The sequence below is a fragment of the Oncorhynchus masou genome, chromosome 31 (assembly GCF_036934945.1).
Source record: "Oncorhynchus masou masou isolate Uvic2021 chromosome 31, UVic_Omas_1.1, whole genome shotgun sequence".
In the NCBI taxonomy this organism is placed as follows: Eukaryota; Metazoa; Chordata; class Actinopteri; order Salmoniformes; family Salmonidae; genus Oncorhynchus; species Oncorhynchus masou.
The window spans coordinates 59,074,358-59,218,536 of record NC_088242.1 but is presented as its reverse complement, the minus strand read 5'-3'; the positions used below and the strand labels follow the sequence as shown (position 1 = coordinate 59,218,536).

General features: G+C 42.8%; 1 protein-coding gene across 1 annotated transcript; it reads left to right on the top strand.

Moving 5' to 3' along the window:
• The first annotated feature begins 36,268 nt into the window (after window positions 1-36,268).
• tmtc2b (transmembrane O-mannosyltransferase targeting cadherins 2b) lies at window positions 36,269-135,775 on the top strand. The gene is made up of 11 exons (XM_064951534.1): window positions 36,269-36,462; window positions 76,113-76,959; window positions 82,167-82,281; window positions 82,803-82,888; window positions 84,180-84,364; window positions 84,713-84,791; window positions 93,238-93,359; window positions 103,168-103,249; window positions 105,315-105,429; window positions 113,824-113,887; window positions 132,761-135,775. Exons 1-11 carry the CDS (start codon window positions 36,355-36,357, stop codon window positions 132,938-132,940), a joined length of 1,983 nt encoding a protein of 660 aa, XP_064807606.1. The 5' UTR covers window positions 36,269-36,354; the 3' UTR covers window positions 132,941-135,775.
• Window positions 135,776-144,179: the final 8,404 nt, after the last annotated feature.

Below are 144,179 nucleotides of genomic sequence, written 5' to 3'. Positions count from 1 at the left end.
AAACCTGTAGTTGTCACTGCTACATTGGTAAATGGCATAATGAGTCACGCTGAGGAAACCTAGTCTGCAGCTCCATTCAACATCTATTACTTCCCATGTACAAAATGTGGAAGTGCAGTCGCTACCAGGGAATAAAATAAACCAACGCTCCTCTTTAGTTGCTGGCAGTAACTCGGCTTTCATTTGATTACAGAATAAAAGTTTGACACTTGCCAGGAACAAACTAAGGTCATTTCTCACAAGACCGTAAGAACATGCACCGTGGCTCCCCGGCTGTTCTCTTCAGAAAACAAATGAGTCACACAGGACAAAACATTACTGGAGTCTTATTTGAGATACGCTTTCATGTCAGTTTCAAAGGAACAAATGTAAAAAAAACAAATGTGGAACGATACCTGCTACATCTGAAACATACAGTAACTATGTTCTTTATTGATCAGTCATCTCCCTCTATTCTTAAAGCAGTCCCAATGTCAGAAGAAAATAATGGTATTATAGTATCTTGGAACAAATGGCTGATAAATGTTGCACTAATCCATTTGGTCCTTTCAGATGATGAATAAGCAGAAAAGCAGTGTGCCTGGGTAGTTGTTTCCTTGGCAACCTAGAATGTTGGACAGCTGGTTGCTTAGGCCTACACTGACTGCCATGTGCATGTGATTCCACATAAATGCACCTCTCTTTAACAATATCCGGGAAGAAAGGTGAAAATTAAGCTGCCATGGACATTGTGGTGTATTAGATCAAGAAAAGATTATGGTGAATTAGATCAAGCTGTGTTTCTTTTTCCATCTGGGCCCCATGGGGACCATTTGTTCTTACACGTCTGGGTTTGCAATTCTTGGTCAGTGCCGGCTGACCAGAGTGATGGAACAAAGCAGGCCTGTCTGGCGTGCCCTTGTCTTTGTCTCAGAAATATAGCTCATTAGTTGAAGCTGGCTGCTCAGAACATTCCTCTGTAGTACAATGTTACTCCACAGGATTGCTCCTGGCTGCAGATGACTCTCAATAGAAATCTGATTTGAAGGATGGTGAATAATTCCTATAGGGGAGGGGGGGGGGTTATAGGTCACTGTGCCATCGTTTGTTCCTGGTCTGTCTGAGGATGAGTGAAGTGGATTGGGGAGGGGCGATGGCTGTGGGGGAGAAGGAGCTCGCTTGTCTAGTTGAAAAATCTCAGCCCCTCTTGCACTGCGCAGCTATAGGGGGACAGGAAAATATTCCCAAGCCTGCTTGACCCAGAATTCCCCTCTTCACAGCAACAACGGGATTCAAGTCCAAATATAATTTATAATATAATTTAGTGCCTTCAGAATGTATTCGTACACCTTGATTTATTCCACATTGTGTTGTGTTACAGCATCAATTTAAAATGTATTAAATACATATATTTACAACCATCTACACACAATATACCATAATGACAAAGAAAAACTAACTCGGCCACTCGAACATTTACTGTCTTCCTGGTAAGCAACTCTAGGATAACATTTGGCCTTATGTGTTAGGTTATCGTCCTGCTGAAGGTGAATTAATCTCCCAGTGTTTGTTGGAAAGCCGACTGAACCAGGTTTTCCTCTAAGATTTTGCCTGTGCTTGCTTTTTATCTTGAAAAACTCCCAGTCCTTAATAATTACAAGCATACCCATAATATGATGCAGCCACCACTATGCTTGAAAATATGGAGAGTGGTATTCAGTAATGTGTTGTATTGGATTTGCCCCAAATATAAATCAAATCAAATTTATTTATATAGCCCTTCGTACATCAGCTGATATCTCAAAGTGCTGTACAGAAACCCAGCCTAAAACCCCAAACAGCAAGCAATGCAGCTGTAGAAGCACGGTGGTTAGGAAAAACTCCCTAGAAAGGCCAAAACCTAGGAAGAAACCTAGAGAGGAACCAGGCTATGTGGGGTGGCCAGTCCTCTTCTGGCTGTGCCGGGTAGAGATTATAACAGAACATGGCCAAGATGTTCAAATGTTCATAAATGACCAGCATGGTCGAATAATAAAGAGGCAGAACAGTTGAAACTGGAGCAGCAGCACGGCCAGTTGGACTGGGGACAGCAAGGAGTCATCATGTCAGGTAGTCCTGGGGCATGGTCCTAGGGCTCAGGTCCTCCGAGAGAGAGAAAGAAAGAGAATTAGAGAGAGCATATGTGGGGTGGCCAGTCCTCTTCCGGCTGTGCCGGGTGGAGATTATAACAGAACATGGCCAAGATGTTCAAATGTTCATAAATGACCAGCATGGTCGAATAATAATAAGGCCGAACAGTTGAAACTGGAGCAGCAGCACGGCCGGGTGGACTGGGGACAGCAAGGAGTCATCATGTCAGGTAGTCCTGGGTATGGTCCTAGGGCTCAGGTCCTCCGAGAGAGAGAAGGAGAGAATTAGAGAACGCACACTTAGATTCACACAGGACACCGAATTGGACAGGAGATGTACTCCAGATATAACAAACTGACCCCAGCCCCCCGACACATAAACTACTGCAGCATAAATACTGGAGGCTGAGACAGGAGGGGTCAGGAGACACTGTGGCCCCATCCGAGGACACCCCCGGACAGGGCCAAACAGGAACAGGAATAACACTTTGTATTCAGCACAAAAAGTGAATTGCTTGGCAAGTGCCTTGTTGCAAACATGGTGCATGTTTTGGAATATTTGTATTCTGTTCAGGCTTCCATTGGCCTCCATGGTGAAATCCCTGAGAAACAGAGGAAGGGACGCCTGTAACTTTGTAGTGACTTTTCATGAAATAGAATATGCTACAATCCCTGGAAGGAGATTCTCGCCCTGAGCTTGTCTACATTTTTATCCAGAGACTGAACATTAGCGAGTAATATACTCGGAAGCGGTGGATGGTGTGCACGCCTCCTGAGTCGGACCGGAAGTCCACTCAGAATACCTTTTCTACTCCGGCGGTGTTTTGGATCAGCCTCTGGAATCAGTTCATATTCCCGATCGTAATGCTGGTGAGTTACCGCCGCTCTGATATCTAAAATGTCTTTCCGGCTGTATGTAATAACACAAACAATTCCCTGGACTAATAATGTAAGAAATAACACAAAAACGAAATACTGCAAAGTTACTTGGGAGCTAGAAGCAGAGCTGTCCTATCTGTCAGCGCCATCTTTATATTTAAATGTTTATTTAACCTTTATGTAACTAGGCAAGTCAGTTAAGAACAAGTTCTTCTTTACAATGATGGCCTACCCCGGCCAAACCTCAACCCGGACGACGATGGGCCTCCCAATCACGGCCGGTTGTGATACAGGGTCTGTAGTGACGCCTCTAGCACTGAGATGCAGTGTTGATACACCATCCAAAGTGTGATTAATAACTTCACCATGCTCAAAGGGATATTCAATGTCTGCTTTTTTTTCACAACAACAAAAAATAATTTAAGAAACATTAATATCTGAAGTAAGCAGTACTACCTTCATATGAGCAATGCAAATGTTGTTTTTTGACTAAGGTAGACTTAAAATGTATATGTGAATCAACAGTTATTTTTGATTTCTCGCTACATAAAAATCATTAGTTAAATTAATTAAATATGGTGAAGTGAACATACAATCTTTTTAAGTCAAGGTCACTTAAGTATATAGTTGCAATACTTTAAATGCTTGACTTTAGGAGAGTCCACCGTACTTACATTTGAGTAATGGTAAATTACAATTTCTATCTAAGTTTACTTAAAACATTTTAGGATTGATTACCTAACTGATTACCTAAAATGTTTCAATTAGCCTTCACTCATATATAAACAGTAAAAAAAGTGAGTTAACTACACTCAAAAAGCAAAAGTTCAGATGCAGAAGAGTTTAGCAACAACAAAAAAACAGTATTGCACCTTAGGCAATTACACATGGTCAACTTCAAATTGCAGGTGTGAAACAACATATTCAACCCTCCGAAGCTGCCCCTGTTCCATAAAGGATGAGCTGGTTGCCTAGGGCCAGAGAAGAAGAGGCAAAGCGAGAGGGATATGGGCCAAACGAGGTCAATGAGAGAGTGATAGATTTGGTCAACAAAAATTGTAATGGCTTATTTGCTACGTGAGGTTCATTTGATCTAATAAAAGTTTCATAATGCTTAGGTTGTTTTGAGTGTACTGATAAGTAGTGACACGCTGCAACTTTGAGAAAAAAACACGGCTATGCATATTAATGATATGAGGCTAATAGCATAGCATCTCTCTCCATTAAATACAGGTGGTTGATGTCAACCCCACTCATCGAAATTTCAAAAACGGTTTAAAATCACAAGCTGTGGCCACCAATCCAGAGAGAGGAATAGGCGGGAGCTTGGCTGCCTGCCGTTCCGCTCTGTGGACAACGAGTTCCATTGTTAGGGTGGAGACATAACCATCTCGTCATTTGATCCAAATCTCTGCTTGGGCCTTAGGCCTGTGCAAACAGCACAGGAGAACACAAGAGATAAGAAGGAATAGTCTTTTATAGCTTATTCCAAACAGATTTATGGGGAATATTTTCAAAATAGACTCAGGGCTGAAGATGTGAAATAAAGGGAAGCAATCTATCCATAAATGTGCACACAAGTCGTTTGTGCCGAGTTCAACTGGAAACAAATGTGCGAGCTTAAGAAAGATGAAGTACAAAGTAACTTTGACCCCTGTAAAATCCAACTACAACTAATAACATGGATAAATTGACATTTGTCACTACACATGAACGCAGAAGAACATAGTACAATTACATTCCTCATCTTGATGTTGATGTGTGTGATTGCAATTGTTATCGTCTCCTTATATGGGGTCACGGCAAGTTTCTACACTTTCGTTTAGAGGTTCATAGTAGGTCCAAACCAAAATTGAGAGCTCAACATACCTGTGTGAGTGTAAAAGAGAGGGAGAGTGTGTGCACGTGTCAATCACCTCACGGACTGTTTACATCACTATAATTGGATAGCATGGACTGTGCCATTAATAGTGACCTCACATATTCAGTAGATAGTGTGCCTCAAAATGAGAGGGTGTGCGTGAGAGAGAGCACAACACCCCACAGGCTGCTCACTGCATTACTACACATGCATCAATAGATCATTCTTCAATAACTGGAGCTGTGCCTTCAGCTTCTTACCATCTACGTCCCCATCACAGATCTTTCTGGATGAATTTGAATGTGTTGGTGAGTTCCTTTTTGGGTAGCTCAAATGTAGGGCGTAGATCATACCTAATGATTCAATGAATCCCTCAGCAAAAGTGGAGAGGTTGGTCAGCACAACTTCAACCTTCACGACAACAGCCATCATGACAGGGTTGAAACGGACCGGTACTTGGTATGTTGTCACTGGTGACAGTGAGGATGATTCTGAAAGTTCACCAAATGTTTTCATCCTACAATCACAGGTCTCCTTATGTGTCTAGGAGTTAAGACAAGATGCTTCATGGGAAAGACAGACATGTACAGATAAGCAATTGTAGCCAGCAAGTCTTGAAAAACCCTGAGGCATCTTTACGCAGAAACACAGGAAGGATGCAGAGAACAGTGGTTCGTCTACTGTAGGAATAAGCGCAATACATTTTTGTGACACCGCAGTCTAATCTGACCAGGTACATTTGATCTCTGTTTCCCGGACACAGATTAATAAGCCTAGTCCAGCCTAGTCCAGACTAAAACAGGATGTGAATGGAGATTATCCATGGAAAATGCTTCTTAGTTCTAGACAATTCTTAATCTGTGTCTGGGAAACAGGTGGGCTGTTGACGATCTCCTGCTGTGATACATGTAGAATAGAAGGCAAGAAATACTTATCTGGGTCGTCAATTGACCAGTGTCACTCGGATTCTCAGGAGCACCAAGTGTATCTGAGCTCGGGCCAGGCCATTCCTCTAGCACAGCATCTACATCACTGATGTCTGCTGACGAGCTGGGTGTGTCCTAGACTCGTGGGTGTTAAAGGACGAGTACACGTTGGTGTAATAATCGCAATTCTTAAACTGACATTTTACTGTCTCATGGTTCATTTAAGTGCCCCTTTAAGTGACTGGAGAGAGTTGAATTTGAATGTGGTTGCTTGAAAGCCCACAAGGGACAAATAAAAGGCACCTGCTTCACACCTGTACCACCCTGGTCTGCTCAGTGTGAAACCGTGACAGATTCATTTTGAGGGCATTGGTTGACTGGAATGTGCAGATACAATCATTTTAGAGACACAGACGTGGACTGACCCTAGAATAATGACTGTGCTGCAAACAAATGTGTTTCAGCAATCCTGTCCTGAGTGTAATAATAACACAAGGGATGAGTTACTAGAAAATCACAAAGGGATAGCTAAATGTGAAATAATTCCTATTTGTAAATACGCATACACTGTTATTTACAGTGGAACATTTCTCTATACTCTTGCGCTCAGCTGGCATCTGATTGGCTCACTTGCCAAGCGCCAAGATATTTGAATGATTCACAGCTGTTGACTTGAAAACCAACTAATTGGGAAATCTAAAATTATACTTAACAATAAATAAATTCCAAAATGTGTTTCTTCTTTCTACGTTTTAAGATTCTCACGTCAGTCGACTGTTCTTGATAAAAGTTAGCTAGCTATCAACTTTGACAACTGAAGACCGCAATGTTGAATGAAATGTTTTACTAATGACGTACAGCACGTTACCCACGTTGATGACGTCTGTTAACGTTTATCGCCAAACGGCTGCAAACTCATTGGGTTCATTACATGCACAAATGATTATCACAGGCCTCCTTAACTTCAAACATGTTATGCTGCTCAAGTTTTGTGCACTCATAAATGAAATAAACATTGAAGTCACACAAATGTGTCAATTTAGCACAACTACTTCTTGTGTGGCCGTCAATCAAATGAATCAGTGAATTTAACTGTCCGGGTTTATAGTGTTGTTGTTTTTTACCTATCTACCAACAGGGTCATTGGAAAACCTCCCAGGTCTTTATGGTGGAATCTGTATTTGAAATTCACTGCTCAACTGAGGGACCTTACAGATAATTATATGTGCGGGGTACAGAGATGAGGTAGTCTTTCAAAAATCATGTTTAACACTATTATTGCACAAAGAGTGAGTCTATGCAACTTATTATGTGACTTATTATGACTTATTATGCCTTATTATGTGACTTAGGCTTTCCATGACAAAGGGGTTGAATGACTCTAGACATTTGAGCTTTTCCTTTAACAATGTTTATTGTTTTATTTTGAAAAACACAATTCCACTTTGACATTAGGGGCCAGTGCTAAAATATCTAAATGCAATCAGGCTGTAACGCAACAATATTTTGAAAAAGTCAAGGGGTGTGAATACTTTCTGAAGGCACTGTACTTCCATGAATGCATTTATTCACAGCATTTGTGACACGTGCAACTGATTTCTTCCTGATATGAGAATGCATGCAGGTTTACAAATACAACGTTTTCATCATGAGAAGCTGCCTCTGTGGTAACATTAGACAAAGAATAAAATCCTTATATTATTTATATATTTGAAGTTGTGTATTCTTTAGAAGGTACTTTAAAGGAGTAATGATGAGGTCCAATGTGGCAAATTATTTTCCCGTAAGTGATTAGAGAGGAAAACAAGAATTGCACCTTGCATGCAGTTTATTTTGTGCACAATATAGATTGTTCAGTAGTTTACCATTTTTCTCATGAAATATTACTCATGGTTTTGCATGCAGTATTGCTCTCTTTAAATGCACTGCTTCTTTGTGAATAGGGTGCACAGCCAAATATCTTTTCACATGCCGTACCTAATATATTGTTACTCCCTAATTGGATAAATTCCTGGACAGATGTTCTCGGCTGCCTGTAATATATTGGAGCCAGCTAAACTAAAATAACTTTGATCTCCACTTTGTTTGCATTCTTGGTGTCCCATCTTTATCTCTGTAGAGATAGAGATGTGATTCCCGGACAAATGATCATGAGTTGGAGAGATTGAATAAGGCTGTAGTAATCATCACAAGTCACACAGATGGACTAGGGCTGTGTTTCATGGCTGGCTCTAGTTGTCTTATTTTAAAGACTCTTGCCTTAACGGTGTGATAAGGCATGTCCCAGGTTTATCCGTTTTTGTACGAGCGGAAGAATGAGTCAGGCGATCGATGTGGCTATGTATCACAGAGGTTAGTTTTACAGCAGAAAAGACATTAAGTGAAATGATTTTCATGATAATGATAATTACATTACTGTTTTAATGTACTGTGATCGTTGAATGGTCTTTATTAATATGGTCAATTGGGATTAACCAAACATTATGACCTGACTGGTAAATCCATCACACAATCCTTTATTGTGTTTATCACAGTCCTAATTGGTCAGATTGTGTTGCATTGATGTCTGATGCGTTTCTGTCTCACATGGGATGTGTTTGACGTAGCACGGTGGGAGAACATGTGGGCTGTTACTCTGTGACATATTGTTTGTTGTACTTTTTTCCCCCACAACACCCCTAGATGCTGTAAACCTGGGTAGTCATCCTCCCCATAACGTTACACTACTTACTGTCCTTCCGTCGCAAACCGTCTTTACACTTTTTCCTCTTTAAAATGACAAGGAATCAAAGTGTGTAAACAGTCGGACCATTTTACTACAGGCACCTTTGCTGGTTTACCTCTCAGTACACACGCAGCGCACTTTACGGCCGTGGGAGACAGACCGTGACGGGGATATTTCCAGATGTTCTAATGGTCAACTCACCACCCTTATTCTTAGACTTGTTGATTTTACATCGGGTTAAAGGGTCCAGTGAGAGCATGGCTGTTGTCTTGATTTGGATTCATTTACAGTGTATTTTGTTCCCAGTCACCTTGCATTTACTTCCTCATCTTGGGAGATCCACTCGCCGCCACGCCTTTGGGAGATGCACACGGCCTACAGTTGGAAATTCTTCTCTTCTGGTAGTGTTGAGTTGCTTCTCTACCCTTCTCTGAACCTTTCCTGAACAACCCCATGTTCCATGGACCTGGCAATACTGGGAGATGTCCACACTAAGCACCCCACACTTACTCCATGTGCATTCAAATAACATGTCGTCCCTCCGTCATCGGCCGCAACGAGCTGTTGACTGATGTTCAAAGAATTTGTGCTTATGTGCCCAGTGTAGCAGGATCCTCTCTGACAGTTTGAGGTACGTCATGAAGCACGTACCGCAGGCTGGGGTTGTGTGTAAGCAGCAGATAAAATAGCACAAAGCCTGTTGCGTAAGACCTGGCTGACTGGTCACGGCAGGGCAGTGGAATGACGTCAGTGTCCTCCTTTCTTTCCTGTGTTCCCATGATCTCTGATCCTATGAACTGTTAGGCTGTTATACGTCTTGGCAGGCTGACCTGGAAACAGTGAGAGATCTGACGCAGATAGATCCGTGCGTTTTAAGAGGCACGGACGGGTCTGTTTGGCCACTTCCATCTTTTGATGTGAGAAGGACATGGTTCCATCTGTTTCCTGCTGTTCATCTTGCAGCCTTCAGACCAAGAAGTGAGACAGATGAATGTGGAAGAGATGAGGTCTTATATTCACGGTGACACACGAGTGAGAGCTTGAGTGTGAGCGTGGAACATGGGTTCAGATTATGCTGAGTGGAGTTAAAGGAAGTGTTTTTATGATTCATGGCACGTGACTGAATAAACACCCTTCCTTCACAGATGTATGTGTAGACAATAGAAAAGTGTTTGAAGAGAGTTTAATGCTGTTGTGTTTACCTGGTAGGGTTCCATTGTGTGTGTCTTTTCTAAACGAGATACACAAAATGCAAGACATCAATTCCTGCAGAGACACTTGTTTCGCAGGAGTTTGTCTGTTCCGTTTGCTGCCCAGCTACCTCCAGTCTCTGACCCCTTTCTGTGTCCTCTCTGTCCTTCTCAAGCACCTGTCAGTCCCATTGTCTTCCCCTGAAGGAGATGAAGCCCACGCAGGCATGCTCTTATGGCCCCTAATCTACGGCTCTGCTTCTCTCTCACACTCAGTTGCCACTGGTCCTTTGTTTCCTGGCCCTTTCTTGCCAGGTTTGGGGAGAACAACAAGGGACCATCCGTCTTCCCATTGATAATGGACCACACATGGTCCTGCTCCAGTAGCTTTCTAAGGCCTCAGTGCGTGCGCAACAGGACCGGCTTTCCTTATCCCTCCCTGGTCGATGGAGAGCTCCACTCAGCTCTTTGTTCACAGAGCCAGCTTCTGGGCAGCGCTCCGCTTGTCTCTTTGTCCCACTTGCTGGGGGCTTGTCCCACTGTGTTCCCTCCCTCTGCTTTGTGTTCAGTCCACCTACAATATGCCACCAGCAAGTATTCCAGAAATGCAATGAATACCAGTCCCTTTGTGGTTGTGAATGTGTGAAGAGGTAGAAGGGGGAAGGGAGGTGCTTTATTTAATGTTGCTGGGTTATTGTGATATTGTGCTGACAATTATGGGCAGTGTTGAGTAGGGAAGGTCCGTGAATTCATTCGGGTGTAAGGATAAATGAAATGCCAGAATTCCTTTTCTTTCTTATAAAAGGGTCATTTACAGGCGTAAATTGGTCTTGCTCTTGTAAATGTTTATTTACGGACGGTATTTTGCTGTATGCTTCACAAGTAATTGTGTCATTTTGTTAAGTTGATTTGAATTAAAGGCAACGTGTTGCAAATAAAAAAATCTGAATGCTTTGGATTGAAACCCTGTATATTGCAGACGCCTTAACCCAATGAGCCCAACCGTATCGCCAGCCTGTTTTGGACTTCTAACTCCTTTTAAACAGTGTGCATTCGAGCTACAGACTTCCGGGTGGTACCAATTTGGATCAGTCTATTTCTTTAGGATCTGTAGATACCAACCATTTGTCTATGTGATTAACGGGAGCTGAGCTCGAGCGGTGTTTGTGAGACAAGGACAGATCCCGAAGGGGCCGGGTCGTTTATACATAAACGTCTGTAGAGTCCGAATGGTTTGAGCTACAAACTACTAAAAGCGATCTAAAAAAACAGAGACTCACTAACACACACCTATAGCATGTTTTGCTCTATGACACTCACAAGCTATCAATGAAACTCATGAATGCAACTGTTCATGTCAAATAGTGTTCGTGTTCTACTTGTAGCCCTGGTTGTCCTGAAAGGAACATGCTAAAACACTTCATTGTGAGGCTAAATATAAGGGCTGGACATGCAGATAAAGGAAAGTCAGATCAATGAAAATACTATTTTTTTGCTGGGGGTCTCGGGAGTGATAGGGTTAACAATACTGAACAGACATCACAACCACATCACTGCTATATATTGTTGAATCCCCTGCATCACTGACCACGAAAATGTTCGGGAGTGTGGCTAGAAATGGGCGCTTTTGGGTTTTGATCGAGCTCAGATCTGGAGACATTTTATACCGTGGCTCTGTTGAAAGAGAGAGACAAAAATGTTCCTCAGAAGTCTGGATATCATAATAAACACGTCTGCAACGTTATACGGCATATGCCCTCTGTCTTTTAGTTCTAACATGGCTGACATTGCACCCATAAATCCCTCGACATGAGAACGGCTTATTATGGGGCCTTTCTTTAAGGAAGGGAAGCCGTTTGATGTGTCACATGTTGGAGTCTTCCCCCCCCCCCCCCTCTTTCATGATGCCGGAGAGCATGTTCATTTCTAAAACTTCTGTTGACCCCTCCGGTTGAGCCTTACCCACTCTGTTAAATTCACATGAGGCATGTTTAGTAGAAATATGATGTAACCTTAATGACAACCCCAGGCTTGATTAACTACAGTTCATAGTTAACAATACTGTAAACATCCCTTGTGAAATGTTTTATAACTTGTTCACTCTCGTCAATATAACCGTCATGACCAGGAAGACAGAGAAGAGTCAGTCGGATGTGGTAGAAGGTTTCTCTGCTAATCCCATGATTTATCAAAACTGCCTTGCCGGCTGAGCCCGAGCCATAGAAATAAACTGAAGTGTTCTCTCTGTGGCTTGGGTTTGTCCATGCTAACGGTACAACTTAGCCATATGGTCCCCTGTTGTTCTGGTGCTCATCAGGAATTACACTTTGTGAGAACATCAAAGGGGCATATTTGACAATGGGAAATGGCCACTTCCTGGGGCTGGCTGTGCAGGGCAAGTTTCCTTAAAAAAGCACTCAAATGTTTTCATTTTTGCTAGGCTAGCTCAGGGACGTTTGCTGGCAATGGCATATGGCATAGTTTTATACATTCAGAGTGGATACTTTGAGGTATCCGTGGGCAGAAAAGTCATATTATGAAAGGAACGGATTTGATTACCTGACCCATGTGAAATTGCTGCTACTTTATTTGTCCTTTTTTAATACGTTTTTATTTTCTGCTGCATTAGATCTGACTTCTGGTCAACTTTTATAACCCATCATCAAGAAAATAAGAGTACGAAGACCAGGAAACCAGCCCAGACCAATCGTGCGTGGTTATGTGCTGCCCTTACTTCCGCAGGCTTAGGGTTAGTAATAAAATAGAAGGCATCTGTATTTCTGTTGGATTCCTCTCAGATCAGACCAGTGGCTTTTGCCTCCTGATTTGAGCTAATTCACAGTTTGGACTATTGAGGAGAAATACACACTAAATCTTATTTAGATCAATCTTAATCAAACTTGTACAACCTGGTAAAGATTGCGCTGAAGAAAAGCTCCAATCTAAATCCCACCACACTGTTCTGTCTAGCTAATCAAGACCATCAGCTAGCTGTTCTGCCGACAGCCCTGCCATCGAAACAGGGTCGGTTTCCGGTAATGCAATCCTTCTTTCTTCATAATCGCAGATATAATGTAGTCAGGCAAAGCACATCAATCATAGACAATTGATTCTGCTTAGTTTTGCCTAGGATGGTTCAATGCTATTGATATTGCAAAGCAGCTCTCCCCATTTAAAACCCCTCTAGTGTTGTTTTACTGAATGGATTATGCTGACTATTGCAGTACATCTCGCTCTGTAAATCCAAGTATTGTATTGACTCAAGGAAAGTAACTATTTCATAACACATTGAGATAATAATGCAGTGAAGACCATGGATCAGGAAACGGTAGTCGGAGGGGTTGGCATGGTTTGCCCCCTGGTCTGGTGAACTATACGTACAGTTAACCGCATTGGCTGCGTTGTTGCATTGAAGCCGTAGGTTTCCGTGTGGCTCAGTTGGTAGAGTATGGCACTTGCAATGGCAGGGTTGTGGGTTTAATTCCCTTGTGGGACCATTATGAAAAAGTACAAAAATGTATGCCCTCACTACTGAAAATCCCTCTGGATAAATCTGCTAATTGACTCAAATGTCAAATGAAACCACATGACTTCTTTAGCCTGTTTGCTAGCTGCAATCCTGCTAAAAGCATCCCCCCCCCAGGTATCTGTCTGATTTATGGTTTTTCATGGTATGTGACCCGACGCTGTCAGACTGTGTGACGATTAAACCCGCTTTGTTATAGCTTCTCACCGATAGGTTTTTCCATTAATTGTTTTTAAACAGCTTGTTTTTATTGGCCAACACTGTTTTTTTGTTTTACTAAGCTCATGGCAGGACTTAAATAACCCGACACGCCATCAACTGTCTGACCAACATGTTGTTAATTTGTTTTAATTTCTACATTGAGGAATTCAGCATTATGTAAATGGAAAAGTAAATGGTGAAGTCAAAAGGCAGTAAAAGTATAACTGCTTACCAGGAAGGATGTGTGGTTTTTGTGATTTGGTGGCTGTAAAATTTAAAATAAATGAGCTCCTTCACAAAAATGCAAATTGACACCATGTGGAAGACAAAGCATTTAAAAACACTTAAGTGGCTATTTGGATCCCTTTTAGACATGTTTATAGGATTACTAGACTCTGCAGTCTCACGCGAGAGTGGTGCTCCTCGGTTGCTTTGCATTAATGAAGGCCTGAAGGGCGAGGAGATGGACCAGATGTCTTCCTTTCCTCATTTGTTTTATACTTAGATTTATATACATTTTTCAAAATCTCTTTCCAATACATTCAACTATATATACAAATATTTGTGTTTACAAACCTGAACAAATATACTGTATATTCCATGTTAAACATGATATGGAATAAGGAAGCTGTCGTCCGGTTTGGAGTCTGGCTCACCAGTAAATACCCCATTATCTGTTTGATACCCGATTACTAGACCTTGACCAGATTATACTTGTCCTAGCCTAGCGTGTTTGTTTTTCCAGATCACAGTCCTTGGCTATCTAGCCTATCTGGATCATGGCCTTGGCTATCTGAGAACAAACACTAAAGGCAGCATTATCAGAGGTAGGCCGCAATGGATACCATTCGAGAGCTACCAACTACACAATGGGGAACCACTCAATGTTAAGCAGCCAGGCCCTCCACTGTTGCACTGGGAGCCTTCGCTCAATATGGTCTTCTCCAATGGGGGCTCCATGTGCCTTCAATTAAGCCCGGAACCATAATGGGGAAGTAATAAGGTGTAGGGTTGGAGGCATATGTCAACACAGGCCTGTAGTGACTATCTAATGAGATCACACAGAGCCGCATCCCGCTCGAAACCTCCCTCATTTGCATAATAAAATCTGTGCACATGTGGATACGCCACGTATGCTACCGGTCTGTGGTGCTGTGGTCTTGGGAAAAACAACAGTATCCGATTTCAGAGGGTACAGTTGTATTAAATGAGCAAATGTGTTTGTGTGTCGTAGCAGTTTTTGTTTACATAATGTAAACAGGGTTTATTTTAATTTGGTAATGGCATCCACATTATACTAATCATCACAATGTGCCCTGAAGTTTAAAAGGATGGCAGTGTATTTCACCTCTTGCTCATCTACATAAACAGGACATTGGGAATACGACATACCCAGCCATCACCTGTGTCTCAAGACATTTTGAGACATTGCCATTTTGAATCAATAAGTAAATAATGAAACCTTCGTGATATCACTTCCAGCTTCTTAAAAAGTAGTATATTCTAAGATGTCTCAAGACGTCTTCACTGACGTGTCTCAAGACATGGTGACGGCTAGGTATGATTAGTTTAAACCCCAAGTTAGCTCTCCTCTCGCATTGCTCCTTGGCCTATTCACATTTTATTTTTTTTTTTTGAACCTTTATTTAACCTTTTTATCTAACTAGGCAAGTCAGTTAAGAACACATTCTTATTTACAATGACGGCCTAACCCTGCCAAACCCGTACGACGCTGGGCCAGTTGTGCTCCGCCCTATGGGACTCCCAAACACGGCCGGATGTGATACAGCCTGGATTCGAACCAGGGACTGTAGTGACGCCTCTTGCTCTGAGATGCAGTGATAGGTTGCACTGAGCTCTCAGAAAACACTAGATAATCACAATCCCTCCCGGAGTGATCAGTAGAGTGGTAAGCCATGGCCTCATTGTGTCCTTAGGCACCAGCAGATGCAGGACGATTGGCCATAGCAGCACAATGAATAGACTGTAATGTTACTCCTACAGCTCTTTTGAATGCCACCGACTGAAATAAGACTCGTGCTAGCGGAGATCAGAGCACTAAAAGCATCCGCTCCTTCTTGGTCCGCTGGCATTCTTTCTCAGTTGCTCTTCCTGCACTTATGCTCCGGCTATAAACTTCAGTGGACAGAGGAAAGAGGAAGGCTCAGCAGTGCCCTGTCACGACCTGGCCCATCCTGAATGTAGGGGTGCCTCTTAAAGTCCCTCAGCGCTGGGAGGGGCAGGGAAAGAGAGATGGCAGGGCACAGGCCCACCACCCACCCCTCTTCCCTGCCATATGTCCTGCCTGCATGGCAGTCTAGGGCCTGACATTCTACAGGCCCGCTCTCGCTCATCTGGGTCAGCAACCCCCCAGCCCAAATGATAAAAATGCCCCAAGGTGGGCAGGATGGGACCCAGCATGCAAACAGAGCATGAGCAGATGAGAAAATGGGCCCCCGTATTGATGTCCCTGTCCACGAGAGACAGGAGAGCTCTCCAAAACACAAGGGGAACAAAGTTTAATTCATTTATTATACCCTGGCCAAAAAGGTCATGGCGTGACAAAACTTATCCTGTTGTGAATAAGGCTGTGGAGGAGCAGGATGAGCCCCACTAAAACTGTCTGGACTGTCTAGTAGACTGTTTAGACATGGGTCAAAGAGAGCGAGAGACAGACAGACTGGCCATGACTAAGTGATAAGATGGATAACATCCTTCCTCCAGAGCATAGTATAAGAGGCATTGGATAAAGCGTATTTGTCTGCCGGAGCTGCCTGACAGTAAGATTCTTAAGAGCTAAGCAGTTAAATGCATTTAATTGGCTTAAAACTGTTTTTAAATGTCTATTCCTCCGATTTCCTAATCCTGCCACAGATGTTCAACCCAGCAGCACAATGAGCACATGTATGACTGAGTTAATTTATTTTTCCTGTCTGGCATGGCCATACAATAGACCCGTGTTCATGTCTCCCTACACAACCGTCTTGAAGCCTGTCTCATCATACAGTATGTCAACAGGGAGTAGACAGGTGTTACACATGGAGTAAAACAAACATACTGTCAAAAATACAGTAGAAAAATAAGTCTATATACAATGTGAGCAAATGAGGTGAGATAAAGGCAAAAAAAGGCCATGGTGGCGAAGTAAATACAAAATAGCAAGTAAAACACTGGAATGGTTGATTTGCAGTGGAAACATTTGCAAAGTAGAGATATAAATAATGGGGTGCAAGGGAGCAAAATAAATAAATACATACAGTAGGGAAAGAGGTAGTTGTTTGGGCTAAATTATAGATGGGCTATGTGCAGTAATCTGTGAGCTGCTCTGACAGCTGGTGCTTAAAGCTAGTGAGGGAGATAAGTGTTTCCAGTTTCAGAGATTTTTGTAGTTCATTCCAGTCATTGGCAGCAGAGAACTGGAAGGAGAGGCGGCCAAAGGAAGAATTGATTTTGGGGGTGAGCAGAGAGATATACCTGCTTCAGCGTGTGCTACAGGTGGGTGCTGCTATGGTGACCAGCGAGCTGGGTCTTGTAGATGACCTGGATCCAGTGGGTTTGGCGACGAGTATGAAGCGAGGGCCAGCCAACGAGAGCGTACAGGTCGCAGTGGTGGTTAGTATATGGGGCTTTGGTGACAAAACGGATGGCACTGTGATAGACTGCATCCAATTTATTGAGTAGGGTATTGGAGGCTATTTTGTAAATTACATCGCCGAAGTCGAGGATTGGTAGGGTGGTCAGTTTTACAAGGGTATGTTTGGCAGCATGAGTGCAGGATGCTTTGTTGCGAAATAGGAAGCCAATTCTAGATTTAACTTTGGATTGGAGATGTTTGATGTGAGTCTGGAAGGAGAGTTTACAGTCTAACCAGACACCTAGGTATTTGTAGTTGTCCACGTATTCTAAGTCAGAACTGTCCAGAGTAGTGATGTTGGATGGGCGGGCAGGTACAGGCAGCGATCGGTTGAAGTGCATGCATTTAGTTTTACTTGTATTTAAGTTGTATGGCATTGAAGCTCGTCTGGAGGGTTAACACAGTGTCCAAAGAAGGGCCAGAAGTATACAGAATGGTGTCATCTGCGTAGAGGTAGATCAGAGACTCACCAGCAGCAAGAGCGACATCATTGATGTATTTAGAGAAGAGAGTTGGTTTAAGAATTGAACCCTGTGGCACCCCCATAGAGACTGCCAGGGGACCGGACAACAGGCCCTCCGATTTGACACACTGAACTCTATCGGAGAAGTAGTTGGTGAACCAGGCGAGGCAATCATTTGAGAAACCAAGGCTATCGAGTCTGCCGATGAGGATGTGGTGATTGACAGAGTCGAAAGCCTTGGCCAGGTCAATGCATACAGCTGCACAGTGTTGTTTCTTATCGATAGCGGTTAAGATATTGTTTAGGAACTTGAGTGTGGCTGAGGTGCACCCATGACCAGCTCGGAAACCATATTGCATAGCGGAGAAGGTATGGTGGCATTCGAAATGGTCGGTAACCTGTTTGTTGACTTGGCTTTCGAAGACCTTTGAAAGGCAGGGTAGGATAGATATAGGTCTGTAGCAGTTTGGGTCAAGAGTTCCAATCTTTGGGAATATCAGACGACACGAAAGAGAGGTTGAACAGGCTAGTAATAAGGGTTGCAACAATTTCGGCAGATAATTTTAGAAAGAAAGGGTCCAGAATGTCTAGCCCGGCTGATTTGTAGGGGTCCAGATTTTGCAGCTCTTTCAGAACATCATCTGACTGGATGACTGGATGGCATGTTGAATTCAGCCCTCAGTAAGAAAAACACCTGAGACACAACAGTGGAAACCACTGACCTATGTCTACCCACAAACCTTAACCAAGAGTGGATGTCCGTGCCCCTGTAGAAATGTAATTAGCGTAATCAAAAATCAAAAATTAGCGTAATCAAAATCCGTCTGTTTAAGCTAGAGATATCTGGGGATTTTTTTGCCTGGGCTGCGTCTCAGTACACCGCATCTGGTGATGTCAGCCTTACGCATCTGTGGTGGAAGGTGGCAGAGCTACGTCTGTGTTTGTCAGACCAGCAGACATCCCAAAAATCTGTGTTCTCACAAAAAGTCTGACATGTCCGAAAAGTTTGACCTACGAACTAATATGGAAATTTGAGACTCTCACAAACACGTGACAAACACTCTCACAAACACGTTGGTTGTTTTTCTCTAGGACCCCCACAATCCTCGCAAGACAAGTCTGAAGTCTGTACCGCCGATCTCTCAACTTCTGTCTGTAGCGTCTGACCAGTTTGACCTACAAACTAATATGAAAATGAGACTCACGAACACGTCGGTTGTTCTGCTTTAGGATGCCCTCAAGCCACACAAGACTTGTCTGAAGATAGCCCGGTATTAGATTAAAAAATGTATCGAAGTGCCTTTAAAACAATTATATATTCCCCTTGATTTATGCCACATTTTGTTATGTTGCAGCCTGAATTCAAAATGGATTAATAAAAAAAGTTAGCATCCGTCTTCCCACAATATCTCATTATGACAAAGTAAAAACATGTTTTTCAACATATTTGAAAATTAAATACAGAAATATCTGATTTATATAAATATTCACGCCCCCTTCTACAAAGTCAATACTTTACAGAAGCACCACTCAGGAACATTCAAAGTATCTTGGTAAGCAACTCTAGTGTAGATTTGGCCTTGTGTTTGAGGTTATTTTCCTGCTGAAAGGTGAATTTGTCTCCCTGTGTTTGTTGGACAGCAGACTGAACCAGGTTTTCCTCTAGGATTTTGCCTGTGCTTATAGCTGTATTCCATTTATTTTCATCCTTAAACTCCCTAGTCCTTGCCATGACAAGCATACCATGACATGATGCCACAACCATGCTTGAAAATATGAAAAGGGGTACTCAAGTGACATAATTATTTGTATTCAGGGCAAAAAGTGAATTTCTTTGCCACATTTGTTGCAGTATTACTTTAGTGTCTTGTTGCAAACAGGATGCATGTTTTGGAATATTTGTTTTCTGTGCTGGCTTCCTTTTCACTCTGTCATTTAAGGTTAGTATTGTGGAGTAACTACAATTTTGTTGATCCAGCCTTAGTTTTCTCATATCACAACAATTAAACTCTTGTTTTAAAATCACCATCGGCCTCATGGTGAATTCCCTGAGCAATTTCCTGCCTCTCCGGCAACAGAGTTAAGGGAGGATGCCTGTGTCTTCATAATGACTTGGTGTATTGATACACCATCCAAAGTGTAATTAATAACGTCATCATGCTTAAAGGGATATTCAGCATCTGCTTTTTCTTTTTACACATCTACCAATAGGTGCCATTTTTTGCGAGGCATTGAAAAACCTCCCTGCTCGACTGAGGGATCTTACAATTAACTGTATGTTCGGGGTACAGAGATGGGTTAGTCATTCAAAAATCATGTTAACCCCTATTATTGAACACGGAATGAGTCCATGCAACTTATTATGTGATTTGTTAAGCACATTTTAACTCCTGAACTTATTTAGGCATTCAACAAAGGGGTTGAATGCTTATTGACTCAAGACATTTTGGCTTATTTGTATTATTATTGATAAACAACATTTCCTCAAACAACAAATTCCACTTTGACATGATGGGGTATTGTGTGTACATCATTGACACAACATCTAAATTGAATACATGTTTTATTCAGGCTGTAACACAACATGTAAAGGGGGATACTTTCTGAAGGCACATCATATATGGACGTTTAGTTCAGTGCCCAAACAAAAGGGTTACACTTTTGTTTATATATAAACTGATCAAAAATATAAACGCAACATGTGAAGTGTGTGTCCCGTGTTTCATGAGTATCTATAAAAGATCTCAGAAATGTTCCATTGCACAAAAAGCCTATATCAAATTATGTGCAAAAATTTGTTTACATCCCTGTTAGTGAGCATTTCTCCTTTGCCAAGATAATCCATCCACCTGACAGGTGTGGAGTATCAAGAAGCTGATTAAACCGCATGATCATTACACAGGTGCACCTTGTGCTGAGGACAATAAAAGGCCACTCTAAAATGGGCAGTTTTGTCACACAACACAATGCCACAGATGTCTCAAGTTCTGAAGGAGTGTGCAATTGGCATGCTGACTGCTGGAATGTCCGCAGAGCTGTTGCCAGAGAATTTAATGTTAATTTCTCTACCATAAGCCACAGACCACAGGCGTGTTACAATGTCAGCCCAGAACCTCTGTATCCCGCTTCTTCACCTGTGGGATTTCTGAGACAAGCCACCCGGATAGATGATAAAATAAAGCCCTTTTGTGGAGAAAAAAATTATTAAAAACAAGCTTCCTTTTGATTTATCTGTTTTTCCATGTATGAATCTGTTAACCCCTTACACAGTAGGGGTTAACCAAAGACAGAGGAGAAGGGGAGGGAAGATTGGGTGCTAGCGGGAGAGGGTGATAGAGGAAAAGGGGCAGAGAAAGATGGAGGTAGAGAGAAAGAGAGAGAGATGGATAGAAAGTGCATGGCGTGGTGTTGTCACGGCAGCCCTCTGCTGTCTACCCAGGAGTCAGGAGCTTGTTGACAGGTTTATGGGATGTAATAATCAGAGTGTATATCACACAGCCTGCTCTGCACAGGCAGGTTTCTAATTGGCTCTCACACCTGGCTGAGATTGGCTCGGCAATGCTATAACCTACATACAACTTGAAAGTTAGCCTTGGAAAGAGGCACTGCAGAAAAAGGATTGTTGTACTGAAGAACGCCCTAACTTGGCTCAATGGAAGAAAACGTGTTTTAGCTATAACTCTCATTTTGCAGAGGAACTGCTACTATGCACTATGAGGGTCTTCATGGCCTTTAGAGGATGCCAAACTATGCTATGCAGTTATGAAAGGCAATATTTCCATCTGTAAGAAGTTTAATTTCTTGCAGAGCATTTACCTCCATCCGTGGCTCCTGTTTGACTAAACAGTGCTGAGTGCGGAAAATTGCCTTTATTACTCTGTCTAATCCTGGGCAGTGCAGCCAGACATGGTTCCGTCTGAGTGGGAGGGGCACTCCGACAGCCCTATTAATCACAGCCCTGCTGTGGCTCTGCTCTGTTACAGTACAGCTAATGATGCAACAAACACCTCGCCCAAAGCAACCTTCCACCATGCATAGCTGCCTAACCAGGGCTGCCCGGTGCTCATTTCTCCATGGTGATCAGTATGCAGAGCACACCCCAATAGGACCATCCCAGTCTAGTACAAAGGACTGATCAGGATGCTAGGGAGCAGGCGGTGTCGTCCATTGAGCTAAAACAGTACTTCATCACTGCCCAGCTCCCCTCCATGATCTGTCACAGTGTCCCACTGTTTGCTTATCTACTGTGGCGTGAAATGGAGTGAGCCTTTGCGTTTGTACTGACGGAGCATTGCAAATAACCCCTCGCAGGGTTGGACTCATTCTGCTGTGTTAGAAAATGCTAATATGCTAAAATAGTTTTGGAGGTTTCTAATTATAATTGTTCATCCTTCAGTTTTCTTGACCTCAGACTATGGAATTCTATTATATTCAGTCCGATACAACTTTATTGTCCCTCATAGGGGAAATTTAAAGAGTCATTTATGCAAATAAAAGACAAATTACTGTATAATGAGGGTAAGGGTAGCCTAGTGGTTAGAGCGTTGGACTAGTAACCACAAGGTTGCAAGGTCAAACCCCTGAGTTGACAAGGTACAAATCTGTCGTTCTGCCCCTGAACAGGCAGTTAACCCACTGTTCCTAGGCCGTCTTTGAAATAAGAATCTGTTCTTAACTGACTTGCCTAGTTAAATAAAGGTAATATAAAAAATAATATGAGCATATACATTTTTATATAAAAGCAAACCCCTAGAGGAGGTTGAGCACTACTCTTATTGACTTTGACCAAATGTCACCTGCTTCTTAAACCCACAGTATCTACTCCTCCATTAACAACTTTTAATGTGGGATTGCATAGGAGTAGTTTATCCTTGTCGAAGGAGAGATGCGTAACACCCAACACTTAATTTGTGTAGTTTGTCGGACAATTAAATATTTTAATGAGAAAGTGCCTGGGCTGGGCTTGTGTCAATCATTCTGCTCTCGAACCAACAAGGAAATGCCAGTCAGATCTGAAGAGTTTTTTGTGGGAAGATATTGTATACAAAATCTGTCTTCTTTTACCTGCATTTTAGTAATTAATGTCAAATGCAAGTAGGTTTTCATGTGCATAGCAATCAAATAGGTTAGCTAGTTATACTATTTCCACCTATGACTTAACAAACAACAGATGCTTTTAAACAAGTGATCCAATCTTGTATAACACTCACATTCCTCAAGGCTGATATTGTCTGAGGCTTCTATTATAATCTCACTTATCATACATGTCAAACAGAGTGGAGGAACTATTCATCCCTGACAAATGGGGATTTTCAGTGACTATGGTGTTTGTGTACTGGCTACAATGATCTACACCACAATTGTGACCGATCAATTTTTACATTGGATAAAAGTAGAGACTCTAAAAAATGGTATGTCATACACTACAGTTGAGGAACAATGGGAAAGTAATTATGCTTTGAAAGTTGAGAACTTGTAATCTCACTTTTGAGAAAATGGCTCTTGAATGTTTTGGTACACCTACTGGAGAGTTCTTCTTTGTCTACACTCATTCAGCATCGTTCACAACCTCTTAAGCTTTAGCACCACCCATCTCTTTAAGGATTCAGATGTGAGGCCATGTACAAAACAGCCAAATATTTCAAGACTAAAGACTGGTTTACAACGCTAAACAGCTGCCTCTGATTGGGAACCATACCAGGCCAACATAGAAATAAAACAACCTAGATTACCCACCCTAGTCACACCCCGACCTAACCGACATCTCTATAGTCAGGGCGTGACAGTCTGACATCAAACTTGTCATTGTCATTATGAAAAAGTATAAACACAAAAATGACAGGCTTCCCAAAATAGCATAATTAGATTATTTTACCACCAATAAACCCACCCTTTAAAAATACATTTAGTAAATGTCAATCTAGCAAACCAGGCAACTAAAAACAACTTTCTAAACAATGTTTTGGTTTGTTTCTACCTTGTTAGCTAGCTAGCTAATGTTAACTTAACTTGCTAGCCAGTTCAAATAATGACCATATCATATAGCTGACAACATCTTCCCTTTAGCTCATTTGTCTTCATTATTACAGGAAAATAAACTGACAACAAGATAATTATTTACAAGTTAATGGCGAGCCAATTACAGAAAATTGCTTATTTTTGTAGTGGAGTTTGGAGTGTGACTGTTTGAGGTTGTGGACAGGTGTCTTTTATACTGATAAGTTCAAACAGGTGCCATTAATACAGGTAACGAGTGGAGGACAGAGGAGCCTCTTAAAGAAGAAGTTACAGGTCTGTGAGAGCCAGAAATCTTGCTTGTTTGTAGGTGACCAAATACTTATTTTCCACCATAATTTGCAAATAAATTCATTAAAAATCCTACAATGTGATTTTCTGGATTTTTTTTCTCATTTTGTCTGTCATAGTTAAAGTGTACCTATGATGAAAATTACAGGCCTCTCTCATCTTTTTAAGTGGGAGAACTTGCATAATTGGTGGCTGACTAAATACTTTTTTGCCCCACTGTACATACATACTGTATGCGCCCATAGTAGAAACGACATCACGATATACAGAAAATAAGGAACTTACTATCCAAAGTTATTTATTTGTAAGGAAAACTAGAACGAAGGCAAAGCGAGCGCCAGCAAGAAAATGTTCCAATTCTTGCAAGACTGCGCAAATATATGAATACCTGATCTGCGCAAACATGAGTGAAGTACGGTGGGCTCTCCTCAAATAGAGAAGTTTATCCAGCTCAGTAAAGCCTCTAACATAAATTGTCTCTGAAATGGGCTACTTCTATGTGAATTAATGAGGCGGAAAACACCTCAATTTAAACTGTTATTAGAAAATACAACTTGTTCGAAAATAGTTTTAAATTGACAAATTGAAACATAGCCTATAGATAATTAGCAGGCAGTGCTTGTTAACTGTCCTGTTGTGTAATAATCATATTTTGGAACAGTGAGTTCTTTCTGACATCACGTGTATGAAACAACTCACGCTGGGGCGACTGTTAGAGATATTTGGAACTCACATGTGAAAAGGTTAAAGGTCTTGCTCACATCAGATATGGGGAGCATGATCACACAGTCGCCCGGAACTGCTGGTGCTCTCATGCAAGCTTCAGTGTTGCTTGTCTCGAAGCAAGCCATACTGACCAGCTCATGTTATAGACAGAAGCCTGCTACATGGCAGACCAATCCGAACTCATCTCTCGGCATGTCCAGCCCATCCATTATCTCAGCCAATCATGGGAAAGTTCCCAACTTTTTCCGTGGCTAAACCATCTAGGCTCGTAATTTAACAATTTTATTTGTATTTACAGATGGCGTACATGTTTGTTGTTATGGCACATGAAAGTTCACATGTTCCAGAAGGCATTTCTGCCAAAGTACACTTTCAAATGCCTCTCCTGTGAAGTAGTGACGTGCGACATACGCCTAGTTTCCTGAAACAAATCACAATTACTTTCCCTGTTTGTCCTGGCTGACTGGCGGTTCACTAAACTCTCTCCTCCACTGACTGTATAGCTTGTGGTCCCAGTCTTGCCAACTCCTATGAATTGTCACGCCATTGTCAAAACTACACAAACTGACAGCACAGATCTGAGACCAGGCTACTTATAGGCCTACTAAACTCAATTAGCAAAATGGCTGACGTATTGTAATTGGCCGCCAGCAGGTCATATTCAATTTAGAAATATATTTAATAATTGATGTTTAGCTGGGTGGTGCAGAAATGAATTGTAGTGATAACTCAGGAACCATTGTTTGTGATCAAGGTGTCTGTTGACAAAGATATCTCATATGATTGTTGTCTGAATATGAATTGAAGCAAATCAGCATTTACTCCAGAACAGGCATACTTCTATATGAGTATGCAATAGCACTGAGACTTGATCATGTTTTGTTACGTTTGGCACATTCTTATCCAGACATGTCCCATTAATAGTGTGTTTCTCTAATACCTGATTTGTAACGATGACACAAAGGACTATGTTTTTTTCTCTCTTTAGGCAAATTACTTCTGTGACTGACTGAGCTTTTCATTATCATCTCTTACTTATATTAATAATTCATGTATTCAAATTATATTTTGGGGGGTTTTGAGTATGTTGAAATTCAAAAGAATATAGTACTACAATTGATAAGACACCCTTTCTTCCACGAGTGAGAGTAAAAGTCAATCATAAAGATGACTTTTACAGTAGTACTCATGATCTGTGGTGTTCTTGTATAAGAAAGATACAAATGTTTATGTTACACTTCCTGAACAGATACAGCATGTATTGTCATGATTTTACAAACAGAAGCTGTCCTCATAAAACTTGAGCTAAAAATGAAAGAGTCAGATTGCCAACCTTGAGAAATCATTCAAAATGGCACCATGAGAGGCATTAAGGTTTTATACTGTTCTATTGTTGACCTGCTAGCATGCCCATGGAAAGAAACATTACACAAAGGAGATGGTGGAAAACCTGAGAGGAGAACACAAAGGCCTCAGTAGGCATTCACAAGATACTGCTGTGCTCCTTTCAGATATTAAAGCAGGGTGATGACACATACTTGGCAGAGACGACATCACTTTTCCCAACTGCCAGTTCAGTTTCCCCTTGTTTTACATGCTGGCATAAAGTGGAAACGATTGTGTATTGTTCTGAGAAGACCACTTTTTACAGTCATTGCTCTCGCTCTCTAAAAATTCTCTCTGATAGCATGCTGTATGATAAAAGTAAGTAGGCTTTTTAAACGTTTTTCAAAATGTTTGCTTGTCAACTTTACGTTCTTTAAATATGACATATTCCTGTCAAAGAGGATGTGTGAGTGCAGCTGTTTTTATGTGAAACTCTCCATTTAATCTCAGCTGTATTTTATTGGCGGAAGGAAGGAACCACACTGACAGAATTAGCATAGTCATTATTCTGCCACTTTCTTCTGCAGAAGGTATCTGTACTCGTCTCTGGCTTCTGCTCTCTGATTCATCTGATTCATCATCCCATTCCAAATAGTTAATGGTACCGTTAATCTCCAAAATGCAGGTGTTTCAGACTAGCTCAGTGATTTCTGTGGTGGTGGGGCAGCCAGCGGAAAATACAGAGCGTAGGGGTTGGTAATGTTCTCTAGTTGCGCCGTGATTGGCGCAGTGTTCTGTCACTCATGGGGACACTACGTCACCGCAAAATCTACAGGGAGAGCTAGAAGGTTCAAGCCCCTTGGGTGCTGCCATAGATTTACATTAGAAGTGCCCATCCAAGAAGGCTCAAGGTCATTGGCCACAGTTAAAATTATGTGACATCACATTATATCTACGGTAGCTTTGATTGGACTGATGTTTTGAAAGTATGATGTCAACATCAGTAACTTTCCCATGTCTCTCCCAATTCTCCTTCACCCAAATCCAGATAGCTGATGTTCTGAAAGAGCTGCAAAATCTGGATCCCTTTTAATCAGCTGGGCTAGACAATCTGGACCCTCTCTTTATAAAATTATCCATCGCAATTGTTGCAACCCCTATTACTAGCCTGTTCAACCTCTCTTTCGTATCGTCTGAGATCCTTAAAGATTGGAAAGCTGCAACGGGCATCCCCCTCTTCAAAGGGGGAGACACTCCAGACCCAACTGCTATAGACCTATATCTGTCCTACCCTGCCTTTCTAAAGTATTCTAAAGCCAAGTTAACAAACAGATCACCGACCATTTTGAATCCCACCGTACATTCTCCGCTATGCAATCTGGTTTCCGAGCTGGTCATGGGTGCACCTCAGCCATGCTCAAGGGCCTAAACGATATCATAACCGCCATCGATAAAAGACCATACTGTGCAGCCGTATTCATTGACCTGGCCAAGGCTTTCGACTCTCAATCACCACATTCTTATCGGCAGACTCAACAGCCTTGGTTTCTCAAATGACTGCCTTGCCTGGTTCACCAACTACTTCTCAGATAGAGTTCAGTGTGTCAAATCGGGGGGCCTGTTATCCGGACCTCTGGCAGTCTCTATGGGGGTGTCACAGGGTTCAAATCTCAGGCCGACTCTTTTCTCTGTATACATCAATGATGTCGCTCGTGCTGCTGGTGATACCCTGATCCACCTCTACGCAGACGACATCATTCTGTATACTTCTGGCCCTTCTTTGGACACTGTGTTAACTAACCTCCAGACAAGCTTCAATGTCATACAACACTCCTTCCGTGAGCCTTCAACTGCTCTTAAATGCAAGTAAAACTGATTCTGATTTAGATAATGTGGACAACTACAAATACCTAGGTGTCTGGTTAGACTGTAAACTCTCCTTCCAGACTCACATTAGGCATCTCCAATCCAAAATTAAATCTAGAATCAACTTCCTATTTCGCAACAAAGCATCCTTCACTCATGCTGCCATACCCTCGTAAAACTGACTATCCTATCGATCCTTGACCTTGGGCGATGTCATTTACAAAATAGCCTCCAGCCTCCAACACTCTACTCAGCAAATTGGATGTAGTCTATCACCCACCACTGCGATCTGTATGCTCTCGTTGACTGGCCCTCGCGTCGTATTCGTCGACACACCCACTGGCTCCAGGTCATCTTTACTAGGTAAAGCCCGCCTTATCTCAGCTCACTGGTCACCATAGAAACACCCAGCAGGTTCTCCAGCAGGTATATTTCACTGGTCATCCCCAAAGCCAACACCTCCTTTGGCTGCCTTTCCTTCCAGTTATGTGCTGCCAATGACTGGAACAAATTGCAAGAATCACTGAAGCTGGGGATTATATCTCCCTCACTAACTTTAAGCATCAGCTGTCAGAGCAGCTTACCGATCATTGCACCTGTACATAGCCCATCTGTAAATTGCCCACCCAACTACCTCATCCCCATATTGTTATTTTTTTTCTCTCCTTTGCATCCCAGTATCTCTACTTGCACATTCATCTTCTGCACATTTATCACTCCAGTGTTTAATTGCTAAATTTAAATTATTTCGCCACTATAGCATATTCATTGCCTTACCTCCCTAATCTTACTGCATTTGTACACACTGCATATAGACTTTTCTATTGTGTTATTGACTGTACTTTTGTTTATCCCATGTGTAACTCTGTGTTATTTGTGTCGCACTGCTTTGCTCTATCTTGGCCAGGTCGCAGTTGTAAATGAGAACTTGTTCTCAACTAGCCTACCTGGTTAAATAAAAGTGAAAATATATATAAATGAATCAAGTCGGCAATCTACTGGCAAACCCTTTTCAATCCTTGTCATATGAAGATAAATTACAGATAAAACATATTGGTGCTCATCGGCCATTGGACATAAACATTACATAACAAGTGTTATTTCATAGTTTTGATGTCTTCACTATTATTCTACAATGTAGAAAATAGTAAAAATAAATAAAAACCCTGGAATGAGTAGGTGTGTCCAAACGTTTGACTGTTACTGTTACTGTACTGTGTATATATATATATAAACAGTGCATCTGGAAAGTATTCAGACCCCTTCCCTTTTTCCACATTTTGATAAAACAGAAATACCTTATTTACATAAGTATACATGAGAATTCGTAATCAAATCGTAATCAGGTGCATCCTGTTTCCATGGATCATACTTGAGATGCTTCTACAACTTGATTGTTGTCCACCTGTTGTAAATTCCATTGATTGGATGTGATTTGGAAAGGCACACACTTGTCTATGTGAGGTCCAACAGTTGACAGTGCATGTCAGAGCAAAAACCAAGCAATGAGGTCAAAGGAATTGTATGAGCATTCAGGGGAGAAAGAAGGACCTTGGTCAGGGAGATGACCAGGAACCCGATGGTCACGCTGACAGAGCTCCAGAGTTCCTCTGTGGAGATGGGAGAAACTTAGAAGGACAACCATCTCTGCAGCACTCCACCAATCAGGCCTTAATGGTAGAGTCACCAGATGGAAGCCACTCCTCAGTAAAAGGCACATGACAGCTGCTTGAAATTTGCCAAAAGGCACCTAAAGGACTCTCAGACCATGAGAAACAAGATTCTCTGGTCTGATAAAACCAAGATTGTAGTTCTTTGGCCTAAATGCCAAGCGTCACGTCTGGAGGAAACCTGGCACCATCCCTACAGTGAAGCATGGTGGTGGCAGCAACATCCCCAAAGCATGATTTTTAGCGGTAGGGACTGGGAGACTTATCAGGATCAATGGAAATATTAACAGAGCAAAGTACAGAGAGAGATCCACGATGAAAGCAAGCTCCAGAGCCCTCAGAACTTCAGGCAGGGGCGAAGGTTCTCCTTCCAACAGGACAACAACCCTAAGTACTCAGCCAAGACAATGCAGGAGTGGCTTCGGGTCAAGTCTCTGAATGCCCTTGAGTGGTCCATCCAGAGTCCGGACTTGAACCCGATCTAACATCTCTGGAGAGACCTGAAAATAGCTGTGCAGCAGTGCTCCCCATCCAACCTGAGAGGACCTACAAAGAAGAATGGGAGAAACTCTTGAAATGTAGGCGTGCCAAGCTTGTAGCGTCATGCCCAAGAAGACTCGAGGCTGTAATCGCTGCCAAATGTGCTTCAACAAAGTACTGAGTAAAGGGTCTGAATACTTATGTAAATTTGATATTTCATGTTTTATTTTTTTATACATTTTCTAAAATGTATAAAAATATGTTTTTGCATCGCCATTATGGGGTATTGTGTGAAGATTGATGAGGAAAAAAAGCAATTCAATCAATTGTAGAATAAGACTGTAATGTAACAACATTAGGAAAAAGTCAAGGGGTCTGAATACTTTCCGAATGCACTGTGTATATATATACATATATTCTTAAAATATATTTTCCTTTATTATTTTACACTAACCCTGCCACGCCTCCCCTAATTGGAGTATACTAATGAACAACAACACTTAGGCTTCTACTTTCAGCTCATTCATACGTTTTACAGACCGTGTGTTTTACAATAGTTATCTTGTTGTTTTTATTCCCACGATTCAACCCCTCCCATCTATCGCTTAACACCATCCATATTGGAATTCTATATATTTCAACTGTGATGTTTCACATTAGTTCTGAACTTTTCTATTCTGATAGTTTTTACAGATTGTAAATGAAAGATAAACATTTTTGCTAAAAGTATTATTGTATTATAGATTGATGGACGATGACTTTTTAAATCACCTAGTAGTGCTATCTGCAGAGTTAGCTACATGTAAATGTTGCAATTATTCAGCCATTCCTGGACCTGTGACCAAAAACAAGCTACATATGGACAATACCAAAATAAATGATCTAATGACAAATGATCTAATGACACAGCAAAATCTGCAGAGCTGGGAAGTTTGTATCCCCCATGTATTTAACATTCTATTGGATGCAAGAATTTTGTATAATCATTTAAATTGAAATTAAAGTTTTGCGTATCAGTTCATAAACCATGTGCCATGGAATCGGTACGCTGAAAATATTTTTGGGGGTCCATACATTGCAATTTCATTGTGGCATGAATCATACGCACTGCTATTAAAATGAAAATACATGTATCATTTCAATTGAGCTTTTAAACATTGCGTTTTCAAACTAGCACTGATCAAACTCCATAATTTTGAGACTTCTTTGCCAAAAGATTATCCATGTTTTCTGTTGCTATCTCTGTAATGTTGAGCCTTTTTGAAGGGAAAGTGATCCTCTTCATTGAGAAGATTTGGAGCTGGTGAGGGCAGTTAAAGGCGCTGCGTGGTCAATCCGAAGTCTGCATTAACCCTGCAACATTTACGGTGATACGGCCTCTGCAGAAGTCAGGGCATTCATTCTTCTTGCACTTTGCAGAGCAGCGCATAACTTTTGTGAAGGAAGTTGTCAAGGAAGTGAGTTAGTGTTTTTCCAGGACTTCCTGCCCTCACCTACGGTACCGTCAACCAATCAATGCGGAGCTATACGGAGCCCTCCACATTTTTACAAAATTTGAGAGGCGCACGGCAAAGCCCTATGAAATTCAATTTGACCTCTGCTTGCCTCCGGAGGCTCCGCAATTGCATCACACCATCAATACGGCGCCTCCGACCTTATTTTCGGATCAAGCATGGATTGGCTCTTAATCACGGCTTTGATATAAGCACCAGACACTTTACTGAGTTTGTTTTCCTTTCTGGGTGAATCACACGCCTTTGTTTTGATGAAGTCATGCACTACTCTGGCCTCAAAACATTTGAAGTCATGAGCCGCTGTCAACACTGCTGCATTTGAGTTTTGTCTAGATCCACCACAACAATCACTATGAGTACCATCTTGCCTGGTGTATTAAGTTATCTACATACTAGGCCTACATAAAGTTGATAATGTTTCCTCTATGACCTTGCATCGTTTATGTTTTTCTGACTAGCCTGCTCTGTAGGCCTATCTTTTCTTGAGCTTTGGATGAACCCTCCTGTTAAAAGTGAACATTGAAATACTTAGTACATCAAAAGTGCACCAGAATCGGTGCAAAAACTCAATACCTGACCGATTGAGTCACACAATACTCATCCTAGAAATTGGGGAGCAGACATAACTTGGGTGGGAAAGGGTGGAAGCCTGGGTGGGGTGTGAGGAAGGGGGAGGTGGTGCTTTTTCGGGATTCGCTTGTTAGCGGTCACATGATCCCGCCGGTCCTCTGGGAGTCGCCAGGCAGGCGCAGAAAGCGTGCGGGTGGTAAAGGAATGCACTCACGGCTGGAAAAGATTTGCACAGAGAGGTCCTGCTGCTGCCAGCTTCCCAGAAAGACGGGCCCCGCCACATAAACCCAGTCTTCCACTCTGCCAGGCAGGACCGGCAGGCCCTTTAGCCAGAGCTGAATGGGGCTGGATGTGCTGCGGTGATCAGGACCCATGCAGCCATGCTAAACAGGACTAATTAATGAATGGCCTTGGATTGTATTGAGAAAATGGCTATGATTAGACTCGTCATCATACAAATGTCGTAATTCCTCTGTAGACATCCACTTGGAACAGAGGTGGGTAAGATGATGTGGGTTTTATACGACCCCTTCTCTTATTCCCCTCGCTCTCTTTCCACAGTCTTTCATCCTCTCTCCCCCTGAGAGTGCCTGTCAACTGCAGTGGTGTAGGTGCTCGCCTGCCTCTCTGACGTGACATTAAAGAAGCTGACAATCGGAGAGCTGAACATACAGTGCATTCGAAAGTATTCAGACCCCATAACTTTTTCCAGATTTTTTTACTTTACAGCCTTATTCTAAAATGGGGGAAAAAAATCCCTCATCAATCCGCACACGTCGCTGCTCAGGCCTCTCCAGAAATGTTAGTTCGGGTTGAAGTCCAGGCTCTGGCTGTCCCACTCAAGGACATTCAGAGACTTGTCCCGAAGTCACTCCAGCTTTGTGCTGTTGTCCTGTTGGAAGGTAAAAGTTCACCCCAGTCTGAGGTCCTGAGCACTCTGGCCCTAGGAAGAGTCTTGGTCGTTCCAAACTTCTTCCATTTAAGAATGGAGGTCACTGTGTTCTTGGGAACCTTGAATGCTGCAGAAATTTTTGGTACCCTTCCCCAGATCTGTGTCTCGACACAATCCTGTCTCTGAGCTCAATGGACAATTCCTTTTGACCTCATGGTTTGGTTTTTGCTCTGACATACACTGTCAAATGTGGGACCTTATATAGACAGGCGTGTGTCTTTCCAAATCATGTCCAATCAATTGAATTTACCACAGGTGGACTCTCATCAAGTTGTAGAAACATCAAGGATAATCAATGGAAACAGGATGCTCCTGAGCTCAATTTCGAGTCTCATAGCAAAGGATCTGAATACTTATGTAAATAATGTATTTCTGTTTATTTTTAATTTTTAATACATTTACACACATTTCTTAAGACCTGGTTTTGCTTAGTCATTATGGGTATTGTGTTTAGATTGATGAGGAAAAACATCGAATTTAATCAATTTTAGAATAAGGCTGTCACATGACAAAATGTGGAAAAGTTAAGGGGCCTGAATACTTTCTGAATGCAATGTATGCATTGTGATTCAGGCATCCATGGCTGCTTTGCAGAGACTGTGGGTTTGAAGGATTGGCATTGGGTTTTGGTATTTTATTTTGGTGCCAGAGCTGGTGAGGTTTCAAACAATATACAATGTATCTGTCCTTTCTGCCACCACTTCAATGTACAATGGAAAAAAGGCACACTTGTCTTCCAAATGGATTACAGTTGTAGTTGAACCATAATGCCTCTGATGTGAGCGCCTTGTGCTGGAGTGAAGATCTCACTTGACAAATGGGCAAGAGAAAATAAACTTGTATATCAGAGCCATGAACCAAAGAGAGATCTTACTCTGTCAGCGCTGAGCTGCCTGGAGGTCCAGAGAAACCCATCCGGCCTGGGTTCAAATACTATTAGAAGTCTATCACGTACTTTCAGCATTTGCTTTACCCTGTCTGTAGAGCCAGATGGGTGGAGTTGGCACTTTTGTGACTATTCTATTGGTTCGATTGCGCCAGGCAAGCTCTTATCAATCCCGTGTCATGTACTGTATATGAAATGATTTTTTGAAACCAGGTCTGAAACCCATTGATCTGCTCACTGACATGTCAGGCATTTTCATTTCATAGAAATATCTCCGGCTGATCATCTTTGCATCTCAGCTTCCATATAGGCCAGGTTGGTTGTATTAATTTCCCCCCAGATCTATCATAAAAGGGCTATTTGTCCTCGCCCTGTCAGAGGTAGTTTATTTAGCTATTTGTTGTGGGTTGCAATCTCCATACCTTTCCCCTTTTCAACAACCTCATCTGCTTTCTGGCATAGCCATATTGACAAGCAGGGCAAGATGGTTGCTATTTGCGGCTATGTAGGACAATGCCGGGTAAAAGTTCTAGGTTTAAGAGCTACACAAATGCAGAGGTTTCCCCCCAAAAAATGATCCATAGATAAATTATTCACCTTGATTCATCTGCCGCCTTGGCGCATTTCTTTGAATTCCTTGTTTATCTCAGTCTGTTATTGTGTGTTGTGCAGTGTGTGCCTGTTTTCTCCCTCTCCTCGCTCCACGTCTAATTGCGTGTGCTAATTGTGCCTGCCGTGGGGACTCATTACAACCTGTCGTTCTCAGTATGTTATCACACGTCCCATCCATCAGGCTTTTTAATTATGCGGTGGCATTCTGTGTTATCATGCACCTCCTCCTCTCCAAGGAGACTCATTACATAGCCATCATCTCCCCGCCTGCTCCACCTGCCTCCCCCTGTCTCCCGCCTACTTCCCAGACACACTGGGTTCAAGGTCTTGTGTCAGTGCCAGAGCCACCTCACAGCTAGGTAACAAAGACGTGGACATTGTGTGCTCCGGTAGGGGGCTAATTGCACATCTTCCAACCCTCACACCTCACACAGCTTAGGCCTGATGTATGGCCGTCAGGGTCAAACAGGCGCAACCCCGGACACCAGCCATGGGGAGGGGGACAGTACAGTACAAAGGCCAGGGTTGCCCCATGGTGGGGTAGCTACTGTACATGCACAGCATGGTCTCTCCATGAATGTCCATGGCCCCTCAACACTTATTATGCATGGCCTTAACACTGCTCTCTAGTTTGCTCTCTCTAGTCCCTGCTGCTTTGTAATCCCTTCCACAAACATATTTGTTCATCCTTCCTCCCTTGCCTCTCTCTCTTGACACAGTGCGGCGTGTCTGTGTGTGAGATACCCAGCACTCAACGGCTGGTAAACACAGGGCTAGCTGTGATTGACACGTCTTTGGTCCCTGGCTCCCCACGCTCCTTTATGCCAATGTGGCATCCCCCCCCCCCCCTCTCTCTCTCTCTCTCTCTCTCTCTCTCTCTCTCTCTCTCTCTCTCTCTCTCTCTCTCTCTCTCTCTCTCTCTCTCTCTTTGTTGCTTTATTTGTTTTCGGTCAAGGGTGTGGTACATGCGCCTCTGCAGTCCCTGAGTCCACACAGTAAGAGCCTTGGTGAGCACTCCTCTCTCGTTGCTTATTCTCAGACTTGACGTCGGTGAAGGCCACAATACCACTCTCAAAGAAGGTTTACGCAAGCTTCAAGCTACAGTACTTATATACAGCAATGTATCACACTCCAGGGGGATCACACATCTTTACATGTACATCAGCCTTCTCTGTGATGAGTTGTGTCCCTGTCAAGCATGAGCAGGTTTCAAGGTGATTTGATTTCTGTCTAAGGCTCCTATCTTTGGGGCATGACAAATGACCACTGCTGAGTTTGAAAGAAATCCAGACATTTCTTTCAGTCCTGGTACAGTGTAGACATACTGTGTCATATTGATTGAATTGACAGACACGCCAGTCCCAAGCGCTGTGGTGGCATTGCTCTTGATCAGGTAATCCATAAGCATGAGGATCATTGCACATTCATCTTCTAAACCCTCTGTTTTCCATCTGCCCACAGCCGTGCAATCAAAACCAACCAGGATCTGCTACCAGAGACTCCGTGGATCAACATCTTCTATGATGACTTCTGGGGCACCCTGCTCACCCACAGCGGCAGCCACAAGTCCTACCGGCCCCTGTGTACCCTCTCCTTCCGCCTCAACCATGCCCTGGGTGGCCTGGAGCCCTGGGGCTACCACCTGGTCAACGTGGGCCTCCATGGGGCCGTCACGGCCCTCTTCACCTGGCTGGCCCGCTTGCTGCTAGGAGAGGGCCTGTGGAGCCTCCTGGCTGGGTTATTGTTCGCCTCGCATCCCATCCACACAGAGGCGGTGGCGGGCGTGGTAGGCCGTGCCGACGTGGGCGCCGCCCTCTTCTTCCTGCTGTCTCTGCTGTGCTACGTGCGTCACTGCGCCCTGCGAGGGGGCCCTGCGGGGCGCTGCAGGCTGGGGGCCTGGCTCCTGGGCAGCCTGGGTTGTGCTGCCTGCAGCATGCTGTGGAAAGAGCAGGGGGTGACGGTATTGGCCGTGTCGGCACTCTATGACGTCTGTGTGTTCCACCGGCTCAAGTTGCGTCAGGTCATCATGCTCTTCTACAAGGTAAACAGTTTGTTTTTTCCCATGTATCTGATTTCCTCCTCTCTCTCTCTCCCTTTGGCAAAACCCTGGCAAACTGCAAAGTTGAAAGCCCATCTATTCATATGGGTGTTGTTGTGTGGAAGTATGCCTGTGTTATGTTTGCTTTTCATTAGGATGTAATTTGCGAAACATTTTGCCATGTATGTGCAGCTGTGTGATCCGGAAAGAGCTGTTGTTTTGTCCTTTGAATGCAAGAAAATATACACGTGGGGAAGAAAAGCAAAGGGAAAGTAGGCTTCTTTCTTCTGTTTATTCATAGTCATGGAGCTTATATACTGTTTGTGTATTTGGATACAAATCACAAAGATACACATCCGTAAGTGACTGTCAGAGCAGTGACGTGAGTTAGGGAATCGTATTATTATGGAAATGGGGTCATGGGAGGCTGATAAGGACTTTTGTCTGTTAAATTTGAATTCCCATGGTGCCTTGCTGTCTGTCGTCTTGTGTACAAATCCTACATTATCCTTGAACAGTGTCATTATCATTATCCATCGTTAACTCCCCTTGTGACACCATTTGTTACCAAACACCAATTAGATCTCGCTTTAGTAATAAGTAAACAATTAAAACAATCACAGTTTCAGGATTTGTTTATTCATCGTCTATCACTATAATGTAGTGCATGTTATTGAGATGAATGATACTTTAATGTGACATAATGATGATGAGGTGGTACGTTTACATGCAAGGCGTTATCATTGGAATGAATCTTCATCACGTGTTTTTAGCGTGTGTTTGTGTAACACTTAGGGCTTGTCAAACGATTAAATCATTTTATTGAGTTAATCACGATTTTCTGTGCGATTAATTTGATTAATTGAAACAAATCTATATTGTTTAAATTTTACCATAGTTAAAGATGTTTCCATTTAAAAGAACATCACATTGGGTTGTAGGTATAATATATTTTGGTTATAGGAGTAAACACTACATAAATAACAGATCAGACAGGTCGGAGATCATGTAAAATATCATACAGCTATTAGAATTAGCCTAGGCTACTTATCCATGTTCTTCAACTAGATCCCAAGCTGCTACTACTAGAATTGGGATCATTTGCTTAAATCTTTTAACCTGTGAACTACAACAAAAACAGTAGCTAAATTGAATGGATGTCCTGTTCCGATTTTAAAATCATTGTGGGAAATTATTTTAAACAAGAGGCATCCATCCATGGCATTGTAAACATTCTCGTTTGGTTAGCTAGCTAGCTAAAAACTGTGCATTAAACGCATTTATTGTTGCTCAAAGCTGCATGCACTACTGTGCAAAACTGTGCATAACTAGACGGCAAAATATGCTTTTGAACCATTTGACTAATTTGCTCAAAGCTGCATGCATGGTGGATGTTTAAGCACCACAGACCGCTCTACAGGAGCTGCTACAGATGTCAGATCTGAAGCACGAAACGCACAGAGAATCTCACTGCCGACAGATACTTATCACAGTGATAGGTCGTTCTACCTGCTTACTGCATGCCGACCCGGTAGTGATGGACATGCCGTTTCAACTTGTAAATTCGTACATTGCCTTCTCTCTGTGCCACCATGGAAAATACTACATAATATCGGCAGGTGACTTTGTAGCACACGTCTCTTATGGTCAATCTTCCAATGATCTGCCTACAAATATGTCACAATGCTGCAGACACCTTGGGAAACGACAGAAAGGGCAGACTCATTCCTCTTGCGTTCACAGCCATATAAGGAGATCATGAAAGACAGAGCCTCAAAAATCCTTGTCATTTCCTGATGCCAAGTCATCTTGGTGCTTATCAGTGGCCAACAACTTGACTTTGAGCCAATCAGAGAGCACAAACTAACACTTGGGGGAGCCAATAGGGGTGACAACAAAAAGGGGAAAAAGAGGGCAATTTCTCTGTACATTAAATGTCATGAGCCAGTCACACTTCATATGCAATGTAGGCTTTGGGATGGTAGCTACCTAAGTGCACAGACACACTGCACACCACATTAAATACTTCCTCCAAGCTAGCTAACCACTGTCGCTGGTATTGACATTATAATTAAATCACAATGGATTCATTTCCATGAAACGGCTGCCTGCGTTAGCTGCCGAGTTAGTGCAGTGTAGCTAGCTATGTTGTGATATCTAGCGAATACGGGAATGTTAACTAGCTAGCTAAACATTTCGCTATGGTTTGGCACTGGCAATATGGGATCATGGAGAGTGAATTAAATTGTTTCTTCATCATCTTGCTAGGTAGTTATCTACCTGTGGTCATCTGGCTAGTATCAACAAGGGCATTCTACAAAATACAACATTGGAATATAGACCATAAGCAACACACATGGAAATCCATTGCAAAACAATGTTACTGCAACCTTCTGGTGTGGAGTATTTTAACTAGGCCAAGTGGCTGATGACTTCTTCAAATCAAACTTTATTTGTCACATGCGCCGAATACAACAAGTTTGGAAACACAAAAGAGATTGGCTGCTGACACTGTTCAGAAGAAACATTTGACCATCATGCCGGTGTGTCTGAGCTATTAATTTAAGCCAGTTTGCTACAGCAGGAAAATAATCCTGCAGCAACAGGACATGTGATTATATAGAATATAATTGTTGCGTATATAATTAAACCTCAGAAGCCTTTTTAACTAGGAGCCTTTATCTATAGCTGCTGAGACTGAGAGCACACAGCACAGCCGAGCACGTTTTGTGCTACGCTTAAAAGGGTCAGTGCGGAAACGTTCACTTTTGGTTGAGGAAATGGAGATGAAATGTGTGAACTTTTTTTTAGGGCATTACAAATCTCAAACATTAACTGTAAATAACACAGCTCTAATAATATTACAGGGAGAGAAAAATACACCAAGTAAAGCCTTTATGCCTACACAAATCAAAGATAAACAGGAATGAGAATCTAGCCTAGTCTTACAATTTCCTTGTTTCTTTCTTAGCACAAAGCCATCATCAAGTAGTCTTTTCCTCTACTGCGCCCTGTCACAAATGCTTACCGTCTGCTGTCGAATCAATGTGACTTCCACAAGTCTCTGCACATCAGGCCAAATTGAACAAGACATGTGCACAAATGTGACAAAAGGGATCCAAGAAGGGCCGATGGCACCACAGGATGCTGACTTATACAGACGATGTACAAAGCACATTTCTGGGAGGGGGAGAGTTGGTGGGGACGGGGGAGAGGGAATGACAGAGACAAAAGAAATAGAGAAAGAGAGAGAAAGTACGAAAATCTATCCTTTCTGTTTTAGTGCTCGTCATAGTGTGAAAAAGTGAGCGAGGCCCCTTGCTGTCTTCGTCTCTACACGGGCCTCTCATGATTTAAGCCTTAACTGAGCCTTGGTGTCCTCTGGAGTATGGCCCATACATTGACTGAGGCAGACAGGCCTGCTAATAGTGTGTCAGGCATGGCATTGCTGGGAGAACGCAGTGCTAAGAGGGCTACAGGAGAGGATACTTCATATCTGACAGCTTCTAAATATTTGATTAGAAACCCAACACACAAACACACCTCCCTGCCAATACAGGCCGATCTACTTGCACAATACTGTCATGGATGGGCCAGAGCCTATGGATTATCTTATGCTTTGCCATGGTGTTGATGAATGGTCTGGGAAAACACCTGTGCGCCATATTCTATGCATATGACAAGTAGATCCCATTTTACTGCCAAATCAGTTGAATACATCAGAGGCTTGTAACGGATGTTTTGTCTGCAGTGCCATCTTTGAATTGGCCATGATGGAGTCATGGGGTCTACCTGCACCTGCTCAACACTCAGCATAATTTACTCTGAGGGGGGAAAAGGAAGGAAAAGTCTGTATTTAGATCAACATAGGACAGCAAACATTGTGACGCTGTATTCTCTCCCTGTGCTGTTTCGGGTGAAATAAGGAATAAATGATAGTATGATTTAGAAATAAGTTGTGCTTATTTCGTGTTCATTTCTAGTGCAGTATCACAGACTCACTGCACATCTTTGAACCCCAGCACAGAGGAAACAAGCAGGGAAAGTTGACAGATCACTCCCATCACTTGAGTGTCAATAAGGCTGGCAGGTCTCATGCGTTTACAGTATGGACGGTTACATTATGTCTTTTTCTGTGATAACGACGCCAAGTCATCTGTATGAATGTTGAAACCTGATTTCAGATGTCTACTTTATTGGTATGAATGGGACAGGCCGCTGTCATTAGGCCAATGTCCGCCTTACGAACCTATCAGCCTGTGTTGAAATGTAAAGATCTGGAATGGACACAACAGAAATAAATATACTTCTTCACAGTCTGGCCCAGAGATATATCAGGTGATGACAGTTGAGCCGTTAAGCTTTGTGACGAAGAACTTCCCATCATTAAGTGTGAGAACAGGCCGTTGTGGAGGGATACAACTAGGGTTGCAAAGGGCCGGAAACTTTCCGGTAAATTTCCAGATTTTTTTTCAGAAATTTCCATGGGAAGTTAAGCCCGGGAATTTTGGGAACTTTGTTTAAACTCATTAAAAAAGTTAGCTATACACATAAGGCCATTCTAGGTCTTGTGGCATATTTTGGTTAAACTATCCCCAATTCAATGGAATTGCAACCCTCTGCATGCACAGTGCATTCTTCCATCACATGCCCAGTGCACTCTTCCATCACATGTACAGCTGATTCTCAAGATCTTGCACACTAATGAGATGCTATTGATCCCACACTACTACATTGTCTGAGCCAAGGACTACATGCTTTCTGGTCAGTTTTGATTACAATACTGGGTGGGGTGAATATATTGTATATGACACCTAATATTTTTTGTTAACTAGTAAATAGTACTCTACAGTGAAGTGTGTTTAAATAATTTCTAAATTGTTAACAATTTCTGCAAGCTAGTTTTTGCTACCATGTGGGGTTTAGCTTGCTTGAGACTGCTAACTAAGGAGTGTTAATTCACCTGTTTCCATAAATGTTTCATTTAAAAAAAATCTTACAAAGTAGTTGTTTAATCTAACTGCCTAACTATTTATCTGTACATCGAATTGTATAGATTTTTTTATTTAAAATAAATTCTAATCTTTATACAGCAACAGGTCAAGGTCCTCCATGATAGCAACAGCTCATGGTCCTTCTGGAATCAGAAGTGTTTTTGACTCAATGGAGGAACGTAGTCAGAGAAATGCTGATGAACGTCTTGCTCGAGCTGTGTATGCAATTGGTTCACCTCTGATGCCCACAGGCAAGGTGTATTGGAAGAGATTTCTGAATGTTCTTCGCCCAGCAACCAGAAATTCTTTATCTACTCATTTGCTGGATGCAGAGTTCAACAGAGTTCAAGTGAAGGTCAAGCAAATCACAGAGAAAGCAGACTGTATTGCAATCATCTCTGATGGGTGGTCGAATGTTCGTGGGCAAGGAATAATTAACTACATCCTCTCCACCCCCCACCAGTATTCTACAAGAGCACAGACACAAGGGACAACAGACACACCGGTCTCTACATTAAAGATGAGCTGAAGGCAGTCATCAATCACCTTGGACCTCATAAGTTATTTGCACTGGTGACAGACAATGCTGCGAACATGAAGGAGGCTTATTCTAAAGTGGAGGAGTCCTACCCTCAAATCACACCCATTGGCTGTGCTGCTCATGCATTGAATCCTCAAGGACATCATGGCACTGAAAAAAATGGATACACTCTACAAGAGACCCAAGGAAATGGTTAGCTATGTGAAGGGTCATCACATTATAGCAGCAATCTACCTCACCAAGCAAAGTGAGAAGAATAAGAGCACCACATTGAAGCTGCCCAGCAACACCCATTGGGGTGGTGTTGTCATCATGTTTGACAGTCTCCTGGAGGGGAAGGAGTCTCTCCAAGAAATTACCATATCACCGTCTGCAGTTATGGACAGTCCCATCAAGAGGATCCTCCTGGATGACTTTGGAAGAGAGTGGTAAGCAGCCTGAAACCTATAGCAGTAACCATTGCACGGATTGAGGGAGACAATGCCATCCTGTCTGATGTTCAGACTCTGCTTGCAGATGTAAGAGAATAAATCCATACTGCCCTGCCCACTTCACTGTTGCTCCAAGCAGAGGAAACTGCAGTTCTGAAATACATCAAAAAGCGTGAAAACTTCTGCCTGAAGCCCATACACACCACAGCGTACATGTTGGACCCCAAGTATGCTGGCAAGAGCATCCTGTCTGGTGCAGAGATCAACAAGGCCTATGGTGTCATCACTACAGTGTCTCGCCACCTCGGCCTGTATGAGGGCAAGGTTCTTGGCAGTCTGGCAAAGTACACTTCCAAGCAATGGCTTTGGAATGGAGATGCAATATGGCAGTCATGCCAACATATCTCATCAGCCACCTGGTGGAAGGGATTTTGTGGATCTGAGGCTCTTACCCCTGTTGCCTCCATCCTCCAAATCCCGCCAACATCAGCCGTCTCAGAGCACAACTGGTCCTTGTTTGGGAACACATACACCAAAGCACGCAACAGGCTGACCAATACAAGGGTTGAAGAATTGGTGGCCATCTGGGCAAATGTGAGGCTTTTTGAAACTGACAATGAGCCATCCTCAACCAGGTTGGAAAGTGACAGTGAAGATGAAGCCTCAGAGTCTGATGTTCAAGAGGTGGACATTGAGGAGGTCCAGGGAGAAGACATGGAAGCCTGAGAGGAAGACAATCAAAGCTTTAGTTTTGAGAATATCATTTTACAGAGGTATGTTGAAAACGTTTTTGGGAGATTCGATGGTTCATTGGGGATCATTCAATATTCCCTTTCTTTTGTTGTTCAGTGAAATCATCCCATGTGAAGAGTCAACTCATTTAATTAAAGTTCAATTCATAACAAATAAAATGTTTTTATTTTTATTGGAAGGATTTAATCATTTGCAATTATGTCTACTTATGGTTGTCACGCCCTGGTCTTAGTTATCTGTGTTTTCTTTATTATTTTGGTTAGGCCAGGGTGACATGGGTGATTTATTGTGTTTCGACTTGCGCCAACTTGCTGTGCTTACCGGGGAGCGAGAGAGACCGGGCAGGCACCGTGTTATGCTGTGGAGCACACGGTGTCCCCAGTGCAGGTGCATAGCCCGGTGCGGTACTTACCAGCTCCTCATATCGGCCGGGCTAGAGTGGGCATCGAGCCAGGGGCCATGAAGCCGGCTCTACGCATCTGGTCTCCAGTGCGTCTCCTTGGGCCGGCGTACATGGCACCAGCCTTGTGCATGGTGTCCCCGGTTCGCCTGCACAGCCCAGTGCGGGCTATTCCACCCCGCCGCACTGGCAGGGCGACCGGGAGCATTCAACCAGGTAAGGTTGGGCAGGCTCGGTGCTCAAGAGCTCCAGTGCGCCTGCACGGTCCGGTCTATCCAGTACCACCTCCACACATCAGCCCTCCGGTGGCAGCTCCCCACACTCCCCCTGAGGTGCGTGCCCTCGGCCCAGTACCACCCAGTACCACCAGTGCCGGCACCACGCACCAGGCCTACAGTGCGTCTCCCGCCTGTCCGGAGCCGCCGGAGTCTCCCGCCTGTCCGGAGCCGCCGGAGTCTCCCGCCTGTCCGGAGCCGCCGGAGTCTCCCGCCTGTCCGGAGCCGCCGGAGTCTCCCGCCTGTCCGGAGCCGCCGGAGTCTCCCGCCTGTCCGGAGCCGCCGGAGTCTCCCGCCTGTCCGGAGCCTCCCGCCTGTCCAGAGCCGCCAGAGTCTCCCGCCTGTCAGCCAGGATCTTCCAGAGCCGCCAGTCAGCCAGCATCTTCCAGAGCCGCCAGTCAGCCAGAATCTTCCAGAGTCTCCCGCCTGTCCCAGGATCTTCCAGAGCCGCCAGTCAGCCAGGATCTTCCAGAGCCGCCAGTCAGCCAGGATCTTCCAGAGCCGCCAGTCAGCCAGGATCTTCCAGAGCCGCCAGTCAGCCAGGATCTTCCAGAGCCGCCAGTCAGCCAGGATCCGCCAGAGCCGCCAGTCAGCCAGGATCCGCCAGAGCCGCCAGTCAGCCAGGATCCGCCAGAGCCGCCAGTCAGCCAGGATCCGCCAGTCAGCCAGGATCCGCCAGTCAGCCAGAAGCTGCCAGAGCCGTCAACCAGCCTGAGCTACCTCAGTCCTGAGCTACCTCTCAGTCCTGAGCTACCCTCAGTCCTGAGCTACCCCTCAGTCCCGAGCTGACCCTCAGTCCAGTGGGGCCCCCTGTTAGGGTTCTTAGGCCAAGGTTGGTGGCGAGGGTCGCCACTCAAAGGATGCTAAGAAAGCAGACTAAGACTATGTTGGAGTGGGGTCCACGTCCCGCGCCAGAGCCGCCACCGTGGCTAGACGCCCACCCAGACCCTCCCCTATGGGTTTAGGTGTGCGGCCGGGAGTCCGCACCTTTAACTAAGCCCTGGTCTTAGTTATCTGTGTTTCTTTATTATTTTGGTTAGGCCAGGGTGACATGGGTGATTTATTGTGTTTCGTCTTGTCTAGGGGTTTATTAGATGTATGGGGTTGTGTTCAGTGTAGTTGTCTAGGTAAGACTATGGTTGCCTAGAGTGGTTTTCAATCAGAGGCAGGTGTTTATCGTTGTCTCTGATTGGGAACCATATTTAGGCAGCCATATTCTTTGGGTATTTTGTGGTTGGTTGTCTCATGTGTCAGTGTTTGTGCCACACGGGACTGTTTTTGGGTTTTCACGTTTCTTGTTTTGTATTCTGTTCATGTATAGTTTCTCTGATTAAAGAACCATGAACTTTAACCACGCTGCATATTGGTCCTCTGATCCTTCTCGCCTCTCCTCTTCGGAAGAAGAGGAGGAAATCCCTTACAATGATAGGGTAAAAGCTTTGTGCCTCCATATGAAATGGTAAATATATCCAATTCAAAAAACATCTACATTTAAATGGTATTAATATTAATTTGCATATATTTCTGTAAATTCCCATATATTCCCGTTCATTCCCATATATCCCCCTGGATTCCCACGGAACGTTTCCACCTCTGAATATTCCCCAAAACGTGCAACCCTAGATACAACTTTTAGGAAGTGTGAGAACAGGCCGTTGTGGAGGGATACAACTTTTAGAAAGTGTGAGAACAGGCCGTTGTGGAGGGATACAACTTTTAGGAAGTGTGAGAACAGGCCGTTGTGGAGGGATACAACGTTTAGGAAGTGTGAGAACAGGCCATTGTGGATGCATACAACGTTTAGGAAGTGTGAGAACAGGCCATTGTGGAGGGATACAACGTTTAGGAAGTGTGAGAACAGGCCGTTGTGGAGGGATACAACGTTTAGGAAGTGAGGCTTGGAGATTGGAGAGAAATAAGGCATTATTTAAGGTGTTAAAGCTCAGTCTGCCTCTGTGTTTCACTGTTTAACATCTAACTATTACGGTGTCCATATTAGGACAGCCTCTGCCTCAAACAGATGAGACTGACACCAACTCTTTTGAGGCTGAGGCTGTCATAATATGGACACTGTAAATTACTCATTCTCTCTCACCTCATCTCTAGATGACATGTTAACATGGTATTTTACATTTTCCTGTAAACTCTCAGCTGAAGTAGGTTGACATTTCGAGAACGTTATCGGATCATGAAATGGGTTCCTTATCTGATTGTGGCTTTCAGTCAATTACATTAACGTTTTATATCCACTGTAAATCTCCCATTGTTTCATTATGTGTTCTGTGTGCGGTTTCAGTTTTAAACAACCAATTGACCGACCGACGTCTGTTCAATTATTTTAATTCCATTTAGTTTTTTTTTTTTCTGTGAGCGCAATGCCCAGTTTCTCTAGAGATAAATCAGATCAAGCCCGAACTGTGTGATGTACAGTGGTTCTTTCTTTAAAAGTTTTGAGCTTATGCCTCGACCGTTTGTGACTCGTATCCGCCAGGCTAGATCATAGCTTTCACCCGGATTCACCTTCCATGTAGGATGATATATATCAAATTATTTAGATTAATTAGGATGTATGTTTTTGCGCCATATTCCAAATGCTTGTATTGCAAGAATCAGTTAAAAAAAATACAGAAATGTTTTTCTGAGTATTTATGTCCACTTGTTCTCATGTTGTCTTTTTGGTCTCATCTCTTTTGCTCCTTCTGTGCCGTGTGCACCTTCCCATTTTCACACACACACCAAGCCCCTCCCCCCATCACTCACAACAACAAAGATGAGAGATCACTTCTTCCTCTCTGACAAGCGGTTTCAACTCGCTATTTGCATTTGAGGTTTGGTCCATCAGAACCGGTCATGTTGACACTGAAATACATTGAGGCATTATTTTACTGTAATAAAGGAGAAGTTCATCTTTTTAATGATGCCCTTTTTATGTCTCAACTCCTCAAATTGCACACAGAGCAGACACCACTAAAACGGGAGGATCAATGAACATTGATTCTGGAAAATTAATGCTCAGTTTGTCACGCACGACATTGCGGTACCTCTAGCAGCATTTTAGCCAAAGACTGTTATACTAGTTGTCTAGTCTGAGTTCTATAAATGTGCAATAAGCATAAAACACAATTGTGTAAGGAATTGGCAACTCGTTTTCTCATTCTGAGAAATGAGATAGGCCACTCAATTTCAACATCTGAACAAAGTGGACAAGCTGACATGCTGCTCAAACAGTTGGAGACGGACATAAGGGTGTTTTCATAACCATTCAACTGTTCTACCTTGTAAGCAAGCAACTTTAAAATCAAATATCAATATTAGTTGGCTACTCACTAGCACATGGGCTTGCGTTTGAGAGATTGTTCATGAGACGCCTGCTACAAGAAGTTAGTCATTATAAGTGAATGTGCATTATGCATGGTTCTGGTTAAACTTGTAACAAAAAGGGAATTTTCATAGATAGACTTGAAAGCCAGAACAGTGATTTTTGCAACAAAGCAGGTTAAACTATTTTGTTAAAATAATACAATTATGGTTATGGAAGGCTTATATTTAGCCTAGGTATAACTTCATAAGCCCTGAATTCATTAGATTATTGCTGACTGTTTGAAATGCAGTGTATATAACCGAGTGGCACAGCGGTCTAAGGCACTGCATCTCGGTGCTAGAGGTGTCACTACAGACATCCTAGTTCAAATCCAGGCTGTATCACAAGCGGCTGTGATTGGGATTCCCATAGGGTGGTGCACAATTGCCCCATCGTCTGTGTTTGGCTGGTGTAGGCCATTGTTGTAAATAAAAATTTGTTCTTAATTGACTTGTCTAGTTAAATGTAAAAAAAATAAAAAAATAACATTTAAATATACAACAAAGCTTATTTCATCTAGATATACACTATATTGTGACTCGACCATACATTTTTTTTCTCAAATCTAGATATTATTTTTAGGCCATATTGCCCAGCCCTACTTTCATGTCCACCGTGGTATCTATGGCAATGATATTTTGGAATGTGATCTCTGTGCATAACTTTTTTGCTGAGTAGCTAAGCCAATGGTTTAAATAAGATTTATACTAACTGCTAAAAAAATATCCCTTGATTTCAGTGTGTATTTATTGTGCCACTAATAGAGGATGACCAGGCTATAACCGGCGTCCATTTCTTACAACATGGAATGCCACATGGGAATAATCTCAGCTGCTCGAGGCCAGCATTGTGTGCGTGTGAGAGTGCATGTGTGTGTGTCTCCAGTCATTTCCTCTGAGTCAATGGAACCTGGACAAAACTAGAACCTGGACCTTTTCCAGCCATTGCCTGCCAGCCAAACACAAATGCCTGCAGCAGAGGTGCTATTGGCACACTATATACTGTATAGTGCGGATTCTACACATTCAGCGTTGACATTCAGTCCCCGCTCTCCATCAGCTCTGTATACTCGGAAAAGCTGGACTGACCAGTCAGCAGGTTTCATTTGTTGCCATTTCTGTCTTGCTAAATCATTGTCCACTCTAGTCTATGCCAGTGGCTGGCCACTGGTCAACTTTTCTAGTTGTGGTTTCTTCTTGACAGATTCATAGTGCAGGGTTTTCTGTCTATAAAACCAGTCAACGAAACTGCCAACACATTGCTATTACTAGTGGGTGATGAGGAGAGAGAGACAGAGAGAAATAAATAAATATTTTTTAAGAAATACAAGAAGTGACTTTTAAAGAAAGAATGTGCATGACTAATGTGAATGGCTCGCTCTTTCTGTGTAGCCCAGTTTTAGCTGGCCCACCCTCCAAGAACACAAACCACTGGTGTACACTGTACACAGTAATCAGCCATGTGAAAATCCCTACATATTTCACCACGTTTTATTGGAGTGTTGTTGTTGTTGCATCCCTTCCATTCCACATGTATGAGTCTTGGCACCCCCGAAAACACTGCTTTATTCCAGCCTAATTTGTTGGAGCTGCTATTCACATGCTAATGTGTGTTTGTCTCTGCCAGCATTAAGTGGCTGCACCTTTTTACACCTCGAACGGCCTGCCGCTGATTGGTCAGTTATGAAGCCCTGTCACACAGATGCAGGGGAGAACAACGCATGTTATTGAACTGAAGACCGAGAGGTCCATCACTCCTAATTTAGCATGTGCTATTTCCTGGGAAATGACATGATTTTTTTCCCAGACCATTTTTGTATGGAAGATACTGTTAGTACTGAGAATGCATGAATATAATTATTTTTTTCTATGCCTTTCTTCGAAAGGACAGAATATTATTTTACCCTCTTTTCAGTGAGGTCACATCAAATGTGTCACTGTTCCTAGGCCGTCATTGAAAATAAGAATTGGTTCTTAACTGACTTGCCTAGTTAAATAAAGGTAAAATAATATATATATATATATATATCATTGGTTTCAATGATTGTTAGACACATTGCAGGCATGTGAATTTTAGATACTGTAGTTATGCTGAAGCAGCAGTTTGAGCGCAAGACTGATGATAAACGTAAATCATCATCATATGCTTGGTATTGTGTTCCATTTTCTTTATATATAATGTGCTTGTTGGAATGATAGATTTCATCTCGTCAGCATGAAATATCATCAGCATCAAATATGCTGGTGTTCAGTATTTCCCTTTCCTGACATAGTCAAGCAACAAAGAGGTGTGCATGTGTGAGAGGCAATTGTATGTGTGTGTGTGCATTGAAAAAAGAAAGAGAGGATGAGAGTAAGTGAATGAGCACATGTTGGGTTAACAGAGAGAGAGAGAGAGAGAGGCTGGAGGCTGGGTCTCTGAGCTCTTGGCAGCCTCTTCTTCCTAGTTCTCTAGGGAGAGTTTTATTGAGAAACCTGGTAGAGCTCTTGGATGCTCTTGGTTGCTGCTTACCCACTTTTATAAAAATAAATAAAAACACAGTGTTCCTCCAGCCAGTCACCCATCACTACAATTAAACAGCTGTTTTTAATTACCATACAGACTTAGACATTTTGTACATCTAGTACACTCTTGGAAAAAAAAGGTTCTAAAAGGGTTCTTTAGCTGTCCCCATATTAGAACCCTGATTCAAAGGGTTCTCCTATGGGGACAGCCGAAGAATCCTAAAAGGTTCTAGATACCACTTTTTTTTCTAAGAGTCAACGTCTTTTTGACAAACAAACAAACTATGATATATCCTGCCACAAACATTAGCACTGCCCCGTTTGCTCTAGCTAGCTATCTTTACACTGGTACATGTGTATTGGAGTCTGGCCTAATGTTTACACTCGGGATATCACATTCTGCACTATTTTCAACAGGTCAGGATTAGACTCTATTCCAATCCTAGACTCCAGCCAAGACATGTAGTCAATAGGGATGGGAATCATTTTCTACACTGTCAGAGTGTGTTTATTCAAGCCCCCCTTTAAAACGTGGATATTCATCATGTAGTGTTGTAGCATTTATGGAAGAATAGCATGCTAGCCTGTATTGAGCCTACTAAATATAACATGGCTGGCAGCGCTCACATTTGTGGTGTAACTGATTTATCTTTATGTGGGGGAAAAAAAAGAACGTTTTATTAGCTATTGTTGTACGTGGAACTGGTTCATAGGCTCATTTCCGATAACAGATACTGAAGTAAGACACAATTAGTACACCTAGCTTGGCCAACGTTAGCATTGCTTTTCAATATGAGGTCAGAATGTTTCTTCATTAGCAATATGCAGTAAAAAAGTATTTCCTGAGGACTTGGCGTATGCAATGTTTTTCCATCAAGCAAATTGCTTTGTTGGTTGGCTATTAAAGTAAATGTTTCGACAACTGTGTGACAAAGAGTTTTGTCTACTCAGGAGCTTTAAAAATTAGAAAAGAGAGAAGAGAACTAAATGTTTTTCCCCCCGCGATTTTGGGTAAACATTTCATGATGACTGAAATTAAAATAGTTCCCTTTTGATGTGCAGTCTGGATTTTGTATAAAGGGAGTAAAGGCCATAGTTCCTCTGTTTGTGACTGTGGACAGTTGTGCCCACATAATAGTACATTCTGCCATAACATCTCAAACAGGGGAGAAAACAGAGAAGCACTTGCATCATGTTTGCTTCAATTTGCATGCCGCCCCAACAGATCCACAGACGACGCAATCTCAATTGCACTCCACACTGCTCTCTCCCACCTAGAAAAGAGGAATACTTACAGTATGTGAGGATGCTGTTAATTTAATACAGCTCAGCATTCAACACCATAGTGCCCTCCAAGTTCGGGACCCTGGGATTGAACACCTTCTTCTGCATCTGGATTCTCGACTTCCTGACGGGCCGACCCCAGGTGGTAAGAGTAGGCAGCAACACCGCCATGCTAACCCACAACACGGGGCCCCCGAGGGGCAGTGCTTAGCTCCCTCCTGTACTCCCTGTGCTCCCACGACTATGTGGCCTCACACAACTCCATCATCAAGTTTGCTGATGGTAAGCCTGAGCACCAACTGCGATGAGTGGAGGAGGTCAGATACCTGGCAGTGTGTTGCCAGGACAACAATCTCTCCCTCAATGTCAGCAAGACCAAGGCATTGATCGTGGCCTACAGGAAACAGAGGCGGTGCACACCCCCATCCACATCGACGGGGCCGCCGTGGAGAGTGTCAAGAGCTTCAGGTTCCTCTGTGTCTACATCACTGAGGACTTAACATGGTCCACTCACACCAGTACAGACGTGAAGAAGGCTCGGTAGTGCCTCTTCTCCCTCATGAGGCTGAAATGATTTCTTCATTCCATTCTTTTACTTTTAGATGTGTATGTATTGTTGTGATTTGTTAGATACTACTACACTATTGGAGCTAGGAACACAAGCCTTTCGCTACACCCGCATTAACATCTTCTAAACATATGTATGTGACCAATAAAATTTTATTTTATTTTTATTTTATTTTATTTAGATATAGAACCACCTCATATATTGTCTGTAGATGTACTCTCCTCAAACTGCTGTTATCAGTTATGTTTCTGGCAGTGGACTGAGCATGCCCAGTGTAACCAGCCTGGCTCAGGTGCTGCAGACTCTCTGTCTGAGAAGAGGCAGGCAGACCTCTGGCGTTGCTCTGTCTAAAATGTTGGTAGTGTGTCTCCCTTCATGGGAGAGGCCAGGTGTGTGTGAGTATATGTAAGGGTGTGCGAGGTGCATGTGAGTTGTGCTCCCTGTATGTAGACGTGACATGTTCTTGCCATGTGAGAAACTCCAGAGTCTTATACTTAGGGGTCCACAGATGTCTGATGTTCTAAATGGCTGCTATCACTGTGTAATGGAGTGGGCATAGTGGAGGTAGCCAGTGTCCCCTGCCCTCACCCACTTGTGGATAGATGCACTCCACTGGGCCTCGCCTGGGAGAGGAGACCCAGACGCAGACTGTTCAGGTAAAATGCGTCCTTCTAATGCTCTGTCTGTTTAGAAATGAAGCAGATACAGTAGTTTCCTCCGAAGAGTAGACGCAGTGCAGTCTATTGAAATGGGGAACACGGTCAACAGTAAGGCTTTGTTTTCAGTGTTTTTCCTCATTCTGCAGAAGCTAATATCAAGTAACGCTATAATGTGTAGAAATTCCACTGATGCTGAATGAACAGGTCTCTACTGTTCCGTCCTCCAGCTCTACAGCTACTGGCTATAGTGGTGGACCTGCGTTGATGGAAAGTGACAGGAGTTGGGAGCTCGAGATCTTTCTTTCTCTGGCCCACCCCTCATCAGGGATAAGAGGAGCTGACACGCATCGTGTCGGAGACAGCCAAGGCTCTGACCCTGGCTCTCCCCTTTGCGAGAGTGAGCAAAACAGAAGAGAGAGAGAGAAACAGAGCACACTCACTAAGTAGCAGAAAGGAACATGACATCTCTTTGAAAACAAAGATCCGCTCGCTGGCCGCTCCAAATATCTTACAGCCCCTTTCTCAATTTCTCTCTCTTTCCTTTATTTAGAACCAGTCTGCTCACAAGCAGTTTCAAATCAAATGTTATTGGTCACATACACATGTTTAGCATATGTTGTTGCGGGTGTAGTGAAAGGCTTGTGTTTCTAGCTCCAACAGTGCAGTAATATATAACAATTCACAACAATATACACATCTAAAAGTAAAATAATAGAATTAAGGAATATATAAATATTAGGACGAGCAATGTCAGAGTGGCATTGACTAAAATATACTAGAATACAATATATACAGTGCCTTGTGAAAGTATTTGACCCCCTTGAACTTTGCGACCTTTTGCCACATTTCAGGCTTCAAACATAAAGATATAAAACTATTTTTTTGTGAAGAATCAACAACAAGTGGGACACAATCATGAAGTGGAACGACATTTATTGGATATTTCAAACTTTTTTAACAAATCAAAAACTGAAAAATTGGGCGTACAAAATTATTCAGCCCCTTTACTTTCAGTGCAGCCAACTCTCTCCAGAAGTTCAGTGAGGATCTCTGAATGATCCAATGTTGACCTAAATGACTAATGATGATAAATACAATCCACCTGTGTGTAATCAAGTCTCTGTATAAATGCACCTGCACTGTGATAGTCTCAGAGGTCCGTTAAAAGCGCAGAGAGCATCATGAAGAACAAGGAACACACCAGGCAGGTCCGAGATACTGTTGTGAAGAAGTTTAAAGCCGGATTTGGATACAAAAAGATTTCCCAAGCTTTAAACATCCCAAGGAGCACTGTGCAAGTGATAATATTGAAATGGAAGGAGTATCAGACCACTGCAAATCTACCAAGACCTGGCCGTCCCTCTAAACTTTCAGCTCATACAAGGAGAAGACTGACCAGATGGTGCAGGGTTGAGGCAATGGTGTAAGTTGCAGGGTTGAGTAACCAGATGGTGCAGGGTTGATGCTCCCGGGGATGTGTTGGGCAGACTGCACCAGCCTCTGGAGAGACCTGCGGTTGCGGGCGGTGCAGTTGCCATACCAGGCGGTGATACTGCCCGACAGGAAGCTCTCGATTGTGCATCTGTAAAGGTTTGTGAGAGTCTTAGGGGGCAAGCCAAATTTATTCAGCCTCCTGAGGTTGAAGAGGCTCTGGTGTGGCTTCTTCACCACACTATCTCTGTGGGTGGACCATTTCAGATTGTCAGTGCGCTGAGCAACTTGAAACTTTTCACCTTCTCCACTGGGGTCACATTGATGTGGATGGGGGCATAATCCCTCTGCTGTCTTCCGAAGTCCACGATCAGCGCCTTCATTTTGTTGACGTTGAGGGAGAGGTTATTTTCCTGGCACCACTCCGCCAGGGCCCTCACCTCCTACATGTCTCATCAATGTTGGTAATTAGGCCTACTACTGTTGTGTCGTCTGCAAACTTGATGATTGAGTTGGAGGCGTGCGTGGCTGCACAGTCATGGGTGAACATGGAGTGCAAGAGCGGGCTTGGCACGCACCCTTGTGGGGCCCCAGTGTTGAGGATCAGCCAGGAGGTGTTGTTTCCTACCTTCACCACCAGGGGGCCGCTCATCAGGAAATCCAGGACCCAGTTGCAGACCTAGGGCCACAAGCCCAATGATGAGCTTGGAGGGTACTATGGTTTTGAAGGCTGGGCTATAGTCAATGAACAGCATTCTTACATAGGTATTCCTCTTGTCCAGATGGGATAGGGGAGTGTGCAGTGCTATGGCGATTGCATTGTCTGTGGATCTATTGGGGTATGCATTTCTATTTGGTATTCATATTGAAGTAGGTCTAGGGTGTCCAGTAAGGTGGAGGTGATATTATCCTTAACTAGCACTAGGGATCATATAATTTATAGTCATTTAGTTAAGTTACCTTTGCTTTCTTGGGTTTCTTACGGTAACAGCAGACTGGGTTAGGGATAGATTGAATATGTTCGTAAACATTCCAGTCAGCTGGTCTGCGCATGCTCTGAGGATGCGGCTAGGGATGCTGTCTGGACTGGCAGCCCTGCGAGGGTTAACACGCTTAAATGTCTTACTCACATTGGCCACGGAGAACGACAGTCCACAGTCCTTGGGAGCAGGCCACAGCGGTGGCACTGTGTTATCCTAAAAGCGGGAAAAGAATGTGTTTAGCTTGTCCGGGAGCAAGACGTAGGTGTCCATGACGTGGCTGGTTTTCCCTTTGTAATCTGTGATTGTCTGTAGACCCTGCCATATACGTCTCGTGTCTGTGCCATTGAATTTCGACTTCACTTTGTCTCTGTACTGACATTTTGCCTGTTGTATTGCCTCACGGAGGGAATAACTACACTGTTTCAACCATATTCCCAGTCACTTTTCAGTGGTCAAATGCGGTGGTTCACGCTTTCAGTTTTGCTCGAATGCTGCCATCTATCCACGGTTATCCAATGTTTTTGGTTTGTGTAGGGTTTAATAGTCACATTGGGAACAACGTCCCCTATATGACATCCCCCGATGAACTTAGTCACCGTGTCCATGTATAAGTCAATGTTATTTTCCATCTTGAAGCATAGATTCCGATTGGTCAGACCAGAGTTGAATAGACCTTAGCACAGGTACTTCCTGTTTAATTTTCTACCTATAGGAAGGGATGAGGACGGGGGAGAGCCTTGTAGCCATCCAAGTAACAATGGACAAGAGTTTTTCAAACGTAAGTTCTACAGGCAATGTATTGGTAGACTTTTGGTAGAGTTTGTCAAATTTGCTTTGTTAAAATCCCCAGCTACAATAAATGTGGCCTCAGGATATGTGGTTTCCAGTTTGCACAAAGTGGAACTGGAACAGGGGAACCCAAGAGCAGACTCAGACGAGGAGACTGGGATGAAGTAACCAAGGTATTTATTGAGACACAGGGGGAGATGGAGTGCAGGTCAGGGGAAGCTCGGGTGGGTTGCTGGAAACCAAGTACGGAGTCTGAGGCTGGAGCGAGAGGGGTTGAGACAGGGTAAGCAGGTCCAGAAGAGAATCCAAGGGAGTAGTAGAGTGGGGAATCCAGGACAGAGTACCAGGATGGCAAGACATGGGACTGGAGACAGGGACCAGAGTCAGGACGGGCAGAACTGTAGCGGAGAGGAAAACAGCATCAGGCAAGGAAAACAGGCACAACAGAATAACAGGATCTGAATAATAACAAATGGCTAGAAACGTAGAATGACTGAGCAGAGATTACAATCTGGCAGCGTGGAAGTGGCAGGCCTGAGTATTTGTAGAGGTCTTGATTATGGAACAGGTTGCAGCTGGTGGGGATCTGCTCTAGCTCCAGCCCACTTGTCTCCGCCCACACAATCACACACACACACAGAGAGGGAGAGGGAGAGAGTACTGGGGGAATGGCAGCAGGTCAAGGAGACACAGGATGAGCAGTAGAGGGCGTTGCAGGACAGATGTGACACAAAGTCCAGTGTAGTTCCTTGAGGGCCGTCATGGTATCGGCTTGACGGGGAATATACACGGCTGTGACTATAAACGAAGAGAACTCTCTTGGGAGGTAATATGGTCGGCATTTAATTGTGAGCTATTCTAGGTTGGGTGAACAAAAGGACCCCAAGTTCCTTTACGTTATCACAATCACACCATGAGTAGTTAATTGTGAAATACACAACCGCCTTTCTTCTTCCCGTAGAGTTCTTTATTTCTGTCTGTACGATGCACTGAGAACCCAGCTGACTGTATTGACAGGGCCTGATGTCTCTCTGGAAGGAGATCCTCGCCCTGAGCTCATCTACTTTATTGTCAAGGGACTGAACATTAGCGAGTAATATACTAGGAAGCGGTAAATGGTGTGCACTCCACCCGAGTCGGACTAGAAGTCCACTCCGAATACCTCTCCTCAGCCGGAGGGGACTTGGATCAGCTTCTGGGATATGTTCAATTGCCTTGGGGGATACAAACAAAGGATCCAATTCGGGAAAGTCGTATTTCTGGTCGTAATGCTGGTGAGTTACCGCCGCCTTCATATCCAAAAGTTATTTCCGGCTGTATGTAATAACACCAAAAAAGTTCTTGCCTGATAATGTAAGAAATAACACACAATAAAATAAGTATACTGAAAAGTAGCTTAGGAGCTAGAAGCAGAGCTGCCATGTCCGTCGATGCCATCTTCTATTCCAAACTTCTTCCATTGATTCTCTGTTCGCTTTCCCCCAGACCTGCATGCTACAGAAAGAGTGGGAAGTGTCGTACACACCCGATCCAGGGAACTGTCATGCTTTAGGTTCAATATAGATTCTGTGGTTGTTGAGGCTGTCTGTTTCATGATCTTTAAGGCTTTCACTGAGCATGTTTGATTTATACGCTGGGCTGGAAATAACCCTGGTCACAATTACAGTAGTCAAAGAAATATGGAGCTCATGCCTTTGTCTGTGCAGTCTCTTGGAATTCAGATTTTCAGTGAGATTAGTTCCATGCACCAGAGATTCAAAACAAATAATTTATATTATATTCTTTTTTACTTTACTTTTTACCTGTTCCCCATTTTAATTAGTATTTTATGAGAACACTCAGTGGTTTGTTTTGACTGCTGATGAATAACATGATTTGTATGCTTTGCAAACACCCTCAGGTTAATTGATATTAATCTAACTGTGATTGCGCTGTCGCAAACTACTGTTTTGGAACTCAAAGCAATTAATGTTTTTCTAGTGAAGAGACAATAAAGAGACATGTGAAGTCCTCAACCAGAACCAGCTCATTTTGGAGTAGAAAGGAGGAGGGCACTGTAGTCACTTTGATGTGCCCAATGCAGCCAAATAATACTGCATTATTAACCACAATGTGTTATCTCAAATCACATCAAATCAGACTTCATTTATCACATGTGCCGAATACAACAGGTGTAGACCTCACCGGGAAATGCTTACTTACAAGCCCTTAACCAACAGTGCATTTCAAGAAGAGTTAAGAAAATATTTACCAAATAAACAACAGTAAAAAAAAAGAAAGAAAGAAAAAAAGATCAAAAGTAGCACAATAACGTAACAATAACGAGGCTATATACAGGGGGTACCGGTACCGAGTCAGTGTGCGGGGGTACAGGTTAGTTGAGGTAACTTGTACATGTAGGTAGGGGTGAAGTGACAATGCATAGATAGTAAACAGCGAGTAGCAGCATTGTACAAAATAAATGGAGGGGGGGGGGGGTCAATGTAATAGTCCAATGGCCATTTGATCAATTGTTCAGGAGTCTTATGGCTTGGGGGTAGAAGCTGTTAAGGAGCCTTTTGGTCCTAGACTTAGCGCTCCGGTACGGCTTGCCGTGAGGTAGCAGAGAAAACAGTCTATGACTGGAGTCTGGCAATTTAATGGGTTTTCCTCTGACAATCTTTTCAGTCTCCTGAGGGGGAAAAGGTGTTGTCGTGGCCTCTTCATGACTGTCTTGGAGGAAGAGGAGGACCTGGATGGTCCTCCTGTTATCCTCTGATTGGCTAGCTGTCTGCTATGGTTATGTGTCTGGGCTGTGATCCCTCTCTGAGCGCAGCAACCAAAGCTAGCAGACCTCTATCCACCCACATCACCCTGCTGCCGAAGCTTCTGGAGATGAGAAGGAGGGAAAGAAGGAGGGAAAGAAAAGAGAAGAGAGGGAGGAAGAAGATACGATGGAGGTTGGAAATGGCGGAGAGAGAGGGGTGTGAGGTAGAGAGAGAGAGAGAGAGAGAGAGAGAGAGAGGACAAAAATAAATACATACTGTAGAGATAAGTATGGAGAGAAAGAGAAAGAGGCAGGCTCTGGATGACACATTCTCAAAGGGCAATGTTCCATCTGACATCCCTTGGTCTATTTGGGTATTTTAGGACATGCAGAGTTACAGATGCACTGGAATGTTCACATAACCTCTCTCTCTCTGTTGATTTCATGGACATCCAGGTCCTCCACTGACCTTTAAAATTCTACATTGCATCAACCACTAAATTCCTCTCGCTCTTACAGTATATTAAATACCCATATAGTAGATTGTTTTTGATATGAATGTTATAGCGAGTAAAAAAAAATGACAACAACGCAATATTTTAATCGCCAACCAGGTAGGTGCATTCCTTGGTGGCCTCGCAGAGTCCCCACCCAGCCTCTGGTTCCAGCCCTGTCCTAGACCCTGTCTCAGGCAATTCCAATCTGTCATTGTCACACTGCTCTTGCTCACGGTCATACATACCATTTCATTACAGTCAGAGTCAGTTACAGTGACAATAAATCACAGTGACCATATACAGTGCATTCGGAAGTATTCAGACCCCTTGACCTTTTCCACATTTTGTTAAGTTACAGCCTTATTCTGGAATGGATTAAATTATTATTTCCCCTCATGAATCTACACACAATACCCCATAATGACAAAGCGGAAACAGGTATGCTGAAATGTATCCACATTTACATATTAAAAAACTGAAATATCGTATTTACATAACTATTCAGACCCTTTGATAGAAGACTCGAAATTGAGCTCAGGTGCTTTCTGTTTCCATTGATCATCCTTGAGATGTTTCTACAACTTGAATGGAGTCCACCTATGGTAAAGTCAAATGATTGGATATGATTTGGAAAGGCACACACCTGTCTATATAAGGTCCCACAGTTGGAAGTGCATGTCAGAGAAAAAAAAAACAAGCCATAAGGTCGAAGAAAATGTACGTAGAGCTCTTAGACAGGATCGCATCGAGGTACAGATGTCTGCAACATTAAACAAATAAAATGTCTGCAGCATTGAAAGTCCCCACCATTCTTAAGTGGAAGAAGTTTGGAACCACCAAGACTCTTCCTAGAGCTGGCTGCCTAGCCAAACTGAGCAATCGGGGGAGAAGGGCCTTTGTCAGGGAGGTGACCAAGAACCTGATGGTCACTCTGGCAGAGCTCCAGAGTTCTTCTGTGGAGATGGGTGAACCTTCCAGAAGGACAACCATCTCTGCTGCACTCCAACAAGAAGACCCTTATGTTAGAGTGGCCAGACGGAAGCCAGTCCTCAGTAAAAGGCACCTGAAAGCCCACTTGGAGTTTGCCAAAAGGCACCTAAAGACTCTCAGACCATGAGAAACAAGATTCTCTGGTCTGATGAATGCCAAGCGTCACTTCTGGAGTAAACCTGGCACCATCCCTACAGTGAAGCATGTTGGTGGCAGCATCATGCTGTGGGGATATTTCCAGTGGCAGGAACTGGGAGACTGGTCATAATCAAGGGAAAGATGAATGCAGCAAAGTACAGAGAGATTTTTGATGAAAACCTTCTCCAGAGCACTCAGGACCTCAGACTGGGGCGAAGTTCCACCTTCCAACAGGATAACAACCCTAAGCACACAGCCAAGACAACGCAGGAGTGTCTTCAGGACAAGTCAACGAATGTCCTTGAGTGGCCCAGCCAGAGTCCGGACTTGAAGTCGATCTAACATATCTGGAGAGACCTGAAAATAGCTTTGCAGCAATGCTCCCTGTCCAATCTGACAGAGAGGAAGAGAGCTTGAGAGGATCTATTGAACAATTGTAGAAACTCCCCAAATACAGGGGTGCCAAGCTTGTAGCGTCATGCCCAAAAAGACTCGAGAATGTAATCGCTGCCAAAGGTGCTTCAACAAAATACTGAGTAAAGTGTCTGAATACTTATGTAAATGTCATGTTTCTGTTTTTTATTTTTAATACATTTGCAAACATTTCTAAAAACCTGTTTTTGATTTGTCATTATGTGGTATTGTGTGTAAATTGATGAGGAAAAATAAAATTCAATAAATGTTAGAGTAAGGCTGTAACGTAACAAAATGTGGAAAAAGTCAAAGGGTCTGAATACTTTCTGAATGCACTGTAAGACCAATTATTATGACCAGTGAGTTAGCTCTTAGGTAATTTATCTCACTCCAAACCAGGTCCTTGTGATTAGACACATGTATTTTGCTGAATTAGCTTGTGCAGACATGAAAGATTGAGTGATTGAATGATGTTCCACAGCAGTATTATCCCCACAGCTCTAGTTTTATTGCTGAGCCACATAGTTCTTATCCTGAAACATTAAGTTTGTAATTTGTGATTAACTGTCTTGGCTCAGACTAAATTTGAATTTCACCATTGTGACACACTGGAACGATTATCACAGCGGCGTAGCGAAGCCACATTGGACAATCTGCCTGTAAACATGAATACAAATTGTGGAAAATCATTCTCAAAACAATGCCACTTGAGCAGAATTAAGACCCACTTTGATGAAATTCCCTCTCGTTCCGAGTGATCAAAGGTTTGTTTTGTATGCAACAAGATGTCTACACACCACAAAGGAATCAACAAAAACCAGATCGGAAGTCGACGACAACCATATAATGAATTGTGGGCTGATGTTTCATATTTGCTCGTTTATTTGACATTTTACTCCACAGAAAAATATTTGCAGAGCAAGTGAGTCGCCCTTTGTATGTTCTAACCCAAGCAATCACCATTGAGATTCACCATTCACAATAAATAATATATTATATAAGAATATTGCAGATAAACTACTCTTTCCCAGATTCATCATCAACTCCACTGCATCAACTCCACTGTTTCCCAAACACTGAAACTGTGATGCCATAATATGACAGAAGAACAAACCGGGAACCAACCACCTGAGGTGCCAACCTCCTGTGCTAACACAGCTGGGAATGTCTCCTCTCTCCCCCTCAAAATGCTGCTGTGTGGAGCCAGAATTGAGCTATCATGCTCTGGTTGGAATCCAAGGCTTCAGGGAGAGACAAGGGAAGGTCGGGAGACCAAAAGGAAGGAGTCAGTCATGCCTCCTACAATATTCCCACACTTCTAACAAAGTTTTTTTTTCTCTCTCGCCTGATTTTTTTTCTCGCTTCATTTTTTTGCACAGAATGCTTCCTGCAAGGGCATAAAACATCCTTGTCTCCTTGTGTCCTTCAGTGTCACCATCCTTTCCATTAATATATACTGTATGCCATGTCATGTAGGCTAGGACGGTGACTCAATACTTCTTCAGCACAGACACTAGTCCACAACAATGAACATTTTGTATTCAGCAAATGCTTTTTGTTCAATGCTTTTTAGATAGCTGTAAGAAAAAACAAAAAAAACAAAAGGGCAAGATCTAGTCAGTTCTAAATGTCTCCTGGAAATGTTCAGATTAAGTGTCCGAAAATTTGAGTAAAATATTGTGATTGATTAGTAATCGTCACCAGTATAATATTATTTAAAATCTGTTTTTAGTCAATATCTTTAGCGCGACCTTATGGCACTCTAGCATAGGATATGATATTTTTTTCAGGATTTTCACTGAGGGCTCTGTAATTAAAGTGTAGGAGTTGACAGTACTCAGTTTGTACTCAATAGAGAGGATGGCTCCGATATTCCACCACACAGACACACACACACACACACACACACACACACCATCAGCTCACCTCATCCTCTCCCCGTCTGGCTTTTAAAATCAGACTCCAGAGGCGAGGGCCTGGTGTCAACTACATGTGCATCATATGCTGATGAAGAGAGGGAAGAAGGAAAAAGTTACATTTCTTTCAAGGCTCCTCATGTTATATTTCCATCCAACATTTAAACGTTATGTAAGGTGGGCATGTGGAGAGTTGGGTGGAAGGGAAGGAGAGTTGATTGTGGTTGGGAGGAGGGGCTGGGGTGGGTTGGGGACGGGAGGTTAGGAGGGGGGTGATGAGATTTGATTATTCTGTTTGAGTAAAAGAGGCGTTCGCTTTGCCCCACCTCCTCCCCTCCTCACAAGCACACACACAAGCACACACACTAAATGTAATATTTGACTTTTTTGTCGACACTATAATTCAGGCTCATATTTATGACCGAAATAGCCATTATGAATAGATTCAGGGTGAATGTCAAATAGCTTATTATCGGGTGGTATTTGACCTTAAAAACAATATTACTCTCTAAATGCTCCCTATAAACCTGCGTCAGCGATTCATTGTCAAACCGCAAGTCCTCACTTTGTCTTTATTGAAGTTTTCTCCGGTCAAGTGTGGCCAATACAAAGAGCGCTAATGTTACCTTGTCACAGAAATGCAGTGGACCTTATTTAGACAAAACATCACAACACCATCCAGAGAAAGGCACCCTGCGAAATGACTCCTCTCTGAAAGAAGTGAAAGTGATTGGCTTCTGACAGCAGATCTTGGCTTGGATCTCCTGTCTGCCTCTTTCATTTCATGCATGTTCTGTGAAGAGGCTTACATTGCCTCTAAACCCAGTCTAAAGCCTGCATGCAGGAGGTCTGATCTGCCAAATGCCGTGGTAATGAGTGAGAAACCAAAGCAGAGAGCTGAGCTCTGTACATTTTCAAACAGTGTTGCCAACCAACAGGCGACTGGGAACGTACAGCATGAAGCTCTTTAGAAATCCCAAATCCATGCAGTTTTCATGGATCGTGCTGAATTAACATTAAACTCCAGGACCTCTTTCCTCCGTCTTTCCTCCGTCCCTCCTGCAAGCAAACTTGAATCAGCATCTTGTCTCAGCCAAATTGTCATGTAGTTATCACACAGCCAAGCAGGACTTTGGAATATGTTGTGAAGTTTGGTTTCCATTTCAGACACCCTATCAACTCAAGTTACGATATTCACTCAAACGTAACAATTGTAGGATCTCACATTGATTGACTGTTTATGTTTCCTAAGGCTTTAGGTTGGTGTTAGACCACCCCAATCATACTTCAGGGAGAGACTGTAACGTTCCTGCTAATGCAGCACATTCCCTACCAAGGGGCGCTCTTTTTTTATATTTCCTCCAGTTAGGAGGCTCCCTCAGGTTGAGGAGAGGGAAACGTGTCGTTTTTACACTTTGAATGAGGCTCTTCAGGTTCGCCATGACTGATTGCTACTTATGAGGGACATTAATGGGCTCTGATTAAGACACGGGGGGAAGGGGAACGACTCTGGTCTTTGGTGAGAAAGGAACCGCTTCAACAGGAGTGTGTATGATTGTGCTTTCCTCGGAATGAGCAGAGGGGATGATTGGAACGTCAAATTTGTGTGCTAAATGGTTTGAGAGACACAGAGACACAGAGAGACAGAGAGACAGAGAGACAGAGACAGACAGAGACAGACAGAGAGAGGGGGGTGTTGAATGTATCGTTCTGAAAGGGGTCATCTGCTGATTGTGATTATGGTAAATAAAGGCTGACCCACAGAACATGAGCTGCCGTAACTCAAGGCATTTAAGTTTCAACAGTTTCAAGGCTATAGTCCTGGGTTTTGTATATAGGCTGTCATTGAACATCTAATCCATGTCAGTTTGGAAAGCAAAGAAAGTGCTTTGAAAGTACAGCAGTGAGCACCCAGATAGCCGTTGTGGATTAATGTTGTCAGTCCCATGAGCTATGCTCTTTGAAAGTAATTTCCTCTCATGCGAAGTGATGGTGCGCCATCCTCTCTCATCTTCCCCTCTTCTTGGCCTTTGCCACTCTGCCGGAAGCCCCCGTGTTTTTATTTCTCTTATCTTTCTCACAGTCAATTAATGTCAGTTTTTTATCTCAACCAGATTCCTGCCTCATCTCTGGCCCATTCCCAAAGTCTCCTGTGGGTTTCTCCACGACTGTCTCTTGACTGAGGGGGTTCCATAACTTACATGCCAGGACCAGCTGACTCTGTGGGTTGTGTCCAGGCTGTGAGGAGGTTTACCCAGGTGAAATGCTTTGATACAGGCCACTGCTGTGGCTGACTCACTGAAGGTGTGACCCCGTGAACCATGTGGCCCACAGGGGTCACATGAGTCCTGGTCACGCTCTGTGGTCGTCAGAGGTGAACACTGTCAAGGTTATGGCACCACCTATGCCTTATTTTAACAACTTGTTATAGTGTGTGTGTGTGACGGGTAGACCTTTGGCTGTTTGTTTAATTGGTCAACAGTTCAGTTGAATTTAATGTGTGTTTTTACTTGGTTGCTCATCTGACAAACGGATCAACGGGTTTATTTGACTAATTTTGAGGACAAGATCATAAAATGGAAAATGTCCATTGTACATTGTACAACCTCATGCTCCTTCCTAATTTCCCCACTAACCAGAGAAGCTTATCTTAAGGCACTATTTGGTTTCCCAGAGAGATGAGTTTTCTAAACCATCTAGGAAACCTTGGCCAGATGTTAGTTATCCATCACACATTTTTGGGAAGTAATACACAGAGACTCTTATCTTGTCATTCCTGCAAACAATCAGCATGTTTTACTCACCAGGATTCACTGCTTACTTACTGAACAAACTCTGCAGATAAGGAGAGAGAACACAGAATATGCTATGGCACAAGACAGCCCAGCATGAAGCTGGTTATCATGTTAGCCAGTGGAGGGTGTGAATATATCAGTTTTCAGGAAACGAGCACCAAGTGAACAGCAAGGTCTAAGCAAGTGAACATATAGGCTTTGGTACTGAAAACCGGTTTGCCACAAACATGTTTGTTTTTTTGGAACGCTGCCAATTCCAGTTCTCAAGCCTAATCAATGGCAGAGCACCTCTCTTACAATTCAGTGGCAGCTCTCAATAACCATTTTTGGATCAAACTTTCTTTCTGCTCGTTTCCACCCCACGTGTTGAGAAAAAAAGGCATTCAAAGCACCAATACTTTCTGTAATTGTTCATTTTTGCACTTCATCTCCAATGATATTTTCTTCACCTGCCTTCCTCGTAAAGTTGAAATACAAAAAGAAAAAAGGGGGAGAAATATCCCTTATGCCTCCTACCGGGAAGTGCTAAACCACTTATTTCAAGCTAAACGGGATTATAGACAAAATAGACCAAGTTGGAATTCCTTGGCTCACAGCATAATGGATTTGTGGCACTCATGGACCCCTTGCTGGGCCCGTAATTGAACTTGTGCTTTTGAAAGGAGGACATTTTAACTGGAGGCATATTAGGGAGAGGCACATGTTTGTTTAATTATGAGATAATAGTGATGCGCATCAAGTTTTCCAACACCGGCCAGTGAACCCTCAAAAGGTTTTCTTTAGCAGACACAATGCATTTCCAGTTTGTTCAACTGATATCCTGTTTTGCAGTCAATTCTCCCCAGCGAGTCTAAACCAAGCAGTAAAGTGAGTCCATATATGAAAGAGTGTAGAATTCCCAAATGGTGTGTGTTGAAATGTCATTAAAGGCTCTTTTCATGTTTGCCATTCTGCCTAAGGTATTAGCCTGTACCTAACAGAGACACAGAAAATAGCATGGCATACACAGAAAACTCCAACAGACATGTGGTTTGCATGGTGGTGTTTGACTGTGCCCATGAGACTGGGAAGTCGGTTAGAGAGTTAGCATACTTGTTTGTCCCAGAGCCAGGTACTGGGTATGCGTACGCCCTGGGCTAGAGAGCCATCAGCAGCACACAGTCAGCAGTAGACTCAAATGCCCTTCTGCCCTGCTGGAAGGTAGTCCCATCACAACAGGGATGAATCTGCCTGGCAGAGCCCAAGCCAGAGTCAGGAGCAGCCATGCACAGCGAGCTCAGCCCTGCAGAGTGGGGTGGTGGCGTCACATTTGTTACGTGGCACTCCGTGAGCTGCCTCTGGCTCCCAGCCCACTCAGACTGCCGTTCCAGTCCCAGCTCCACATCCAACACGCGGAGCCCCTCTTCAAATCCCCCCCCGGTGCGCCTTGGCTAAACACAGAGGTGGTGTCTTAAGCCCCTGCCCAGGCCCGGGGGATGGTGTGAAAGCACTGTGACGCGGTGCTCAGTAAATCCTGTCCAGAACCCCAGCAGCAGGTGTTATTAACACCACAGCACTCTGACCTCCCTGGCAGCATCCTACAACAGCTGCAGATCCTGGTTCCAAATCCACATCTTCTTATTTACAGTTTCTCCCGCTTGTTTAGATTGAGAAGTGGCGGAGCTACTTTGCACTATAATCTTTTTTTTTTAGTTGGATTTAGTGTGTGTAAAGCCAGATTTGTGGAGTTTTTTTACACGGACAACCGACAGGTTCACGTGAAGTTCAGAGGACAGAACTGTAGGACCTGGGATGTAGGGTGGATTTCACGGCCACCAAGAACAATGCTGATTTATATCTGTAGAAAAGCATGAAATGTCCCGTTGCCGCAATCCTCTTTTTTATGTTTGTCATATATATTTCAACCCAATGCTCTGCTTCCTCGCTGTTACTTAATTCACAAGCTAAACCACATCAACATATTTTTGGCTCTGCTTTTAACGTCATTTGAACATAGCAGCGACTCATACAGCTGTCTCATATCTTGCTTTTTTGTTGTTGAAAGATTCAGAATTAAGAATTGAAATGGGGTACGGCTCTGTCATCATCAGATGTGACGTGGAATGGTCACAATATCCCGACATGTTCTATCCATTGCCTAATTTCAGCTCCTCGCACAAATTAATAATGTCATAAGAGCGTCCCAAAGTTATCCTGGTCCCAGATCCGTTTGTGCTTTTTTGCCAACTCCTATGGTCAGTTGGCAAGGCAGCACAAACAGATCTGGGACAAGGCTATCCCAGGGTCAGATCATCTTTCAACTCAAATCTGTACAGTAAAATGTATTATTTGCGGAGGACAAGCCCGAGGTGAAGGGGTGTTGACGTTGACCCTAATCCCCTTTGTTCATGTGTTTATTTTAGTAATAGCCATGACATGTCCTTTGAACTGACACAATGGCTAATCCTACTGCGGTCAGCTTTAAATGCCACGTTCCTCTGTGTCCATCACGCCTCCTAGTGGAGTCCTATGATATCTAGATATGATATTAACCTCTGTTCCAGGGGAAGTGAGCCCTTATGTCTTCCTGCCCTATAGGGCTGCTTAACCTACTTTCCCTTAGTCTGTCTGGCCGTACTTACACATCAGCTCCCCAGCTTGTCCTTTCACGTACTCCTGACACAGATACCACACACCACAGCAAATGACATTGTGATATTGGTGTGGTGTTCAATCAAGGTGTGTAATACTGTAATCAGGAGTGCTGTAGTCGTCCGTTCGCTTCCCTTGAGCAGAGCCACTAAGTTCATGGTGAGTTAGGCTAACTTTCTAAAAGATGAGTCATGGTCCTGTGGTTGTAATAGGTTAAAACCTCCGTTAGAGCAAGTTCTTTATGTGTGCTCCTATAAGATTAAAGAGGAATTTTATAACATGAAAGCCAATGATTTCTTAAAAGATGCACTATGCAGAAATCGCTCCGTCCATTTCCTGGTTTCTAAAATTCAAATGGTTAGCATAATTTCAGTTTGTGACAAAACAAGCAAGTATATTGTAGAGAATCAGTGTACCATCTAAACCGCTGTGAAATATATTTTCCATAACCAACAATATTATATTTTCAGTTGTTTGAAGCTGGTATAGAAAAATGTGTAAAAGACGCAAAGACAAAACTTAAGAGCTGGAAGAATAGAAATAGCGCACATGGAACAGATCTACCGCTTCTTTGACTTGCTTTCAATAAGACTGGCAGATCTTTAACACATATTTATATGTGAATTTAGTCGGGTCACCCAAAAAGTTACAGCTTTAATGCTTTATTTCGGGAAGCATAGCCATTGTATGCTGTTTACCTGAAGTAATGCTGAGTAGGTGAAACTGTCCCTCCTCTTCATCTTCCATTGGAACCTGACCTAAGACTTTTGATAGTTGTTCTTGAATTAGCAAGAAACATGGGATATGAAGATTTTGAACTGGTGACCTTTCTGTTGCCAAGCAACATATTAACCTCTGGAATGGACTGTATCACTGCCTGGTATGGCAACTGCAGAGGGTGGTGCGGTCGGCCCAACGCATCACCGGGGGTACACTGCCTGCCCTCTAGGACACCTACAGCACCGATGTCACAGGGAAGCCATAAAGGACATCAACCACCGGAGCCACTGCCTGTTCACCCCGCTACCATCCAGAAGGCGAGGTCAGTACAGGTGCATCAAAGCTGGGACCGAGAGACTGAAAAACAGCTTCTATCTCAAAGCCATCAGACTGTTAAACAGCCATCACTAGCCGGCTACCATCTGGTTACTCAACCCTGTACATTAGAGGCTGTTTCCCTATGTACATAGATATGGAATCACTGGTCACTTTAATGTTCACAAACAGCTTTACTCATTTCATATCATATACTGTATTCTATTCTACTGTATTTTAGTCAATGCCACTCCGACATTGCTCGTCCTAATAGTTATATATTTCTTAATTCCATTACTTTACTTTTAGATTTGTTTGTATTGTTGTGAATATTTAGATACTACTGCACTGTTGGAGCTAGGAGCACAAGCCTTTCGCTACACTCACATTAACATCTGCTAAATATGTGTATGTGACCAATACAATTAGATTTGATTTGAACAGTGGATCCTCATCCTTTGAAAATAATTGATTAACTGATTTTGTCAGTGTTGCCCTTACACTTTGTTTTTTAATTGGGATGGTATCCAACGAGAGTCTACTCAACTTGCACATAACGCTCTGAGAACCATATGTATCTTAGAGCTTTGTGAGAGTGGTTGTTCTATGGTTATTTTGCATACAAGCTTCCCATAACTTTCTGGGAATGGTGCACGGTAGTTGCTTGGCTTTGGAACATTCTCAGCACATTTAAGGAACTTGACAAAAAACATTTATGTTCTTGGTGTTTTGTCACTTTAACAGAGCATTTACTAAAAGTTCAAACACAGTTACATTTCATTTCAATTATGGTAATGTTCTAGGAACATTCTCCAACTGGTTTGACATTGGGAATGTTCTCAAATAGTTTAGAGAACCTTAAGAAACAACATTCTTCTGTGGGAATTTCAGCGCAGAAATATTTGTTCCTGGTTAAAGGCTAAGGAAATTCATTTCCATGTGTCCTATCTGTTCTTGGAGTTCAAAAAAGTGAAATCCAAAATAAGCTAACAGTGTTATTAAAAGTCTTATTGAAACATTCAGTGAAAGTTTTCAAGAATATATATATATTTTTTTTTAAATCAAAATAACCTATAATTTCCATTAATAAAACCTCCCAGGTTGACTTTTAAGGAACCAGCATAAAATGTTATTCAGAGCCTCCTGTAACCTTAATGTAAACATTCACAGAGCAGGAGAAATGTCCACTTATGTTCTCAGAAGTTAAAATCTAACACTTTCAGTTTTACCGGTCAGGAAACATGTGGCTTAGTTCCCACAACCAATGTGAAAATATAAACACAAGTTCCCACAACTTCCAATTGTGCTAAGCTTGGTAATGTTAAGGAATCTTGCTCTGGAGCTCTATGGTAGCATAGCCTACACCAACAGGCTCACTTACAAATTAGTACAGCATGGCTGAATACATATTTAATGAATGTCTTACTTAATCTCAATAGCCGGAGATAGGAAGATTGAGTCTCCTGCTGCATCGGTCTTTCTCTTCAGTCATGCTGTTCCTCTCCGCCTCTGTAGCCTGCCGCTTAAAGATTAAACTGGATGGGTACACAGTTCTACAACTGGGCCATTTTGACATGAGGCCTACTTCATGGGGGCCTAGACGGCCCACAAAACCATACCAGGGGTAAACGGAAGAGACTCAATGCTGGAATCAATTCAGATTTGATCTCTGTCAATTAGTCCTGCATCTAATGATCTGATGATAATTCCGTAGTTACTCTGACAACACACCAGTTCATAGTTTGTAAGGAGCGATTGTGATGGATTGTACGGCATAGCAGAATCTCGAATTTCAATGTTTGTTCGAAGCAAAACTTTGATCAATGAACTAAAACAGATGTCAAATGAACGAACAGTTATGAAGAATTTTGATGTCTTCAACATGTAGATTTACAACATATTTGACATATCGAACTGATTAACAGACTGGATGTTCCATTGACAATGTTATGTCTGTAAATTACTAGATAGAGTAATTAAATCATGTGGCTATACTATTATTGTATTAAGCTATACCCCATCCATGAACCAATCGGGTTATGGTTTCCTTAAAGAGCATCCCTATGATTTTTAATATGGAATGACTGAATCATTCTCTTTATATCTCTTTCAGTGAGTAGCATGACGTGCGGGTTTGTGAGCAATTCATTAACAGTACAAGTCTCTCTATTGTACTGTGGTAGTAGCCTAGCTGAAGGCCTGTCTGTGTTCACCACTGTCACTATCTGTGGGGAGAATGACTCTGTACTGTACATCACTGCTAGTCATCAGCGGCAGATGAGAGGAGAGTCTGCCCCTTTAGTCCCATTTCCCCTGAGGATACGCACATCTCCTCACTGAATCAATCTGCAATGTCAAAAGACAGAGGGGAAGATCAATAACACAGCCACGGTCGCAGCCACTGTCACAGCTGCGATATGCAGTAGGGTCGTTCCACCATTTCGGTGCCTTTTGAGTAGTTTAACTTGGTCATTCAAAAAACCCACCTCATTTTAACATTCTGTAATAAAGAGCACGTGTTCATTTTCATAAACACATTCCCATCTCAAGAGGTTACATCCAAAAATGACTATTACACAGAAAAAAATATAAAAGCAACAAAGATTTGTACTGAGTTAGGGTTCATATAAGTAAATCAGTCAATTGAAATCGAGGGATTTCACATGACTGGGAATACAGATATGCAACTGTTGGTCACAGATACCTTAAAAAAATAAAGTAGGGGCGTGGATCAGAAAACCAGACAATATCTGGTGTGACCACCATTTGCCCATGCTGCGTGACACGTCCCTCTCACATAGAGTTGATTAGGCTGTTGATTATGGCCTGTAGAACATTGTCCCACTGCTCTTCGATGGCTGTGTGAAGTTGCTGGACCTTGGCGGGAACTGGAACACGCTGTTGTACACGACCATTCAGAGCATCCTGAATGGGTGACATGTCGGGTGAGTATGCAGGCTATGGAAAAACTGGGACATTTTCAGTTTCCAGGAATTGTGTACAGATCCTTGTGACATGGGGCCGTGCATTATCATGCTGAAACATGAGGTGATGGCGGCGGATGAATGGCACGACAATGGGCCACACGATCTCATTACAGTAACTCTGTGCATTCAAATTGCCTTCGATAAAAATGCAACTGTGTTCGTTGTGTGTAACTTATGTCAGCCCATACCATAACCCCACCTCTACCATGGGGCACTCTGTTCACAACATTGACATCAGCAAACCGCTCTGCCATCTAAGGGCTGACCCCAATTAGTCGACTGGTCGATTGTTTGGTCAATAGGCTGTTGGTCGAGAAGTAGCATATACAGTTGCTTCAGAAAGTATTCACACCCATTGACTTTTGTTACGTTACGGCCTTATTTTAAAATGGATTACATTTGTTTATCCTCAGCAATCTACACACAATACCCCATAATAACAAAGTGAAAATAAATTTTTTGACATTTTTTGCAAATGTATAAAATAATAAATAATAATAACACCTTATTTCCATAATTATTTCAACCCTTTGCTATGAGACTTGAAATTGAGCTCAGGTGCATCCTGAGATGTTTCTACAACTTGATTGGAGTCCACATGTGGTAAATTCTATTGATTGGACATGATTTGGGAAAACACACACCTGTATATATATAAGGTCCCACAGTTGACAGTGCATATCAGAGCAAAAACCAAACCATGAGGTCGAAGGAATTGTCTGTAGATCTACAGGACAGGATTGTGTCGAGGCACAGATCTGGGGAAGGGTAGCAAAAAATGTCTGCATTGAAGGTCCCCAAGAACACAATACTCTTTCTAGAGATGGCCGCCCGGCAGAACTGAGCAATCTGGAGAAAAGGGCCTTGGCCAGGGAGGTGACCAAGAACCTGATGGTCACTCTGACCTGAGCTCCAGAGTTCCTCTCTGGAGATGGGAGAACCTTCCAGAAGGACAACCATCTCTGCAACACTCCAACAAGAAGGCCCTTTGATACCATCTACTGCATCTTGCCTATGCCATTCTGTACCATCACTCATTCATATATCTTATATACATATTCTTTATCCCTTAACACTTGTGTGTTAAAGGTAGTAGCTTTGGAATTGTTTCGTTAGATTACTCGTTGGTTATTACTGCATTGTCGGAACTAGAAGGACAAGCATTTTGCAACGCTCGCATTAACATCTGCTAACCATGTGTATGTGACAAATACATTTGATTTGATTTATATTAGAGTGGCCAGACGGAAGCCAGTCCTCAGTAAAATGCACATGAAAGACCACTTGGAGTTTGCCAAAAGGCACCTAAAGACTTGCAGACCATGCGAAACCAGAATCTCTGTTCTGATGAAACTAAGATTGAACTCTTTGGCCTGAATGCCAAGTGTCGCGTCTGGAGGAAACCTGGCACCATCCCTATGGTGAAGCATAGTGGTGGCAGCATCATGCTGTGGGGATGTTTTTCTGTGGCAGGGACTGGGAGACTAGGTAGGATCGAGTCAATGATGAACAGAGCAATATATAGAGAGATCCTTGATGATAACCTGCTCCAGAGTGCTCAGGACCGCAGACTGGGGCAAAGGTTCACCTTCCAACAGGACATTGACCCTAAGCACACAAGACAACGCAGGAGTGGCTTTGGGACAAGTCTATGAATGTCTTTGAGTGGCCCAGCAACAATCATGAAACCAACATTTGTGTTAAACAAATCCAAATATATTTTATATTTGAGATTCTTCATTGTAGCCACCCTTTGCCTTGATGACAGCTTTGCATTCTCTCAACCAGCTTCATGAGGTAGTCACCTGGAATGCTTTTTCAACAGTCTTGAAGGAGTTCCCACATAAGCAGAGCACTTGTTGGCTGCTCTTCCTTCACTCTGTGGACCAACTCACCCCAAACCATCTCAATTGGGTTGAGGTCAGGTGATTGTGGAGGCCAGGTCATCTGATGCAGCACTACATCACTCTCCTTCTTTGTAAAATAGCCCTTACACAGCCTGGAGGTGTGTTTTGGGTCTTGTCCTGTTGAAAAACAAATTGTTGTCCCACTAAGTGCAAACCAGATGTGATGGCATGTCGCTGCAGAATGTTGTGGTAGCCATGCTGGTTAAGTGTGCCTTGAATTCTAAATAAATCACAGGCAGTGTCACGAGCAAGCACCCTCACACCATCAGATTGCGTCCTCCATGCTTCACGGTGGGAACCACCTATGTGGAGATAATCCGTTCACCTACTCTGCGTCTCACAAAGACACCACGTTTGGAACCAAAAATCTTAAATTTGGACCGAAGGACAGATTTCCACTGGTCTAATGTCCATTGCTTGCGTTTCTTTCCCCAAGCAACTCTTCTTATTATTGGTGTCATTTAGTAGTGGTTTCTTTGCAGCAATTCGACCACGAAGGCCTTTTTCACGCAGTCTCCTCTGAACAGTTCATGTTGAGATGTGTCTGTTACTTGAACTCTGTGAGGTGCAGTTAATTGCCGGTTTCTGCCGGTTTCTGAAGCTGGTAACTCTAATGGACTTATCCTCTGCAGCGGAGGTAACTCTGGGTCTTCCTTTCCTGTGGCGGTCCTCATGAGAGCCAGTTTCATCATAGCTCTTGAAGGTTTTTGCAACTGCACTTGAAGAAACTTCCAAAATTCTTGAAGTTTTCCTTCATGTCTTAAAGTAATGATAGACTGTCAATAGACTGGGTTGACTATTAGATGTTCAATGCTTCTTTAGAAAAAAATATTTTAAAAGGTATTGTTTCACCTCATGAAAATTAAAGTTCATTTCACGTAACAGGGTTGACCTTAAAATGAGCGACAGACATAAATGAAATAAATAATCACATTAAATAAATAACAATCCTCAGAAATTACTTTGTCAACGAAACAAAATAAGTAGAGATTTACAATGATGGTAACATTTTGGGGGATTAAATGGGTTAAAATCTTCCTAGAAGGAAAATGTTTTTAAAAAGTTGAGATTTGTTGAATTGGTGGTGTCTATTAAAAGGCAAGTCAATTAATGAAACAGGCTTTCAAAATGCAATATTTGTGCAACATTTCTACAGGGAATATCAAAGGGATGCAAAAGGCACTCATTTCACGGAATGACCCAGTATTTGATCATACAGTAGATGCTACATGTAATCCATTTGACATGCTGAGATGGAAGAGGGCACATCAAATGGACTTAAAGGGATTTCAGCTCGACACCAGCAATGGCTTTCTATTTAAATGGTAAAGAGGGGTGTACGTACCGAAGGAATACTGTACAGCACATGGGGAATAAAAGCCAATACTCTATTGTGTGTATGTCTGTGAGGGAGGTCTATTATCTTGAGATCGCTAAGGAATGATACGAATTAAAGTCCATTGCATAACTCCAGGGCTTTGTCTGTGTAATGTCTCTTTGTGATAGGCAGTCTGATCTGATCCTTTTCTTTCAATCTCTATGGGGAAATTAGTCAATTACAATACATCTAAATTGGTCAGATATTATATGTTATGTATTATAGCCTCATGATTGGATGCTGTGCCAGTATGAGATCAACCTCTCATGACCACAGAGCACTGTTGCAGGACACAAATGAATGTTTCCCTGCATATACTAGTTGGCGTTATTGTGAAAGGGAAGCCTTAAAGATTTGTTTTAAGCGTGTTCTTTCCAAAATAAACACAGTAAGAATGGCCAGTTGATCCTACTGCGGGAACTGTTCTATTGGGATCAATATAGGCCAGCTTTTTTGATCTGCGCTCCCACCAAAGTGTAAAAGATTCAAACGCGTCATAAATACTTCACAATCATTTCCGTGTAAGAGTTTCACAAAGTATTTCATATCAAGCTTGCAATATGACGGTTAAGACCGTCTACGGGCCCGTATTCTGCCGTTTATTTTTGACATGTCCGCAAAGGCCAGGTCTGTGAAGAGAAAGACAACACGGAATAAGTGAATGCTATGATGCTATGATGTTGCTCAGCAACAGGCAATGAATCCAGTGTAGCCGGGATTATTTTGGCTGAAGTCAAAGACAAAGTCACAGGGCAGTTTTTCCCTTCCTTTTTTTCTGTTGGTTTATAAGCCCAAGCAACTGTTAACTGATATCTTCCTGTTCATGGGTGTTTTAAAACCCCACATCACAGCCAAAACATAACAATAAAATCCATTGTGGTTGACTTTTGCAACACATTCTAAAGATGCAGTCTAACACTTGGCTGAGAAAATTGTGCATGAACACAGCTTTTGTTTCAGATAACGTTACATGACACACTTGTGTTTTTCCTTTTCCGTTAACAAACCGTTGTACTTTCTTGTGTTGTTTTTCCAGTTATTACATTCAATCTTATGCTCAATTGACCGATATGGCCTGGATCAAAATCAAATGCAAAGACTCCAAGAGTTAGAAAAATCACCAATCAACCAGAAAACGACTTTGGCTCTAGCTTCTCATGATATTGTCTTGCTGTTGCTGCTAACTTTCCAGTCGATTGCCGTTCCTCCTAGTTTCAGCTCTGTTGTTGTTTTCTCTCTCTTCCAGAGGAGGAACGTCCACCTGCTGTTGACTGTGTTGCTGTTGGCTGCCTGGGGGGCTGTTCTGCTGGTCTGCCGCCTTTACTGGATGGGTAACAAACCACCCAACTTCTCCAACTCAGACAACCCAGCTGGGGACTCCCCGTCCCTTCTCACCCGAGCACTTACCTTCCTCTACCTGCCCGCTGTCAACATGTGGCTCCTCCTCTGCCCGGACACGCTGAGCTTCGATTGGTCCATGGATGCCTTGCCTCTGATCAGAGGCATTGTCGAATGGAGGAACCTTCATACCGTGGCCTTCTATGTGGGACTGCTCCTCCTGACTTGGTTTGGGCTTTGCACCCGCCGGGTCAAGGGCAAGGAGACCAACGGAAAAGCCCATCATGTAACCAACGGCAACGGGAAGTCCAACACCAATGGACACAGCTATTACCACCCTGACCTTCCCGACCACACAAACTCTGAAACAGAGCCTCACCCTGCCAGTGCACAAAACGGTACCAAAAAGCATTACGTCACGAGGACTCGACTGCCCACCACTGAGAATGTAGTGGCGTTCTCCTTGGGCCTACTGGCCATCCCTTTCCTCCCTGCCACCAACCTGTTCTTCTACGTGGGCTTTGTGATAGCAGAGAGAGTACTGTACATCCCCAGTATGGGCTTCTGTCTGTTGCTGGCGGTAGGGCTGAGGTCCCTGTACGTGCGGCTGAGGCGGAGGTCGTCCAGGACTGTGGTGGTGTACTGTAGCGCTGCCATGGTCCTGCTGTTTGGGGTTAAAACGGTGCTGAGGAACCAGGACTGGCAGAACGAGGAGATGCTCTACAAGTCAGGAATATACGTGAATCCTGCTAAAGGTAACACACACAGACAAGCATGCATACACACACACACACACACACACACACACACACACACACACACACACACACACACACACACACACACACACACACACACACTTTAACATTCTCACATAATATAGGTTGACTCTGTATGGCCTAAAGTAACATCACGTGAAGTGATAGCGCGATAGCTACTCCCTGTTAATGTGGGAGTGATAGAAAAGGTGATTTTTAAAATGTACTGTGAGATGTGAGCATGAGTGTTAAGAGCTCCTTGTTAAATTGTTTACAGTATATCTGCTTCCAGACAGTTTATCCTCTCCAGGCAGTATATCATGGCTGAAGGACCTTTCAACACAAAGCCTTCATTGTAAACCTACTAAATATCCCACTATGGCAGACTAGAGTCTCTCTCCTTCTTACTTTTGGAGGACATCTTCACTGACATTACTGACATTACTAGAATTACTAGAATATTCAAACATTTAAATTTAGGCTCACGGTCATCCAAAGAGTACTGCATAGCTAATAGTGTTACTCCTGAGATAGTGAGCCCGGGCTAAGGACAAAGGTAACGGCAGGACATGTTGTGTTAGCTCATTTCCCTTTCAGATTCTGCGGCAGGGCCGATACATGACAGGTGTTTATCCTGGCAACGCAACTCAGAGCAGCAGCTACGTTCCTTCCCTGGCTCACTGTCCTCATACGATGTGTGATGAGACGCAATGGGCCGCGGCTGAAATAGTGACACACTCCGTTAAGCATTGAGAATAAGTTCTGTGAGAAAGCACAGTTAAAGAGGCGGAACAAATTCACATGGCAAGGTTTCTGTTGTAGTATATTCCCTTTAAAAGGTCTTATTGTATTTACAGTCGCATTTTAGAGGGTGAAGTTGTTGACTTGTTTTTTTTTTGCTCTGCTCGGCTTTCCTATTGTTGTTATTTAGACTTCGCCGATATCTCTCTCGGACACCTTAACTAATATATAAATGCATAGTTCAAAAGGAGCCTTTGGCATAACTGAGCACTTGATACATTTTTATGAAATGCAACCCGAATGACTCACTCTTTGTCTTTCCTGTCCTATACAGCCATCGGGAGAGCATCTAAGGGACAGATTGTTCACTGTCATTCATGTTCACAGTTCTCTTACTCTTACTGCCTTTGGCAGTATATAGACCCAGTTAAATAGTGCATAAGTGCATACATAAGCCCATATGTATACATGATGGATCCCAACTGTCCATACTTAGCTACAGTATTGATTTAGTTGTCAAGCTAAAATATTGAAGAGTAACACTATTCAGTCGATTTGTTTGTCAAGCTACACTATATATACAAAAGTATGTGGACACCACGTCAAATGAATGGATTTGGCTGTTTCAGCCACACCCGTTGCTGACAGGTGTATAAAATTGAGCACATATCCATGCAGTCTCCATAGACAAACACTGGCACTACAATGGCCTTACTGAAGAGCTCAGTGACGTTTATCGTGGCACAGTCATAGGATGCCGCCTTTCCAACAAGTCAGTTGGTCAAATTTCTGCCCTGCTGGAGCTGCCATGGTCAACTGTAAGTGCTGTTATTGTGAAGTGTAAATGTCTAGGAGCAACAACGGCTCAGCCGCGAAGTGGTAGGCCACACAGGCTCACAGAACGGGACCGCCGAGTTCTAAAGCACATAGCGCATAAAACCATCTTTCCTTGGTTGCAACACTCACTACCGAGTTTCAAACTGCCTCTGGAAGCAACGTCAGCACAAGAAATGTTCGGCAGGAGCTTCATGAAATAGGTTTCAATGGCCGAGCAGCCGCACACAAGCCTAAGATCACCATGTGCAATGACAAGTGTCTGCTGGAGTGGTTTAAAGCTTGCCGCCATTGGACTTTGGAGCAGTGGAAATGCGTTCCCTGGAGTGATGAATCACTCTTCACCATCTGGCAGTCCGACGGACGAATCTGGGTTTGGCGGATGCCAGGAGAATGCTACCTGCCTCAATTCACTACAAACTTTGGTGGATGAGGAATAATGGTCTGGGGCTGTTTTTCATGGTTAGGGCTAGGCCCCTCAACCCCATCAAACACCTTGGGATGAATTGGAACGCCGACTGCGAGCCAGGCTAATCACCCACCATCAGCACCCGACCTCACTAATGCTCTTGGCTGAATGGATGCAAGTCCCCTCACCAATGTTCCAACATCTAGTGGAAAGCCTTCCCAGAAGAGTGGAGGCTGTTATAGCAGCAAAAGGGGGGACCAACTCCGTATTCATGTCCATGATTTTGGAATGATATGTTCAACGAGCAGGTGTCTTTACTTTTAATCATGTAGTGTATGTGCATTTTCTTGTAAAGCAGTAATCAATATAGACATTTTTTCATAGGAAAATACAAAATACCACTTGACAACAGAAATGTAGCTAATATACCTACTCCATTCACACCCCTGAAATTGCACCATTGTCCAGTCTACCAGACTAAATTTTCACTCTATATTAATATACTATAGAGCAGTCGTATGGAACCGTTATTTTATTCATTTTCTGTTTGGAAATAATTGGGCCCTTTGACACACTGACTCTCTGGGGAGTCTTTCTTTCCTTAGCCTCTGGTCCCAGTAGCTCAGTACCAGCTGTGGATATGCCCTCTGTCCCAGCCTGCACAATGCCCTCTAAGGAGGGTTAAAACCAGCCTGTTCCCATATCAGTTTGTGCTCTCGTGCCAACCCCTATGGTCATTGTTTGACGTGACATTTGACGTGACGTGGCAAGACAATACAGATCTGGGATCAGGCTTTATTTATATAGCACATTTTAGACATGAATGCAACGCAATGCGCTTCACAGGGAAAAAAAGAATAAAAAACAATGAAATATTTACTACACAACAAACATAAGAGGATAAAAAAAGAAAAGAGTAACAACATAAACTGAAAGTCTAAAAAAAAGCACTGTAAGGAAAAGTGAAGGTGTGCTATAAGATCTGTTTTAAATATGTCCATAGTTTCGAGATCCCTCAGGTTCTCTGGCAGGCTATTCCAGAGGCTGGGGGCATAGTAACTAAAGGCTGCCTATTCATGCCTCTTGATCCTAGGGTTAAAAACAACTAAAAGGCCAGTGCCATAGGACCTGAGGTACATAACTCAAAAGCATGTCTGACATGCATTGGGTGCACAATCATAGATTGATTTAAAACCAATAGAATCATCTTTAACAACTCACAGGCAGCTAGTGCAGACTTGAAAATCGGTGTAATGTGTGCTCCCCGTCTGGTCTTGGTCAGTAACTGTGCTGCAGCATTTTGTATGTTTTGCAGTTGACCAATGGCTTCCTTGGGTAGACCAGACATGAGAGCATTACAGTGGTCAAGCCTGCTTGTAATATAAGCATGGATGTGTTTCTCTGCACAGACTAAGATAGAAACGGCCTCAACTTGGCAATGTTCCTCAGGTGGTAAAAAGCTATTTTGGTCCCATTCCTAATGCGTGGTTCCATATTGAGTTCAGAATCTAAAATGACACCTAGGATTTTTACCTGGTGTTTTATCTTTATTCAAATGTGCGGCCAGATTCTTTCTCTGTGCTTTAGCTCCAATAATAAGGACCTCGGTCTTGTCTTGATTTAGATGGAGGAAGTTGTGAGCCATCCAAGTATTTAAATCACTAATACGGTCTAATAATTTATCTGTGGAGCTAAAATCCTCTGGTGACACAGAAATGTAAAGTTGTGTATCGTCTGCTTAGCAGTGGAAACCAATGCTCGGCTTTCTATTAACGCTGCCAAAGGGTAACACATAAACTGAACAGTACCGGACCCAAAATACCACATGTGATATCTATTTTTAGAACCGGACCAGAGGCCAATCCACCTCCTTTTTTTCCACCTTTATTTAAGCAGGTAGGCCAGTTGAGAACAAGTTCTCATTGACAACTGCAACCTGGCCAAGATAAAGCAAAGCAGTGCGACAAAAACAACAACACAGTTTTACGAGGGTATGTTTGGCAGCATGAGTGAAGGAGGCTTTGTTGCGAAATAGGAAGCTGATTCTAGATTTCATTTTGGATTGGAGATGCTTAATGTGACTCTGGAAGGAGAGTTTACAGTCTAACCAGACACCTAGGTATTTGTAGTTGTCCACATATTCTGGCCAAGATAAAGCAAAGCAGTGCGACAAAAACAACACAGAGTTACACATGGAATGAACAGCTAGCTAGTATACTCTTTCGGCTGGCCGGGAGATGGGCCTAGCTCGAGGCTACCTCAAGGCTAACTGGTGCTTGCTTCGGGACAGAGGCCTTAGCCAACAGGAGCCACTCGGTTGCAGCGATGATCCGGTGTAATGGTCCAGAGCTTGCGTCAAGAATGTGGTGATATGGTAGAGAAAAGCAGTCCGATATGCTCTGGGTTGATATCGCACTGTGCTGACTGGCAGGTAATTGTCCGAGCTAAAGCTGGCTAGTGTCCGAGCTAAAGGTGAAGACCGCTAGCAGTGGCAAACAATGATTAGTAGCTAGTTTGCTGGCTAGCTTCTGATGGAGGTTCCAGTTATAAGGTATAAAAAAATAGCAGATCCGTGCCACATTGGATGAGGCTGGTTGCAGGGAAGTACGTTTCGTTCGTAGATGGAAAGTGAGATTAAAATATATATTTTTTTAAAGAGAAAAAAAGACTATTTACAGACTAATTAACACGCGACAAGAAAAACACACGTCCGACTGCTACGCCATTTTGGATCTCTCCAGTCTGTCCAGAAGGACATCATGGTCAACCGTGTCAAATGCAGCACTTAAATCCAATAGTACGAGGACAGAGACCTGTTTGGCATCTGTGTTGGCTCTAAGATAATTTACCACTTTAACTAAGGCACAAAGACGTGCTTTACTGTGCTGGGCCCAAAAGCCAGATTGGAATAAACAAGTATGCAGTTGGCACTTAAAAAAATAATTTAGCTGTTTGAAACTATTTCTCCAGAATGTTCCTTAAGGTTGGAGATTGGCCGAAAATTGCTAAGAGCTGAATAATCTAGATTGCTTTTATTCAGAAGAGGTTTCACCACATAGCAGTTTTTAGTGCAGCGAGGAAAGTGCCTGTGAACATTAACAATAGCTCGTACTTTTTCAAATACGCAAATAAAAACCTAAGGCAGGGAGAGAGGGTGTTCGAAAGAGGCTGGCGGCCATGTTGATTGACCCGGTTAACCTTATTTTCTAACCTCTATCAGCATGGGGCAATCTTGGAAACGTCCTAAAGAACCAGGGCAAGATGGCGGAGGCGGAGCAGGCCTACAGGAACGCCCTCTACTACCGCCGGAACATGGCAGACATGCTGTATAACCTGTGAGTGTCTTTATCAAATTAAATGTATTTATAAAGCCCTTTTTACTTCAGCATACACTCTGTTTGCATACATGAGCATCACCGTCTCCCCTTACACACACACACACACGTCTGTCTATTGATCAGTGGTCTTCACAGAGAGGAAATTGTGTTTTGTGTTCCTGCTGCCTCTGTGACAGTAGGTTGTTAATCATGCTATGTCAGCATGAGGGTAGGACAACAGCCAGCAGACAGCCAATACTCAACATTAGCCCCAAGGGCTTTAGGTGTTACTCAACAGAACCTTAGATTATGTTCCACTTTTAGATTGTTTAGAACAGATGTAGAGATTAGGTACAGTAGCATTTTATTTTACGGCAGAGTTTCCAATATATTATCTAGTAATTACTGGGAAGCTGTATTACCTTGTTGTCTTATGTTATTCAGTCTTATCAGACACATTGGATGTTAATTAGTCACTTCTGTTGAGATTTGTAGACGTGAGAGTCCCTAACTTTCTCTGTTACTTCTCTCTGTTATAGCGGTTTGCTGCTACAAGAAAACAACAAGTTCTCTGAGGCGCTCCACTACTATAAACTGGCCATTGGGAGCAGGCCAACTCTGGCTTGTAAGTACAGCTCCTCTTTTTGTTAACAATTTCCAGCTCTTGGTATTGCACAGTGCCAATGTCCAGGCAACTGCCAATGGGACTGAGGGTGAGGGAGGGCACAGGCAGGCCTGCTACATTGCTAAATGAATGATTGAATACAACCTGTCGATTAGTTTAAGGACCACAAGCCGACAGATTAAACTATTGCATAATTTAATTTAATATGAATCGAGGTCAAAGTCTCTCTCTCTCCTCTCTCAATGATGATTATTTTCCTCTCTTACCTTGAGGAAAGTTGCATGCATGTTTTCTGTTAGTTCATTGTCCCCCTCTTTCTCTCTCCTTCTCCCTTAATGGTGCTAGTTTTCCTTGAGTCTTACCTTAACTCTTTCATGCACGCTTCCTGCTAGCTTGTTATCAGCATCGTTCAACTGTCACACTGCCTGGTTAGCAGAAGTCACTCTCACATGCTCAATTATTCCCCATTGTTTTTCCTATCAACCGATAACAGATAAACGGTGGAGTCCTTGATTTCCCTTCCATTGTCTCCCAAAGTGTAATTCATAATGATGAATATAATCAAGATGATGATCATAGTCCTCATTCATTATGCAATTACCCCATCTTTTACTGGCGATAGCTAAATGAATGAGTTACCTAAAGCGGTGGTCGTGGTGATGGAAGAGAAGGAATGAGAGCAAGTCAGATAATAGATGTCATTTGTCAAGGTCTTACCATTCTTCACTGCGTTTAACTGACAGCGAGTACAACTTGAAATCTGGTCAAGTAACGATTCCAAAGTGCCATCTCCATGACGATTGAAAAGCTCTAGTGATAGACAGTTCTGTTCACACTCTTCTCATATCCCTTTCAGACACACATCCTTAATGGAAACAGTCTTCACCAACACTCTAGCCAAGGGAATATATGCAATTTATTCCTAGAACGGGATTGTTGAGTAGAATTTGGAACTTGGCCAGTTCACTTTGGATGGACAAAGGACAGAGATAACTGAGGAGAGGGGCTAGGTAGGACACTAGTGTAGTCTACGTTTCATCATGGCATGCAGAGGCACACATACATTATTAGTAGAGCCAGTTCCACCCCGCAGACTCTCATTCACATTCCATCCCCTCTGAGGCTTGAACATGTATTGGCACCCCATGGATGTGGCAGCCAATTGATCCACAGTGGGTGGCCAATTTATTTCCGAAAGACGCTTGATAATGACTAGTTTCAGCCCCATAGAGCCTAATTACTCTCTGCCTGCATGTTGATCGTGTATTTGATCTCTCGTTCCCCCCTGCAGCAGCCTACTTGAACACAGGGATCGTCCTGATGAACCAGGGGAGACTGGATGAAGCCAAGAGGACCTTCCTGACCTGCGCCGATATCCCCGACGAGAACCTGAAAGACCCCCACGCACACAAGAGCTCCGTTACCAGCTGTCTATACAACCTGGGCAAGCTGCTCCATGAGCAGGGGCACCAGGAGGTAGGATAGAGGGGCAGATGGAGGGTGCACACACACATACACACTCACAGGGACACACACACACCAAACATACACACAGAAACACACACCAGTGGAGGCTGCTGAGAGGAGGAAGGCTCATAATAATGGCTGGAATGGAGTCAATGGAGTGGTATCAAACACGTAGTTTTTGAGAGGAGGAAGGCTCATAATAATGGCTGGAATGGAGTCAATGGAGTGGTATCAAACACGTAGTTTCCATGTGGTTGATACCATTCCATTGACTGCAGTAGAGAAATGACTTGTGGCCCCAGCCTGGTTGGGCCCTCGTGCCTAATGGATGGTTCTTTTTGTTTTATTAATTCATAGGAGGCCCTCACGGTGTATAAAGAAGCAATACGGAAAATGCCAAGACAATTTGCACCTCAGAGCCTCTATAACATGATGGGTAAGCGGCAATTCTCTTCCTCTCGAACCAAACACAGAAGCTGTTGTTTTTTTTGTGAGAAAAAATAATATTAAAATGGAATAGAAGATTGGTAGATTGGAATGCAAGTTAATGTGTGTTTCATTTGGAAGTGTGGGGGTACATTTGCAACCATTGTGTCAGCTGTTGGCTCTTTGTTGAACTTTATTCCACCTGAAGGGTCTCAGGAGTGAATTGTATTGCTTGTGGCCAGGGTCTTGAGCTCGTCAGCTGAGCTAGACTTACAGTAACCATGACAAATTAGCATGGTTTCAGAGGGTAGACTCTGCCTAGGGTTGTTCTTTTTAAAAGGTGCTCTGTTTTCACAACGTCTTATAAATCTTCATCTGTTTTTTTTCTAAGATACGTAAACCGGCATCAAAGTCGGGGTGTGTGGCAGCAGCTCAACGCACCCATTGAGGCCCCAATGTTGAGGTTTCCACTGTGCGTTAACGCAGTTAATTTGCTTTCCACTGCAATAATAACCGCGCTCCTCAAGTTACAGTCATGTGAAAGCAGCTGCAGACTGAGTTGTGACTTTTGATTGCAAAAAACAATAATATTTAATTTCAAGTGACCCCCAATTCCACTCACACCCTTGTCACTCAATGGCCATTCTGAGAAGTCTCAATCTGCCTTTGCTCCCTCTGTGGCTCCCCCATGTTGTTCCTTTCTATCGTTCTCTCTCTCACTCTCTATTTCTCTCCCTCTCTCTTTTTCTTCTTCTTGGTCTCTCTTTCACTCCCTCACCCTCTCACTCTCTTGCTGAATTCCAACAAGCCTCCCTAATACAGTACATTTACCAGTGGAGTCCAATTCAGCTTGACAGAGGTGCTGAGATTATGTCCAATTGTTGACCAAATCATCTCTAACAGTTTGAAAGCTGTAAGAGCTGTGGGAGGTTGGGTGGTACAGCGTTTTCCCATATTTCTTGCACATTTTGGCAGTTTACATGGCTGTCTGGGTCAAAGTTGGGTCTTAATCTGCCACCCCCCCTCCTCTCAAAGGTGCAATGGAATGTTCCACTATAGGTGGTTTTCAAGTCCTTGAGATATGTTTCACTTCAAATGTTATGTCCGTGTCTGTGCTCCCTCACAGAGCTCCATCTGAAGCTGATTGTTGGCTAGAAAGGCACAAAGTCGGTTGCTGTTACCAGCTCTACATTACACCATGTCTGACAAATATGTATATAGATTAAGCTATTCATATTTCCCGTATCATAATCATAACAGTCAAGATACAGTATTATATTAGCTGCTGATAAGGACATTTATTAAGTCTGGGGATTCTGTAACCCAACTATTTCATACAATATCTCACATCTCATCTGAAAGAAAAAAAGGTTTGTGCTGATGGAGAACAGTTTTAAAGATATCTCTTCTAACAGAATTTCTTTGGATACTTTATATACTGGCTTACAAAAGACTTCCCAAACTCTGATCCTTATCATGAGCAAAACTTAAAATGGGGTCTTATATTTGATAAATTTACATGCTCGAGTATCCTGTATTTAAGGGTATATTAAGGGTACATTACAGGCTATTGCTAATGAAGAACACGGAGATGTCCGTTGATCGTCTCAGAGGTCAGCAGGTTAGCATTCCTCACCAGCCACCTGCATGGGCGGATTTACCGAATGGCAATTCTGGCAAATGCCAGAAAGGCCGGATCATCTTTAATTGGGGTGGGCTGGTCGAAATTGACCACAAAATGCGATATATATACAAAAGTATGTGGACACATCTTCAAATTAATAGATTTGGCTATTTCAGCCACATCCGTTGCTGAAAGGTGTATAAAATCGAGCACACAGCCATGTACTCTCCATAGACAAACATTGGAAGTAGAGTGGCCTTACTGAAGAGCTCAGTGACTTTCAACGTGGCACTGTCATAGGATGCCACCTTTCCAACAAGTCAGTTCATCAAATTTCTGCCCTGCTGTAGCTGCCCCGGTCAACTGTAAGTGCTGTTATTGTGAAGTGGAAACATCTAGGAGCAACAACGGATCAGCCACACAAGCTCGACAAAATGAACTGACGAGTCCTGAAGCACGTAGCGCTTAAAAATGGTCTATCCTCGGTTGCAACACTCCCTATCGAGTTCCAAACTGTCACTGGAAGCAACGTCAGCACAAGAACTGTTAGTCGGGAGCTTCATAAAATGTGTTTCCATGACCGAGCAGTTGCACACAAGCCTAACATCCCCATGCGCAATGCCAAGTGTCGGCTGGAGTGGTGTAAAGCTCGCTGTCATTGGACTCTGAAGCAGTGGAAACACTCCAGAAGCTGGTCGAGCAGGTGTCCACATACTTTTGGTCATGTAGTACATGTAGTACCTGGGGTACTTGGCCTATCCACAGAGGGTAAATGTTTATTTGCTTCTGAGTCTCAGTCTCTTCAGCTTAGCGAATGGGTTATTGATCTCGTAGTAACGAGTGACTCCGCTTTCAGGTTGCATTACATAGCTACTGCCTTTGGAGGCTGGAAAGTCCCGCCTATTTCGTTCGCTGAAAGGCCGGTCACTTGTCAGCAGTATTATACAGCCAAAACATTAAGGAACTGGCAGTCTCTCTCTCTCTCCTTCTCGCTCCCTATTATCTTCTATTGAATTATATGTAGCCTAATATTTAAACACTTAGCGAAGTGGGCAGGGGGTAACACATTACATTCTCTAATTTTAATTAGAAACTGGGTGGTTCGAGCACTGAATGCTGATTGACTGACAGCCGAGGTATATCCGACCGTATACCACGGGTATGACAAAACATGTATTTTTACTGTTCTTATTATGTTGGTAACCAGTTTATAATAGCAATAAGGGTTTGTATACTATGGCTAAGGGCTGTATCCAGGTACTCCGCGTTGCATCGTTTGAAGAACAGCTCTTAGCCGTTGTATATCGGCCATATACCACACCCCCTCGTGCCTTATTGCTTAAATATGTAGTTACGCTGTTATGAGGTAATAAATAAGACAATGGTCATCTATAAGGCATGTATTTTAAGGATCCATAATAAACCATTTATATGGTATTTATAAATTGTGTTTAGCATTTATTTCTAATTTCTCCCACATTAATCATTAGAAAATTATTTTTGCATTCCCCAATCTAAAGTGAGTGCTATTTATACTTTCTAAATACTTTATAAGTGTTTTGAGTAACCAGTTTAATATCACAAAAAGATGGCCATGCCATTGGGTTGACATTCCTGCAGTACCTGGTAAAAGAACAAGCACACAAAACAGGATGTTCAAGGAAATATATGTACTGTGTGCATGTGTGAATAACTAGCTAATTTACATTGACAAATGTGGGAGTAATAGTTAATAAATGGTGTGCAAAGAGTTTGTAAATACCTTATAAAGTGTTAATTATGGACCCTTGAAATAAAATGTTACCCTAGGATGTTGCTGGGCCCAGCACAGGCAGTGTGGTCCCTGGTCTTCTGGTCCTAGTGATGCTAGACACATGTACTGCCAGTTTATTTCTATTTTGGCTCTATATTATATACAGTGCCTTCAGAAAGTATTCAAACCCGCTGACTTTTTCCTCATTTTGTTGTGTTACAGCCTGCATTTAACATGTATTAAATTGAGATTTAAACCACATAATGTCAAAGTGAAATTATGCTTTTCAAAATGTTTACAGATTAATTGCAAGCCTAAATAAGTTCAGGAGTAAAAATGATCTTAACAAGTCAGTCACATAATAAGTTGAATGGACTCACTCTTTGTGCAGTAATAGTGTTTAACATTATTTTTGAATGACGACCTCATCTCTTTACCCCACACTTACAGATAATTGTAAGGTCCATCATTCGAGCAGTGAATTTCAAATTTCAAAACACAGATTCAACCACAAAGACCAGAGAGGTTTTCCAATGCCTCGCATAGAAGGGCACATACAGTGGGGCAAAAAAGTATTTAGTCAGCCACCAATTGTGCAAGTTTTCCCACTTAAAAAGATGAGAGGCCTGTAATTTTCATCATAGTTGAAGTGAACCTATGACAGACAAAATGAGAGAAAAAAAATCCAGAAAAATCACATTGTAGGACTTTTAATGAATTTATTTGCAAATTTTGGTGGAAAATAAGTATTTGGTCAATAACAAAAGTTTATCTCAATACTTTGTCATTGCCAATAAAGGGTATATAACAGAGGTCAAACGTTTTCTGTAAGTCTTCACAAGGTTTTCACACACTGTTGCTGGTATTTTGGCCCATTCCTCCATGCAGATCTCCTCTAGAGCAGTGATGTTTTGGGGCTGTTGCTGAGCAACACGGACTTTCAACTCCCTCCAAAGATTTTCTATGGGGTTGAGATCTGGAGACTGGCTAGGCCACTCCAGGACCTTGAAATGCTTCTTACGAAGCCACTCCTTCATTGCCCGGGCGGTGTGTTTGGGATCATTGTCATGCTGAAAGACCCAGCCACGTTTCATCTTCAATGCCCTTGCTGATGGAAGGAGGTTTTCACTCAAAATCTCACGATACATGGCCCTTTCCTTCTTTCCTTTACACGGATCAGTCGTCCTGGTCCCTTTGCAGAAAAACAGCCCCAAAGCATGATGTTTCCACCCCATGCTTCACAGTAGGTATGGCGTTCTTTGGATGAAACTCAGTATTCTTTGTCCTCCAAACACGACGAGTTGAGTTTTTACCAAAAAGTTATATTTTGGTTTCATCTGACCATATGACATTCTTCCAATCTTCTTCTGGATCATCCAAATGCTCTCTAGCAAACTTCAGACAGGCCTGGACATGTACTGGCTTAAGCAGGGGGACACGTCTGGCACTGCAGGATTTGAGTCCCTGGCGGCAAAGTATGTTACTGATGGTAGGCTTTGTTACTTTGGTCCCAGCTCTCTGCAGGTCATTCACTAGGTCCCGCCGTGTGGTTCTGGGATTTTTGCTCACCGTTCTTGTGATCATTTTGACCCCACGGGGTGAGATCTTGCATGGAGCCCCAGATCGAGGGAGATTATAAGTGGTCTTGTATGTCTTCCATTTCCTAATAATTTCTCCCACAGTTGATTTCTTCAAACCAAGCTGCTTACCTATTGCAGATTCAGTCTTCCCAGCCTGGTGCAGGTCTACAATTTTGTTTCTGGTGTCCTTTGACAGCTCTTTGGTCTTGGCCATAGTGGAGTTTGGATTGTGACTGTTTGAGGTTGTGGACAGGTGTCTTTTATACTGATAACAAGTTCAAACAGGTGCCAGTAATACAGGTCACGAGTGGGTGACAGAGGAGCCTATTAAAGAAGAAGTTACAGGTCTGTGAGAGCCAGAAATCTTGCTTGTTTGTAGGTGACCAAATACTTATTTTCCACCATAATTTGCAAATAAATTCAGAAATTATCCTACAATGTAATTCATCCACCTGACAGGTGTGGCATATCAAGAAGCTGATTAAACAGCATGATCATTACGCAGGTGCACCTTGTACTGGAGACAGTTAAATGCCACTCTAAAATGTTAAGTTGTTGTCACACAACACAATGCCACAGATGTCTCTCAAGTTTTGAGGGAGCATGCTATTGGCACAATGACTGCAGAAAAGTTCACCAGATGTCACGATCGTTATAATGATTGGACCAAGGCGCAGCGTGTGTAGAGTTCCACATATTTTAATTAATAGAAACTCACCAAACAAAACAAACAAGCACAAACAAAACGTGACGCTACTGGTGTGCACACAGGCAACTAACTGTAGACAAGATCCCACAAAGCACAATGAGGTAATGGCTGCCTAAATATGATCCCCAATCAGTGACAACGATAAACAGCTGTCTCTGATTGGGAACCATACCACGTCAACATAAACCATTAATCACCTAGATGACCCACCCTAGTCAGGGATCAGTCACTCCCCAACCAACAGAGAATAAACAGCTCTCTATGGTCAGGGCGTGACACCAGAGCTGTTGCCAAATAATTTAATATTAATTTTGGCCTTGCACTGCAGTTCGACATTGTAACCGACTTCAGTGGACAAAGGCTCACTTTCGATGGCCACTGGCACGCTGGAGAAGTGTGCTCTTCACAGATGAATCCCGGTTTCAGATGGCAGACAGCGTGTATGGCGTTGTGTGGGCGAGCAGTTTGCTGATGTCAACATTGTGAACAGAGTGCCCCATGGAGTTATGGTATGGGCAGGCAAAAGCTATTAACAACGAACACAATTGCATTTTATCGATGGCAATTTGAACGCACATAGATACCATGACGAGATGCTGAGGCCCATTGTCGTGCCATTCATCCACTGCAATCACCTCATGTTTCAGCATGATAATGCACGGCCCCATGTCGCCAGGATCTGTACACAATTCCTGGAAGCTGAGCATGTTTGGTTTGCTCTGGATCGACGTGTACGACAGCCTGTTCCAGTTCCCACCAATATCCAGCAACTTCGTACAGTCATTGAAGAGGAGTGGGACAACATTCCACAGGCCACAATCAACAGCCTGATCAGCTCTATGCGAACTGTAACTCAGTGAAATCTTTGAAATTGTTGCATATTGCGTTTATATTTTTGTTCAGTGTAGTTAGGCTTTCATACGGTATTACGAGCCAATGGTCATCTGTTAGGCAGTAATTGTCCTTCTTTATCTAATAAATGTGTTTAGTCATTCACAACTAGGATGTTGCTGTGCCCAGCACAGTACTATGGGAAAGGATGCTAGGCTTAGCAGAGACAGCTCAGAGGTGAGTGCATTGGAAGTAGGAAGAAAAGAGAGACACAGATGTTCCTTAATATGTTGGCTCTCTATGTAATAGCAATTAACACTTAGAAGTGACAGACAGACAGAGTGACAACAGAGGAGAACAAGGAGAAGCATATTTGGACAGAGTGACAGACAGACAGGACGGACAGAGTGACAGACAGACAGGACAGACAGTGTGACAGCAGAGAAGATGCAGAGACCGACTGCACAACAGAGCGGCAACAGAGGAGAACAAGGAGAAGCACAGACGGACAGTGACAGACAGACAGGACGGACAGAGTGACAGACAGACAGGACGGACAGAGTGACAGACAGACAGGACAGACAGTGTGACAGCAGAGAAGATGCAGAGACAGACTGCACAACAGAGCGGCAACAGTGGCAAAGTTAGTGGTGAGTTGTATCTCAAGTGGTGCTTTTACATGTTGTTCTGGTTTTAAACATGAGCTGGTTAAAAAAGGAGAAGGACTTTGTTTCACCATTCGCTGGTACAGTAACAGTTGAGAATTGCTGTACTATAGTGTACTGCAGCCATACTCAACTGGTGGACCACACTCCGGATCTGGACCCAGAATGGGGTCAATACTGACCACAGGTCCCTTCCGCAGTCAGGCTTTTAACTTACTGCTGTTGAGAATTGTAATAGTACAAAGTTCAATTTTGATATGGGCAGTTTTCTTCTTATGTCATTCACTGACAGACCCTAGAGAGCTATTTTTAACCTGCCAGAAATGTCAAGTTGGTCAAATACTGGCCATGTTAGCTAGCTGGGTAAATTAGGTAACCAGCTATCTAAATATTGTAGTTATCATGGCCAGATTACATGCCCAGGGGCCTCGACCTCCAGGGGTACCCCATTTGATTGTGTTTAGTCACTCAGGTGTCCTGACACACATAACACACGTGCAGTGTTGTGGGCTGGTGTGGCTAAAATGCCAGGGATGAATTTTTGTTCCAGTCCACCCCTGGCCACCTGTTTTTCTCTCCAGTTTCTTATCAATGGAAATGATTAGCCATAATCCCCAGTGTATTATCTAGCTTCAGTCCTCTAGTTTAGATTACACATCCTGTAATTGGCACTCCTCGTCGAGACATGGGTGTGGATTGAAAAAAACGAACCATGTTACAAGTTCATGTGAAACCTATCACTGTCACATCCCCTGTCCCGGTATTATTCCTGAGATAATTACATTTAAAACATTGTTTTGGCTTGTGTTTTCCCCATTTACCCAACTGTGTCGTCAGCATTCTTATAACACGTGTGAGGGGCTGGATAAGGTATCAGATGATGTCTGAAGGATCAGGCAGGGTGTTTCTACTCATGTCATCAGCGTTATGTCATCCGATCAGCTCAGGCCAGTCTTAGCAAAGTACGTTAGGCCTGAAGTATATTAGGCCTCCCACAGAACTCCATCTAACAAACACATGGGGGGATCTGAAAATCCACCTTTAGGTTCGATTATTATTTTTACAGGATTGTCACTGAGCAATGTTGTAATGGGTGTGTCCCTGAACCTAGTCCTAGTAATCGCTCCATTAGCTAATAAAACCCGAGTTTGGTATCGGGTTTCAAAGTGCACTGGAGTCATGGCGGGCCTTTCTGGATGACTGCCCTAGCTGTCATTGAATGTGTGAGACAATGGGAAGACGTGTTGCTTCTGACCTTCTGACCCTTGACCCAACCCCTCACTTCCCCTCGCAGGAGAGGCCTACATGAGACTGAACAAGCTGGCCGATGCCGAGCACTGGTACAAAGAGTCCCTGAGAGCCAAGCCAGACCACATCCCAGCACACCTGACCTACGGCAAACTCCTCGCCCTCACAGTAAGTTGTTCCTCATCATCGTTAGCATCTTCCTATTCTTTCTTATCCTTCTTCAGCTTTGCAAGTAGCAGAGAGTCTGTATGCAATTATTCAATGGCTTGTGCATGTGTGCGGGCTTGTGTGAGGATAACATTGAATTTCTCAAGGTGCCCCATCATCCTGTGGCGATAGCTTCCTGATTGAAAACCATGTCATGACCGCCCTGTGTGTTTTTAAGATCTTTTACCAAATCCCCGGACTAATTCTTAACTCCATATTGAACCCTAATCAATTTCAGCAACAGAGGTTGCAAATGGCTCGAGCTAACTAACCAGCGTCTGAAACCCATTAGCCCTGAGGAATCTCTGTGGAGTGTCTGATCTGATGTGAATCCTCTAACTCCAGACCGTGCTGCCTTTTGTGCCTCATTCTGTGCCTCTGTGCACTCAGATGATATTGACCAAGGTCACGTGGTTGACCCGTGTTTGACTAAGAGGAGAAAGGTTGGTTTGTGTGCTGTGGGTAGTTCACTCCACAGGGTTCCAGAGTTCACAGGGAAGGGGTCGTGTGGTGCACACAGTGAGCAGTGACAGATCGGGCCCAGGATGGTGAAGGTGGCCCCCCTCTCCCCAGGCTGATGCCACTCTCTTCCAGGCAGCAACCCAGTGTCTGGCCCCTGAGGGAGGGACATGAATGTGTTCAAAGGTCCTGGGATGGGGATGAGCCCTCTGGAGTGGTTAACTTCTTGATGCACCCATCCCGTTAGCAGGATCATTTTCATCAACATCCGCTGAATTACAGAGCGCCAAATTCAAATTAAATTACTACAAATATTTAATTTTCATGTAATCACAAGTGCAATATAGCAAAACACAGCTTAATCCACCTGGCGTGTCAGATTTCAAAAAAGCTTTTCGGCAAAAGCGTACCATATGTTTATGTAAGGACATCTCTCTCAGCAGACAAAACATTACAAACAGCTAGCAGCAAAGTCACGAAAGTCAGAAACGCAATAAAATGAATCGCTTACCTTTGATGATCTTCGGATGTTTGCACTCACGAGACTCCCAGTTACACAATAAATGTTCCATTTGTTCCATAAAGATTATTTTTATATCCAAAATACCTCCATTTGGTTGGCGCATTATGTTCAGGAATCCACAGGCTCAAGCGGTCATGACAGGGCAGACAAAAATTCCAAATAGTATCCGTTTGTAAAAACATGTCAAACGTTTTTTTATAATCAATCCTCAGGTTGTTTTTAAAATATATAATCGATAATATTTTAACTGGACAGTAGCTTCTTCAATAGCAGAGAGAGAGAGAAAATGGCTGTTCCACTCTGTTGCGTATGCAAAACGCTGCTGGCAACCAGCCATCCCCTGACGTGATGTGATCTTTCTCGCTATTGTTTTAAATGGAGGGAAGGCATGCAATGGAACATGGAGCTTTCAAAATAGAAGCTACTTCCTGGTTGTTTTGCCTGCAATATCAGTTCTGTTAAAACACAGACAATATTTTGACAGTTTTGGAAACTTTAGAGTGTTTTCTATCCTAATCTGACAATTATATGCATATTCTAGATTCTGGGCCTGAGAAATAGGCCGTTTCATTTGGGTACGTTTTTAATCCAAACATCAAAATACTGCCCCCTACACTCAACAGGTTTTTAAGAAGGACCAAGCCCTTCCTGTCGGTCTCCCCTCATTTCCAGTGCTTTACCGGAGATTTTTTCAAGTCCCATTCATTTGTTGGGTCAGGACTATCCAGGACAATCAAGATAAATAAATACCCGTTTCCTCCAGCATCTTGATTTCCCCATGATGTCAAGCAAGGAGGCACTGAGTTTTAAGGTTGGCCTTGAAATACATCCACAGTTACACCTCCAATTGACTCAAATTATGTCAATTAGCCTATCAGAAGCTTCTAAAGCCATGACATCATTTTCTAGAATTTTCCAAGCTGTTTAAAGGCACAGTCAACTTAGTGTTTGTGAACTTCTGATCCACTGGAATTGTGATTCAGTGAATTATAAGTGAAATAATCTGTCTGTAAACATTTGTTGGACAAATTACTTGTCTCATACACAAAGTAGATGTCCTAACCGACTTGCAAAAACTATAGTTGGTTAAGTTCATGCGACGAGCAATCCCGTATCCGGGATCCTATTTATAGCCTCAAGCTCATTAGCATAACGCAACGTTAACTATTCATGAAAATCGCAAATGAAATGAAATAAATATATTTGCTCTCAAGCTTAGACTTTTGTTAACAACACTGTCATCTCAGATGTTCAAAATATGCTATTGAACTATAGCTAAACAAGCATTTGTGTAAGAGTATTGATAGCTAGCGGAGCATTTAGCGTAGCATTTAGCGGGCAACATTTTCACAAAAACCAGAAAAGCTTTCAAATAAAATAATTTACCTTTGAAGAACTTCAGATGTTTTCAATGAGGAGACTCTCAGTTAGATAGCAAATGTTCAGTTTTTCCAAAAATATTATTTGTGTAGGACAAATCGCTCCGTTTTGTTCACGTTTGGATACGAAAAAAAAACGAAAATTCAGTCACCAGAACGCCAAACTTTTTTCCACATTAACTCCATAATATCGACTGAAACATGGCAAACATTGTTTAGAATCAATCCTCAAGGTGTTTTTCACATATCTCTTCATTGATATATTGTTCGTGGAAGCTTTCTCCTCTCAATCACATGGAAAAATACTTGCAGCTGAAGTTTACGCACCAATTTCGACGCAGGACACCAGGCGGACACCTGGTAAATGTGGTCTCTTATGGTCAATCTTCCAATGATATTCCTACAAATACGTCACAATGCTGCAGACACCTTGGGGAAACGGCAGATATTGTAGGCTCGTTCAGGGCACGTTCACAGCCATATAAGGAGACATTGGAAAACAGCGCTTCAAAAATTTTGCTCATTTCCTGTTTGAAGTTTCATCTTGGTTTCGTCTGTAGCATCAGTTTTGTGGCATTCACAGATAATATCTTTGCAGTTTTGGAAACGTCAGAGTGTTTTCTTTCCAAAGCTGTCAATTATATGCATAGTCGAGCATCTTTTCGTGACAAAATATCTTGTTTAAAACGGGAACGTTTTTTTATCCAAAAATTAAATACTGCCCCTAGAGTTCCAAGAGGTTTTAACAAGACATTTGTGTAGTGGTTGAAAAATTTGTTTTAATGACTCCAACCTAAGTATTTGTAAACTTCCGACTTCAACTGTATGCCAGTTCTGATTTACATTTTATTAGAAAAATAATGTATTAAGGAGAAGCTAGAGTATTCAGCATTTAACCCTAAATGTATCCATGATCTTACTGTACATGTTGAACAAAACTATGGTGAGCTGAGTAATGTGTTTAAATAACATTTTTGCAGGTATTTAAGAGAAAAGTTACTTCTTAACCCTTTGACACATACCAACAAACAAGTGTGATCATTCTACAGTGGTCCCTGCAGCGTACGCTCAAACTGGTGTGATTGGAACACTTATTTAGAACGTCCAGGTTCGATTGACGCAACAGTCAGCGTTTGAGCTGGCCACACTGTTTTTTCACAGAAACATTTTGCACAAACACAGCCCTTACAAAGCTATGTCCTGAATGTGACCAGTTTGTTTTTGACGGCACTATACATATATAGAAGTAGCGACAGCATAACACAATCCTCCAAACCCGGAAAATGTAGGTTACATTAGTCCTAGCGCTAACTGTGGGGAAAAATTACGTAACACAAGCAGTCATATTTAGCTAACTCTTATAATAATTGAGTAAAACACTTTCTAAAAATATCAAAAGTAATCTGATGATGGGTAGTTTGTGCCACGATGTTTGTTGTTTCGCATAAACCAAAGATAAGAAGAGGAGACAAAATGAGTTTGCAGTATGTAATTATATTGAAGGGGATGTGTCGTCTACCATCATTCACTTCCCTTCATTCACTTCTGGAAGTTTACTTGAAAGATGAGTGAAACATCGCTTTACCTAATTTGGTTATAGCATGTCTGGTCTGACAGACGTTTACGTGACACCCAGAATGCATTGTATAATGTCAACAAACATGGTTCAAAACATATATTGCAAATAGCTTAGCTCATCATACAAACTTCAAAAAAATATTTTACACACGTCTGTCAATGGTTGGTGTAGCTGGTGCATGGAAGTCAGGAGCAGGAGATCAGAGATGAATGGACAAAGCACTTTACTTAGGTAATCATAATACAGAACGCAACCGTGTCACAAAACAAATGCCCACAGAACAAGTGATGCAGCAAAAGTACAAAACCCAAGAATAAAGTACCGGCTGCCACAAAGCACTGGTAAAACAAAGCCCGGAGCAAACCAGCCGGAAGCGTGCCAACCTTGACAATAAACCTTGACAGTAACAATACCCCACACAGACATGGAGGGAACAGAGGGTTAAATGCACATGTTAATAGTAGGAGATGTAAACCAGGTGTGCAGGAAGACAAGACAAGACAACAACAAAAAAGGAAAATGAAAGGTGGATTGGCGATGGCTAGAAGACCGACGACATCGACCGCCGAACGCAGTCCGAACAAGGAGAGGAACCGACTTCTGAGGAAGTCGTGACAACATCATAGATGTCCATTACAATATATGCAATAATCAGAATGCATCATTTGTCACCAGTACTTGAAAATGTGAATAAAACTCTAAATACATTATTCTCCATTCATACTGTATGCTACAGTAGAAACGACAACACTATATACAGAAAATAAGACACTTACTTTGATAGGAACGCACACATGTCCAAAGTTATTAATTGTAAGGAGAACAACAATGAAGGCAATGCAACCACCGGCCAGAAAATGTGCCAGGGGGAAAAAGTTTGTGCAAGCCTGCGCAAATGTCTGCGTACTTGATCTGGGGAAACACTGGGGATGTGCTTGGGCTCTCATCGAAGAGAGAAGTTTGTCCGGCTCAGTAAAGACTATCACATTTTGGAACAGTGAATGCATTCTGACATCACATGCATGAAAAAAACTTGTGCTGGGGTGACCGTTAGCTGACACTAATTGGTAAGGATTAACAGAAGCCACTAGACACAATCTCTGAAATGTACATCTGTCACAGCATACACTGGGTGAAAAACACTATCTAAAAGAAGCAGAAAAATGGCAGGCAGGGAAAAACTCACTGAATCACTGGCCACTTTAATAATGGAACACTAGTCACTTTAATAATGTTTAAACAATGTTTACTTTGTGCCTTACTCATTCATATGTATATATTGTATTATATTCTACTGTATTTTAGTCAATGCCAATTTTTTTATATTTCTTAATTCCATTCTTTTAGATGTGTGTATGTATTGTTGTGAATTGCTAGATACTACTGCACTGTTGGAGCTAGGAACACAACCAATTTGCTACACCCACAATAACATCTGCTAAATATGTGTATGGACCAATTACATTTGATTTGATTTGATAAGGAGTGAGAAGTAGATGTTTTAGTTAAGAAAGGGCTATTGATTTAGAGGAAAGTGGGGAGTTCAGAGCTCGGGGCCGTGTGCCTGGATCTCAGGCAAAGATAGACAATGGCCTCCTTTCTCCTCTGGGTGTAAATTATGGGATGAGGAGAGGAGAGCGCTGTCAGACTTACAGGCTAGCAAACCTTGAGATGATTTTGAAAGAACAGAGTATAGTGTAAAATGCAGTGGCTGAACCAGCCCCAGCACACATTTGTATCTAAAACGGCCCAGGTATGTATGTTTATTTATTAGATGTTTTTGCTTTTTGGTTATTGGTTATTGTATTGCTAGATATTATTACTGCACTGTTGGAGCTAGAAACATAAGCATTTTGCTGCACCTGTGATAACATCTGCAAGTCTGTGCTGTCCAGTCAGAGGTCCTAGGTTCAGATCCTGACAGGGGTTTGTGGGTATGGAGAGGGTTAGTGGTGCATTGGGGGATGTGATTCGCTCGATTATGGTGGAGGATGGTGTCATTTGGAGATATGCATCGTGGTGGTGTGTGTTATTGAACTCAGTCATTCACAAGTCATTTCCGGGCCTAGTGTGATGCAAGCTCCATTCATAATTACCTTGGTGGCTGCCAGAGCGGCAATACACATCTGTTCCGCATCTGATGTCACCGGGAGATTAGGGGGTCAACACTAACAATAAATACAGTATGTGTGAAAACAGGATATTGCACCTCTATAATGAGTTGATACTGAATAGGAAGTGGATATGGGTGGCAGGGATTTTTTTCATATTATTTCTCCACCTTACCAAACAGCCCCTTCACCAAACAGTCAGAGTCAGAGTGAGAGTCAGAGAGAGAGTCAGAGAGAGAGTCAGAGAGAGAGTCAGAGAGAGAGTCAGAGTGAGAGTCAGAGTGAGAGTCAGAGTGAGAGTCAGAGTGAGAGTCAGAGAGAGAGAGAGAGATATTCTTCCAAACACTGCAGGCTGTCAGGCCATCCATCAGACATAGTTATTATGATGCTTTCTCTCTACTGCTGTTACTGTGTTTGCTGCACAGACAGGTTTAGAGCATTGGCTACATATTAGAGGACTTCACGGGTCCAGAAAGTTGGACTCGTTCTGAAATGGTTCTGGGGCTTTCCCACCCAGAAACAATATGCATGAATTCATTTATTTTATATAGAGACCCTTTCTGAACGGACCCGATGACAACTAGATCCATTCTGTAAAGACCTGGTCGGATCCAGACCCGATCCAAGTGAGGGAAACAGCAGAAAATTATTTTTTTAACCTACTAAATTAACCAGAGCTGATAAAGGGGGAGAGGAGGGGGAGAGAGGTGCCGTATTGTGAGCGAGTGACACGGGGAACAGGGAGGGAGAGACGAGAGACAGCAACCAACCAAGCCGACTCGCGCTATAGTAGTTTAGCTGCCATAGCTAGTTTATTTATAATCAATTATGATTACCTGTCTTGACTGTATCAAACCGGGAGGAGCTAGTTAAGCTAGCTAGCGTTACGTAGCTATGCTAATTGAGGCTGCAGTGCATGACCTTTTTCATCCTACAGTTACAAATAACAACAACTCCATTCAGAATATTAAGTAGCAGCCTCCCTGTTGGCTCTTGGACGTTGTAGCCTATCCTTCTCCTTTAACTTTTAATTCCGTCTTCCATTGATTAGACATCTAGAGGCTCTATGATTATTGCTGCTTTGATGACTTATGATTGGCCAACAACAAGATACAGGTGCCATGCTCCACTCTCTTAAAAAGCAAGAGCAGCAGCATAGATTATAACATTTTCATCTTTCTCTCTACTGCAGATTTCACATTCGAATCTGTACTGGCCCTTCCTTCAGTTAAAGTCAGTTAAAGGATAAGTTTATTTTTACAACCAAATCTCTATTTTTGATGTAAAATGACATTATAGATGGGTCCAGAAACCTTTTTAGTGATTTCACATGTTTTATAGAAACTTACCCCAAACAGCAAATCAGTTCCTCATCCTCGTTGTGTAGTATGGGGCCCCCGAAGAAGAAAATACATTAAAAAATGCTCCAAAAACATTCAAATACATAATTTTAGAAATTGCACTATAAGCTCTCACTATAGTGATGCAGGTCTTCACATGAAATTGTGTCATTCCGAAATTCATTCACAACGTTATATTCCATTTTGTTTCAATACCTCTTAGTCCATATTACAGGTCACTTCCAAAATAAAGGAAACACTTGAGTAAATGAGGGATACAAAGTATACTGAAAGCATCGGGTGTCGGGTATTTGGGTACAGGTGGATCCGTGATGACCTCTACTACTGTCACGCTGACCTTAGAAAGCCTTTTTATTTCTCTATTTGGTTAGGTCGGGGTGTGATTAGGGTGGGCATTCTAGTTTTCCTATTTCTTTGTTGGCCGGGTATGGTTCCCAATCAGAGGCAGCTGTCTCGTTGTCTCTGATTGGGGATCATACTTAGGCAACTTTTTTCCATCTTTTGTTTGTGGGACCTTGATTTTGTATAGGTGCTGTGTAGCCTGCAGAACTTTACGTTTGTTTTGTATTTTGGGTGTTCATTTTAAATAAAGTAAGATGTTCGCCTACCTCCCTGTACCTTGGTCCAATCCATCTCTAAATGATCGTGACAACACATTACAATCCACCACACTAAATATAGTTTTGAGCTGGATACCTGACAGTTGTGAGAGGGAAAGCTGATGGGCTCTAAGTGTTGAAATTATGCAGCTGTATTTCATTCAACAATCTGCTCAGAGAACTCCTAAGACTGATAAGACAAAGCATGGATTCAAAACATGAGAACATCAATGGAGTCATTTTCCACACATTGCCTGACAACTTTTTATCAGTAAAGAGAGTTCCTCACTTCTCAGTCAAACCGGCAATGTATGTACCTCATACACTATAGATTCTCTATCAATATTGTGAAATGAACATTAGACTATCCGGGTCCATTCAAAACCACACGCACAATGAGAGCCAGTGCATTAAATTGTCATAACGTGGTTTCCTGCCAGACATTTTGTCTGAACTTGAGTAAACAGAAATATGCTGATGTTATGACTATTCCAGCTGCTCCTCAACTGAGTGCTTTGTACTATTTGTGAATTTGAGTGTGAAAGCATACAGAAATAATGCCTTTCGCACTGGCTCTGTTACTGTCACTTTCACGCCTTGAGCTGCATTAAACGTATACTTATTGCTCGTAAAATGTTCCATCACATCAATGAATATTACACTCAAACATTTACACTTGTGGATACTTCTTGAGTTATTGAAGGTCAGCACAGTGAAAAAATGGAGGCATGTATTTATACAGTATTTTGATGTGTGTATTTTCTGTCATTTCTGTCATTTAGGGCTCATCTGTAAAAGAGACCTTGGTCTCAGTATGATTCCCTGATAAAGTAAAGGTGAAATAAAATCCATATCGGATTGCAGTGTTTAGATAAATGGCTTTTTTTTAAGACTTTGCAATTCAAATGTAGGAATTGTCTTCTTTCATTCTATATAATGGAATGTGTAAACATAATTTATTATTGTTACTGGCATATGTACTGTAAAATTAAGGGAGTCTTTGCTGCTTTTTTTTTACATAATCTAAAATGCTGTGGCATTTCTTATATTTAGATTTCTATAGGCAATGATTGATAACTGGCATTATGTTTATAGAATATACATGTATTGTTGATCAGAGTGCAGCTGATACACAGATGAGACCAGTGTTGTGTGCGTGAGACAGAGCGGCAGCTGTGCTGGCTGGAGCCTCTGTGTGTTAGCAGTGATTTGGTCCAGCTCTCTGAGGCCCCTGGGGGGCTGGCTCCTCTGGGCCCCAATCTGTCACTGCTGCTGCTGCCCCTCATCAGGCTCGAGTAACCCAGCATGCCTCTCCACGCCCTCTCTCAAGATCTATGTCTCTATGTCGTACTGTGTGTGTGTGTGTGTGCATTTGTATGCATGTGTGTGCGTGTCTGTTGGGTCTCACTCTCTCAGCTGCAGTAGTTTGGCCACACACACCGCTTTTGCGGTCATACAAGTGTTATTTGTACAGATAGAAGTGTGTTATGATTAAATGCTCAGACCAGGCAGTCAACTGTGCCAAGCATGACATTGTGTGCTTTGAGATTAAATCTTTTGTAGGATGACACAAGGTGTTAAAAGAATAATGTAGTTACATGTGTTTTATGTCTTCTTATTAAGATTTAATGTTACAGTTAGTTTGTGGCTTGGCAAAAAATCAGCTTTTACACGTAAAATTATGTTTTTATATTGAAATTGACGGCATAGCAACGGCAAAAAATAGTAACAATGTATCTAATTAATCTCCCTTCTTAGGGTCAGAAGACCGGAGCAGAGAGGTACTTTCTGAAGGCCATCCAACTAGACCCCACTAAAGGAAATTGCTATATGCACTATGGTAAGTGGTACAGTTTGGGGTTTTTGGGTTTCTTTTGATTTACCAAAATTATATAAAGGTTATACTGTATACTAAGGTTAATCTTCTGACATGCCATTGGCCACATTAAATCAACAAAATAGTGTACTTCTGCACTACAACAAATAATATCTGTATGTTACACTGTTCTGACCTCATTCAACTCATGAGTTGAAATTCAAATTGAATTGGCCAAACTCCACAGGATGTTGAGTTTGAGTGGCAGGAAGTAGAATTGAATTCAGTGCAATTCAAAGAAATTCCACTCAGTCATAAAACATGAGAGTTTCATTAAATCTGACAGGTCACACTTCCAGATACCAAAGAATAAATAACTTTTCTCTGGAAACAATGTTCATATACTCTTTTAACCTTAGTGCTTAGAATAGACAATTATATTTCCACCAACCATTTCATTTGTTTGGCTTCTTTTTGAAAGCATCGGGGTCAACTTGAGGGTTAATGAAGTATTTCCCCCCCCCCCATATTGAACAAAATCTCAGTGATTATTGAAATATAATAACGTAGAATATTTGCTTACAGGTTTTGTTTTCCTTCATCATTCAGTTTAAGAGTTTGTCCTGAAAATATTTTTTTCAAAAATACTGTTTGTATATAACGACATGTTTGATGTTTTATGTACAAGATGCATATTTTTATAGACTAGACCTAATATAGAATAGAAGCGGTATTTGAGGTAAAATAGAAGAGGTATTTCCTTTAATTCTAATTCTAATTCAAAATTGCAATTCTGTATCCTGTTTACTACTTGAATTGGATTTCTAAAAAATGTAATTAAATTCTGAATTGAGCCCAACCCCGAGAACAAGTCACTCCTCAGGACCAATCTCTCTTGTGGGTTTTTGAACCAAAGCCTATCCACAGAGACACACACGCACACACACACACACACACACACACACACACACACACACACACACACACACACACACACACACACACACACACACAAAGACACACATCTTGACTGGATCCCTTCCAGGTAGTTAGCAATGCTGGCTGACCTCTCTTCCTGTATTAAGTTTGTGTACGTGGCTGGTTGGGGAGGATAGCGTGAGGGAATATTCACACTATTCACCAATGAAGATAAACCCCAATTTCCTCACATTGTTCTCAAATATGACATGTGCACAGACGTGGAAAGAAGGAACGTGACAGTTGACATGTCTTTTCTGCTGAACACCATTTGATTTTACGAGAAACAACCAATTTGATCTCTATTAAGGTCACTTCAAGTGTCCTCTTTGAAATGTGGGTTTGAGAGCGAGTGCCAGCAGAAGAATTTGTGGTAATGTACCGTGTGATCAATCTTTCGTAAAAATGTCTTGATATTTTAAGGAACGGCTTTCACGTATTCTTAACCACTCCAATAAAACAAGCGTTGACATATTGAAATCTATCCCCTGCCATAGCAGTGTTTCTAACATGGAGGTGCTCTGCAATACATTGGAAATCAGTCAGTGCCGAAGTGGTCTCTCCTTTACCTAAGACCTGTAGCAGCAAAGTCTGCATTTCATCCGCAGCTATTTAGGAAAATATGCTTGGTTTCCACCTGTGGTCTGGGAGCATTGTACAGTAGTGGAGCTCACCAAAACCAACAGGCTATTAATTCCTCCACAAACCTGACCCTCTCCGAGAGGTCCGACCCCAGTTCATGCCCCCATCAGGGATCCACACTCTAGCCTCAATAGGATGGGCTACAAAGGCCCTGCTCTATAATTTCAGCTGCACCTCAGACATGCAGAACTCCAGCCAGGCCCGACGCACATGTCAGAGAAACATATCTATCAAGATCCTCCTAATTGGACAAATGGACCTGAGCGATACCCAAAGAGCGATGGCCAAAGAGCGATGGTACGCTCTGCTTGTATCTTGTGTTTCAGCAAATCATTTGTAGGCCGGCCGCTGTCCGCCCTATCTCCACGGGCCAAACACAATATTCCCAGCAACTATTCATCCCACTCTAGGAATACATCCACATACAGCATTTTAACTTGGGGTTTCTGTTCTCTCTGGCTGCTCCCAGGTCAGTTTTTGTTGGAGGAGTCTCGTCTTCTGGAAGCAGCTGAGATGGCGGAGAAGGCGGCGCGTCTGGACAGCGGGGAGTTTGATGTTGTCTTCAGTGCAGCCCACATGCTCAGGTGAGTGTTGGATGGGACGGACACACTGTGAGGGAGGGGAGGGGACAAGAGCTGGGGGAGGGAGGGAGAGCGTCTACGGTCTGTACACTTTATCCCAGGGATTACAGTGCTCTACTGCCAGTGTGATTTACTTTGCCGGCTGCTGTAATCCCCTTCTCTGTTGCCGCAGCGGTAGCCAGGGAGCTGCCATCTTGTCTTAGAACGCCACGCAGCTACGTGCCTCCCTCTGCACTCCCCCTGCTGTTTCTGGCTCATTCATGAAAAGCCCGTTTAAAATCAGAGCAAAGTTCAGCAGCGCGGCGTCTGACTCACAGTTCTCCTGGAAGCCGCAAGTTGTTGTGTTTGAGGCACAAGCCGCGAGTGGAAATGTGTAAATAGAGGAACGTGCCAATTTACAGTATGCCACACAGACCGAGGGAGCTCAGCTTAGAGCCAACAATATTATATTTACTAGTTTAGAGATGTCCCTTGTTTAGACTTATTAGGGTAAATCAGGGTTTATCTGTGTGAGAATTACTACTGCTGGCTGTGGGAAATTACGACTACTAAAATCGTGAATGCGATGTCTTGAATCATTGTGCTTCACTGAGGTAGTTTTTGCAGTTCACTTTCTTTACCAAAGACAGAAAGAGCCTGTGTCATGCAGTGCTATATAATGTCTTTATCCAGCTGGTTTTCACATGGTGGCCCACTGCACAGCACTCTGATCCAGGGGGATGTGCAGCACCACCAGCTCAGCTGGCCATGCTTTACAGAGCCTCTTACAGGGTCCGAAACCCTTGGCTGTTAAAGAGGGTCTCAGGCTGGGCTCAGCAAGGGGCTCCCCACCACTGCGCTGGCATGGGGTCTCGCTCCTCTGGAACTCATGTTCTTTATGTGTTTGTCTTGGAACCAAGACGTGAAAGGCCCTCGGTTGGTGGGGGATACTAGTGAATCTGAATAGGGAGGATGGGGGACTGGGCTTTCAGATGTGAAAACCTTCTCTTATTGCTCTCTGGGGCCCTTGGTCTTTGACAAGTTTACTTCCTCACTATCCATTTCCCCCGGCCTTCTTTAAACAATCAGCACGTTATTCCAAACCTTCGTAGGGCTACTGAGCAGCAGCATCAGCTGGCAGGCGAAGGGAAGGCTGGCTGAGTGCTGTCTCCCAGGGGAATGTGCTAATGCTGCCCTTTAAGTGCTCAAATCCCTCTGCATGCTAGACCCAACCGTTCACTAGCTGTGTGATGTCACAACACACTTCCGGGAAGCCAGACTTGTTTGACAGAAGGAACAAGGAACATTTGTGTAACGTTCGTGTGTGTTGTTGCTCGAGGCAGATGGGCTCGCCGTAGTTAGTACACATATCGTACACTGTCTGTTGTTGCTGAAGCAATTTGTTCATTAAGTTAGTTTTTTGAAACTGCGTTAGATGTACTGTGCTGCCGGCTGTTTGACTTGTGTGTCTGTGCGTCTGCACTGGGGTTAATATAGCATCGTTAGATGACCAACTGTCAGGGCTCGACGACAGAGGGCTCGGCGGTCGTGTTGCTGATGTGAAATATGTTCCAACATTGTTTCATCCAGGGAGTTCTTTATTTTCATTCACTCATGATCCCTATTTTCCCTCCCTCTCTTCCACTCCATCCTCTTCTAGTTCTCCTCTCCTGAGTCTCTTCCCAGCAGCTTTATCTCAGAGGACTTGGGTCTAACCGACGGGAGAAGTTTGTCGTCTTCTCTCATTGTGCTCGCTGTGCTCTCACAAGCCACTACCCCCTGGCAATCCTTTGCCACTCGTATGAAAGATCTTGTTTGTCTGGTGACAATGGTTTGGCGGCTCTCCAGTTCGCCAGTCTGATAATGATATGTTTATAGACTTGAAAATTATATAGAATTAGATTAATTCTCGAGAAGAAAATATTCTATTCTGAATATGATTGCGGTTATCGCAACACATGGTTACGGTCACGGTTAGACACCAAACCCATATTTGTCATCGCTGCACAATTTCTGGTATGGGGCACTATTTAAGTTACTTTTGAAAGACTATTTGTTGAACAGTTGAATGAGGTTACGCAAGGAGTTATTGTTGAGAAAATAAGTAATACTGCTTTGAATGATGGTCATTTTGTGTGAAGTATTTGTTTATTCAACTCTTAGTTGATAAATGATGATCCATGCTGCTCAATTGCGGTGTTAGCTTGGGCTCTGCTTTCTCGAGTTGCACAAATACAGGGTGCTCTATTGTAACTGCCAACGCTTAAATATAAGGGTTGGCAGTAGCGCTATAGGTCCTGTAGTGTGTCAGAAATATGTTTTGCTATTTTCACAGCCGGAATTATGAGCACAATAGCTCACAGTAGCGCGAAAGGCAGGGTTTTGAGGAATAACAAGTTATAGGTGTGACGAGGGCTTGGCCACTCACTGGCCAATCAACATCCAGTGTTTGCTCAATAGCCTACTATGTTTGGAGAGTTGGCAGTCAACATAACATTGTTGTAATTGGCTTCAATGAACCTAGCTTAGACTACATGTCTTTATGCATCACTCTTCTCCTAAAATAAAAAATACTAGGCTTCTGTAAATTGTATTGTATGTATGAGGCAATAAGAAAATAAGAAAAATATAGGCGGCAGGGTAGCCTAGTGGTTAGGTGTTGGACTAGTAACCGGAAGGTTGTGAGTTCAAACCCCTGAGCTGACAAGGTACCAATCTGTCGTTCTGTCAAACAGGCAGTTAACCCACTGTTCCCAGGCTGTCATTGAAAATAAGAATGTGTTCTTAACTGACTTGCCTGGTTAAATAAAGGTAAAAAAATAAAATAGCTTAGGCCTACCATTGGTACTGTATTATAGAACTGAATCACTTAAATACATTTCCTACCATTGGTACTGTATTATAGAACTGAATCATTTAAATACATTTGGAGAAGCCGGATGAGATACAGTCTTTGGGATGGGGATGGATACTTGAACAAGCTAAATTAAGTATGCAGGTAGGCATGTGTGTGTATGTTTAAGAATGTGCAGTATATTTTCAATGCAAGGCACTGAAATTGAAATAGACCATTTAAACAGATTTTATGGATAGCTACTTTGCAAGGCCAGGATAAAAAAGACAGTACATTGCTGTGGAACCAGCCTTCTTAGCCTAGGCCTAGGGTAAGGGTAGCAGAGGGCTTGATATGAAACAGAAAACAAGCAATCCACTTTTTTAAACAACAACATCTCTAAATAGTGTGTGGTCAGAAGCATGATATCATGAATCGCTTCTCTCGTACAATGGCACTTGTACAAAATGTGCACATGTGGACCTAAATGTCTTTATGCGTAGCATTCACACATCTATAAGAGAAATAATAGGCTCCTGTTATTTGTATGGTTGTGCGCGGCAGATTCTCAAACAAAATGCCGTTGATATGGCATTATAGGAGAACTGAATAGTTTGGAGTAGCGTGTCTTTGGTAATCGGACGAGGGGCGCTCTTTAAAATGGAAATGGGTAGTCTACTTGAACAAGCATAATGAAGTATGCGGGTATGTGAATTGTGAGTCATGAAAAAGCATCAGGGTAAAAATCTCTAATATATTTCACAGCACTCTCAGTAGACCATTTAAAACCCCTTTATTCATAGGCTACTTGGCAAATGGCCAGGATAAAAAAAAAAGATGTGCCTATGCGATGCTGTAAACCTGACGGCGGCAGGTAGCCAATCGGTTAAGAGCATTGGGCCAGAAACCAAAAGGTAATTGTTTCTAATTCCCGAGACAGCAGGTTGAAAAATCTGCTGTTCTGCCCTTAAGCAGGGCAGTTAACCCCTAACAACAACTGCTCCCTGGGCGTCGAAAACTTTGATTAATGCAGCCCCCCACACCTCTCTGATTCAGAGGGAAGACACATTTTGGTTAACCAGCCTTGATTAAGGCTATGCTTTGTTTTTAAACGAAATGGGGGGAAACCAATCATGTTTTTTATGATACTGAATATGATATGCACCGACACAAAAAGCACAACTCTTCCATGTCAAAATCAACTGTTAAGACCTGCTTTTTGTGGGTCTTAAAACATCCCATTAGCGAGTGAACGTTATTTATAATACGGGTTACATCGGACCTCTGAGATGTTACATCGGACCTCTCCCGAAAATCAGACATCTCTGAAATGAAACTGGATGGCTCTCCCCTATACCCAAAATAATGATTAAAACATCAAGTGGATAGGAGAGAACATGCCTACCTTAAATATCAGTTTTAGAAACATGTTTTTGTCCTATAAGCATGACATGGCAACACAGGAATTTTGATGCACAGAGCTGCGGGCCAGAAGGTTGTGGGAAAGACCACCGTGGACAAGAGTAGGGGTGGAAAGTTCTCCTTTATAGTAAAAGCATTGCATCAATCTGTTATCGTGTTTGCAGGTCTGAGAAAAATGTGCCTTTTTATAAACATTTAATGCAATTCTGTCGTTTTAGTATTAGCAGAATATGTTTTAATACCACACAAAATACCGAAATTACAGGCTACGAATAGACAGAGATATGCCCTATGTGTTCATCTTATCATATTTCTCTAATGTCAAATCAGTATGTCTTGTTTGCAAATAATTAAATCTAAGACGTCATTAGGAATCTGAGGATGGTACTTTCAAAAGTTAGGCCCGACCTTTCCACCCCAGACAGAGTACGCCTACCGACGCAGAAAAATGTCAGCTTTAATTGGTGGCTGCTCTTCTTCCGTGGCTTAACCCAATGAGAGAAAGTCACAAGTGTTTCCCTAAAAGCTGTCTTGGGTTTAAACATCTTCTATTGTACAGAAAGTGAATAGCTTAATTAGTTTATAGTGACAGAATTAGATTACTTCCCAAGCAAAGTACATGTTTTGTGTCTTCGGCTATAGAAGATTGTAGCTCAGCCTCTGAATGTCAAGGAAACGAAACAATGATATACCCATATGCATCACGTATTTCCTGGGTATTTGACAGCTTGTTTCGTAGCATAAAGCACCACGGTCCAAAGCACTGTTGCAGATCACTTTATATAAACGATCCGTACAACAACAAAAAATCTCAATCTTAAGCTAACAAGGGGTGGGCCTGTGCTTTTTTTCTCCATTTTCTTTAATAAAGGTAAGCCTATGGCATACCTTCTCATATCCCCTCAATTCCAGTCCTGGTTTAAACTTAACAGCCCTTCACTGACACGAAGGTAGGCTTTTCAAAGAGTGCATAGTGGGTGGAAGAATTGTCTGACAAATCTATGGATATAGCAGCTATTAGACTCATTTCGTCTGTCAAACAGGTCGGCCTTCCTCTTATTTGTTAAATAGGAAGAAAAAGGCTCCAACACAAAGCCCTCTTGTTGTTAATAAAGTGTAATTAAAATTAAGGGTTGAAATAAACGATAACCTATTCAACATTGCTTACTTTCAGCACCATAAGCTGCCCATTTCCTATTGATTGTTTCAGCACCACAATGTAAGTTACTAGAATCTGGCTTATTGTGAGGTCAATAACTCTAATAATTTAAATCAATTATAGTTGTAACAAGCTATCGAAGTTGACCTCCGGTCCTCCTTCTCATCTTTGTGCTCCTGCTCTCCTTCTCAAACTGAACAGAACATAGGCTATAGGCTAGTAAGCACACAAGATATTGCAAAAAAAAAAAAACATTTTTAGAAGAAGCCTTTGACTCTCCTCCTGAACTGCCACTGTAGGCCTACACAGCACAGCCATTGGTTGGCAGCACACACAAGGTTTTCATCAGCAAGAGCAGAGCAGGCCAGGGCTCAGGGTTGGAATATCCATTGCAGTGTGTAATACAGCCTCATTTTATTTACACCATCCCAGCAGCTATCTTAGAAATATAACTTTGATCTGTGCTTCTCCAAGCATGCACATCCGTAGCCTATAGCCTACTGTATAGGCTATTGTTCATTTGATTGAGACCACACTAAATAGCCTATAGCACACTTGATATTGTGCACCCAGTGGAGAATCAGAGATGAGGGGTGGCTTCAGGCACACATCGACGTATAGCCTAATAAGCAACTCATTCTAAAACACAGAGAAATGTTGACTTTGTCAATTGCAAATTGAATGACCCTACCATGGACTAGATTTAAAAACCTCACCTTGAGTGAAATTGAAAAAGCATGACCCTCTCCCATTTTCCTCCGGGTACCCATTCCGTACATTTCAACCCACCCCTTAGAGCTGTGTGAAATTGTCACTTTTGCCCTTGTTTTTAAATATTGCCACTCCTCCAACCACAGCGAAAGCAAGCTGATGTTAGACAGGTAAATTGCAGAACCAGGCATTAGGGCTGTAAAATGCCAGTGCCCCAGTTTTTACATGACGAAATTGCAAACTAAGGTGCATTTTGTCACAAGTCGAAAATAGAAACCAGTGTGTTTATGAGTTTTCATAATGATAACTTGTGAATAACAGTGACACATGCCAGTATCCACACCTCCTACACAAAGGCCTTGGACTGAACTGTATCAACAGTTTTCGGAGGGAGGCAGGGCTCTCTGCACTAAGTAATGATTCTCAATGATTCTCAATCCTCATTGCTGGATATAGTATGACAGATGCCGAGGCCAAGCTGTGTTCTTTTCTCGAGTTTGATCGCATGTCCGTACAAAACATCTTCACCATATCATTTCACACCACAGACTCCATCCCAGTCCCTCATACCACTACTGGTGTCACCTCACGGTGAAAGCATCCACCCATGTCTGTTGACCAGCCTTTAACACTGTTGCTTAACAACATTGGTCTCAATGGAAGCTTAATGGTGTTGTGTATCACTTGTTTTTTTGTGTGCATTTTTTGTTTTAGCATCTCAAATGTGACATTCTGATTTGGCAAAATGAAAATTGAATGAGAGAAATTCCTCCCTACCGCTGGATATTGTGGTGATTGAAATATTGGATTCTAGAGAGAACTTGGGTTTTTGCTATTATTAGAATTGCACGCTGTATGCTGCTTTCAATAACGCAGACTGACATGAGAAGATGAGTACTGCGCATTTATCAGAACTGCTTCTCTTGCCTCTTGACCTATCAAACGTTATGTTCATATTCTTATATTTTATTATTTCTCATTGTTGTTTCATTATCGATAAAGGACCTGCAAGTAAGGATTTTGTTAGACGATGTATACCATGCATATCCCGTACATACGTCTTATAAAACTTGAAACTTGAAATCATAACGTGTTCTGATTAAAGTTCAACAAGAATATGACAGCACTTATGCTCTGCAGAATAACCTGTAGGTCAGGTATTAGTCTCTTTTGACAGACTATGAGATTTTGTTCTGGGTTCAGAGATAACTCAGGTATGGATATCTTCGGGGTGTTGTCGTGCCAGTTGTGGAATGTGAAAGTGGCTGTATAGCGCTGCAATATGGAGGAGGATTCCTTAATATGGCCAGACAGGCTTAATGAAAGCACTGTTCAGTTCAGATGGTCTTGCTTTCATCATTACGACTCGGGACTCCGGAGCCAGCAGTCGTTGACTCCGTCCTTGACTCTGTCAAAGTTAAACTGTTTGCAGTGAGACAATTGCTACCATCAGTGAAATGCAGCTGCGGGTTGTAAAAATGATTTCTGATTTATAGGAATATGAATAAACGGAAAAACTCTTGGCCAAAGGGAAAGAGTCACACAGTCAGGTAGGACAGTAATCTAAGTTTACTAGCATAGCATATTGTGGATGGAGATGATGAGCATATGGAGAACGTTCTTGTTTTGACTGTAACTTTTATTGGAGAATCTACAGACTCTAAGTACTTCTAGTCTTCTGGGATTTGCAGGCTAACCATCTGTCTAGAGGTGCCTTTAACTTACATTACTATATTGTTTGCACTGCATGTTTTGTTGTTGTGTTTGTAGAGTACAATTAAAAATCATGATATGATGCTCCCAATTTTTGTAAAGTACATAAACTTGCATCACATTTTCACATGGGTTTCTGTGATAATCTCCTTCCTAGGCCTCCTTCCTAGTTTTCAACCCCAGCGACAGTACCAAAAACAATAGATGGGTTTACATAGAAGACAGGGGACAGGCCTTTGAAGTGATGTTTGTTCTTACTAAGGCAATGGTTGATGAGAGGCCTATTGTAATGACACGCAGGTCAAAGATCATGACACAAAGGTTGCGACCCAGGATATAATGAAAACAATCAAGGCATGCTGTACACCACTCAGCATGGAGGGCTGTCTGCTGAAAGGCCTGCAACAAATTGCCTGTTTCATTGACTCCTCTCGTTGCTACGCGGCATTCTCCGCCGTGGCCTAACCTTACTGACCCCATAGCAGCATTAAACAGACAGAGTTCAAGGTCTCTTATGAACCCTCTGAAGTTCGAAGCAATAAAGATGAGGGATGATTGTTTTTTGTGCTTTCCTTTGCAGACAAGCCAGTCTCAACGACGCAGCCGAGAAGTATTACGGACAGGCAGCCAGCATAAGACCTAACGTGAGTATATCAACCTCTGTTGACCTATTATTACTCAACATGATGGACACTCTGTCTGCAATCACTGGCTGTGTGGCTCTCTGACCAATCACTGCTTTGCCTGTTTCCTCACAAAGGCCTGCATTGTCAAGTCATCGGAGCTCTAAGGTTTGTTTGTGTGGCATCAATCAGGGACTTCAAAGGAGGGGCCAGGGCAATTTAAGGGTGGTCAGATTGAAAGGAATAATGATAATAACACTTAGTCACAGGGCTTTGCTGTGTGGATAATGAATAGACTCAAGTAGTTGAGTATCATTTGACGACACAGATTTGACTTTGTTTGAACTACAGTGGAGGAAATAATGTTTGGCCCCTGTGGTCTTAATGTTAGTTCCATCCTGATTAGAAGAAATCACTTGTCAAGGAACAATCCGAGTTGGTCTGGACAGTGTCACCCGTTGTGATGTTTGATTCAGCCAACAGAAAAGTTTCCTGTAGATGTAAACGTACAACATACACAATTTACACCATTTGCCCACCATGTTTATGTAATATAGAGTGTAAAAAATGTGCAAATAGTTGTGTGCTTTCAATGGACTATCTTTTATTTGTGAGTCTCAAATTCCCACCGTTTTAGAGCAGAAAGATCCTCATTATTGTCATAATGTAGTTCATAATGTAGTTAATTAATAGAGATAGGACACCAAAGAGTGGAAGATGAAGTGTGGAGCTCATTTCTATAATTCAGTGCTACTAAAGGTGAATTTAGATAACCCTTGTTAGGAAAAAAAAAGTCAAAAAGTGTACGATTCTGGATTTGTTTTTTTACAGCGAAAATATCTGAAACCCTTAGTAGAGGCACTCTGGAGACAAAAACGACAGTCTGACCAAATGGAGAGGAGGTGATGAGGGAGGGATAAAATGGACAATCGTAACATCAGTAATCTGTCAACATACACCTCACGATGTGTGCTGCGCACAAAAACAACACGCCACACTCGTAGCCTAGTTTGAGCAGAATATCATCTGTCGGGCAGCAAGAGCATGCAGCTCAAACAACTGGTTGTTCCTAGACTAGTTTACAGCGGTAGGGTAGTTCAATTGAACTAGTTTCTCATAATTAGTTAAAAGAATTCATCAGTGATTCGTATTTCCTGCAACTTTCTGAAGAAGTAACGTCTGTTTGTGAGCGACCATGTGTGTTGTGTTGCCAGTCAGCATACCAAAACAGTCATTTCTAAGGCTTTCCCCAAAACCCTTTCTAATTAAATGTTGACTCCAAAGTAGGCCTACCTGGCAGAATGATATTATGTTGATTTGTAACCTATCAATCGGGTGGTAATTTGTTCTTGCAAACTCAGCCATCACATGTACACTAGGCCTACTGTACATTGTACAGTACAGAAACACCACTAGTGTCATGCCCTGGCCATAGAGAGGCTTTTATTCTCTATTTTGGTTAGGCCAGGGTGTGACTAGGGTGGGAATTCTAGTTTCTATGTTTTCTGTTTCTATGTTTTGGCCGGGTATGTTTCTCAATCAGGGACAGCTGTCTATCGTTGTCTCTGATTGGGAATCATACTTAGGCAGCCTGTTTTTCCACCTTAGTTGTGGGTGGTTGACTTTGTTAGTGGCCTGTAGCCCTAGTAAGCGTCTTGTTTTTGTTGTTTCTTGTTTTTGTTGTTTCTTGTTTTTGTTGGCTCTTGTTTTTGTTGGCTCTTGTTTTTGTTGGCGACATAAAAAGGAATGTACGCTCACCACGCTGCCCCTTAGTCCGGTCATTTCCCTGACGACGTTCATGACAACTAACCAAACATATGGTGAATTAAAAGCCAACTACACCTCTCCCAATGTAGAATTGCAGGAAATTAGCTTCAAAATAACATACAAAATCCTAAAGCCCCTAAATTAAACTTTTGGTGGTGTATTTTATTAATCTCAAGGAACAAATGCAGGCTCCAGTCAGCATTTTAGCATTTTTGATATACCATTGCATTTTAACAATTCAACCCCTGACCGTGGTTTACATGTGAATTAAAATTCGGAGCATGTCGGGAGTGTGTTAGAGGCCATTGTTTGAGAATCTTAAAGGTCTCATCGGTTCGATCTCCTTTGCCACGAGCAAATCTTCAGCCAATCACCACAGAACGCAGGGTGTTCCTAAAGCATACTTTTTGGTACCCACATGGACAGAAAGTGAATGCAGTGTTGAATTTGATGAAATGCAGACGAAATCATCATTTGATTTCTCCTCCATAAAATGTTGTCGGTAACAGTGCAATGCATCAGATTAGGGGAGTCCGGGGTTGTGTGTCACAATTTTGACTTTTTTTTCACCTGTAGGCCTATAGGATGAGACTCTTTTCAACATTATTAGAAAGACCAAGGTCTTTATTGAAATGGTTTCCCTTTAGTCCTTGTAGCTTATTCCAAAATGGGAGATCTTACCTATCAAAACACTGTCTACTTGAAATAAAGAAATTAATGTAGCCTACAGTCTTAGAAATAGCCAGGTTATTTTGATTGAACAATATTGTTTACAAAATTACGCAGTTTATACTTTAAGTATAACTTATTATAATAACTCTCTCCAACTGAGAATAAAAACAAGATTATGCTAATTACCACATGTCTTGACCTAGCAACTTTGAAAATAAGTTTGAAATATAGCTATCCCTTTCCTCATTCCATCAAACAGTTGTTCATGAATATCTGACTCCCATAGTTCAAACAATGAAAATACCAAGACTATACTTTCACCTCCCATAAAAACACACAAATTCCCTTCACCTCAAAGTAGTCACACATTTTAACCTTAAAATTACTAGACTACACAGCACCCTCTAGATTGGGACTAACAGACTAAACTATACTGTGAAAAGCAACCTATGTAACACAGAACCCCGGTCTCCCCTATTCCCTGTGCAGTTATTAGAATGCTTATTCCGCTGTTTAATCCCTCATTTTGTTAGAAGACCAGTAGAAAGTACAAATGTGAACATTGTTACACTCAGGTGAGTCTCCGTGATTAGGCTATCATAGATGGAGTTAAGGCAAGCATTTTGTCCAATAAATGAATGACTTGCATGCACACACAGGCAGTCCCTGCTGTGAAGACATCTTATTATTGTATAGGAACTTCATTCTTCTGGTGCTCAGCAGTAAATATGAGAAAAAGATAGAGCGTGAAGCTGAAGCTGTGCGATCCATCCAAGTGTTCCTGTAGAAGTCATATCTAAAATTAGAAACTTTCACACTGAGATGTGTGAAGACATGAGTGTCTTGTGTGTGATGCTTGAAGTGTAAATTAAAACGTCCGAACATTGGCTGAGATGCAGAGCAGCACGATCATCTGTATCTTCTTTCCTATGTGGTTGTCTATTTCAGGAACAGATCGTCATCATTTTCACATTTAATCTCTTAGCATCCACAAATAATGTATGTAAACATGCATTTGATGCAAAAACAGAGGCAGTTTCAGCCCAATGGGGTCAAATAAGTTGGGACGCCGCCTCCTTTGCCATTTGGCCTGCTTACAGTGGAGGCTAGATAATTATTGAGGATGTTCATCCAGCTTCCCAGTATTACCCTCTGTTCTCTCTGATGTGACTTGACTTGGACCATGTTCCTGTCTATCTTCATTTGTCATTCGGTGCTATGCTTCAGCCTCTGTATTGCTTGACTGCTTGACTTTTCAAATGATATTCGTGTGTCCATTCACTTTGAGTAGGACTGGACGATTGGCTTAACTCGAGGGCTTTGGTGCCTCAACCCTCCCCTGTCTCCTCCTGTCCAGAGACCAGCCTATTAGAGGCCTACGTAGGGCACCATAAAATGACAGCATCTGCAGCCTTTACATTTGTCAGGCCAATTAGATATGGTCCCTATGTTTTCTATTTACAGTGGAAGGGGGTTTATGGCCGGTCGTTGCTCCCACCTCATCATACTCCCATGGCTTTAAGCAGCTGTTTCTTCTGAGGTCCGGCGAATATATTGCACATCTGGTGGTGCTTCTGTCACGACTACATGCCAGAGGAAAGGGTAGCGGAGGGTGGGCGGAGGGTCATTGGGGCAGGAAGGGGGATCTTTTGAAGCTCGGGTGGAGCAGGACTAAAAGGAAAAGCAGGAAGAGCAGTAGAATCCCTACCCAGGAGTCCTTGCACACCATTCCCTATCCAGGAGTCCTTGCACACCATTCTCTCTAATGTGGAAGTGTCTTGTGTGAAGGCCTGTGATGCTATTTCATTGTGTTCAGCCAGATCTTCTCCTCTTCTCCTCCAGGGGTCACAGCTTTGACTTCACCTGATTATTCACTCCCAGACAGCTGGTTTCAATTTGTCTTTCTCAAGAAAGTTAGTATTTAGAATTTTAGTATTTTATTTGGATCCCCATTAGCTGTTGGCAAGGCAGCAGCTACTATTCCTGGGGTCTAAACAGATCTACAAAACATTGTGCATTATACAAATTTACATTGCTCCAATATTACATTACTAAGAATGAGGTGTTGTTTAATCTGTTTTTTTAAATCTGATTTCACTGCTAGCTTGAGTTACCTGAGGTGAAAGATCATTCCATGTAGTCACTGAGTGTACAAAACATTAGGAGCACCTTCCTAATATTGAGTTGCATCACCCTTTTACCCCCAGAACAGCCTCAATTCAACGGAGCTTCCACAGGGATGCTGACCCATGTTGACTCCAATGCTTCCCACAGTTGTGTCAAGTTGGATGGTGTACCATTCTTTGGATGGTGTACCATCCTTGATACACACAGGAAACTGTTGAGCGTGAAAAACCCAGCAGTGTTGCAGTTCTTGACAAACTCAAACCGGTGAGCCAGGCACCTACTACCATACCCCGTTCAAAGTCACTAAAATCCTTGTCCTGCCCATTCACCCTCTGAATGGCACACATACACAATCCATGTCTCAAGGCTTAAAAATCATTCTTTAACCTGTCTCCTCCCCTTCATCTACACTGATTGAAGTGAATTGAACAAATGACAGTAAGGGATCATAGCTTTCAGCTGAATTTACCTGGTCAGTCTATGTCATGGAAAGAGCACTTGCTTCTAATATTTTGTACACTCAGTGTATAGTACTGTGCATTTCCTAGCCTCCGTTCTGGACTTGGGGACTGTGAAGAGACCTCTGGTGGTATGTCTTGTGAGGTCTATATAAGTGTTATCCGATTGAACAGACAGTTGGGGACTTTTAACACGTCAATACCTCACTCAAAGACCTGTAGTGTTCTCTCCTCTACTTTAAGCCAGGAGATATTGATATGCATGTTGTTGATATTATCCCTCCATGTACATTTAAAGGCATACTTCGGGATTTTAACAACGAGGCCATTTATCTACTTCTCCAGAGTCCGATGAACTAGAGAATATACGTTTTATGCTGCTGTGTTCAGGCCTATGTTCATTTATGTATGGAAAGGAATGAAGCCAGTTCGTCTTGTCTAACACACAGGCAAAGTACCCATCCAGCTCCCTTGTACTTTGTGGCCTTTTGGGCATCAGTGATGACAGGAATTAATCTTCATCAGATGAACGCTGTCTCTGTTGCTCTGTCCCGTCCTATGTCATTGTGTCAAGAGGATGCTTCAGGTAGACCAAACCTCTATAGGGGCAAATACACAACATACACATCATGAATATTTCAGCAAATTCTACTTTATGTGGTAACTTAGTTAATCATATCACTGACATTACAATAGCCCAAACACAGACTTTCCATTAGTGGTCAACCGATTATGATTTTTCAACGCCAATACCGATAATTGGAGGACCAAAAAAAGCTGATACAGATTAATCGGCTGATTGTTTTATTTTATTTGTAATAATGACAATTACAACAATACTGAATGAACACTTATTTTAACTTAATATAATACATCAATTAAATCAATTTAGCCTCAAATAAATAATGAAACATGTTCAATTTGGTTTAAATAATCCAAAAACAAAGTGTTGGAGAAGAAAGTAAAAGTGCAATATGTGCCATGTAAAAAAGCAAACGTTTAAGTTCCTTGCTTAGAACATGAGAACATATGAAAGCTGGTGGTTCCTTTTAACATGAGTCTTCAATATTCCCGGGTAAGAAGTTTAGGTTGTAGTTATTATAGGAATTATAGGACTATACGATTTGTATTGTATTTCATATACCTTTGACTATTGGATGTTCTTATAGGCACTTTAGTATTGCCAGTGTAACAGTATAGCTTCTATCCCTCTACCTGGGCTCGAACTAGGAACACATCAACAACAGTCACCCTCAAAGCAGCGTTACCCATGCAGAGCAAGGGGAACAACTACTCCAAGTCTCAGAGCGAGTGACGTTTGAAACGCTATTAGCGCTCACCCCGCTAACTAACTAGCCATTTCACATCGGTTACACCAGCCTCATCTCGGGAGTTGATGCAGCGCAATGCTTGAAGCATAGTGAAGAGCTGCTGGCAAAAAGCACAAAAGTGTTGTTTGAATGAATGCTTACGAGCCTGCTGGTGCCTACCATCGCTCAGTCAGACTGCTCTATCAAATATTAAATCATAGACTTAATTATAACATAATAACACACAGAAATACAAGCCTTTGGTCATTAATATGGTCGAATCCGGAAACTATCATTTCGAAAACAAAACGTTTATTCTTTCAGTGAAATACGGAACCGCTACGTATTTTATCTAACGGATGGCATCCATAAGTCTAAATATTCCTGTTACATTGCATAACCTTCAATGTTATGTCATAGTTCCGTAAAATTCTGGCAAATTAGTTTGCAATGAGCCAGGTGACCCAAACTGTTGCATATACCCTGAATCTGCGTGCAATGAACGCAAGAGAAGTGACACAATTTCACCTGGTTAATATTGCCTGCTAACCTGGATTTCTTTTAGCTAAAAATGCAGGTTTAAAAATATATACTTCTGTGTATTGATTTTAAGAAAGGCATTGATGTTTATGGTTAGGTACACGTTGGAGCAACGACAGTCCTTTTTCGCGAATGCGCACTGCATTGATTATATGCAACGCAGGACACGCTAGATAAACTAGTAATATCATCAACCATGTGTAGTTATAACTAGTGATTATGATTGATTGATTTTTTTAATAAGATAAGTTTAATGCTAGCTAGCAACTTACCTTGGCTTCTTACTGCATTCACGTAACAGGCAGGCTCCTCGTGAGACAGGTGGTTAGAGTGTTGGACCAGTTAACCGTAAGGTTGCAAGATTGAATCCCTGAGCTGACAAGGTAAAAATTTGTCGTTCTGCCCCTGAACAAGGAAGTTAACCCACCGTTCCTAGGCCGTCATTGAAAATAAGAATGTGTTCTTAACTGACTTGCCTAGTTAAATAAAGGTGAAAAAAATACAAATCGGCAAAATCGGCAACCAAAAATACCAATTTCCGATTGTTATGAAAACTTAAAATCGGCCCTAATTAATCGGCCATTCCGATTAATCGGTCGACCTCTACTTTCCATACTTATTATCTCAGATAATGAGACTGAAGTGAGTTTGTCAGATGTTCTCAGACCTAAAAACGTGTCTAATGTTGAGATGAGTCCATGTCTAGTTGTACTTATTGTGTAGACTCACAGTTATATGCACAGTTAGACTTACTGAGTCTGTCTTTTATATGAAGGTTATCCTAATTTACACAAAGTACAGTACATAGCTAAAAATCCTAGGTCTAAATACTGTATGTCATGACCAAGCAGGCTAATAATGGCTAGCTAGCTAGCTCCCTTACAGTAGCTAGCTCGCTCACTTGCTGACCTTAGCCTAATGTTGTTAGCTAACCCAGATAACTATCATAGCTAGCTAGCTTGCAACCACCACTAATATTGACATTGACATGCTAGCCGTATTTTATCATCAGGTGGTGGTTAGCCATGTAGCTAACTTAGCTGCAAGAACAGCTTGCTAACATTAGCATGCTAAACAACTAAGCTTGTTAACGTCCGTAAGTTAGACTATTAGATAACTAGCTATACTAGCTGATAAAGCCATCCATAGGGAAATGTTTGATTTTGCTCATTCATAAAAAACTAGCTAGTTATCTTACCTCTACAATGTTTCCTGAAGTTTGAAGCAGAGTTTTTTTAGGCTGCCACCTCCGCCATCATGGATAAGCAAAACTTGCATTGCATGGCCTTTCCTGTGCTTGAAGGAGAACTGGTCACAGTCACAGTCTCCTCCGTCTCCATAGAAACCTTTCCCTTCTTTCACGATACGTCTTGAACTAAATTAACTAAGAAATTTGATTTGATTGGTCACTGACTAAGCAACGATGAGCTCTCGCAAACTTTCGTTGGATAGCCTACAAAATTGTACTCTGTAATGGATGGTTTTAAAAAAGTAGCGAAGTACAATACCTCATTCAAACATAATTAAATACTCAAAAAAGTACAAGTACTCAGAAAAGCTACTCAATTACTGTAATGGGAGTATCTGTCATTTGTTACTTCCACCCCTGATTGAATGGCATATGGCTGAAACTAGAGCCACCTACTGTGAGTCCTCTTACTGTGGTTTGGGGGTGTAACGACGTTCTTCGTTTGTCGAAAGAGAGTCGGACCGAAATGCAGCGTGTTTGTTACTCATGTTTATTAGTGAAAACAAAATAACGAAACTATACATGAAACAACGAATAAATACAAAAACAACAAAATGGAATGTGAAACCTATTACAGCCTGACTGGTGAAACTAACACAGAGACAGGAACAATCACCCACGAAATACAAAGCGAAACCCAGGCTACCTAAATACGGTTCCCAATCAGAGACAACGAGAATCACCTGACTCTGATTGAGAACCGCCTCAGGCAGCCAAACCTATGAAACACACACCCCTAATGAGCTACAATCCCAATAACTAAAAAAACCCACTAAATACAACAAACAATAAACCCATGTCACACCCTGGCCACACCCTGGCCTGACCAACTAATAAACTAAAACACAAAATACTAAGACCAAGGCGTGACAGAACCCCCCCCCCCCTAAGGTGCGGACTCCCGAACGCACCTCAAAACCATAGGGAGGGTCCGGGTGGGCGTCTGTCCATGGTGGCGGTTCCGGCTCGGGACGTGGACCCCACTTCATAAATGTCATTGTTCCTCCCCTTCGCGTCCTGGGATGATCCACCCTCTCCGCCGACCATGGCCGAATAGTCCTCACCCAGAAACCTACTGAACATAGGAGCAGCTCGTGACTGAGGGGCAGCTCGGGACTGAGGCAGCTCGGGACTGAGGAGCAGCTCGGGACTGAGGGGCAGCTCGGGACTGAGGGGCAGCTCGGGACTGAGGGGCAGCTCGGGACTGAGGGGCAGCTCGGGACTGAGGGGCAGCTCGGGACTGAGGGGCAGCTCGGGACTGAGGGGCAGCTCGGGACTGAGGGACAGCCCGGGACTGAGAGGCAGCCCAGCACTGAGAGGCAGCCCAGCACTGAGAAGAAGCCCAGTACTGAGATGAAGCCCAGCCAGGCAGTTGAATTCGGCAGATCCTGGCTGACTGGCGGATCCTGGCTGACTTGCGGATCCTGGCTGACTGGCGGATCCTGACTGACTGGAGGATCCTGGCTGACTGGCGGATCCTGGCTGACTGGCAGATTCTGGCTGGCTGGCGGATCCTGGCTGACTGGCAGATCCTGGCCGACTGGCGGATCCTGGCTGACTAGCAGATCTGGCAGATCCTGGCTGACTGGCGGATCCTGGCTGACTGGCGGATCTGGAAGAGTCTGGTTGACTGGCAGATCTGGAAGAGTCTGGCTGACTGGCAGATCTGGAAGAATCTGGCTGACTGGCAGATCTGGAAGAGTCTGGCTGACTGGCAGATCTGGAAGAGTCTGGCTGACTGGCAGATCTGGAAGAGTCTGGCTGACTGGAAGATCTGGAAGAGTCTGGCTGACTGGCAGATCTGGAAGAGTCTGGCTGACTGGCAGATCTGGAAGAGTCTGGCTGACTGGCAGATCTGGAAGAGTCTGGCTGACTGGCAGATCTGGAAGAGTCTGGTTGACTGGCAGATCTGGAAGAGTCTGGTTGACTGGCAGATCTGGAAGAGTCTGGCTGACTGGCAGATCTGGAAGAGTCTGGCTGACTGGCAGATCTGGAAGAGTCTGGCTGACTGGCGGATCTGGAAGAGTCTGGCTGACTGGCGGATCTGGAAGAGTCTGGCTGAATAGCGGATCTGGAAGAGTCTGGCTGACTGGCGGATCTGGAAGAGTCTGGCTGACTGGCGGATCTGGAAGAGTCTGGTTGACTGGCGGATCTGGAAGAGTCTGGCTGACTGGCAGATCTGGAAGAGTCTGGCTGACTGGCAGATCTGGAAGGGTCTGGTTGACTGGCAGATCTGGAAGGGTCTGGCTGACTGGCAGATCTGGAAGGGTCTGGCTGACTGGCAGATCTGGAAGAGTCTGGTTGACTGGCAGATCTGGAAGGGTCTGGCTGACTGGCAGATCCGGAAGGGTCTGGCTGACTGGCAGATCCGGAAGGGTCTGGCTGACTGGCAGATCCGGAAGAGTCTGGCTGACTGGCAGATCCGGAAGAGTCTGGCTGTCTGGCAGATCTGGAAGAGTCTGGCTGACTGGCAGATCTGGAAGAGTCTGGCTGACTGGCAGATCTGGAAGAGTCTGGTTGACTGGCAGATCTGGAAGAGTCTGGCTGACTGGCAGATCTGGAAGAGTCTGGCTGACTGGCCGATCTGGAAGAGTCTGGCTGACTGGCCGATCTGGAAGAGTCTGGCTGACTGGCCGATCTGGAAGAGTCTGGCTGACTGGCCGATCTGGAAGAGTCTGGCTGACTGGCAGATCTGGAAGAGTCTGGCTGACTGGCAGATCTGGAAGAGTCTGGCTGACTGGCAGATCTGGAAGAGTCTGGCTGACTGGCAGATCTGGAAGAGTCTGGCTGACTGGCAGATCTGGAAGAGTCTGGCTGTCTGGCAGATCTGGAAGAGTCTGGCTGACTGGTCGATCTGGAAGAGTCTGGCTGACTGGCAGATCTGGAAGAGTCTGGCTGACTGGCAGATCTGGAAGAGTCTGGCTGACTGGCAGATCTGGAAGAGTCTGGCTGACTGGCAGATCTGGAAGAGTCTGGCTGACTGGCAGATCTGGAAGAGTCTGGCTGACTGGCAGATCTGGAAGAGTCTGGTTGACTGGCAGATCTGGAAGAGTCTGGCTGACTGGCAGATCCTGGCAGACTGACGGCTCTGGCTGCTTCATGCTGACTGGCGGCTCTGGCTGCTCCATGCAGACTGGCGGCTCTGGCTGCTCCATGCAGACTGGCAGCTCCTTGCAGACTGGCAGCTCCTTGCAGACTGGCAGCTCTAGCTGCTCCATGCAGACTGGCAGCTCTGGCTGCTTCATGCAGACTGGCAGCTCCTTGCAGACTGGCAGCTCTAGCTGCTCCATGCAGACTGGCAGCTCCTTGCAGATTGGCAGCTCCTTGCAGACTGGCAGCTCTAGCTGCTCCATGCAGACTGGCAGCTCCTTGCAGACTGGCAGCTCCATGCAGACTGGCAACTCCATGCAGACTGGCTACTCCATGCAGACTGGCAACTCTGGCTGCTCCAAGCAGACTGACAGCTCTGGCTGCCCCATGCAGACTGGCAGCTCTAGCTGCTCCATGCAGGCTGGCAACACTGGATGCTCCATGTAGACTGGCAGCTCTAGCTGCTCCATGCAGACTGACAGCTCTGGCTGCTCTAAGCAGACTGACAGCTCTGGCTGCCCCATGCTGACTGGCAGCTCTGGCTGCTCTATGCAGACTGACAGCTCTGGCTGCTCCATACAGGCAGGAGGCTCCGGCAGCGCTGTAGAGGAGGAAGGCTCTAGAACCGCTGAACAGGCGGGAGACTCCGACAGCGCAGGAGAGTGAGAAAGCGCTGGCTGCGCTGAACAGGCGAGACGCACTGAAGGCCTGATGCGTGGTGTTGGCACTGGTGGTATTGGGCCGAGGACACGCACAGGAAGCCTAGTGCGGGGAGCTGCTACCGGAGGGCTGGGGTGTGGAGGTGGTACTGGATAGACCGGACCGTGCAGGCGCACTGGAGCTCTTGAGCACCGAGCCTGCCCAACCTTACCTGGTTGAATACTCTCAGTTGCCCTGCCAGTGCTGTGAGGAGAAATAGCCCGCACTGGGCTATGTAGGCGAACCGGAGACACCGAGCGCAAGGCTGGTGCCATGTAAGCTGGCCCAAGGAGACACACTGGGGACCGGATGCGTAGAGCTGGCTTCATGGCATTTGGCTCGACGCTCAATCTAGCCCGGCCGATACGCGGAGCTGAAATATACCGCACCGGGCTATGCACCCGCACTGGGGACACCGTGCGCACCACTGCATAACACGGTGCCTGCCCGGTCTCTCTAGACCCCCGGTAAGCACAGGGATATTGCGCAGGTCTCCTACATGACGCAGCCATACTCCCTGATAGCCCCCCCCCAAGAATTTTTGGGGCTGCTTTTCAGGCTTCCTTGCCAACCGTGTTCCCTCGTATCGTCGGCTCCTATCTCCGGCTGCCTCTGCTCTCCTTTGTGCCTCCACCTGTTGCCATGGGAGGCGATCTCTTCCGGCCAATATCTCCTCCCAAGTGTAACAACCTTTACCATCCAGCACGTCTTCCCATGTCCATGCACCGAATAATTCCTCCTCCCTTTGCTGCTCCAGCTGTCGCTGCCTGTTAACACGCTGCTCGGTCCGAGTGTGGTGGGTGATTCTGTAACGACGATTTTCGTTTGTCGAAAGAGAGTCGGACCGAAATGCAGCTGTTTGTTACTCATGTTTATTAGTGAAAACAAAATAACGAAACTATACATGAAATAACGAATAAATACAAAAACAACAAAACGGAACGTGAAACCTATTACAGCCTGACTGGTGAAACTAACACAGAGACAGGAACAATCACCCACGAAATACAAAGCGAACCCCAGGCTACTTAAATACGGTTCCCAATCAGAGACAACGAGAATCACCTGACTCTGATTGAGAACCGCCTCAGGCAGCCAAACCTATGAAACACACACCCCTAATCAGCTACAATCCCAATAACTAAAAAACCCCACTAAATACAACAAACAATAAACCCATGTCACACCCTGGCCTGACCAACTAATAAACTTAAACACAAAATACTAAGACCAAGGCGTGACAGGGGGACTCCTCCACCTCTCCTCTGAGTGTATCAGTCAGGCCAGCAGTAAGTAGTACAGTGGGCATCTCCATTGGGGATGCTGGGTATTCCACCTCACTCACAGTGGAACCACTCCAACACCACAGACGAACAGTAACACACATGGTATCACCACTACCGATGTGTTGCCCTTTCGATTAACAAGTTGAGTGTTTTTTTTCCGGTGTGGTCAGTTTTTGGTTACTATTTCTCTGGGGTTTGACCCATCAATTTCAGGGTCAACATTACCATAACCATTTAGCCATGAAATCTGGCTGCTCGTGTGATCTAAACGTAGAGAACATTTTTGACTTCTTCTGCTGGGAATATTGCTATAGCTACAAAAGTACCAGTCCTGCAGTCTGTGGTTACCAAAGCACTTCTAAGATGAAATCACAAATTAATTTTTGTCTGACAATTAACTGCTTTAACACACTGGAGTCAGCAGGAGTGGGAAGTCCTGGTCATGCCAGCCTTTACTTTGGCCCCAGCCACTGTAGTGATTATGTTTTCTTACAGTGCTCACGGAAAGTATTCAGACCCCTTGACTTTTTCCACATTTTGTTATGTTACAGCCTTATTCTAAAATTGATTTTTTTAAATGTATCCTCAGCAATCTACACATAAATACCCAATAATGACAACGAGAAAACAGGTTTTTAGACATTTTTGCAAATGTATTAAAAGTAAAAAAACAGATATACCTTATTTACATAAGTATTCAGAGCCTTTGCTATAAGACTCAAGATTGAGCTCAGGTGCATCCTGTTTCCATTGATCATCCTTGACATGTTTCTACAACTTGATTGGAGTCCACTTGTGGTAAATTCAATTGATTAGACATTATTTGGAAAGGTACACACCTGTCTATATAAGGTCCCACAGTTGACAGCGCATGTCAGAGCAAAAACCAAGCCATGAGGTTGAAGGAATTGTCTGTAGAGCTCCGAGACAGGATTGTGTGTAGAGGCACAGATCTGGGGAAGGGGACCAAAAATGTCTGCAGCATTGCAAGTCCCCAATAACAGTGGCCTCCATCATTCTTCAACGGACTCTTCCTAGAGCTGGCCGTCCACTAAACTGAGCAATCGGGGGAGAAGGGCCTTGGTCAAGGAGGTGATCAAGAACCCAATGGTCACTCTGACAGGGACTGGGAGACTAGTCAGGATCAAGGAAAAGATGAACGGAGCAAAGTACAGAGAGGTCCTTGATGAAAACCTGATCCAGAGCGCTCAGGACCTCAGACTGGGGCGAAGGTTCATCTTCCAACAGGACAATGACCCAAAACACACAGCCAAGACAACGCAGGAGTGGCTTCGGGACAAGTCTCTGAATATACTTGAGTGGTCCAACCAGAGCCCGGACTTGAACCCGATTGAACAGATCTAGAGAGACCTGAAAATAGCTGTGCAGCAATGCTCCCCATCCAACCTGACAGAGTTTGTAGCGTCATACCCAAGAAGACTCGAGACTGTAGTCGCTGCCAAAGTTGCTTTAACAAAGTACTGAGTAAAGGGTCTGAATACTTATGTAAAAGTGATATATCAGTTTTTTGTTTTTATAAATTAGCAAACATTTCTAAAACCTGTTTTTGCTATGTAGTCATGGGATATTGTGTGTAAAATGATGCGGGGGGGGATGTAATCAATTTTGGAATAAGGATGTAACCTAACAAAACGTGGAAAAAGTCAAGGGGTCTTGAATACTTTCTCTGTGCGTCTGTTAAGGGACACGTGGGGCTGTCTAAGGGACAATGCGATTAATTCAAAGGCAAGTTTGATGTATTTATCAATTTAACTCCTCTTATGAGAGGAGAGGCGCTACTGGACATATTGTTCCCATATAAATGATCATGTAACGTATCATCACTCATCCAACCTTGACACTGGAAAAACAGAGATAAGTTTCCTAGACTGGAGCAGAACAGCCCAGAGCAGAGCTGAAAATGATTGTTACTGCAGCTAGCACAGCTCAGACCAGTGTGGACAAAGCAAGACAAATGGCCAGACAATGGGAGAGTATCTGTGGTTTTAATGTCCACGCCTCCAGGAACTCATTCATGACTGGATGACCAAAGATGTCTTTAGTCTCCATGACATAATAAGAAGTATTTTTGGTCCTGTACCTTCGGACTAATGCTTCTAGGTCCTGGGGCTACTAGGATAAGAGATGTATTATTTGCTAGCAGACAGCCCTAGAGCCTGTTGAAATTACTAGTCAAGCTTCTATTTGTTCCACACAATGTATGTTATTTAATCGATTACAACATACAAGTTGAAAATTATTTTAGTTTTACAGTCAAGACATGCATTTAGTTTTATTTCCAGAGATTAGTATCAACTTCAAATATTTCACAAAGCCCCTGTTGTTTATACAAATGTGCATAGTGGGGTATGTTTAGAAATCTGTAAACCTTGCAGCATTTCCCATTCCGTATATAGTCACTTTTTCCCTGCCGTGCTACAGTGTTGGCAGCAGCATCACCCCACATTGTTTTACGGTCTAAGGCTTTTATAAACTTTCGGGGAAACCTTGACATAAACACGTGGTGTTTCATGAGACAAAGACCTATGGGTCATGATTACTTATGAGTTATTCTATATGTCTTCATTTCATACTCCTGTCTTTTCTTTTTTCTTCTTTTTTTTCTTTTTTACAAATGGTAAATAATAAAAACAAACGGAAATCATCAATGCCCACTTTAGGAATCACGTGTACGGTAACACGTGTCATGATGCTCATGAATACAACTAGTGTTATTTCTTCCACAACATGCTGTCGAGCCAACTTTACATTCCAAACAGTAATGAATAAGCAAAATGTAACGCCATGTGCTATTACTCAGTAACAGTCGCTTAACGACACAAGTACACTTCTGCTCTACTCCTTCAGATAAAATGGAGATCAGATGTGAGATGTGATACACTCCCATGGTCTCTATTTAAACTCCCAGGGATTATTTTGATGGTGCACTGAACACTTGCACTACTATTCTACTATCCCGGGTGACACATCCCTTGGACTGGTTCTGGTATTTGCCTCATGGCATCAGCAGGAAAAAACATTATAATATGTTAATCATGTGGCCCACTTCAAAGAGCTGGGTTGAATTGTGGATATGCCGCCCCAAACAGGCCACAGAGACATGGAGAAGTCCTGACACAAAACTCCCCTCAGAATGGCACTACGGACTGGGCAGTCCGGATTACTGGTCCAACAGCATCACTACTGCCACAATATGGCTTCCAAGATGAAACGATGTCCCTGTTAAGTGGGACTGTTTAGTTGAAGGTCTGAAAAATGACTACTTATTCCTATTGGCTGACTCATTAAAGAGGTTAAAGCCCTTGGTTGAATTAACCTATCATGACATTTCTCCTCAGTTTCAGGGGCGGCAGGATAGCCTAGTGGTTAGAGTGTTAGACTAGTAACCAAAAGGTTGCAAGTTCAAATCCCCAAGCTGATAAGGTACAAATCTGTCATTCTGCCCCTGAACAGGCAGTTAATCCACTGTTCCTAGGCTGTCATTTAAAATAAGAATTTATTATTAACTGGCTTTCCTAGTTAAATAAAGGTAAAATATATTTATTTTTTAATCAGACGTTATTGTAATCGGTCAACAGAAAGTATGTTGTGTTGGGTTTGTGATAAAGAGAAAGTAATTGTTGTTCGCTGTTTTCCAGTGTCTTTTCCTTTTTTCTCTTTAGTTCATTCTCTTGGTTGTTGGTGCATTAGGGGTTTCTTGGGGGTGGGGAATGGAATTAATTGTATTTTTTTTTTCTTGGGGGGGGGACTGTGGGAGGGGTCTCGAATGGTTGAGGGACAGCTATTGGGGAACTGTGGGGGGATCTCGGAGGGTTCGGGTTCATGTTTTTTTGGCCCTTGAGCAGGGCATTGACCCTGGATGCTTGTGTATCGCTCTGAATGGGAGTCTGTTGGATGACTGGTTTGGCGTAGTTGTTGGGCGGCTTCAATGCAAGTATATTGTATGTTTCCGATATTCTAAAATATATATTTTTAAAAATAATAACAAAGAAGAAGTAATTATGACCCATAGGTCTTTGCCTCATGAAACGCCATGTGTTTATGTCAAGGTTTGACATTTTCACAAATTTCCCCAAAAGTTTATAAAAGTCTTAATTTCTTCTGTGTGTGAATAGAAGTAGAGCTTGGTTTCCGGCAATAGAATGACTCCATTCTAGTTAAACAAGCTTCAATGTGATTAAAAATGTCCTGCTACTTTTTTCAACTTTAATCAATGTCCTATCAATATTCTCTGAACTTGTTAGTGTTAGACTGTCATGCCATCTCTTTTTAGAAGTACTTTCCTTTTTAATTTGTTTTTGGGGCCATATAGATTCATACATGAAGTACAGTATCAGTCAAAAGTTTGGACACACCTACTCATTACAGGGTTTTTCTTTATTTGTACTATTTTCTACATTGTAGAATAATAGTGAAGACATCAAAACTATGAAATAACACATATGGAATCATGTAGAAACCAAAAAAGTGTCAAGCAAATCCAAATATATTTTAGATTCTAGATTCTTCAAAGTAGCCACCCTTGGTATTCTCTCAACCAGCTTCACCTGGAATGCTTTTCCAACAGTCTTGAAGGAGTTCCCACATATGCTGAGCACTTGGTGGCTGTTTTTATTTCACTCATCCCAAACCATCTCAATTGGGTTGAGGTTGGGTGATTTAATTGTGTTCTTAACTGATTTGCCTAGTTAAATAAAGGTCAAAAAATAAAATATATACAAATATGCATGCATGGATCTGTATACAATTCCTGGAAGCTTAAAAATGGCCCAGTTCTTCCATGGCCTGCATACTCACCAGACATGTCACCCATTGAGCATGTTTGAGATGCTGTGGATTGAAGTGTACAACAGTATGTTCTAGCTCTCGCCAATATCCAGCAAATTTGCACAGCCATTGAAGAGGAGTGGGACAACATTCCACAGGCCACAATCAACAGCCTGATCAACTCTATGTGAAGGATATCTGTCGCGCTGCATGAGTCAAATGATTGTCACACCAGACACTGACTGGTTCTCTGATCCATGCCCCTACCTTTTTTTTAAGGTATCTGTGACCAACAGATGCATATCTTTAATCCCAGTCATGAAATCTGTAGACTGAGGCCTAATTTATTTATTTAAATGGACTGATTTCCTTATATGAATTGTAACTCTGTATAATCTTAAAAATTGTTGCATGTTGCGTTTATATTTTTGTTCAGTGTAGATAATGACATAACTTGTCTAATTTTCTTTTTGTATTATTCTTTTTATGGTTCTCAGCCTCGGGATGATGTAATGTTCTAGCTGTGCTTTGCAATTTATTCCTCAGTCTAACCAGAGGACATAAGTGTTTTAATGTGCAATCAGCTCTGGCACTCTGACTGAGTGGTACTGTATGAGACGGTTACTCTCCTGCCTCTTCTGCTACTGTCTCACTCAGCCTGACTCTGCTCTCGACACTCTACTCCACTCTCCACTCATTCTCTTGCATGTCCATCTCTGACTGTTACAGTGTCTGCTATTACTGAAGAGACCATTCAGAGTGACGTCTAAACAATGATTTTGCTATACTGCTAGATGAAATGGTGCTGTAAAGAACCAAAAGGAACCATACTTTTTTAGCAGTGTAGCCTTCTGTGAGACGTGCTTCTGAGAATGACTGAACTGTTCTGTCCTGCTCTTGTGTTCCAGTATCCAGCAGCCCTGATGAACCTGGGGGCCATTCTCCATCTCAACGGGAAGCTGCAGGAGGCGGAGACCAACTACCTGCGAGCGTTGCAGCTGAAGCCAGACGACACCATCACCCAGTCTAATCTGCGTAAACTGTGGAACATAATGGAGAAACAGGGCCTGAGGACAATGGGGCCGTGAGTTAACTCACCAGCCAGTCAGCCATCTGTGCATCAGGCCTGGGGAAGAAAGTGGCCCACTGCTCCCTTGGAGGAGAAACTGGGGTAGTGAGGATGGAGGAGGACAGCAGAAAAAGGCACAAGACTGCAGAACGCTCCTTGTGACTCTTCACTACTCCTCAGGCCAGGAGTAGCTTCCCTGGGAGGCTGTCCGTTGTGAGGAGCACTACCTTTGAATAATGTCTTCCTGGAACTTTGTCCAAAATGTGTGCTCTCCCAGGGTCTGTGAATCTCTACCAGAGCACTTAATTTGAAGTGGGCCATAGGTTCATACTTGAAGTCTTGTGATTAATTAGTTATAGATGCTTATAGGATCGTGTAGGACAACGTTTGTCCTGGGGCAGAGTCCCAAGGCGCTGCCCTCCGAAGCAGGAACACTGCAGTAGAACGTACGTTTTTTTCTCACCGTCGAATAAAGTTTCTGGTCTAATGAAAGTTGTGTTCATTGGCTTCTGTGCACATCAGTGAAACTCATGGCATGATATAGGAGATAACAGCTTTAACAATACATTCTCAAATTGAACACAACTAGTGGTGGCCAGGACTGACGAATCATTCATTGTGATTGTTTATGAGATTTCACTGATTTAACACGTTGTTGGACATTGAGACCTACAGCTCCTGCAAAGAGATGTAGCAGATTGTTGAGCATCGTTGAGTGATTAAAAAAGTAACCCACTGATCGATATCGTCTTATAAATAACACTTCCACCAGAGAAAACAGATACCGTATAGATGGAAGCCCTCAGGGTACAGTCAAGGAGCGCTCTGAGGATTTCCCACCCTGTAACATATGAATCCAGAGAATATAATTTGCCAAAAGACACAGTGTTAGTTGTGAAAGAAAATACCAATAAGATAGTTTGAAGGAAAGGTGAAATGAATTTGAGCTGGAGTTTCTGTCATTATTTGCTAACTCTATCATGCCTTACTATCTGAAGGCGCAAAACTATTCCATGTAAATGTAGCAGTGAATTTCAAATTGCTTCTCGAGGCTTGTTGTTTCATAGAGTGACATAACATGGCTCCTGTGTAGGTCAGAGCCATATATTAAGATGAATATATGGCTCTGGTATAGGCTACTCCTGTCTCCTTGGATAATTTACTTTGAGGAAGGTAGCTAATGTGTTTTGAAAGGAAATGGCAAATCACCTTCCCATGGTACTAACATTAGCCCCCCCCCCATCAGCTGACATGCTAGTTGGAGATTTGGACAGCAGCAGAGAACTGAAGGCTTCCCCTCCCTTCGCAATACAAGACATGATAAGAGGACAGTTGGAAGTCATCGTTGATGTCTGAAATCTTATAACCAAGTAGCCGTCAAACCGATGCACTCCATTACATAACAATGCACAGCCATAGTTTGTCTGAGGGAATCTTTTAATGCAATATTGCTTTGTTTGAAAATGTTCCTTTTCTTTTACTTGTATGTATATATGGATTTGAATATATACAGTAAAAACCTACATACAGTATAATAGACAATAGTCTGACTTGCAAGGGAAGGTCAGTGCCCACCCAGCAAGTTCAGTATCTGTAAGATATGAATCATTTTTCCTAGCATCAAAACATCATGTTCTCTCACTCTTTTCAGTCTTAAAATGTCAATATTGTATATATTCTGTGTAATTTACATCTACTTGGTTGTTGTCATAAAACATTTTTTACCACCGTTTATTAACTGTATCTCCAACTTGGAAGAAACTTTATTTTGGAGAAACAGATAATCCCGCTATGACATTTATGTTTATTGTAAAGAAGCCCACAGCCACCGGGCGGTTGAATATTTGTAAGTTATTTCTTTGTGTTATCTTGGCATATAAACCAGCTGGCACTGTGTTACATTTCCAAGTGTATGTTGAAGATATGATTAGTAAGATAAGATAAGTATTGATCCATTTCACTTTATGAAATGTGATATACCTGTACACGTATGTCTAGAAAACTTTTCCTTGCGATTCTGTCTGAAAAAATACAACCATTTGAGTCCAAAATTCGAACAGAAGCATCTTAATTTCACTCAAATATTGCACTTGACACAAAGAAAACAAATTTCATGATAATTGAAATGACTAGCAAAACGCCAAAAGTATTTAAACATTGCATTTTCTTGTGCTATCCACTTCCCTACACAGTGACCCCATCCTCAGAGGTCATATCCAGTGCTTTATGGAGTTAGTAGTATGATAGTTGCCTTGTTCTTTTTGAACATTAAGCATGTATGAGCCCTGTTCCACTCTTGTACGTAACCTCTGTTCTCATGTCTGTCTGTCAGTCTTTTGAAAGCACAGCACGGCAGTCTGTCTGTCCGGCTGGAGCTCGATAGCTCTACTGGTTCTTACTGTCGTAATGGTTGTGTTTGTCTCAACTGCATCAACTGTGGTGTATTTAGCTATGATCACCATGTCTATCTGTCTGATATAATGAAGTGTTGAGCTCAGTTATCATCATGAAGTATTCTACCCTCACACCTTCTCCCCCAACACCCCCATCACAAGTTGTGCTAATTTGTCTTGTGTATAAAGTGTTGATGAACAAACAAGAGTGTGTGTCTGAAGATGGAAATAAGTGTTTCATTCTGTGTCTCTGCTCAGGGATTTCAAGCGGTGGGTTGTATTGCAGACTCATGCTCACAGAGCACTCAGAGTTTCTAAAGTTATATTTTTGGAAAGTTGTATTTGTATAAATTATCAAGATTTGTAGCCTTTGCTTTTTTGTAATATAAAAAAAACGTGCCAGACTAGACATTCCCAATGTTTCTTTTTTTCCACAATAAAATAATGGTGTTCTGCCTTCATCATCTGCCTGAGTGTTTTGGGGGGGCCGTTTTGAAGAGTTTATTTGACATTTACTTTAGCATGTAATACTTAGCCTCAGAAACACATTTCCCATGACTTCCTTCTACTGAATATACTGATACAGTATATACAGTCCATGTTCATATTTGCCTCATTCACAAAGGGTATCAGACTTAATGGGGTGGTCTTGCAGACTATGGAACGGATTTTACAAGGCATTTAAAGTTCCGCTGCAAATTTGCTGAAAATGTGTCATAAAATCTACTCAAATGGACCTCCTGCTTTCATCTATGTACAACACAAAGGGGATGTAAATATTCCCATATGGAAGGGAAGGGTAACACAGTGTCTACATCTGGCCTGCATGTCTTCGCTCGCTCCTCCCCCTCCCCATACCTCGGACCTGACAAGCAGAAGGCCCTACCCAGTAACCCTTGTGATGTTTCCCACATATGTGCGTCTGGTCCACTCCCATGATGTGAACACCCCATGGTGTCCAGGGTTCCTTATTGATTCAGAATGTGATGTGCGAAGCCCATTGCCATTGTCCATTCCATTTTGGATCATATTCTACCAACACAGGTGTGCTTCTCTTATCGTGACAAATCATGATCAAACATGTCAGATAGCTGGGCCGTGGAAGCATGCACCAACTCAATGAAGTGCTCTTATTTCTTACCATTTAGTTTAACAAGCATGGTTGTTCCTGCCCCTTTGCGATGCTAACCATATGATATGGTTGACTTCGACACCATTCTATAAATGCACAGGCAGTTAAAATACATTATGTGCATGTGTGGTGACTGCAGTTGGAGTGGAAGCCTACGCTGCGCTATGCCAGTTCTATTGTAGCTAATGCTCAAAATTAATTCAACCATGTTAATCCATTTCCTCGCTGCCAAAAAGCGAGGTAATAGTTCTGAGATGAGAGGAACAGGCACACATGAAAAAAGGTATTCACACACAATATCTTCACATCATAATATGTCCTCATTGCCTCCATAGCCTACCTAACTACACTACAGGTGTCACGTTCTGACCTTAGTTCCTTTGTTATGTCTTTTGTTTTAGTATGGTCAGGGCGGGAGTTGGGTGGGTTGTCTATGTTAGTTTTTCTATGATTTTCTATTTCTGTGTTTGGCCTGATATGGTTCTCAATCAGAGGCAGCTGTAAATCGTTGTCCCTGATTGAGGACCATATTTAGGTAGCCTGTTTTCTATTGTGTTTTGTGGGTGGTTATTTTCAGTCTTTGTGTGTCTGCACTAGACAGAACTGTTTCGGTTGTGTTTTTGTTGTTCAGTTTTGATTATTATTAAATAATATGAACACTAACCCCGCTGCGCTTTGGTCCTCTCCTTCTTCCACCTACGACGAGAATCGTTACAACAGGTGTTTATGTACCACTGATAACTCCATTATTAATCCAGGGATTATTAGCAAAGCATTATAAATTGAGGACAGAGGATGACAGATTGCATTCGGTAATGACATAAGGATGTTATGGTCAATAGCCAATAAGAGTAAATACAGTATAAGCCACTTACTATGAGTGCTCAACAGGTACTGATTCTCTCATTTTTAAGAATAAATTGACTGTTCGCTGCTGCCAAACGGGACCTTTGTATCCATACCAATATGTTAGCCTTCAATTCTAGCCATGCAAGAGGACCACAACGACACTTTAAACTTTCAAATAAAAAAAGGTCTGAACTTCCATCACCGAGGAGCACATCTCATGCGATCTGATTTCCTGCTTCTAGATCAATAAATGCATTTTTATCATAGCATTAAACATTAAGTCGTGGATTCCCTGTGTCCAGAACTCAAGGAAATATATCACAGCTGTCTTCCATTTTCATGACCTACTTCATCATGTTACGATATTGCCTTTCGCATCCAGAGGAGTCCGAGCTGGAAGAGAGGGGCTTACCACTTCCTTATGTGGGTATTTTTCTTATTATGTTGTTATATGGCAAATCTGCCAGCTTTTATCAAGCAAATATTTTGCAGAATGTGCCAGCGACCTATCGGGGCTTTGATGTGAGTGGTGTGGGCAGGGCACTCGGAGTGAATATTCGCCGTCTTCAGAGCGGATCGCTGTGCGTGACGCAGGGAAGTCTTTCCCTTTGTACTCAACAGCCATTGTAATTGCTTGACAGAAGAAGTATTAGAACGAGGATTAGGCACGAAATGCTTGCCTTAACAATAAGGCATCTACATGTGCATCTCCAAGACACTGCTTCATATTATTGAAGGGGCTTTTTTAGCTTCAGGAAATTGCATTTCTTTTAGATTTCAATCGAATGCTTCTCTCAATGCTATCTGTACCACAGATCAACAACAACAAAAAAGTCAGGCCCTGCGGATGAAAGGTGCTGGAATGATGGGAGGATAGTGTGGCCCTTTCTTCCTCTGCTTTGTCAGAACCAGCAAAGTACAAGGAAACCAACTGAAAGAAAGACACGTTTTGAACAATTGGCTATTAACATAAATAGTAGTTATTGTCTTAAATGCATGTGAATATAGTCTTTGCTGAAGTCACATGAATCTGTGCAGTTATACCTGTAACAGTATTGGGGAGTAGTGAACTACATGTTGTTCAACTAGTAATTTAACAATGTTTTGCAGTAGCTTGGTGGTAGTTTAACCAAATTCCAATCTTGGTAGTGTTTTCAGTAGTTAATTACTTATTTGCCATGTAGCAGTGTAGCTAACTATTGGAATTACACGCTAGTTTTTTGCAAAATTAAATTACTGGTGAAGTAGGCAAGAATGTCCTTTCTTTTTCAGTATCAGACCTGTGTAACTCTCACTCAAAACATAGTTTTGGTTTAATAGGATAAATTAACATCTGACTTACAATTTGTAGTCTTATGTCATTTCAGATATGATCATTTATCAAAAAGTAGTGTGAATGTAGTGAACTACTTTTCAAAGTAACTTTATTAAGAGTAGCTGTAGTGTAGGTTAACTTCTTCCAGTGTGAAGTAATTGGTAGCTTGGTCAACTATATTTTCAGAGTAGCTTTCTGTACCTATAGCTAAATGCAGCCTACTTTTGACATTTCACAGGCCACCATCTGCTTAATAACTTCTGTACAGTACTTCCCTTATGTAAAATGAATCATCTTAGCTGAGAGGAGAGGAGGACTAAGTCTTTCCTTAATAGGGCCTGCAGAATCATCTGGCAGGGTATACTGTATTTGAACTTGGGCGGCCAATCTCGTAGCTTGGACCAGAAACTAAAAGTGACACTGTAGGTCTTTACAGATACAACGATGAGAGAGGTGTCTTGTCTATGTGCCGGTCTGTCCATTGTCTTGTTTATTGCTTTGCTTTGACTTATTTCCCTACTTCACTGTAAATAAACATCTCACCTTGGGCATTGCACAGTCACCATCTTGCTGCCTCCTCACTGAAACCTCCACCGCCAAGAGAACCACATCACAATAGCATAAAATAAATGAAACATAAGCCTTCTGGCTACACAACGTAATGAAATGAAATGCAACTGTAGCTGACTGATTCTCAAGACCACAAATAAAAACAAACAAATGTAGAATAACGTGAGCCTTAATTCTCACGGCCTCCACAGAGGTGACCTGGGTTGTAGCGAGCTTCTCAAACAGGAGCTGGATGTGTTTTGACCTGTTGTTGGTTGCTTCGAGCAGGGTGAATTCCTTAGACAAGATCTTCAGCAAATCGGTTTCCTTTTTTGTTCTCTCTCTCACCTCAGCGCTCCGGGATTCAGGAGGTACAGTACCTATGGGTATGAAAATGAAAAGATAAATTAAAGATAAAATTTTAAAAAACAGCCATGTAGCTTAACCCATTTTGCATAAAAAACATAAAAGACAATTTCATTTATTTAATTAGCCTAATAGGCATACCTTATAATAAAAGAGAAATAGTATGTCAGCATACCTAAAGAAGGACATTAAGTTCTTCTGCTTCCTCTCCACAAACCTGGCCTCGATGGCACCTTTGATGATGGTGCAGTCCAGTTGGCACAGTGACTCCACACCCATCTTCACCAGTTTAAGGCAAGTACAGAGCTTGATCAGCAGCTTCAGTTGTGCGTCGGTCAGGGCTTGTTCACAGCCCTGTGCCACCTCACATGCATTTCCACCATATCTGCCGGACTGTTCCGGCAATCCAGTTGAATCTTTTGGGTCTTTTCTCGATTTCTTCCTTCACGTTTCCCTGTAGCTTGTCATCGCTAACCCCCTTATTTGCGAAAGTGACGTGCAATCCTCCTAACTTTCTCCACTGTGCTGGGCAGCTCCCCTCTGAGCTCGTGTGTTCCTCACACTCCCCATCTTCCTCTTCATAATCAGCATCATTCTTATCACTGTCACTTGGGGCCAGGGGTTGAGCTTGAGGGCAGTATATTACAGTCTGTCACAGTAGCACAGCTGTAGCTCTGGAATGACAAGTTTCCCATACTTCACCTTAACTGATGCACCATCTGTAGTGCTGCACACAATGTGGTCTTGCATTGTGAGGTTGTATGAGGCCGATTGCACAACCAACATCTCCTTCACCCTTTCACCTGGCAGGCTACCTGGGAGTTTAACCATCCCCAGGGTCCAGTACTCTTGGAAGGTATTTATATTTATATTCATCAATCGTTTCTGGCTGGTGGTGTACTCATGTATGGTTAGTGAGAAACGGATGTCTTTCATCACCATGGCCTGGAACTTGTTGCTCTTCTCTTTCTCGGCACATCCTCCCACCAGTTGTGATGTCTCCAAGTGATTATTATTTCCCACTGGGCACAAAGTGGTTGAATCAACGTTGTCTCAACATATTGTGACATGGACTCGAGGTGGAAAATACATTGGATTTGATCTCCAATTAAGATGAATATCGATATTTACTGATATCCAGTTTATCTATAAATTAATTAAATAGTTAAATACATGTTAAATAAAGTTAAGTAGTTGGATTCAAATCTCAACCAAAAATCTAAGTGAAAGAATAGGACTCAAATCAAATCAAAGTGAATTTAAAGTTGATTAAACATTTGATTTGATTTAGTCCTATTATTTTATTTATATTTCTGGTTGAGATGTATCCAACAAATCAATTATTAACTCATTTGTAAACCAACTGGAATCAAAGCCAGACTTGAAATTTAAGTCAGAGGCTCAGACGGAACTGTCCAAGCAGTAGATACATCTCCTTTAAATGTTGATATGTTGATATTTGGTTGCATTGTCAACTAAACACAATTCAATATTACCTTTGTAGTACATTAAATAGCCTAAAGTAAAGTTTATCTTGCAAACTAACGTAACATTCAACCTTAAAATGTGTAAGACATCCATGGCCACATTTGGAGGTTACTGTAAATATTAATGTCTTCTTATGTAATGATATAAAGCTTGCTTGTTCAAGATAGCAAGCATAGGTCATCGCAGGTCTCCAGAAATCTTCACAATTGATATAACAATCTGCGCAGAATCTCGAACGGAGAACGGCTTTGATCTCTTGCGCCACATACTTTTAATGGAATTTCAACTGCAATCCAGGTCATTTGGTTCTGCTATTAGGACAGTGATAACACTTTCATCCGTTGTATAAATGAACAAAATAGCTGACACTGTATTCCCATTTGAACATTGCTGTGCTATTAAATGGCTGAAAGGGCGGTGAAAGACAGTTAGGTGAAAGCTAAGCCCAAAACTCCGTCATTGTTTTTCCATTGGAATTTGGTTGTGCTTTTAAAATGGTTGAAAGCATATTCAACTAACTTTTGCCTGTCTTTTTGAATGGGTGAATACAAGTGGTAATCTCATTGATCAGCGTCTCAACCAAATATTACCCAATTATCCACATTGAAATGACGTGGTGTTCCCAGTGGGTTGGAAGCAGGTTGGCCCAACAGTAGCAGCCATTTTTATTACCGCGTTAACTACCTTTCAGTGACGCATCTACAGTTTTAGCATAAACAATGCGTGCGCTTCGAATTCATGGCGACTTAGTGTAATTAAATACGGTAAGCTACGACAATGCACCCTGAGTGTTATTCAGCATGCAGATAGCAGAGCAGAGAAGGCCTAAGAAGACAGATTTAGACATTGCATATCATTTAACAGTTCCATTTCACGTCACGCTGTTCATAGAAATCATTTCTTATAATTGACAGATTTCTTGACATTATATGTCCAGGGAAAAGGGAGTGTGTTTGGGGGTGAAATCTAGGCTAATTTCTTCCTATTTACAAGCAGAAACTCAGGATGTACCCATGACTCGCTCCGTTAAGATATAAGAATCAGAGATTGTGCTACAGGACTGCTTTGCTAGCGCTGATTGGAACGCAAATAACATTGACGAGCTAACCACCTCCGTCATCGGCTTCATTATCAGCGACGTTGTCCCCTCGGTGAGGGTTCGCTACTTCCCCAATCAAAAGCCCTGGAGTAACACAGAGGTTGGAGCTAAACTAAAGGACAGGGCCACCACACACAGAGCTATCGTAGACAAACCTGAGGCTACATCCGAGGACAGGAATAAGTACAAGAAGTCTCTATATGACCTCCTCAGAGTAATCAAACGAGTAAAAGGACAATATAGGAATAAGGTTGAATCCTACTATACAGGCTCCGACGCCCGCCGCATGTGGAAGGGGCTACAGTCCATTACAGATTACAAAGGACGATCCAACTGTGATCTGCCCAATGATTCCTCTGTACCGGACAAACTCAATGAATTTTAAATTTTATGCAAGCTTTGATAACAACAACATCATGCCAGGTGTGAGGGCCGTCACCGACCCAGAGGATTGGGTGATCTTGCTCTCTGACGTGAAAAAGATCTTTAAATCAGGTCAACACCTGCAAGGCTGCGGGGCCCGACAGTACTCCATGGCACGTTCTCAGAGCATATTCACAGTCATTTTCAAACAGTCCTTGTCCCAGTCTGTTATCCTCACATGTTTTAAGATGAACCCCATCATTCCTGTCCCCAAGAACTCTTAGGCTTAATGACACAATGACTACCCACGACTGCGTGGCCACGACTCCAACACCATCATCAACACAATGCAAAATCCATAGACAAACATTGGCAGTAGAATTTCCCGTACTGAAGAGCTCAGGGACTTTCAACGTGGCACCGTCAAATTTCTGTCCTACTAGAGATGCCCCGGTCAACTGTAAGTGCTGTTATTGTGAAGTGGAAACGTCTATGAGCAACAACGACTCAGCTGCGAAGTGATAGGCCACACATGCACACAGAAGGGGACCGCCAAGTGTTGAAGCGTGTAGCATGTAAAAATCATCTGTTCTCTGTTGCAACACTCACTATCGAGTTACAAACTGCCTCTTGAAGCAACATCAGCACAAGATCTGTTAGTTGGGAGCTTCATGAAATGGGTTTCCATGGCCAAGCAACCGCACACAAGTCTAAGGTCACCATGCGCAATGCCAAGTGTTGGCTGGAGTGGTGTAAAGCTCTCCACCATTGGACTTTGGAAAATGTGTTGTGTGGAAATATGTTCTCTGGAGTGATGAATTACTCTTCACCATCTGGCAGTCCAACAGACAAATCTGGGTTTGGCAGATGCCAGGAGAACGTTACCTAACGAAATGCATACTGCCAACTGTAGAGTTTGGTGGAGGGCTAGGCCCCTTAGTTCCAGTGGAGGGAAATCTTAACGCTACAGCATACAATAACATTCTGGACAATTCTGTGCTTCCAACTTTGTGGCAACAGTTTGGGGAAGGCCCTTTCCTGTTTCAGCATGACAATGCCCCCGTGCACAAAACAAGGTCCATACAGAAATGGTTTGTCGAGATCGGTGTGGAAGAACTTGACTGGCCTGCACAGAGCCCTGACCTCAACCCCATCAAACTCCTTTGGGATGAATTGGAAATGCCGACTGCAAGCCAGGCCTAGTTGCCCATAAATCAGTGCCTGACTTCTTGTGGCTGAATGGAAGCAAGTCCCCACCTCAATGTTCCAACATCTAGTGGAAAGCCTTCCCAGAAGAGTGGAGCCTGTTATAATGCAGCAAAGGGGGGACCAACTCCATATTAATACCCATGCTTTTGGAATGAGATGTTCAACAAGTAGGTGTCCACATACTTTTGATCATGTGGTGTATCTACCTCCATATCTCCAGTATCCCTGCTCATTGTAAATATCGTATTGGATCTGACCCTGTAAATCGTATGCTTTCTTACTTATTGTGTTCTTTATTTTTATTATTATTTTAATATTTTCTTGTAATACATTGTTATTGATTATTGCAGTGTTTGGTTTTGAGTTTGCAAGAAATTAATTTCACTGTACTTGTGCATGTGACATTAACACTTGAAACCAACACGATTCCTGTCATTCACCCATAAACCTGTTCTATGTCTGGTCCTGACAGGAATGACAAGAATTTAAATACAC

What these genes read in the sequence shown, in the direction of transcription:
- tmtc2b (XM_064951534.1), top strand. Translation starts at nt 36,355, where the DNA reads ATGCTGTGGAAAGAGCAGGGGGTGACGGTATTGGCCGTGTCGGCACTC. An exon ending in GCAGACATGCTGTATAACCT is followed by an intron (nt 82,282 to 82,802) that starts GTGAGTGTCTTT and finishes TCTCTGTTATAG; the next exon opens with CGGTTTGCTGCTACAAGAAA. An exon ending in AAATTGCTATATGCACTATG is followed by an intron (nt 103,250 to 105,314) that starts GTAAGTGGTACA and finishes GGCTGCTCCCAG; the next exon opens with GTCAGTTTTTGTTGGAGGAG.